We start from the raw sequence: 134,624 nt of genomic DNA, 5'->3' as shown, positions 1-134,624 counted from the left end.
CTCATGGGTGACGGCGAGTTCGACCCAGACTCCATGGATGAGGGCAAAGAAGACGAAGCACTCATTAGCGATGGTGAGGTCGTCCCTGACTCCATGGACGAGGGCAATGAAGATGAAGCTCTCATCGACGAGGTTGTTCCAGACTCGGACGAAGACGAGGAAGAAGAGTACGCTGGTGCAAATGTCAGCAAGGATGTGGCAGTTGAAGGTGAACAAGACGCACAGGACAAACAGGTGAACTCTATCGACGCGGAATTCGCAGAGATTAGAGAAGCTTTCTTGAAGATTTTGGTCCGTTCTCATTTCAAGATTAAGAAGAAATGAATGTCGATTTTCATGTATGGGACACCTACACTTCCAGTATTCATTCGTGTTTGCCTTCTTCTTCTATTCACTGTACGTCTTATATGCTTATAGTACTTGTTCGTGTTCCTCCAACTAGTTTGCGTTTTTTTTTTATCAAACTTGCTTGCATGGAAGTAGCTTGCTCTTTGCATTGCTGAATCAGTTATCATAAAAATTGACCTTAGATTACATATCTTAGTTTGCTTACAGAGCATGATGGAACGACAAGGACTCAACAAAAACAAAAGCAAATAGAATGATACACAATCAACTAATAGTTCAAGTACTCCATAGCTTCTTGCACAATATGAGAATCACATTTCAGGCTAACTGGAAGTTCCCCAATCCTCTCTAACCTTTGCTTGCTCACATGAGGAATCTTGTAGTTCTGGCCGCCTTTCACTCGCATAATCTCTCTCATGCAACCCTGTTGAGTGAGAAACACATGGTTGGATCTATCTATATCAAACTCATTATAAGCTTTCACAACCGTGTCGACAAGTTCTTCCACTGTCTTCGGTGCTTCCTTGTGCTGCAGTGACTGAATTGAGGCAAAAAAAAAACCAAGGTCTACTACGTTTAGATCAGGGGAGTTTGGGGGGTGGCACACCAGGCGAATGTTGAATCCATCTTGTGTAGCTACTCGACAAAACTCTTCATCATTGGGATCAATGTGAGTTCTTGTGTTATCCTGTTGAATAAATATTGGGAGTCCTGCATCCTCACTTGGCCATTTTTGTTTGATGGCATGCACAACATTTTCGACAAGGAAAGACATGATAGTCTGCTTGTTTACTGATGTCATTGGCTTGGTGAGCATGGTACCTGCAGCTCTATTTACACTACTCTGTTAGGCTGGCTCCATATATATGAAGAGGAATATACCAATTTTTCCAGAAAAAATCTGCCTACCTTCATCGTCATACCTTGGTCGAGCTTGGGCTCCAAGGAGCATCACCTTGTCAATGAAGTTCTTATTTCTCGTTGTCTCAGCGGTTTATCTTCACCTCACGCCAAGTAATAGTTCTGATTTTTTTCTTGTCATATAGAACCACTTCTTGTCTATATAAACAATGTTGTACATCCCTTGGAATATAGGATCATAAGGTATGATGTCATTGTCGAGCATTGAGATGCAATAATGCAGATGAACATTCTTGTTCTCTTCTGTCAATGGGAATTTTATAGCATTTGTGTGCCGTACTAATTTCCCTTTCTTAACACGATTACGCAATGTGCTCCGTGTGGCATTCAAAGCACAAGCTAAATAATGGATAGTTATGCGATCGCGCAGAGGTATAGCAGTGATGTCTTCAAGGTCAATCTTCTTAGTTGTTCAAAACCTGTGTAATCCTCCTTTTGGTTCTTTTGGGCTCTAAGGCATAACCGTGCCTGTTGTTGCTTTTTGTACAAACCTTTTATACTTAATTCAACGATACGCAGCTCTCCTGCGTATTCCAGAAAAAAAACTCGTTTACGGCCAGCCTTTCCTGCCCTGTGACTACAAACAACATGAACTCCACCCCCACGCTTCCCTTTTGTCCAAATACGCTGAACAACCCTCAACGAAACTCCCATATCTTGAGCTACAGATTTCATCACTCCATGTTTCATTACACCAGGAGAAGTTCTCTTCAAAAGCATGGAGTAGATGGCTCTACGTGAATCACCACTTAAATAGTTCCTTGTTCTTTGTACAACTGGCAATCCTGTACCACCATTTTCACCATCTCCACCTTCATCTACTCAAATCATAGGAAAAATGTTTCAATTTGATGCTATGAATGTTGCAAACATCACATAGGACTAGTAGCTTACCTGAGTGTTCATCAAGGCCTTTAGTTTCATCAAGCTCATCGAAAATGAGTTCATCTTCAGCTATGGGCTCAATTAGGTCTGGAACATCTGTAAAGGATACGGTAGAAAAAGGATAGAGACATAGAGTTGTTATGGAACACAACAAAAGAATACGAAAAATGTGCTAGCTAAGCAGCTGTACCACTAACCATGGTATGGTTCATTCAAGTCAGGTAGTGGAGTCTCCATTGCTTTGGACCATTCTAATGCAACAGAGTTTATGATGATGCACTAGTACCACTAACCTCCAATATTTATACTCATGCATATTAAACATGCATGCATGTGAGCATGCGCGGGTGGCAGCAATATAATGCTAGGAAAGAGTATTAACTAGGGGCAAATGTGTCAAATTATATGGCTCTTTGGTTTAGGTGCTGGAGAGAAACACGCCTTATACTTTTGGATGAAGGGAGTATATACTAAGATCAAATTTTCATACATACGGTGATATCATAAATGAAATCATTATAATGTCATTTCATAACGATAAGGTGCAATACAAAAGGATTCCATCAATCCACAGACGTTGTCTGGAGGAGCACCAGACTAGAAATCGTCTCCGGGTAGAAGTCTTCCTCCTCTTAGAACTCAGCTCATCCGGGAGGTCCTCAAAGTCTTCTCACTCTGAGTAGTAACAAGTGGTTGGGAGAAAACAAGCGTGGGTACATAGAATACTCCGTAATCGTGAGAAGGTATGACATGAGGGCTTAAGTTAAGAAATACTTAACTCAGGTTTACTACTTCTATGTCATCCTATCCTATTACTAAAAAAGACTTAGCAGTTCTATTTACAATGGATGACACCACGACTTTATAAGATACAGCTCATCGGATTCCATCCGACTACCAAACTCACCAGATATTTCATATCCAGCTACCAACTCATGGGTTACCACCACCCGACTACCTAAACCAACCATCCAAGATCCCCCTCTAATCATGAAGAAGTCCAAGCCTGCTCTTGACCGTGAGCATGGCTAATATATCAGTTTTACACTCTGCAGAAGTTGCACACTTTACTCACAAGTTGTGATTCTCATGTTGCTTCACACTTTCGAGGTGTAAAGTCGGGATCTCACTACAAGGTATTTACAAAGCGTCTCCAAATCTGTGTATATCCACTAAGGTTTTACCACTAACAGAGATTTCATTCACTGCAGAGGCCTCCTCTTGTGCCACTCAACAGCCAACTGATGCGTATAGAATAAGGAGAATATCTAATTATTTGGCTAGGTTGTACCCATATAAGCCTCACGATAGCGCTGTTATGCCGGGTTACATGTCCATGAACCGATCCTTATGATCTAAATCAGGTACTCGCACATCACCCAATGCGCACACAACAACCATACCAATCAAACCAAACTGCCTAGATCCCGAGGATCCATATTGCTACAAAAGATTACCTAAACCAGTTCATGTTGTATATATCATGTAACAGATTAACATTTAAACCACCCGACTCGACAGCATGACTAAGTATTTCTACCCTTGACACCCAAACTACAACACATGCATTAAGGATAATCATGGAAGAATCTAGTAAACCTAGTAATGAGATTCATATTGACAAGCATGCAACTAAAAGTAAAAGACACAATTTCCTATAAAAGGATTAATGTGATCAAGAATATTTGCCTTCAACAGCGGGTTGCTTAAACTATTTAAAAATCTGGTCCTTAAGGTTCACGAACTGCTCGTCTCCTATTGCATTCGCGAACACTGGAAACAAGCAAGTACAAACATCTAAAAACAATATACCAAACAGTAGCAAAACACTATAGAAATCCTACTAATGGAAAGTACTCGTTACTATGATTGCGTGAGCGCAAGAATTGCCTAAAACAGAGGTCGTATGAAAAAGTTATAAAGGTTTGAAGTTACAGGTTCTTTCTGTAAAAAGAACAAGGGCTTTTTTTTGTAAAAACTAAAAGGTCCAGGGACTTATTTGTAAAAGTTTAGGGTCCTATATGTAAATCTGTAAAACTTTAGGGGGCTAAATGTAAAATAACTGTACTACTAGGGTTCTTTTTGTGAAAATAGAAAATCCTAGGGGTTAAATTGTAATGAGAGCTAATTTCAGAGAATAAATGATTTGCTTTTGTACTGAAAATCCTAATTAATGGCGTCACCATGATGTCATCATGCTGACTTGGCTACACGGGCTAACGTGACCGTGCCACGTGGGACAAAGGTGCACGCGTGGCATACACATGTGGCAGTGTCGATCAGGATACATCTATTTAAATATACACCACCAATCTCAAATCTGACGGTCACGATCTAACCAGACGAAGGGGTATGTGGCTTCGAAGCTCGGCCACTCATCTATGATCGAACAACTGAGGGCGATTGGGGAGGGTTTTGCTGCCGGCAGTGACAGGAAAACAGCAGTGCCATCGCGGGCATGGCTGGAGCATCACCGACGACACACAATCTAGCGCTACGGGCTACCAAATGTGACGAGAACGGTGCAATCGAAAGAGATGACAGCGGAGATTCTCACTGAGGGCTTCACAATGGCTGGAGATGGCTCGACGGTGGTCGATGATAGAGAAAAGCGACGGCGGAGGTCGGAGCTCGACGGGAACTTAGCTACGACGATGGTAAGAGGAATCTGAGGGCAGGGAGGCTTACTAGGGGTCCTGCAGCACTGGAGAGCTAGTCGGTGGGCCTCGGGGCGCAACGGAGAAGTCCGACGACGGCGAGATGATGATAATGCTTACCAGAGCTCGGCAGGAGACGGCTTGCGGTGGTGGAACAACGTTGAGGAGCGACGGAGAAGGCTTCCCGTGCTCATGCGATGCTGGTGGCATCCTCAAACACGATGGGGAGGGCTCGCGCGTGGTGTACAGCGTGCAGCGGTGCTCTGCGTGTTAGCAATGGCACTCGATGCGTTTAGGCGATGGGGTGAGGGAGAATGAGAGGGCGGTGGGGTGCTGCGGAGGCCATTTTATAGCGCAGAGAGGGAGCGGGGCCCATTACGGAGTCGTGAGGCGCGGATACGGAATGTGGGAGCGGTTTCAGCCGACGGTTGCGAGAGCGAGCGTGGACGCGAGCGCGGAGAGGTTAGGGAAGGGGCCTAACAGGTGGGCTCGACGCGTTAGAGAGAGAGAGAGAGAGAGAGAGAGAGAGAGAGAGAGAGAGAGAGAGAGAGAGAGAGAGAGAGAGAGAGAGAGGAGCGGGCTGACTGGGCTGTGTGGGGAGCTGGGTCAGGCCAACTAGAAAATGAGCGTCACACCACAGCCGCACCACACATTCTGGTGCTGCCTTGTCGTGTCTCACCGAGCCACCGAGTCCTACCCTAAGAGCAAAACCGAGTACAAAACTGAGCCTGCATGGCCATGAGAGCATGACCTATGTGCCTCGTGTGGCATGGTGGGCGCACCGACGATGGCTTAGTCACATAGGGCAAGGAAGCGTAGGGCGCCATTACTCGGCACCGAGCGTGCGAGCGCAATCCAGCGTGCCGCCTGACCACCCACCACCGTGATCTCCATCCCCGCGGCCCACCGGACTAGTCTGGCCTTGTAGCACCGGCACAGAGGAGTTGGCACTAGGCTCTGTTTGTTTGTTGTTTCTATTTCTGATTTCTCTGGTGTTAGAGGCATAAATAAATGGAGTTTCTAAAAAGTGGTTTTTAGGGTTTCTGGGAAAAATTAATTAGAAGCTGAGAAGTTAGTTGGTAGTAGCTTTTATTAAAAATTGTGTGTTTAGAAGTTAAAAATTTATTATAAAAACTAACAGCTAAAATCCAAATCTAGCTTTTCAAAAAAATCAGAAACAAAAATAGTAAACAAACAGGCCGGAAGAGATAGAACACTGTCCTGCAAGTTTTTTTAATCAAGAACAAGTGAATAAAAGCTGGTTCTACAAGTTGTCAAAGCACATTACAAGGTAATCTACACGTACTTCTCCACAACAACACTCCTTTATTTACTACAGTCTATCGCTAAATTCAGCTACCGGCTGTGCTAACCGCGAGCCGAACACGGATTCATGATCGAGAGCGGTTATTTTGACCTGGGAGTGCAGGGGTAGAACACAGGGTAGTAGGTGTTCAGCTCAAGCTGGTCCAGAATTTGCTGGAGAAGCGACAGGTAGGAAGAGTGCCCGACGACGCGCTCAGTAACGTCAACCTGTAAGTTCAACAGTACAGCCAAGTAAAGAGCTACCTAGAGAAACGAGCTTACTGATCATTTTTTTTCTTATTTTTTAAATGTCAAGTGCACTTACGTTTTCAATTCCAGGGACATGAACGGCCTGGATACCGGCCAAACCTTGTGTCAGCAGGCTGCATCAGAGTAGAGCATTTTGTCAGTCATACTCATAGTAGGCAGAAACTGCCTCATCTTTCGACTGTTAGTTGGAGCTCTGAAAGACTACAAGTATGAATGAGGTTTACCTCGCGCGAAAAGTTACACCGAGAATCCAGTCGTTTGTGGAGTAAACGTTCACAAATCTTCCAGCAACCATCTGCGATGAGGCAAAGCCATGCAAACAACTGAGATGGTCATCTGGAGCAATGTAACATTGGTAGAAATGATGGTTTCTTCAGGGATTAAGCATGCATCACTGTCTTGTTTGAAGCACAAGTGTGCAGATTTTACACAAGAGGTGTTCAAAGAAAGGAGTTCCTTGCGACTGGTTTAGAAAAGAAGCTCAGATTCATCATACCTTCCTGGCAGGCTCCCACAGCTCACCTTTAACTGAAACTGGCGCGCCTATGAGCACAGCTCTCTCAACGATCCCCTCTGTTCATTACAAACATGTCAGCAAAATAAGGTGCAAAATTCCTTTATGAAGATGCTTTACAGTTACCATTATTTCCTGATTGCGCTAACTCCTGCAAGCACTTGAACACGACACGAGCTCCTAGCGAAAATCCGACCAGAGTGACAGGCCTAAGAAGAGATCATGTTAGTCCTGTGGAGAAAGAAAGTGTACTGAATAAAGTATCTTGTAGGTGTAAGCAGAAGTACCTGCTTCCTTGCAATCCCTTGAGCAAAACATCTGCAAGCATTTTCCCTGCTTTATCTGACCTGGAAGCATCGATTTATCAAGTTGAAGCATCTGGTGGATCTATCAAGTAAACTGAACTGCTATTCTTTTTGAGGTTAAGAAAGAAACAGTGACAGCATAGTGCATACTCCATACAATACAGTAGAATTCTTAAGTTTGATAATATTCAGTTTTCTACAACGAACGGTCTGCATGGAATATAGAAGTGGAAAAACACCAAAACACAAAACAGTTATCAGGAAATGTAAGTTAATGAGAGTTCACCTGTCAATAGCAACGGACCATTTACTGTCAATGAAGTCTGCAGCAGTTACCAAGGTAGCAGGCCATGCAAATGCTGAAATAATGCCACTTAACACAGTCTGCATTGCACCTTCCCTCATCAACTCCATTGCAAATCCTGCAGCAATAAACAGATGGTTTTAATTTAATAGGAGAATGCAGTGCAGATTATGTGCAAGCGTGGAAATTACTTGATGCTAGCCAATCCTGTATTGCCGTGCTAACGGCAATTATATGCTTAGACTCCCACTGCAGAATGTACCTGCCAATTATCAGTGAGAATTACAGTATGCTCTAGATATGAAAAGCAAGCAAAAGAATTATGCAATGCAGTTATTTGACACATAGTAACCTTCAGAGACACACCTCTATTCATTTTTTTTTACAGCCGGATCTCTTTTCCGAGGTCTACATTGGAGGTCTTAAATGGGGGTGCACACTCGGGGTTGAACCCCAGACCGGCAAGGTCGCGCCCGGTGAACCGTTCGCTCGCATGCAACTCACCTCTATTCATGTTACTGAACTTCTTTAAAATGTGCCAAACTTTTGGTATTTATGTAGTCAAAATGCATTATGTTTACTTGAGATTTTTTTTTTATTTGAGGTAATACGAAAGTATAGAAAGGTCCAATATGGACATACACATATCTAAAACTAACAAAAGACAGTAATGTTTGCAGGCGTTATACAGTATTTTTTTTTCTCTTAATAAGTTGGTCGCCTTGCAGTAGGACCCCTACAGGAGTTCCAAAAAAAAAAAAAAATTCAACATCCAATTGTTAAAGAAGCAGGTACCTCTCTAGGTTAGTTTTCCATCCTTCCCATGGCTTCGAATAATCTTCCTCCGTAAAAGCAAATCCAGAAATAAAGATGCCAACTGCTAGGCGCTGAAAGAAACAAAACATTCATGAAGACCCAACTAATATCTGTTCAGTAAACTCCACTCATATGTCTGTCCTAAAAGAAAAGAGAGAATATCTCGCCATATGCCCTCTGAACCGTTCGAGCATAACATAAATCGTCGCAAAATAGAAGAACAAAAACTCACACCCTGGTTATGGTTGTCGCCAATGGTCTTGAACTCGAATTCTTTCACATTTCCAATTCTTGTGGCCATTTTGGCCCCTGTCAACCCAGCTCCAGCAGCTGATTTCGAATTCAGATAACGATTAGTTACTACTCCGGATAAAAAAAAAGACCTTCTGAATTTTATGCCAGGTTACATGCATGAATCAATACTGTGTTTCTTGTTTCCTTATTTACAATCTTCAATTGGATAGCCGGTTCACTAATACTTCACCTTTCACAGATGACAGATAGCAGGCATCTAAATTCTAAACTGGGTTCAAGAACTGAGAAACAATAGCTTGAAATGACGAAGGCATCACAAAATGGTACTACTCAGAGAATATTTAGGCTCACCTCCAAACGATGCCGCAACGGCTACAGAGCCAGCGGTGTGTCCAGCAGCAGTAGCTATAGCAGCAAAGCCACTTGCTCCTATAATAGGGACAAGAGTGTGCAATGTTGGAGCTAGAGCAGTAATTCCTGCAGCAATTGCTGGGGCTGCTAAACCTGTCGGGTTAGCAGGAAAAAAAAATCAGCTAACTTGAGCACAGAGTGTACAGATTTCATCAAGATCTGACATTTCAGATGGTTCCTAGGACCTAATCATGTGAATTCATACCCCCAGATATAGCCATCAACGTTCCTCCGGTCAGCGCGGCGGCACCGATGATCCCGCCACGCTTCCAGTTATGCCATCTGCTGCTCGGGGACAAATTTTCACGTGACTGTTCTTCCTCCTTCGCTGCAGCCATAGCAGAGCAAGCAACCATTATCTCGACAGCTTCCTACACAATGCCAATATGTTCTATGTCACAAAACCGTACTGATCAATAATTCTCGATTGAATGGAAAATTGTTATCATGTGGCAATGGAGGATGCATGGTGCCATGGACAGACCATCTTGATCCACTTGACGTCGAGCCACGTCGCGAGCAGCCGGAGCGCGACGCGGTGGCGGGCGTCGTAGCCCTTCCTGATGCGGGGAGACCCCATGCCCTCCTCGGCCATGTTCACGTCCGCGACGCACGCCGAGAGGAGCATGTACAGCACCGCCATCTTCCGGTAGTCCTTGGCGCGCGACGCTGACCCGGGGTCGTCGGAGCTGCCGCTCTCTGGTTTGAGGTCCTCTGACGATCCGAAGACGTCGTTCTCCAGGCCCATCGCCATCGCGTCCACGGCCTTGGCGAGCGCGAGCTCCTGGTCGGATCTCTCGGACCGGGCCTTCTCGTCATCGTCTTCGTCGTCCTCGAAGACTTTCCGAAGAAACTGCATGCGCGGCGAGAAGACGCGTGCATCATGATGATTTCCCACCGAAGCAAGGTGAATTCAAGAGGAAATGTCTGGCGTTGATGCGTACGGCGCCAATGTGGTGCTTGGGATCGGAGGACGCGGCCGTCTTCTCCACCCCCGCCCACGCCTTGGGGTCGATCTCGAGGAACCTAAGGAACGTGCACCGCGTCACGGATCAATGAGACGGATCATGCATGCATTGGGGAACGGAGAGGTGATCGGTCACCTGAGGACGGGGCGGAGGAGGCCGCGGGAGTCGTGGGTCCAGAGGTCGCGGGCGTCGGGTTCGGCGGCGGAGGCGGGGTCCGGGTGAGGCTCGTCGTCGAGACCGTGGGAGCCGAGGAGGACGGACTGATGGATCTGCGCCTGGCGGAGCGCGAGCGCCAGGAGCGCCCCCGCCGCGTACCGCTGCGTCTGGCTCAGCGCCGACGCGGCCATCGCCACTGCCTGGGGAGCCCGATCGATCGCCTGTGCGTGCGCGGTGGGAGGACAGCCGCGGCCCGCGCGCGCACGCTTAGTACTGGTGGTCACTGGCCGCTCGCTCCGGCTTCGGCAGGAGACGGGGGCTCGCTCGATCACTGGAGTGGAAGCGTCGAGCCTGGCGCGGCGGCTGGCTGGTCTGTTCGGTTGGCGCGGGAGCCGCGGTTCCGTGCGGATCGAGCAGTGCCGTGCCCGTGCACCGCGAGGTGACACCGGTGTCCTCTCTTGGGCGCGGCCGGCGGGTTGCGCCTCGGGCCGGAGGCCCAAAAAGGCGAGAGTTTTGCAGGCGCCGGTGGGCACACGGGCGGAAGAATTTGCGGGCGATCGACGGCCCAGCGCAGCGGCATCTCCTGGGCTGAGTTCAAGACTACCATGGGAGATTCGGCGAATTATTTTTATTTATAAATTTTTATTTTTCAATATTTGTAAAAATATATTGTTATTTTAAAATATTAAATATTTAGGCTACCGCCGCTCATTGGAAAAACAACAATGAAGTGTTGCCAATGTAACGAACGACACCTTATGGAGCCCACACCTCTATGGGTCAGAAATTAAATACTCTGACCAAAGTAACCTCTACATCAACTAGCCGCATAACCAAGCAACCACACTTTGTTGTCACCCGTTAAAAAGACAACAACTTTGCTATGCTCCCTAAATATTGAAACATAAAAATATATAAATAAAAAAATCGAGATTCGGCCTTTCACGCTCCATGTTCATTCAGCCCAACTCTTCAGGTCCCGACCCAACATGCCGCTATCTTGTTTGCAATTTTGTTACCAATTTGTGTTTTTCTATTGATTGCAATTTTGTTACTATCGTACTGTATTTTTTTAGTATTATCTAGTTTAGATCATACGTGTTACACGCACTCTTACTAATAGTTCTTGACGTTTTTTTAACCATATCCAGCCCTGGAAGTTTTAAACGGGATCACTGTCTCACCAACCAAGAGCACGCTGGGCCGGAAAACAACCACATCTTCGCTGCCCTCTCCTCTCCTCTCCACACCGGTCCGGCCAAAACCAAAGTCCCAATCAACAGTCAGTCAACACGCATCTGCTGGACTTCGGCATGCCGCGATGCTTGGGATGGAAAGGATTGTTTTGGAAACAGAAGCGTTGAACCTTGTAGTACGTGGCCATTCAAGAGGAGGTAGCGAATTCGAATTGGGAGCTCTATCTAAGGAGATTAGAGGCATCATGCAAGCGCTCTCACTGTTTGCCATGTCTCGATCTGCCCACGGGCTTGTTATTGAATGAGAATAAACTTGAGTGGAGAACCTTTATTGATGAGGATCAAATCATATATGTATATAATAAAGTACATCAGAGTTGTTGAAGATATCTATCGGTAGTTAATACATACAATGACCAGATGATGTTGTAGAAGCTCTATTAAATGATAGCCAATATTGATTAAGCGATGAGATCGAAGTGGTTGACTGGAACTAAATGAGCGTTCTGTGACGTAGGAATAGGACTTCCTATCAGTAATGAAAGTAGCGAACTCGTTGTGGTGACATGATCTGCCTTTCTGGCAGGAGTAGAACAAAGCGTTCTGAGTTTTTTTTTTTTAAAAAACGTACCCATCTGCTGGCAGCTACAGGAGATGACTGCAAACGTTGGAACTAGCCTGAAGCCTAGCTCCTGATTCCTGAAAGGGGAGAGAAGACGTACGGCGGCGGCACTTGGCACCTGGCACTGCATTTCGAGTTTCGACGCACCATCATGCCCTGTCCCGTAGCTCAGTGTAGCAGTGTGGCACGCCGGCATGACGCGGTCGACGCATGGCGGCCGGCGGCGCTTCAGGCTTTCGTGCATGGCGGCTACGTGCCGGCCCCAACCGTTTGAGGACGTCACCTGCACTGCACCGCGTGCGTCCATTGGTACGTACCTACGCATGCATGCGTCTTATCTTCTCTGTCCCGGTAATAATCACCCCGTGATCCGTAAGAGCTCGTAGCAAATTAAAGCTGAGTTTAGATAAGCTGCATGCTACCAGCAAATTGACAGTACTATATTGCAGAATTCTCATATGTCCTATCATGTTGCGTGAGGAGTTTGGCGACCTCGTCTCGGGAAATACAACTTCGGAAAATGCAATTTTTGTATGGACTTGCGCATGTATATTCCTTCTCCTATGCTCAGCAATTTATTAATTCTCTCAACTATTTATAATTTTTATCTATCTCTCTATCATAAAATTTAATGTAAATAAATGATCTTAATAAGTGCACGTACGCATGCGAAAATTTCGCTTGATATTTCAAAGCTAGAGGGAAATGCAGCTACCAACAATGGACATATGACGTCCAATGAGCTGCACCTTTCACTGTCGCACATGAACGGAGATCAGGCTGCGGAACGAGGACGTCCTAAAATATGTAGGAATAAGATTGATGATTAGAGAGATGAATAGACATTTTAATAAATTTTTTTAAATAGATGATCTTTTACTATTTGGATCACTCAATGTACTCAAAATACAATCGAAAACAAAAACAAAGAGAAATTTTAACAAGAGAAAATCGAGATAACACGACTCCACAGATGATATATGAACCATAAATTCTATTTAAGATCAATCCTGAAATATCACAGCTTATAAAAAAAAAGATGAACACCGAGCAATGAAATCTCCAAGTTGATTGTCTAGAGGCAAAAGAATTCAAGATCCCCACCATACAAGCATGTGGATGTGAATTTTATGCCTCTAGCAACAAGAAGAATGACATCACAATGTGCTGAAATTCAACCCAAAAACTAAAATAAAAATAAAAATCGGAAACCGAAAAACTTGCAAACTTGCAAGGGAACCAATAGAGAGAAACTAGAAGAGGAGAATTCAAGCATATGCAAAAATATAAACTTCATTACACAGATAGATCAACCATATTTTAGGCGGATTACAAAGATTTATCTCTCAAAACTCTCACATATTACATAGGCTAAGCAATCATCCTTCTCTACGCTATAACTCTAGCTCTAAGCTCTCAAATGAGTGGTATAAAGAAACTTAAGTGGCTGGTTCAAACTCTCTCATAGCTACCTCTCTATTCATAAGCTTAGGAAACTTGATCCCTAAGTTTCCTAGTTTTTCCCAAAATACTCATCTTTTATAGTATACCATCAAGGGTATTTTGGTCTATTTTCTTTTTTATTCATCGGACGGCCGTAGCGCATTCACAACTTAGCTTCGTCTCGACGCAAGCTTTGCGATGGTGCCACATACTCATCTAGTCCTCCTACGATTTTAAGGCAAAATCACGAAACTGCCTGCACGCTTTTCAAAGCGTGACTCACCGTATTGCTTACACCTTAAGCAAGCGCTTCGATGTTGACACGTGTACTCGGTCGTATGATCTTGACCGCCGCAAGTCTGTTAAATTAGAAATTTTGAATTTGAATATTGGTTCAACTAGTAATTTGGCTAAAAGTTGTAAAATGCATAGAAAATAGAATATTGCTCCAAAAATAGCGAAACCAATTTTTTTGGGTTTGTATGAGCGTAATTTACATGTTAAAAATACTAGGAGCTATGAAATATGTATTGCAATTTCATTGGTTTATAAAATAGGGTTAAGCTTTATTAATCTATAATTAATTATTGATAACCCCAAAATTGGTGAGGTCAATTTTGTTAATCTCATTATCTTATGCCCTATTCATTAAAAATACTCACACTCATGTTAAACATAGTTAACTTCCTAATTTGATTTGAGTTTGGTTTAAGCTTAATTAAATCCATAAACTATTAAATGTTTAACAATAAAATTAAATTAAGGAAATCCTTAAAGTTGTAAACGCATAATATGAAGCATTGCATCTCCACTGTTGTCATACACTATGGATCATCCATTATTGCATGTCATTCATACTCATCATTGCATCCGTTCTGCAGTAGTGAACAAAGATCCGAAGCGTGGCGCGAGCGCGATCGGGGACAACACCAACCTTCCGTATTTCTGTGAGTTTTGTGCGGGAAGTATCGGGCAAACCCCGGAGCAGTAAGGTAAGCATCTAATCATACTGCACTATTTGTTTAAATTAAATGGAGTCTAAATTGATAAATTATGCTTTATGTATGTTTGCATGTGTTGAGTCCAGTGTTGGGCTGATATGGGTAGAACCTATGTTGATGCATTGTCCCTACCTTGACTTATTGATGAATCCTTATCCTTGTAGCCTTGACGATATAGTTGGTGTCTAGCTTCAAGGATTATTCGAAATGCTTAGCAATGCTTAGGTCCTCGATAGAAGTCGAGCGACGCTGCCATTGTTCGCGAGCTTAGGGCTTAATCACTGTTCACAAATACAAAAATGATGTTGAAATGGATGGTTGAGATGTGAGATTGAGGCGAGATATGGGCAGTGTTAGGGGTATCTTTTGCCCAGGAGGAGTCCTTTGAATAGTTCGGGAGAGGAGCCCGGATGCTATAGACCGTTTGCATCGTTTAAGACCGTTCGTCGGTGCAGTTGGCTCTAGCACTTTCCGTACTCATCATATGTTGATCTAATGCTAAGAAAAGCCGATTATCATATACCATGCCGGTACTTGTCTTGCGGCTCTACGATGCATAAGACAGAGAAAAGGAGAATCAAGGTGTCGGGGAGCCGGAGCATGGTCGGGACTTGCTCGTGGCAACCCCGGTGCCATAGGGGCATTGGAAGTGGTTTTTTTAGGTATGAGAAAGGTTGGCATGAGTACCCTCTTGTGTGTATTTTTACGAGTAGCACAAGCCAAATAGTCCTCGAGTCGTGTGGGTAAAGTTGTACCCCCTGCAGGGTGTAAAAATATTTTGAAATATCGCGCTCTCGGTCATGAGCATGCTTCTATTTATTTGCATCGGTCGTAGAGTTTATGAATATGGGATAAGGTTATGGTATGATGGAAATGGTCAGTGGTTTTGTTGATGAGATACTATGGTTCCTATACATGTATGCTCAAGTTGTGGTTTACATGATACACTAGTATGTCAGTTAAGTATAGATGCTCACACGTAGTTGTTCAGGTTGCTTACCGCATATGTTTTACTTAATCATGTGGTATTACTCTTGCTAATAGCTCAATACATGATCCTTGGAGTCAGGCTATTTATATGTGCCATATACGGATTAAGTCTTGCGAGTATCTTCATACTCATGCCGCTCTTTCAGGTTCTGCTAGTGAGGGTAAGGTGGTGTTTGGCTACTTCATGCCCACCGATACAGGTGGTGGGCAAGAGTAGTGCATCCTACTCTTGTAAGGTGTAGCTTTTGGGGTGGAGTCTAAGGGCATATGGCTCCACTCTCTTTTTATTGTTGTTAAGGTTTTAATCTTCCGCTACGTAGTTTCTCTTTGTGTAAACTGTTACAAATGGTTGCATGCTTAAGAACTTGCATTATAACTTTAGTTACTCGCTCTTTCTTAAGCTATGTTGTGATGTATATGTTAGGAAGGCATGTGTTCCGATCTTAGGCACAAAACACGTGCCGGGACTACCGGAATGGTATTCTGGTTAATCACTGAGGTCGTGATTGTGAATAATGATCCTCCTAACGATTAATTAGAATATTGTTTAGACGGTTCATCACACATAGGTTTCATTTTTGATCAATACATATGTCTTAACACTCGAAAGATCACAACTTGCAAAGAAATAAGAAAAGATGAATACTGAGCAACAATACTCTCAACGTTGATTGTCTAGAGACAAGCGAATTCAAGATCCCATCACATAAGCTTGTGTATGTGAATTTTATGTCTCTGGCAACAAGAAGAATGACCTCACAAGGTTCTAAAATTTTAGCCAAAAACCAAAACGAAAATCAAAACTGTAAACCAAAAAACTTGCAAACTTGCAAGGGAACCAATAGAGGGAAACTATAATGAGGGGAATTCAAGCATATACAAAAGCATAAACTTCATTACTCAAAGATGTCCGCTCTATTTTAGACGGATTACAAAGATTTATCTCTCAAAAGTCTCACATATTACATAGGCTAAGCACTTATCCTTCTCTACTCTAAAACCCTAGCTCTAAGCTCTCAAATAGATGAAATAAAGGAGCTTAAGTGGCTGGTTCAAACTCTCTCGTAGCCCCACTCCTCCATTTATAGGTCTAGAAAATTTAATTCCTAAGTTTACTAGCTTTTTTTTCTCAAAATATCCATCTCTTTGAGTACACTTCTACCTAACATCGAGGATATTTTGGTCTATTTTCTTCTTTATTAATCAGACGGCCACGACGCCTTCACAACTTAGCTTCGCCTCGATGCAAGCTTTGCGATGGTGCCACGTACTGCTCTAGTCCTCCCACTGGTTTGAGGCCAAACCGCGAAATCGTCTGCACACTTCTTAAAGCATGACTCGCCGCCTTGCTTAAGCAAGCGCTTCGATGTGAACGTATGTACTCCTTCATACGATCCTGGCCGCGGGCAAATCTCTCCCGCTCCCGATCTCTCGGACCACCTTGTCACTTGCACCAACTCTCCCTTCGCTTAACTTTATCAAAACCCCGTCTCCATCTGATTTACATGCTCTGCTTGACCTCCACGTGTTCAGCTAAAATTACTCTTGACTCCGCCCAGTCTCCTTGATCGTCTGGCACCAAATACTCTGTTTGACCTGATAATCCCGTCGTCGACCATCAAGTTGCATCCATCACTTGTATACCATAAGACAAGCAAACACATATCTCCAACTCCAATTCCAGTTAATCCATAATCAATATATTCAAATAAAATTCTAAATCAATTTAAATCACATCAACACTCATGTAAAACCAAAAATCATAGAATCAAATAAATATTAATATCAATCACTCATCACAAATAAAATAAAATATATTTTAACTTAGTTTGTCAAAATCTATTAGACCAGGACCTCTCGAGAAGAAAGAAGGCCGAGAAGGTCCTAGGGATCGGCCGTCCATGGATGAGTCCATCATCTTTTTCTCCTCGCCTTTCCAACTTTTCCTGCAGCTTGTGGAGCCGAGCCGAGCCTGTCGTTGGCCAAAAAGATCGGCGAGAATGAAGGCCGCATCGGACGACGACGCATGCGCAAGACACTCTGATATCTGAATATTTCCAGGTGGAAGTGGTTGGCTCCTAGTGTCTGATCCTGATTCCTGCCCTACTACTGGAACATGAAGAAAAAGGCAAGTGTTGCATCACCTCTTAAGTCACGATCGGCTTAATAAAAAACCTGTTAAATCATGGTTGGTGGTCAGCACCATCAAATCTGTTCCTGTCAGATTTCCGGATGAACAGTGGAGCACCGGTAATGTGTGCACACGCGTGGCGCCAATGGTTGTTTTGGTCAGATTTTCGGAAGAACGGTAGCTCAGCTCGTCGGCAAGCTAGCCAGCCACTGGTTCCAAGTCCAATGCGCATGACGTCGCGCGTGCGGCAGCCACACGTATGGGTCAGGCACTGCACACGACGACGGCGATCGCTTGGGGCCCGGGGGTGGCCAGCCGATGAGCTCCAACCAAACGCCGTCACGTCGCGGCCGGGGACCAAACCAACCATATCCGTCATATCAGATGAATGTTTACCGGCCTTCCTGCGCCTCCCAGATTTCTTGGCCTTTACTTTTACTCAACCAATTTTCCTGTGCAGCTCCAACGAACAGCATGTATAACGTCTCTGTCCACTCCATCGAGTATTCCGACACATCTCGGTTATGAGTGGCTAACTGATGAGTTCCACAGCAACCAACATTTTCCTTTCCTCTGACAAAATATTCATCATGTTGCTACATTATATATCACTGATCTGTACCTCTGATGTACAGTACACCGATAGCAGTTTCTTTAGTTTTATCTCCCATAACGTAGCAAGACTATATTTATAAAACATATGGTCATGATTATAATACATATGCTATATAAATATTATGTGTCTAGGCTCAGTTCTAGTTACTGTTGTGTCACTCGCAATTACAATTAAAAAATAGTAGAGTTATAATTCACGAGACAGAAAGTTACAACAAGATATAAATAAAAAAATTGAGTTGCAATTGTGTTATAGATGAACACCAGCAGTTTCATTAATTTTATCTCCCATAACGTAGCAAGACTATATTTATAAAACATATGGTCCTAATTATAATACACAAGCTATATATATATATATTATGTGTCTAGGCTCAGTTCTAGTTACTGTTGTATCACCCTCAATTACAATTAAAAAATAGTAGAGTTACAGTTTGCATGACAGAAAGTTACAACAAGACGTAAATAAAAAAATTGAGTTGCAACTGTGTTATAGATGAATCGTAACTCCTAACGAATTTCTTATTTAATGATGTACAATCTAAGAAACATGATTGTAATCGTAGTACAATCTAAAATGTAACTCTAATCCTTATATATATATTAACTATAACTGATTGTAACTCGTTAGCTTCTCGTGTTGCAATTATATACTTCTAGACGCGTAGTTGTAACTGGTCTACCTAGCGAATTGTAACTGATAATTTTTTAAGTTGTTACTGGGGGTATGCGTAGTGGTAAACTATAATGCACCTAGACGCAGAATAGACTCGCCGTATATGTGTTTATATCAAAAACGGCTATCAGTAGTAACTTAATTCATATGCAATTACGACCTACAAAACAATTACACTGAGATTTCCCTTCTAACTATATGCTTCTTGCCTGCTCATACATACAAATTTGCCCCCAAAATCGTCAATAATACCTAACCCTAACAAATCAAAATGCATCTACCACTAGTCATCAATTTTGCGAAATAGTCATCAAAAACCGTATAAAAATCTATCATTAATCGAGCACAAAAGCATAGAATATCGACGCTAAACAGCCTCACCCCAAAAAAACCTAGGTACCGAATCAAAATCACAACAAATGAAAGAATGGGGGTTACAGGTGCCTTCACCGATTGATGAGGTCAACAAGAAGCACGTGTGCGCGGTGACAACGGTGGCACCGGGGGTAGAGAAGACGGCGTCGCCCCTCGCGCTAACTCCCGCCATGAAACCCATGAACCCGTGCGAATCCCCACCGCCGAATCTAGGTGCACAAGCACTAAATCCGATGGGAGACGGAGAGGGCAACAAGGAGGCAGTAGAGCGATGAGTTAGGCAGCGGTTTGCAACAACGACGAGCGGAAAAAGCAGTACAACAATTCTGAGGGGCGATGGAGTCGGCACATCGCAAAAATGGATGAGTGAATCGGGGGCAGTTACGGAGATGAAAAGAGGGCGTGGTTACGGACCATCTAGCGAGATATTGGCGCGCTATGAAAAAAACTAGCTTGCTGGTTTGGCTAGGCATAACATGAACTAGAGTTATGCACATAATATATATATACACACATCGAATCTATTATGCGCATAGGAGTATTGTAGTTTACTGTTGTGCCACCCTCTAAATACAACTCAAAAAGACTAGTTACAACTGCATGTCGAGAAGTATATAATTACAACATAAGAAGTTAACGCGTTACGCTTTAGATTGTACTATGATTACAATTATGTTCCTTAGATTGTACATCACTAGCCAAAAAATTCGTTAGGAGTGACATTCATTCATAACGAATTTGTAACTCAATTTTTTTTATTTACTTCTGATTATAACTGCCTATCTTGCGGATAGTAACTATGTTGATTTTTAATTGTAACTGAGGTGACGCAATATATATATATATATATATATATATATTGGCGGTGTTGGAGTTGGGGAGATCTAGTACTTGAAATTGGGATGGATATGCCGCGATTTTGTCAAGCATTGAGAGCGATGCGCAATTTAGGAGCACAATCTATTTCTCTGCTCTTGGATGTTGATGATTGATTCTGATGGAATGATCACCTCCTATACCGTGATCGTGATCGTGATCGTTGAATTTTACACCAAACGGGACAAAACGTTCTTATCGTTAGTTCTACCACTCAATTTGAATGACTTTAATCCCCTCAGAACCATTTTATGGGAATCTTTGAGCGGTATGCATGAGCATCGCCTTTCGTCAGGATTGGATTACCACTATGATCTCTAGCTTATCCCATATATCGATTATGCTGAAAACTTTCAGCATTCTATTTATTTGCACCATTGTATGCTAAATAGGAGCAATCAAGAGTTATGTTGATCAAAAGTTATATATAGTAGCAAGCACTAGCTAAGCTATTTATAGCAAAATAATAACCACTAGCTAAATGATTGAACAAAAAAGTATGAAAGCTCTTTTGGTCGTTTGAGTCTTCTACATCGCTTAAGAAGATCGAGTTATGCGTTGATGTGCCACCAACGTTCTATACATGTCTTCCTTAATCAAGACTAGATCAATGATTTTGTTGCCGTTAATTTGCAAACAACTTATCAAATAAGGAAATTAAGACTGTCAGGATTATATCCATTCCCTAAACAAATCCTGTTATTTCACTCCAAAACGCGCATTTTAGCTACTCTGGTCACAATCTCAACCAAACCCTAGAGTGAATGAGTGACATATATAAGGGCATCTGACCAAGCAGAAACAAAACTTGAGAAGAAATAAACAGTAGTTGGCCTCCTATGGATGATGAAAAATCAATTTGAAGAGCTAAGCTTCTTGAAATATTGAACAGTATAGAAAGAGTTAAACTAGTGAAATTTTAGATGAAAATGTGCTGAAGTCTTCGGCCTTTCATTTACCCATATAGAGCCACTACTGGAATGGAGAATGGACTGGACTGAAGGACCCACGATACAAAGAGCTGATCTATCTCTGCAGGGGCCATATCTGAATTTCGTCCATTCTTACTTTAGAATTATTGTCGTGTCTGTTAACGGGCCATTTCTTTCGAATCTCTAACAAGGAAAAGGTTTGTTGCACCAGAAAAGTTGAAGCAGACAATAATGGCATAGCTGTTCATTGTGTTTGTATGTTGTGTTCGGTGGTCAAATTCGTGTGCTTCTACATTCAGTGATGCACGGTTAGAGCGGTTGGTAGTACAAGACCCTATTTCATAAACTAGTGCAACTGCTAAGGATCAGAACTATAAAATAAAATTTAGGTGCGTGTACCATGCTATAAATTTTATAAAATTTAGGTGCGTGTACCATACTATAATATTTTATTGTTAGTAGTACTATGTAATCTCTAACTTTTTTAAAGAAATAAATAGATATGTTACATGCTCACATCACTACACCTGTATACTCACACAACGTATATTGAAGCATGCAGATATAGAAATTGAATATTGATGAAGTCACTATAGACGTTTCGTTGTCGATGGACATATCGCTGAATGACCTCACTAGATTGTCTGGTGATGTTAAATATATGCATTGGAGTATTTAACAGAAGGAACGTTTTCTGAGAAAAATTGAAGTTAAGTACATCGGATTGTCCGATGTTCAGAGAAGATGAATACCGGAGAATTTAACAAAAAGTTGAAATTTTCAGAGGAATTAGAATTTATGGCACCGGATGGTCCGATGTTGAGATGTGTAACGCACTGGAGCATTTTCAGAGCATCTACTTTAATGCAAGTTTTAATTCCACAATTTACTCTTAAGTTATATGCTTATATGTTTATTCTCCATGTTCTAGCTTGCTTGCTCGAGTAGTTGCATTTACTTCTTGTAGGCTAAGGTTGTTCCTTATTCTAAAAATCGACAATTATTTTAAGGTTTGATTAGAGCCATATTCACCCCCTCAAGGCTATTAGATCCTTTCAATTCGTATCAGAGTATCGTACTCTTGATAGACTTAAAATCCTAGAGCAATGGCTCCGAAAAATGGCGGTAGCATGCTAAAATTCGAGAGAAAGAACTTTGCTTATTGGAAAGTTCACATGGCGAACTATCTTGAGGTGATTTCCTCCAAAGTTTGGCTTACCACCTCTATTGGGTTTGATCAATCATTTTTCAAGCAACAAGTGAGGTGGAGTGCTAAAGCTAAAAATGTCATATTTGAGAGAATTAGTGAAGAAATATTTTTTAGAGTGAGGAGTAAGGAATTAGCTCATGATATTTGGAAATTCATGAAGGATCTAAGAAAATCTGAGAGGAGAGATATCATGTGCTTATGAATACTCTCAATCAATTTAAGATATTTCCTAATGAGCTATGCAACGGCATGTACTCTCGCATGAATATGCTTATGGAAGAAATCAATTCTCTTAAGCTAACTCAATTGTCTCAGCGAGACATTATTCGTAGGATATTGATAGTACTTCCCAAGATATAATACAATACTGTCATATCTCTCCTTCATAAATGGAATATCAATGGCATGACTGTCACCGATGTTGTTGAAAAGATAAGAGCTCATGAGATGTTCTTATTTGGTGATTAAGAAGAATTCTCAACCAAGAAGAACATTTCTCTCAAGGCAAAAAGTGACAAGAAGAAGAAGATCAAGTTTCCATCATCAAGTGAAAGTGATGAAGATGATAATATTATAACTCCGACTCTGACACCAAGCTTGCTCTTCTTATGAGAAGAACTACAAAGATGATCTCCAAGTTCAACAAGAAGAGATACAACTATGATCCAATAAAGAACAAATTCTTCCAAAGAAATTTGACAAGTTCGGTAGTGGAGAGAAGAAGATGTGCTACAATTGTAGTGAACTTAGCCACATGTCATATGATTGCTCTCATCCCAACAAGAAGAGCAATAACAAGAGCAAGAAGATTAAAACAAGTGAGGATGAGGACAAACACAAGAAGAGCCAAGACAAGAACTCAAAGAAGAAGCTCTTCAACAAGAAGGGTGTGGCCGCAAGTCATATATTGTTGGTGAATAGGCCTTCGGTGAAAGCTCAAGCAATGATTCGAGTGATGATGAAGATAATTATTTCGTAGGTCTCGCCATCACCAATGAAGAATCACCGCTTTCACCACCACCTATGTGCCTTATGGCAAAAGGTAACAAGGTAAACTATAAAGCCGGGGGCACGCAAATTTCGCAGGTCTCGCCATCACCAATGAAGAACCACCGCTTCCACCACCACCTATATGCCTTATGGTAAAAGGTAATAAGGTGAACTACAAAGCCGGTGGTAAGCATTGAGTGTTTGATAGTGGATGTACACAATATGATCGATATGTAAATATGTTCACCTCACTAGAAGATGAAGTGGACGGATATGATAAAGTCACTTTTAGTGATAATTCTAAGATAAATATGGTAGGTTTGGGTCTCTTAGTTTTAATTTACTTTCCGTAGCTCAACTATGTGATTTAGGCTTCACATGTCTTTTTAATGATGTTGGTGTTGTCATTACTAGCAATAAGCATAATGATATAATCTTTAAAGGCTTTATATATATATATATATATATATATATATATATATATATATATATATATATATATCTTGTGAATTTTTTGTCTAATGGAGCTAGCTTGACAACGTGACTTTTCACCAAGGTATTTTTGGGTTGGCTCTGGTATCATCGACTTGCACATATTAGAATGAGCCAACTCAAGAAAGCATTCAAGAACGGATTAGTGGTTGGTTTGAAGGACATGATCTTCGAGAAGGACAAGTTATATAGCGCATTCCAAGCAAAAAAAAGCAAGTTGCAAGCTCACATCCTTACAAGGCGATTATGTATACATTGAGCCCCTTGGAGCTACTACACATAGACCTCTTCGGACTAACTAATTACAAAAGTCTTAGTGGTAATCTTTATTGCTTTGTCATTATTAATGATTATATAAAATACACTTGAACTTTCTTTCTAGATGACAAGAGCAAGACCGTTAGGATCTTCAAAAAATTCGCAAAGAGAGCTTAAAATGAGTTTGAAGCCACATTAGTGAAGATTCGAAGCGACAACAGAACATATTTGAAAAATACTCAAGATGAAGAGTATTGTGAAGAAAGAGGCATCAAGCATGAGTTTCTATCAACCTACACTCCTCAATAAAATAGCATAGTAGAGAGGAAGAATAAGATATTAATTACACTTACAAGAGCTATGTTGGATGAGTATGGTACGCCGGAGAAATTTTGAACGGAAGTAATCAACACGGCGTAGAGTGTACCTTGACCGACTATTGAAGAAGACGTCATACGAGCTTCTCATTGGGAGGAAACTCAATATCTCATACTTTTGAGTGTTTGGTTTTTAGTGCTTTATCTTAAAAAAGAGAGAACGCCTAGGGAAGTTTGAGCGTCGTTGTGATATTGGATTTCTTGTTAGTTATGCATCTAACTCTAAAGCATATAGAGTATTCAACAATGCCACTAGTTTTATTGAAGAAACATGTGATGTGAAGTTTGATGAATCTAATAGCTCCCAAGAAGAAGGTATTGCTTGTGACGTAGGTGATGAACTCTTGAGAGATGTGATGGAGAAAATGGCCATTGGATATATCAAGCATAAGGAGGATGACAACGATATACCTTCTACTTTCACTCCACACACCTCATTGGTGCCCTAAGTGGATCAAGATGAAGAAAAAGATGAACAACCTCTTACATCACATGATGTACACATCTCTCAAGAAGAAGCTCAAGCACAAGATCAAGATGTTAAACCACCGCAAAACACACCACAAGAATCGCAAGTGAAGCAAACACATATATCAAAGTATTACCCAATTGATTTGATCATTGAGAGTCCGTCGAGGGGAGCAATAACTCGTTCTCATCAATATATTTCATTTGTGAACATTACTCAGTTGTTTCTTATGTAGAAACTACTTATGTAGATGAAGCCCTAAAAAATCCGGATTGGGTGATGGCAATACAAGAAGAACTCAATAAATTCACCTGCAATGAAGTTTGGATTCTTGAAGAGAGGCCTCAAGATAAGAATGTCATTAGAACCAAGTGGGTCTTCCACAACAAACAAGATGAAATGGTGTGGCGGTTCGCAACAAGGAAAGATTAATCGCTCAAGGTTTTGCACAAGTGGAAGTCTTAGATTTCGGAGAAACGTTCGCTCTCGTGGCAAGGCTTGAAGCCATACTCATCCTTCTTACATTCGCTTTGCATCATGATATAAAGTTTTATCAAATGGATGTGAATAGTGCTTTTTAAATGGTTTTATAAATAAAGTTATATATGTTGAACAACCACCCGATTTTGAAGACCATAGATATCCTAATACACAAGGTACTCTACAGACTCAAGCAAGTCCCAAGAGCTTGGTATGAGCGCCTACGTGACTTTCTCGTCAATCAAGGATTCAAGATCAGGAGGGTGGATACCACATTATTACAAAGATCATCAACAATGAGTTTTTTGTTTGTCAAATTTATATTGATGATATAATCTTTGGTTCAACTAACAAGGAATTTTGCAAGTAATTCGGGGACTTGATGTCAAGAGAGTTTGAGATGTCGATGATTGGTGAGCTTAACTGCTTTATTGGATTTTAAATCAAGCAACTGAAGGAATGGACTTTTATCCACCAAAAGAAGTACATGAAGAATATTCTTAAGAAATTCAATATGGATGATTGCAAGCCAATCAAGACTCCAATGCCTACCGATGAACATCTCGACTTGGCTGAATCGGCTAAATCGATTGAGCAAAAGCTTTACCGTTCTATTATTGGGTCTCTCCTTTACCTTACCGCATCTAGGCCCGATATAATATTTAGTGTATGCATGTGCGCTCGCTTTCAAGCTAATCCTAAAAAATCTCATCTTAGCATCGTAACAAGAATCTTAAGATATCTTAAGCATACACCTAGCATAGGCTTGTGGTATCCCAAATGTGCTAGTTTCCTACTCTTGGGTTACACAGTTTCAGACTTTGCCAGATGTCATGTGGATCGTAAGAGTACTTTGGGTGGGTGCCACTTGCTAGGACGGTCCCTTGTTTCTTGGTCTTCTAAGAAGCAAAATTTCGTAGCTTTGTCAACCGCAGAAGCCGAATATATAGCTGTCGGAGCATGTTGTGCTCAAATCCTTTATATGAAACAAACATTGTTAAACTTTAGTGTAAATCTAGATAAGGTTCCACTCTTTTATGACAACGAGAGTACCATAAAATATGGTAATAATTCAGTTCAATACTCTCGCACAAAGCATATAGATATCTGTCATCACTTCCTTAGCAACCACGTGGCTAAAAATGATATCTCTCTTAGCGGTGTAAGGTCGAAAGATCAATTGGTGAATATCTTCACTAAACCTCTAGATGAAGTCACATTTAGTAGGTTGAGAAGTGAGCTAAACGTAATAGATGCTTCTAACATCATGTGATGCCCTTGTCATATAGATGCACATCATGATATGCGCTTGTCTAACCTTCTCAAGATAGTGGTGAACGTGGGTTTTGCTTGAGTTGGTGGCCTCTTTGTTTTGCTCAAGGTATGTAGTTGGGTTCACCGTGAAGAATCTCGAGAAGGGAAGTAATATGATAAGATGTTTATTTTATTGCTATGCATCCACATGCCATATAATTTGTACTCATGTTTAAATTCATGTACTTGTTATGCATTTCATGTACATTGACAGTAGAGATCACAAAGGAGAATATTACTCTTTGAGATTGTTGTTCGCTTTCCATGTGAACATACACCTCTATAAATGTGATTAGAAAAATATAAGTGCTTAATGCCTATTGAGTCATGTCCTAGCGAATTTAAAGCCTTAATCTTTGAAGTCATAATCAATATGGCTCAAACATTTCTTTAGCGTTTTCTTCCTCCTTTCTTTGGTTTTTATTACCTATTTTAAAATTATTATAAGATAGCCATTTGGCAAATATTTGCAAATGAGTATTTGAGAGGGTGAGACTTCACTCAAACTAGTCCAAACATGTGTTTTTGTTGTGTGATAATTCGAAGTTCGGACTCAGCGTGAAATCTTAGTTCAACAAAATCATTTCTTATCATCATATGGTCCAGTGCTCTCTTCTTTCTTCCCAACATACCATCCGACGCCTAGTTTGTCGGTGTTACTAAGGTTTATGGAAAAAGGTCTGGCGTTACCTCGGATTGCCTCACCAGACCTTTCGGTGCTTGTATCAGCGACAGCAAATTCAAAAGGAAAAGAAATAGTACAGTGCATGCAAAACTTTCCTCACCGGACCATCCGATGTTTATATTGGATATTTGAGGCAGAAATGGTCCGGTGCTCAGAGTGGTTACTCACCGAACTATCCAGTGTTCAGCAAATCTGCAGAGGTTCTGTTAAATTCTTTGGTGCTCACAACTGTTATCGTCGGATTATCTGTGTTCGCTTTTTTGGCTAGACCCACATGTCATATATTTCCTCTCGGCCGAATCTCTCTATTTCAATTTTGATCCACTCATCATGCCGCCCGAGATCTCCCGCTTGTCGTAGCCCACCACTGGCCAGCGCCTCCACCACAGCTCTCTCACACTTGCTGAGCACACTGCCACCGCACCTCATCGTAGCAGCTCCACCGTAGTAGCTCCCTGTGCCCGCGCTAGAGCAGCCACTGTCACCGCAGCAAAGCCATGCCACCACGAGTTCACCATTGCCGGCCTCTAGGAGCTCACCACCCATCTCCAAATCATCATCTTCTTTGTGGTGAGCTTCCTCTCTGGCAATTCCTCAAATTCGGCCAGCCTTAGCTCAAATTCGATTCAATTTTGCTCAAAATTCACTCAAATTCGTTCAAATATTACGCAAATTTCAGTCAAATTGCAGCAATAAAATTTAAATCTCATGAAATTGTTCCCTAATTAGAGTCGTAAACATGAATTCCTAGCATGCTCATCTAAATTCTTCACAAAATCATGTTTAAGATTCAAATTTGGGCACATTTCATTCAAATTTCAAAATCCCAAATCTCTCGCTCATCCATATTTTCTTCTTTGATCTCTTAGATGGATCGTGAGCGCTGTGACAAGGGAAAGGCTGTCGAGCAGCCCAAGAAGAAGAAAACTAAGGAACAGAAGGAGTGGGATCAAACGATTGCAGTCGCTGATGCCCCTATCTCTCAGCGAGGACTGCGGATTAGATGAGGAGAGGTGTCTCTGTCGTGTCGATCCACCCGCACCCATCAGGCAGCTGGGTTGGGTTCGACTCTATCCGGCCAGAAGAGCTGGAAGAGGGCTCGACAGGAGCCTCAGCTAGAGGAGGAGCAGACAGAGCAGTCACAGCCTCAGGGAGAGATCCGTTTATTGGACTTGACCATTTACAAGTCCCCAAGGATCAAGAAGGTCCATTTTGTGCCTATTGGAGAGTGGTTCACCCTGCAGAGGGATGAAGGGGTCAGCCCTAGGTTCTAGACGATCCTCCAGGGGAGCTTTCACGCTTCTTATATCAGGAGGAGAGTCAGCTTGAGCATTCATAAGAAGCTCAACTGGCATTACTTGGAGCTAGCGGCTGATGGAGTTGATACGAGAGCTCACTTTGAGGCCATTCTAGGACTTGCAGAACTATTATCAAGAGTGAGAAGATTCATGGAGGATTGAGTGAGAGTCTTGTATGCCATGGTTTGGATAGCACACGAGAAGAACTTCATACAGTTCATGTTCTAGGGAGAGAGTTGGAGACTCTACAGGAACAACATTCTTGAGGTGTCGTGTCTTCAGGCGAGCTCTCGGTCTTTGCACGAGATTGTTCACCCTCACGCTCAGTCACCCCACCGTCCTCTCGTTGGTGGAGTGTTCCCGACAGACGATGAGATCCAACCGATCTTTAGGCAGCCTTTCATTCCAGGATCACCCCATGAGCCAGACATGCTGATTCTTGAGGCGAAGGTGTTACACATGGCTTTTTTGATGCAGGCTAATCCTAATGATTGGATATGGATAGGCGATCACCAGCTTGCAGCAGTGGCTGATTCTATCTATACTCACTCACCGACGTTTTGACGTAGTTGACTTGATCCTGTATGAGATTTAGGATGTGATTGCAGAGGGGATGATCATGGCCAGACAACAACCAAACGCTCATTTCATATCTCGTTTGCTTGCACATTCGACCAGGTTCCCAGAGTTTGTTCAGACCTATGAGCAGTCTTTCACGTACTTCAATGTATATGCTCCCACAACACCTTCAGATAGACGCCAAGGTCAGTGTGCGATGTTCCACGCTCAGGAGCAACTACCAGCTGCTAGTAGAGAGAGAAAGTAGTAGCGGAGGACCAGACCCTTACAGAGGTTGAGGTAGAGCTCCCGCATGCTTTTCACCTGAGTGACAGCAACTCGGATTCATCGGATCTCAAGTATTTCCCACTGGTTGCTAGGTCACACAACGCTGAGGTTGGAGGATCCTCTCAGGTTGTTCCTACAACTACAATTACTACAACACCTGAGGCAGCGCCCTTTGTGCCCCCTGCCGCACCTCTGTCAGAGTTTGCTCTCATCCTTCAGCAGATGTAGCAGCAGCAATTAGCTCATGCAAAGCAGTAGGCCAAGTTACAGGAAAACATGCTATGCCAACAGGAGCAGCAGCTTGTGTTAATGCAATTGCTTAATCAGCAGCAGGCCACTTTAACAGCACTTCAGGCTGACAGAGAGAACAACGATCGCATGTTCACATTCATATTCGGATGTCTTGGTTCTCCCTTTCAGGCATCAGACCTTTAGCTACTAGTAGCTCCTCAGGCACCAGCCCCAGCACCTAGTCCTCTCCTAAGCAGTATCAGTGGTTTTTTGGGTATACCAGTGTCAACTTTTCACCTGTCACTATTGTTCAGCATTGGTATCGTTTCTCAGCCTGTCGGGACGACACAGAGGTTAGTCTTGCCTTCTCTTTATACACTGTTGACTTCTAGCGCTCTTCGTTTTGAGGACTCACCACAGCCCACCGTACCGTCGCGGCAGCCGTCCGTTTAGTCTCCACCTGTCATTCAGTCTGCTTTCGAGGAACTTGATGCAGCATGACAGAATATGACTACTCAGGATACCAACACTACCAGCTCCACCCTAGCTCCAGCTTCAGAGGCCCCTACAGAGACAGTACAACCTCCTCAGCCCATTGTTGACCTTGCTACCATTGAGATATCAGATTTAGATATAGATTTAGGCTCACAGTTCGAGGTGTGATCGTTAGCAGCAGCGTCGGCTTCCTCCTCTCCTCCGACTTTAGGTGTCTAGGAGTGTACTATTTTTTGTGCTTAGATGCCAAAGGGGAAGAGAGTCTAAGTGATAGGGTGAGTCTTTTATGTTGGAGAGAGATTGTAGAGTGGCTAGTGAGCTTTCTAGTTCTTAGTCTTAGGGGGAGCTTGGGTAGTCTAGGGTTGGAATGCTGGTTCTTCATGGCTTTTGATGTAATGACAAGTTATTTGGCTCTTAATTGATGTGTTTCGCTTGTCATCGCATTGTGTTTTCTTTTATGCTCAGTTTTAGTTCTTATTCTACTAGCATGATAGTTTGTTCTAGTGCTAGGCTCTCTCTTGCTTAATTATTATATGTCGTTAATTGCCTAGTATGATAGGGTGTTTTTCAATTCATATCTTTATATTCTTATTTGTGTTGTCATCAATCACCAAAAGGGGGAGATTGTAGCATCTAAACCCCTATGTAAGTAGTAAGTGTTTCAGTGATTAATAACAATCGTATCATTGTGACTAACGCATATGTTTTGAAGGAAATCAAAAACTTAGTTCACAATAATTGTATGAGTTTTCTTGGTCCCTCATGAGATTCCATTGGACGATCAAAAGATATTTGCGTCAAAATTAAGGATCTTCTAGTTCTCAGTGTCACAAGGTTATGAATGACACTTAGAGTAGATATAGATTCCTTTCTAGTATTTTGACCGTACTATAAAGGAGGGCTAAGTGTTTATAGCTTTACCTAGTTGAGTCTAGACTTAGTTGGATGCACACTTGTAAAAATCTAGTACTAGGTATCTCAAAGAAGCCTATGGGTGAGAAGTGAAGAAGTTAGCGCTCAAAGTCAATTGAATTGGATGAGACTCAGAGTTTATATTCTCACCGAATTGTCCAGCGTTGAAGGACTTATACTCACCGAACCTTATTCCTGTTCTGAGCAGAAGCTGAATGGCCTCACTAGATTGTCTGGTAATGGTAAATATGTTCACCAGAGTATTTAACAGAAGGGACATTTTCTGAGAAAAATTGAAGTTAAGTACACCAGATTATCCAGTGTTCAGAGAAGATGAACACCAGAGCATTTAATAGAAAGTTAGAATTTTTTGAGGAATTGGAATTCAAGGCATCAGATGGTTCGGTGTTGAGATGTGTAACACATCAGAGCATTTTTAGACTTGGTGTCTCGGTGCATGGGAAATGAACTCACTGGATTGTCTGATGATGTGGTATGAAGAACACCAGAGCTTTTTAGGCAATGGCTACTGACAGCTGGCAGGCTAGCTTTTGGAATAGGTTACTCACCGGATTATCCGATGTGTACAATAGTGTGTGCACCATATCATCTGGTATTCGCAGAAAGTGTGGGTGGTTGGGCAATTACTAGACTTAGACCTCTAGCCTATATATACGCCCCTCACTCAGTTTCATTCGTTTCTCTTGCAACCCAGAGGGTTCATACACTATGTGTGTCATTTAAAAACAAGGGAGATCACTTGAGTTGATTTTCAAGTCACTAATTGAAGGCTAAGGACTTCATTAGTACTTCAAGAGTAGCGAGTGTACATCTAGCTATTGTTTAGGCTTGATAGAGATCAAGTGAATCAGTTAGCTTGTTGCTCTTGGTGGTTGGCAACACCTAGCTGGTCATGATAATTGGAGGTGTTCTTGGTGAGCTCTTGGAATTCTTGTAGGAGCTCCAGGAAGAGTTTGTACTTAGTTTAATGTTCGCCAATTCGGAGATGGAGAAGTGGCGATCACTAATAAGTACTTTAGTCCTAGTGACTCAAGGGGGAGCGATATTCTTGTGTGGATACTCCAACGAGGATTAAGTAAGAGTGTCAACTCTTTGATACCTTAGGAAAAAATCGGTATTCTCTTTCGCTATTCTCTTTCTATTCCACAATTTACTTCTAGCATCTTTTTAATGCAAGTTTCAATTCCGTAATATCCTCTTAAGTTATACGTTTGCATGTTTATTCTTCATGTTCTAGCTTGCTTGCTCGAGTAGTTACATTTCTTTCTTCTAGCTTAAGTTTGATTCTTGTTTTAGAAATCAATAGCTATTTTAAGATCTGATTAGAGTACTATTCACCTCCTATAAAACCATTAAATATTGTCACATGGATTTGTCAACACTTGTGAACACTCAGTAGTCACATGTAGTTCAAGAAAACTCAACCACACTTCAGTGATTGAACATGGGTCGTTCAAGTAGGCATCTCGGGACCAAAAATATGAGAATACCTAAGAGAAGTAGATATCTTTGCATTAAAAAGAGAAAATACATTTGAGTCGCAGATGACTCAAAATCGGGTGGTCACTCAGTCAGACTTCCCGCGCACTGAGCCAGGCTTAGTTTCATATCATGTGTGCAATTACTATGTTTTGTGTTAGAAGAAAAAAAAAAGAACCCGTGGAAGTAATTCAACCCACACATATATAATATATATAATTAACACGAGAAAAATTGGAACACAGGATACAAGGGCCCATAGAAAAAATGTATTTATTTTTACATGAAAGTTCACAGAATCTGTTCTTATGTCACAGCTCAATCCTTACCCTAAGCATGCATGCAGCTAGCCATGGGAGTCCCTTTGTTGCCCTATAGTATCAGACATGATTTTAAAGAAAAAGAAAAAACACAAAAAGCCAGATAAAGCCACCAAAACTCCTCCAATGGTGCAACCCCGGAATCAACACCACCATACGCATGCGTAGTAACAGCTGCCGCGCACGTCATGTCGTCGTCGTCAGTACAACGGGCAGTTGAGGCGGGGCGTGGGCACGGCGTACAGACGCGTGGCGCGCGGCGCGGTGAGCCCGAAGATGTCGCCCATGTCGAGCTCGGACGGCTTCATGCCGTCAGGCAGGGCCCAGTTGAACCCGTGCACGAGCTGCGCGACGGCGAGCTCCAGCGCGTACAGGCCCAGCGCGGTCCCGGGGCACGACCGGCGGCCGGACCCGAAGGGCAGGAACTCGAAGCAGCCGCCCTTGAAGTCGAGCCCGGCGGCCTCCCCCTCCGGCGTGAACCGCGACGGCCGGAACACGTCGGCGTCCTTCCACGAGCCGCGGTCGCGCCCGATGGCCCAGACGTTGATCATGACGCGGGAGCCCTTGGGCACAGAGTAGCCGCCGACGACGCAGTCCTCGGCCGTCTCGTGGAGGAGCAGCGGGATCGGCGGGTGCAGGCGGAGCGTCTCCTTGATGACGCACTTGAGGAACGGGAGCTTGTCGAGGTCCGACTCGTTCACGTTCCGGTCGTACCCCACCACGTCCGCGAGCTCCTGCTGCAGCCGCCGGAGGTCGTCGGGGCTGTGCATCATCTCCGCCATCGCCCACTCGATCGCTGACGCCACCGTCTCCGTCCCGCCAAACATCACGTCCTGCATCCATCATCCAAGCATGTAAATAAACTCCCACGTTGCACCATTAGTTTAGCATACGCAAGCAAGTGGGGGAAAAACATTCGTATGACACGGTAGGTCATGCTTGTACATAATCCAGACGACGGTGAAGTATCTTTAATTTATTGTGACGGATATATTCGTGTAATCAATTTTTATGTGACAGAAACTCGACTAAATGCATTCTAATACGATATATATTTTAAAATAAAAATAACATTACGTAAGTGCTTATAGTTCAAAAGTCACAATGTCGTGATACACGGTTTTTATTTTCATAGATGGAACGTAACAAACTTGAAATCTAATATTTTAACTTGGGATTTAAGAAAACAAAATGGTTGGTGCAAGATAGGGGAGCAGTTGTAGTCAGAAAATGATGCTTTTACTTTGGAAGGTGACATGCACCAACGTGGCCAGAGCTTATCAGCTATGACATAAGGTAAAGAGAGAAAAATATGCATTGAAAAGTGGCATGCATAGCCTCGAATGGTTGGCTCAATCTTGGAAGCTTTCATGTTCAATTTTCATCACATGAAAATACATCATAGTAAAGGATGAAACAGATGCGGTAGTAGGTGAAAAAGTTGCACGGTCCAAACTTGTGCTTGCGGAAAGTATCGTCATTTTTTGTATTAAAAAGGTACTAATAATACATGGGAAAGTATGACTAGATTAAACTGTACCCTACTTTTGTAGTAGTAAACAAAGACAGATTTAGAAGGTAATGCTTCCTCAGAAAAATATTTTGGCTTCCTAAAAATATTAGTAAATAATTAAAATTAACTTTATAATTTCGTCAGCTTAAAGAAGTAATCTACAGAAATAACCCATCAAACGTATAATTACAAAGACTTGAACCATGGGACCCCTCAGTATAATGGTTCGTGTATATATTCAGCAGAAACCTGAAATCAAAGTTAGGGATAAAGTAGCCGGAAAAGGCCATGAACCAAAAAAAAGAAGATAAAATCAAAGCATCATATTCACACCTACCGCTCTGACTTGTGGCTACGTTTAGCTTGTCACGATTCTCTAGACAGCGAGGAGGAGAAGTGTAAAACAAGTAGAAAAAAGGATGCATGCGACAATATACATACACCTGGGCGGCAGATAGCCAGCCGGCTGTCAGTGCTCAAGATTTAGATGTTGAATGCTAGCCAGTATGAGAAAATTGACTATTGAGCAATGCATGCGGGCCAGTCAAAAATGTCAAACCGTATGTACTATCTTCGTTCTGAAATAAATATCGTTTTAAAATACGTGTAATTAATTTTTTAAAACTTTGACCATTAATATACATAAAATTATTAGAATTTGATACATAAAATGATAGTAATAAATTTATTATGAAAAATACTTAACATCATCTAATTTTTATTAACTTTTAATAAAAAATAGTTGTCAAAAGTAATAATCAAACTTGTTTGTTGGAAACCGCGTCGATATCCTAAACGACAAATAAAAGAGAACGGATGTAATATACATCGATCGTCATAGTCTCAAGCTACTAGTGCCTGACGTACGCACGTAGAGGAAGGCAGAGCGTCTAGGAAGATGCTGAAAAAGACAGTGTGGAACAGTATTTGGTAGCATGTACGGAGAAGGGAAATGCATAGTGGCGAATTATAATGCAAGCGTTAAGACAGAAGAGCTTTTTTACTGTCATTGGAAATATACAACCTCTTGTTATCAAAGAGTTCTACTTAATCGGAAGTGCCAAATGATGGCACCGGTACCTCCTGTCTCACCACGAGTAAAAAAACGTACTCTCTTCGTTCAAAAATATAAAGCGTATTTTATTGTGACACATTTTTCAAATTAGACTTTGATCGTTGTTTTGTCACAATATAAATAGATGTAGGTAGTTACAAGCGGCAAAAATTTGACCAATTTTATTTTGAGAAATCGCTCAAATGATGTATAGACACACACTACTCATAACACGTGAAATACTCTAAAAGTGCACGTGAGTTGGTTTGTCTATGGTTGGTGTACATTAGCTAGATCTTGGTGTAAAGTGGAGTATGAAAAATGCAAACGAGTTGACAGTTGAGTGCATATGTTGTCTTTCCTAGTTTCTTTGGCGAGGATAAGAAACGCTTCTCTCAATTAGTTATAGCTTTCCTATGCATGGTAGGTACGGTAGATCTTTCCTGTCACTCCCTCCAGGCAAATAAACTTGGCTGATTTCCTGTCTGAAACATCAACTCTACTTGCGTGGAGGTAGTAATATTTTGGATGGGTGGCAGACCTCTAAATTTAAGAATTATGGAGCTGATATTTCTAGCTTCAAATATTAGTAGAGTTAGAGTTGTAGGTATATTAAGTGTATTTGAGTGACCTCTAAAGACTTAAACTATTTTATTTTAACCTATGAATTCAAGATTTAACGTGGATCTAGAAGTTGGAGGACTGCCGAACATGACCATAACATTGAATCCTGCACTTCTATATGCTAGTAATACACTGCCAAAATATAGCCTTGAATCCAGCACTTCTATATGCTATTAATAATGAATCCAGCACAGACTCTATGAGTTGCAGCAGCAGCTATGTAGCTATGTATTTACTCGACCGAATCACACATACTAGGTACGTCCGACACATACCATTTATAGAATCTCACGATCAAATCTATTGTTCAAGATAGCTTGTTTTGTATACTCCCTCCGTCCCACTTTGTTCGGCGCCAATTGATTTCCAATTAATCCCGTTTTGTTAGGACTAGCGCAGGTGTACCATGCATGTGTACACAGGTGTTACGCGTCCCACTTTACTAGCTAGCACTAGCACAGTGTACCATGCATGCATGTCGCTGTTCATCGATCATATATCCTGCTCAGCTTCCAGTATTCAGGTTCAGGATCTTATCGCACGTTAAAAATTGATGATTCGAAGACGGTAAAGCTGCGGTGATTAGCGTGACAGCAGGTTAGAGGAGACGTGAACGTACCATGATGATGGCTTTGATGTTATCGCGAGTGAGGCAGAGGGTGTTCTGCAGATCCTCCCCGGCGTCGCAGGCGGCGGCCTTGCCGGTCAGCTTGGCCTCGGTGAGGAAGGCGAGCATGTCATCGACCATGTCGGCGTCGGCGTCGTCGGGGCTCTTGCCCCGCTTCATGTGCTCGTCGATGATCTTGTCGATGAACCTGTCGAGCGCGGCGCGGGCGGCGCGGAGGCGGCTGTTGATGCCCTGCGGGTCCATCCAGCTGAGCCAGGGGATGAAGTCGCCGATGTTGAACGCGCCGAAGAGCTTGGAGAACTCCTGGAGGATGGCGATGAACTCGTCCTGGCCCTCAGCGTCGCGGGTGCCGAAGGCGGCGCGGAAGATGACGTTCTTGGTCAGGTTGAAGATTAGCTCGCCCAGGTTCACGGCCTCGCCGCCGGACTTCGCCACGGCGCGGACCAGCGCCGTTGACTCGTCGCGCACCGCGAGCCACGTCTCGGCGCGGCGCCGGCTGAAGAGCTTCATCACGCAGAGCTTGCGCATCTGGCGCCAGAAGGGCCCGTAGTGCGCGAACGCCATGTCGGCGCGGTCGTAGGTGAGGTACGCAATGGCGATGGTGGCCGGCCGGTTCGAGAAGGCGCCGTCCTGCGCCTGCAGCACCTCGCGCGCGTACTCGGGCGTGGACACCGCGAACGCGTGCAGCCGGCCGAGGCGGAGGTGCAACAGCCCGCCGTACTGCTCGGCCAGCGCCGCTAGGCCGCGGTGGGTCAGCTGGTCCATCATCATCATGTTGCCGATGATCGGCAGCGGCTTCGGGCCCGGCGGCAGAGGTGCCTTGCCCCGCCGCCGCAGCTGCAGGAGCACGAAGGTCAGCGTCGCCAGGAACACCCAGCTCAGAGGTTCTTGGAGCCACTCCATGGCGATCTTGTTTGGGGTTTTTGGTTGATGTGTGGTACAACGCTCTTGGAGTAGAGCTGAGGAGAAATTGGGGAGGGTGCAGGGTTTATATATAGTCGGAGGAGTAGGTAAGCAGGAAAACTTCAGATTAGGTTGAGATATTTGGGACTATATGGTGAGAGGATTTCATTTTCTACACTTTCCCTTTTATTTTCCTTGTGAAAAAGGGCTTATGATCTGGCATTCCTGATCATGAGAAAGAGATGGATTAGGAAGACATCACTGATCATGAGAGCAGGAGGTTTAATAGCATGAAGTTTTGGTGGACTTTTCCTCTAGCTTGACTTTTTGTTTGGAAATAATTTATTTGAAACAATGTTAATATGCAACAAAGGAATGGTGAATTCCTAGTTTTCCTATGAAATTGTTATAGAACAATTGATCGATTGGAGTTTTGGAGGAAATCTAGGGTCCGGTCTAGCCTAATTATTATTTTTATTTGAAGTATATCACTCTCTAGAACCTTTAACTTTTTTTAGGGTCATATTTTACTTTTTTCTTATGAATCATCCAAACGACTCGATTGAATAATAGTTCATATGTTTTATGATTATGAAGGAATTAGATATATAGATGACCTCTCAATCTTGTGTTCATAATTCATCCTCAAAATATAAACTTATATACTCCTATAAAAGAAATGAGTTGTGACAGATTCAAACTATCTTCATTATATATCTTATAGGATCAAACCGTCCATAATCAAAGTTAGTCCTCCACCTCCTCCCCTCTCAATTGTTTGGAAACCAATAATTAATAGTCACTATTAGCATTAAAAAGTACTAATACACTATTATTTCTTTCTATCTATATTCAATATATATCTTCTATAATAATTAGATAAAGAATACAAGAATTATGCAAGAGCTTTTGATATCTATCGTCCGTGAGTCTTAATCACACCGCTCAAATTTGTACTTGGACCACACTAATTATAGAACGTAATCAAATTACTAGAGTCCCTCCCCCCGGCAACAATCAATCACCTCCCGTGGCTCGCATGATCGCATCTAACTCTGAGCCCATTTTGTCATGTTGCGCATCGCAGGTTAGCTCATCCTCGTGCCATTTTCTTTCCATGACATTTTCTTTCTCTGTGTAAAGATGTAATGTTCTCGCTATCTTAAGTTAAGAAGCTTTAAAGATGCATTCTCAATTTTTTGTTTTTCAATTATTTTTTCCCATAATTTTTTTTGGCACCCACATAATATTATTGATTTTATATGTGTGTAACACGCGCGTAGTTCCTAATTAGACTTAAAACACGTAGCTTGATGGAATTCACTAGGTATATATAGAAAGGCCCTGCTTTAGAAATTTGATTCAAATCCTACTATAGGCAAATATGTGATTCAGTCAAGATATTTCCTTATTGTTTATGCCCCACAAGGTTCATATAACATTAGAGGCTAGGAAAATAATCATATGAGAACTGGTCTCACATATTTGCAATTTAGGCTCAATTCATAACGCGACACATGACAAAAATTACCATAAAACTTATGGTGAAACCAAAGCAAATCATGTGTGTGGAAACAATAAAGGAAATAAATTGTCATGTGTCACACTATGAATTAGATCCATCCGCAAATACATGAGACCATGTTTGATACAATTATTTTCTTTAGAGGAAAGTCTTATCCATCAGTGTAGCTAGTTGCTATCTATTATTTCCCTATGTCATCTATAGATGGTGCAAAAACTTGCCTCTCCAATGGTTGGTCCATCCACTCTTGTTCTCTCTCCCAACCAATTACCATGTCGTACCTTTTATCTTGTATTTAATATCTCATGTGTTATAGTTTATCTACAGATTAAGAGCTAGCTTTTCTCTCTTCTTCATCTCTCCTCACAAAAATCAGATGTGGACAACCTTGTAGCTAGTTGGCATGTATTGTTGGAGACTCTTATGTATCTTCATATATCTTATATAATGTAGCATGCTCTAGTTGAACCTATACAAGTAAACTAAAGATTCAGTTGGTAGGTGTGACATCATGTTACAAAGCTTATGAAATAAACACTGGCTCTGAATACAGAAATACTAGATCCACAAATTGGTTGGACCCTTCAATTTTATTCCTTTCTAGTTCTTATAGGCAGACTTTGTTTACATATCAGCAATTTGTACACAAGTGTTAGTGTTAGTTTCACGCTTTGTTAGCAATCACATTGAAATTACGGTAACGTCTAAATCAAACAGTTAAGAAGAGATGAAACCGAGTAAGCGCATGGCATTGGCCGGCAATATGACAATGTGGAATTGTTCAAAGATCATCAGCACAAGGTCTCGAATTATTCAAAAGAATACGCTGCAGTTGGACTAAACACTCATTCATGTATACTTTAGTTCATCTAATCCAAGATAGTGAAAAGCTACCTGTTGAAGTGGACCTAGCTAGTACACCAACACATCGTTGTATATGCACAATTGGCAACATCATGCTTGCAGAATGAATCATCAGAAGCATTCAGCATGCAAGGTCACTTGGTCCATGGAAAATTTTAATCTCCCGAGCATTATTGCAACAAATTTGTTGGGTGCGTTAACATTATCCATGTAGCAGGTGCACTACTGTCCAGTGGTTGGAAAAGCTGCATTGTATATATATATACTTGAAGCTAGAGCACATATACCCCTGTAATACTTGAAATGGTGCAGTTGAGCTCCTCTGAATCCTTGTGCTCTCTTCATGGTACTATGTCACTGATGGGTGGGGCCAATGTTCACAAACAAACAGGGGCCTCGTGTTGGGGAAAAGATAGAGAGAAGGTAGCTAGTTTTTTTCGAAACAAACCCGCAGGAGAGCAGCTTGTTATATTAATAAAGAGTAGCGAAATTTTTCAAAACGAAAGAAGAAGGTACGCTAGTATGTGAAAAAAACAAATGAGACCACGGAGAGGAAGACGTCCCGGTTCATTAAGCTGGGTGGAACCTTGTATCCCATCCCGGGAGAGTCCTTAGGTACACTAGTACGTTAACAAATTAGCATAACAAATATAGGTATTGGATGAAGGGCCATGTCCCTTTAACAAATAGCAGTAGAGTTGTCCATGTGCTTGGATGGTCATCAGCTGCGATGTGCCAATGTGCCATGCATGCATGTGCACTAGAACTTTCCTCAAACTAACTCGAGATGCATGAGTACTTTCTACTCTCCCACAAAAGATGAATCTTTGATACAGCCATCATGGTGGTTTGGTCGACCAAACATGCATGCCATCGCCAAAGCAACTACCGGAGACATGTAAAGTAGTCTGCAGCTTCAAGTATATCCAAGACTGTAAACCACCAACCCTGAAGTTCACTAATCACTGCCTACCTCGGGCCATGCTTGTGACCAAAGCACCAAACACTTGACACGTGCCCCGGCTTGTTACGAGATGCTGACGTCGCTACTTACTGGGGAGAAGAGATCTCATTCAGTTACCAGAAACTGACACGATGCTTGGCATCTCATTCAGTACTGCGAAAATTCCTTGCTTCGATTCAGATTTTGTCCTGGATTCTGATTTCTAGATGCTAGGCACAGCTGTCGGCTTGTCGGAATAATCGATGATCGATTGAGAAGAGTAACAGAAATGTCACAAGAAGACAGTCTTAGTAACCATTTTCTTTTGCTCTTCCTGTATTTAATTTCCATGTTGTTTCTAAGTTGTTGTTTTATTTCCTCATGATGCCAAAGATTGACTTCAATCTTTCTAGAAAATAATAGCTTTCATAGGAGTCCCTAGAATTGCAAAGCATGCTGCTTAATTTAACTGCTGCAAAATGAAAGGAAGAGTACAGTTGGATAATACTTTTATCCATACTGCTAGTATACTACAATAAACTCATTAACACCAACCACTTCTTCAGTAACCTTTCTAGTCAAAGCACGCACTTTCAGAAAGAGAAAAATACGAGCAGTTCTATCTACACTGGCAGTTCCTTATACTGCTAGTATATATCGCAACTACGCTAGCAAGTTGACAGGTTGCACCAGAACAAGGACTACAAAGTCATGGAGAGAGTCTGAATACCTCGTGGTCGTAGCACGCAGCCTGCGGTCCAGCCCAGCGGTTCACTGCAAGTCTGAATGCGCGAAGCGCAGGGCACGCCGAGTCATCGAGAGTTCGCTGTCGCAGCTTGGTCAAGAGCTGATCAAAACTCACGGCGCCGGCGCCCAAGGTGTCAACAGTGGAATAGGACTAGTGGCATTATCTCTGAAGGATTTTAATTTTTATCTTGGTTTGGTGGAGCTGCTGCAGTTAAGCTAAGCTACTATAAGTATTAGTACAGTTATTTTGGGCCCACCTTTAGGCATGTACTCCATTAGCACCTTTATGATCATCTCTATTTGGAAAGACTAAGATCATTATTTGTCAGAGCTTCAGCTCCAAAATCCATATATGATTGGAGTTTGTAAGATAAAATAAAATAATTTAAATATCTGTTTTCAGTTCAAATAAAAACAAGATGTTTCCATCAAAGACCTTTAGTGTGTTCATAGCTCCATTTTCAAAAAAAAAAAAAATAGAGCTAGAGATGACCAACTCAAAAAATTTGTGAAATTGGAGTTTGCCAAACAGACAGACAACTTATTATCGCAAAACATAAGAAAAGGAATAAAGATTTCTGGAGAAAATGATAGAAGACAAGTACAGCACCAAGCATCGTCATTGCCACGTAATTGTGGCATCAATTTTCAGAGAAATAAAGACTTAAGTTTTCCGTGTGAAAACAGTCAGACACAAAGTCACAGGCAACACATAGACCGAGCATTAGCTCGGGTGGTAAGTGGTAAGGTGTGCGAAGATTCCATCCGTGTTTGAGTGCTGTTCGACGCTTGCTCACTGGGGTCTCTCTCATGCCTGTGCCGTAAGTGGTGGTGCAAGGTAATCGTAGCTAGTTTGTGCGTGCCTATAGTTATTAGGTCTAGCATGGGTAGTAATGTAAGTGGACTGGTATGAGTTTACGTGTGTGTTTAGATACTACAGTTATACTAAGTAGAAGAGGATAAAAAAAAGTCACAGGCAACACTTGCTTCTTTGCCCCTTAACTATAAAATAGTGTCTGAATTGAACTTGTTTCTTAGATGCTACAAATACTCGTGACATGGAAATAGAAATCTACAGGCACACCAATGTATTAAACTATACACTACCATCTAGTTCTCACCATTTGTCACTCTGTCAACCCATCCAAAAAGAAACACGCTATATTTATACAGATAGGTTTAGCAAACATCTATAAATTCAGCATAGAGAAAGAAAATGCATGGGTCCCTGAAATGCATTGCCAAAAAGCTGCCCCTGTCCTTTTGCCGACTAATTTTTCTGGCCGTGCAGGACCAATAATTAAGCATCAAGTGTTAATCATCATATGCGCATCACTATCACAGCTGAAGTCTAGTGGATTAACGTCTTGCCAGTAATTTATCTGACGATACTGTGCCATTGCGTCGCTCTGCATTCAGCATGACGCATGACTCGCAAGATTCATCGAAGTTATAGACCACTCTACAATCATCCTAAATTAGTCATTAGCAGTGCAGAAGAAAGAGGAAGTTACTAGCTAATGCCCCCGTCTTTCGTACGATTTATCTCTCGCAATCAAGTCCTCCCACTCGCCTATATTTCACATTTTAATTTTCATAAACTATGTGCTTTCTTGCTCCAAGGTGCATGCATAGCAAGAAAGCATATCTGGTGAATATCTAGATGTGACGCCGATGCATATCTCGTTCTACTGCACCTAACCTCATGAGTCATGATAATACAATCCCGTAAGAACAACAGCTCAATCAGCTTTTCCAACATACCGTGCTCGTTCGATCCACATTACTGAAAGCTAGGAATACTGAACGAATGGCGATTATTTTCACGTAGATCGAACGGCTCAAATCAAGAGCTCACATACTCCCTTCTAGCTCTTTTTTATTTCTTAGTTTTCACCTGATCAACCCCTAAGGGGCACATGTATAGGATTAAGCAGCAATACAATTATAGATCAGCTAACCCCTTTTGCCCTGTTTTATCATGGTGACACTGGAGCTAAACTGGAGACAGCCCAACTTTCTGATAGCTGCTCTTGACTGGAGTCTGGGAGCAGCTGGATGGAGTTAAGTGCTTGTTTAGCAGACCTTTTAGATCAACTCCTAAATTAAAATCAGTGGAAGCTCTGTTGTTTGATAGTTTACAGTTTTCACCTCACAGAGTGATTTCATAAAAGTAATTCTTTGAAATAAGCTAAATGACAAGAATTGAAAAAAACCAACTTTCATAGTAGAATCATTTTTTTCGTATAGTTTATGTTAGAGAATCACTTTTTCAAAAAAAATCATTTCCGTTAAAAATTTAGATCAGAGAGAATACTACCAAACACGCCTTACATATGAGATTGCAGCACGGTAACCGGAGAGGGAAAGAGTCCTTCCCACGGTAGCAAAATGGAAGGCCGAACCAGACATCATCCTCAGTCCTCACCCGTCAGTCCATCGTCATCATCAGTTTGCATCTTTGCTCCCGTAAACACCCCTGCTTTATGCCTGATAGGTAGAAATCATCGAAGACGTGTCATGGCTGGAGCATGTCTGGTCCGGAGTTCTTTCCGATGAAAAGATGGCATTGTTCTTCAAGGGAACGAAATGTGCTGCCAAGTAGGTCAAGGGTCAGTTGGCTTTTGAGCGCGAGATGGCCGGGTTTCTCCTGTGAGTTTCCACGTAGTTCGGAATCGATACACGTAAATGGGAACTCCAGAACTGTTTGTTGTTCGTAGAGTTTGTCCGGTACACAGGAATTACGTAGGAATCCTCAGAGGATTATACTTTCCAAATGGGCTTTTACGAAACCTGACACTATTATCTCCGAAGCGGAGGGAGGAAAGAGAGGGCAGGGACAGGAGTAGGTGAGTTTGGAGAAAAGCTGAACGTGACATATCGCACCTTTAGACTATCTTTAACTATATTTCTTTCATTCCCTTACACCATCGCTAACTACCTTCCCAATTCAGCTTCTCATTTTCATTCCTTTTATTTTTCTCTTATCTCCAACAGTTTCCTTTCGAATAGATTCATTAAGAGAAAGGAGATAATACAATCTTGAAGAGAATGAATTTAGGAATCCCTTTATGACAGAAATCGTAAAGGGAAACCGTTACCAGTCATGTTGGTCCATCATCAGAGTAGAGGTGTTGGCGGCAATGTCTAAACTGCACAGTGGGAACTCTCAGAATTTGGAATATTTGAACACGGCTGCAATCACCCTCTTGCCAAAGAAGGAAGCTCCAACCTTGCTCAAGGATTACCGCCCGATAAGCCTCATTCATAGCTTCGCTAAACTGGCAACCAAAGTCATGGCCCTGAGGCTGGCGCCAAGAATGGGGGACCTAGTGTCTCACACACAGTCAGCTTTCATAAGAGGGCGATCCATACATGAGAATTTTATCTTTGTGAAGGGACTCGCACAACAGTTCCACCGCAGCAGGAGGTCTATGATTCTCTTCAAGATTGACATTACCAAAGCTTTTGACACGGTCTCGTGGGGGTTCTTGATGGAGATGCTAATTTACAGAGGTTTTGGGCCCAGATGGCAAAGCTGGGTGGCAGCAATACTACAAACGGCGGAGACAAGTGTGGTACTGAACGGGGCTGATTGCGCCCCCTTCAAACCTGCTAGGGGATTGCGACAAGGAGACCCGCTATCGCCGTTGCTGTTTGTTCTTGTCATGGATGTGCTACATGCCCTATTTGCAAAGGCGGAGAGGGAGGGCATCATTGCCAAGATGATGTCCAGGAGGAGGTTGCCCAATATATCCTTGTACGCCGACGACGCAGTCATTTTCTTCCAACCAAACCAGCAGGAAGCAACAGCAGTTAAAAGCATCCTCGATATGTTTGGTGCAGCGACAGGTTTGAAGACAAACCTCACCAAGAGCGCGATCTCCCCAATCAGATGTGGCGATGATCAGATTCAGGAGGTGTACGAGGTCCTGGGGTGCAAGGTTGACTTCTTCCCAATTACATACCTGGGACTCCTGCTGTCCATGCGTAAGCCCACCAAAGCAGAAATCCAACCAATTTTGGATCGTCTCTCCAAGAAAGTGGCGGGATGGAAACCAAAGTTGCTGACTCCTGACGGCCGTCTACGCCTCATCAAATCTATACTCATGGCTCTTCCTGTGCATTTCCTTTCGGTCATGGAACTACCCAAGTGGGCGCTGAAAGAGATAAACCGAAAATGCCGAGGGTTCCTTTGGAAGGGGCAGGAAGAGGTGAATGGAGGACACTGTTTGGTTGCCTGGAAAGGGGTTTGTGCGCCTCTGGAATGTGGGGGGTTGGGCATCAAGGACTTGGAACTCTTTGGCCAGGCCTTGCGCTTGAAATGGTTGATGAAAAAGGTGGAGCAGAAAGGAAGACCATGGACTCTAATCAATTTGCAGATTCCACAGAACTTACAGGCTATGATGAGCAGTTCGACCTCCTTCCAAGTAGGCGACAGCAATGACATCAATTTCTGGCAAGCGAGCTGGCTGCCGGGAGGAAGTATCGAAACACAGTGGCCAGTGTTGGCATCCTTTGCTGCTCGCAAAACCACAACTGTGGCTAGGGGGCTGGTGGCGAATAAATGGGTGAGGGACTTGCAGGGCAGCCTTTCCCTTCAGGCCCTGGGTGAGTACTTCCAAGTTTGGGATGAGGTGCAACAGATCAACCTCCAACCAGGGTCACCCGATGAGGTTCTTTGGAAACTCGAGTCCAACGCTCTTTTTTCGGTGGCGTCGGCTTACAATCAGTTTTTCATGGCAAGAACTAGGTCCAGATCAGCGGACCTGGTGTGGCTGACAAGGGCGTCGTCGAGAGTTAAATTCTTCATGTGGCTGGCCACCAAGGGGAGATGCTTAACTGCAGAAAATCTACAAAAGAGAGGATGGCCGCATGAATCACGATGCTCTTTGTGCCAAGCGGATGAGGAGGACTGCACACATCTCTTTGTCCAATGCTTCTACACGAATCAGGTCTGGGCAAGGATCAAGTCTTGGATCAATGAGGGCTTTCCAATACCGGCAGAGCTACGTCTTGACTTGGTGGACTGGTGGTCGGCAGCCAGACTCTGTTTTCGGGCAAGCTACAGGAAGGCGTTCGACACTCTCTGCATGATGCTGTGTTGGCTGACTTGGAAAGAGCGCAACACCCGAATTTTCAATCAGCAACAAAAAAACAGCAGATCAGCTCTTTGACGACATTCGCGATGAAATCGCGATCTGGAGAGAGGCCGGAGTCTTCAAAATCTGTACAGAGTAGTCCTTTAGCTTCTTCTTGCTGTACAGAGTAGTCCTGGGGGTTCGCCCTCCTGGGGCTTTCGACTTTTTCATGTCGTTGATTTGTAACCTGTAACTCCCTCCAATCTTAATGAAATTTGGTCGGCCAATCTTTCGGCCGACCCGGCAAAAAAAGAATAGAATGAAAATCCCTTCGTGAAAGGATTTTGGTCCTTGACAGAAATCCCTTCGTGACAGAAACGGTGAAGAGAAACCGTTAGGACGCTAAAGAGAACGAAAATCCCTTCATAAAAAGATTTAATCCCTGACGAGAATCTCTTAGAGATGGACTAAGATATAAGACTTCATTGTTAATATTTACGTCCAAACACCAGTCACACATTTACACAAAAGTTTCAACGACCAATAGGAACTAATATCGGAGGAAATGTTGAAACTTTGAGCCATCAATTGACCTTGCAGCTCCAATAATTCAAGTACAGCCAAAGAGAAGTCAAAGAAAGCAAAACTCAGCAATAACGACCACGGATTGGAGCAACGGTACGTGTATATCAAGAAGAGGGGAAACCGGAAATGCAGAAGAATCAGAAAGGGAGCAAACTGATGATGCAACTAAATATCTGGAATTTTGTAAGATAACTCTTCATGACAACACTTTGTTGCTTCACCAGACCACTAAGGCTCCAAAGTCCTTCTGAGGTAGGTCCGGTAAATTAGAAACAGAAATGGGCAAACCTGCAGCACATCGGGATAAACTACTGCAGAGTTAACTAACATAAATTAGCTCAAGAAATTGGGAGCTTAACTTTTTAGCTCAAAAGATCCATATATTCTATGTAGCGTATTGCGTTCTCAGCTGCAAATGATATACACCCAGCTGGTTTGTCAAAAAAGATTATACACCCTGGTGAAGTGTCCATGTTGCTAATATGGTTATTGCACCGCTCAACTTAGGACAAGGGCGATATGGATGTTAAGCACTGAAACTCTGCATCACTCAGGCCCAGAAGAACATCAAACAAAGTAACAAACACGACTGCAAACAAAGTCGCAAAAGCCAGGCCTATGCACTTACAGCACAGTGCTAAGTTGCTAACAGAAAAATAGAGGGTGATAAGGAAAAAGAGGGAAATGGATATTTCTCTGCTGTGATTTGGAGGACCTCATGCAAGAGGAATACAGACAAAAAGGAAGAAGAATGCATGATCCTCTGCTAAGATTTCAAGGATCAGATGCAGGAGATGAAAGGGAGAGAGATCAATATTATGATCCACCAATTTTGTTGGAGTAGGTCAGACATATGTCGACTAGTTTATCTCAGGTTTCAGTCCGGTCCACCAGATTGCATTAAGATATTTATATCTTCTTAACAGCATTAACAATTTCAATTTGCATGAGAGGAAATCATCACAATAAATTATCATGTGCCTATTTTATTGCGTAGTTGACGAGAACTGGAACCATAGCTTGCAAGCAAAAAGAAAAGTCTAACATCCATTATCCAATTAGTTTGTCAAAAATTTACATGATTTATCCACACAACAAGAAAAACATGTGTATTATGAATTTATGTTGCTGCTATCCTCGGCTGTATGACGATCCCTTGGATGTCATTGGTCTTCTCTTCTGTTGAGCCCTAAATGTTGATCCAGGTTTAATAAATCTTTTGCTTGAGCTGTATCTAGGATGTTCTTCCAATGCCTCTTCAGATTTCACAAATCTTCTGGTATTTTTAGCAATTTCTTGCTCCTTTTTCATCTTGCTGGTGCTAGGCCTATATAGAATAACTGAGCGGCCGATTTGATCAACAGCGATGGATCCTGTTGACTCCTCAAGTTGGAGTATCACGTCAGGTAGCTCCGCGGGGCAGTTCCCATGAATCTTTAGCTGTTATAACATGGGAATGTTGGTGAGGAAACCTAATAGTCGTGAGAAGTGCTGAAGAAAAGTAACACTAAAGCAAGAAAGGGCCAAGGATACACTAAATCTTGCAGTCTTACCAGTCTTCTATAGCTTGAATTTAAAGAATGAAATTTTATGTGCAATCTATCAGAAGTATCAGACACCAACAAGAACAGAGCTACCTAATTCCAATACAGGCATGCCTTCCCAACTTGGGCAGGTTAGAATACAGAATTCTAGAGTTTATGCTAAGCTATCATTTTCAAGAAAAACTTGAAAATTTTAATTTATCGATTATGTTTAACAATAGTGGTCAGATTGCTGCACAAGTATGGTTCTTTTTTCTTTTGAGAAATATTTTTCTTCAAGTATGCTGCTTTTTTAAAGAGAGTTTTGGAATAAAATACTTGCTTTTTTCAATCTTGCAATCAAATTCTTCAGTCAGTTGGAAGTTTCAAAAGAGCAAGAAGTTTTGGTGTCTACGAGTTTAAGTACAATTAATAACAGGTTGAAATCTCCAAATGCCAACTGACACCAGCCCAACGGAGATCTCTGTTTCTTATTCAAAATTCCACCCGATGGAGGTTACCGAAACAATAAGGCATAGTCCACCACATCATTTCAACCTGCAACCCATTTTACCCACTCAAGACCAGAAGAAGCGCATAATTTTACCCACAGAAGTTCCACACTTGGACTGGCCTACCTAATAATAACTCACATTAGCAAAACCAAATCCCAAGTCTACTCTTGATGAGTAATAATCAGTGGAACACATAATTATTGGAAGAGAGAATCTTCTAGTATCACATGCATGCGTGATCATAAGGCATCTAAGTGTGCTCCTTGAGGGTCATCTCCTATGATAAGGTCTAAGTGCACCTAATGCAGTTGGTTTATTTCCACCTCGTCCAAACTAAACCGTGAACTTAATCGAGTTGTAGTGTTGATAACACTCTATAGTAAAAAATAAAAGGGAAGGATCAAGGATATATCTAAGACAACCCTATGGATAGACAGGATAGTGGACTAAGATAGGAACTGACAGAGGCATAAGGGTTAATGCTTGAATCAACCGTCAGTCTCACGGGTCTGTGTACAAAATGGTCTTCTAGCATGTGTCTTGCTTAAGAGGATTGTTAAGAAGGAAAAAAGCTGGGTCCATGAGACAAAGGTGGTGATAAAATGGATTGTAATAGGTGGGGTCTCCTGAAAACTAAAGTACTGGAGTTGACACTTGTTGCAGCTCATCTGGACGAAATTTTACCATTTCTATTTGCCGATTTAGCTTCTAACATGTCTACCATCTGCATTGCCTAATGCCGAACATGAGGACATTGCATCGAGAGAAGAGGCAATAAAACCACCAACAAAAAGGAGAAAACTCAACCACTCACGACTGGATTTTATACGTCTACTTCAGCAAATTCCCAGTTGAAATTCAACTTGTCATCTTTAATTGGAATTGGCAGTGGCGCCAGCATGCTATCCATCAGAAAACCACTTTCCGAACTGGACTAAGAACCGTTGTTGTGATGCAACTAATAACTAATGAAAAAAGTCAAAAACTGCAATGCCCTAATCCTAGCTTTTTCCAATAGATATATTAGAGCATCTCCAAGAGCATCCTAATCTCACTCCCTATAGTCAAATTTAGATAATTTCATTCCAAAACTCAGTTCCAACAGCTTCCCAATTCCACTTCCAATATTTACCAACACCCAAAATCACACCTCTCGCTAGCTACTTGTGGGGAGCACCCCTCGCTCCTAAAAAACGCTCGACTGCCCCTGGGCCTGCCCCCTCCAAAGCACCTTGTCGTCCTCCTCCCGGCTGCGGTTGCGATTCATAGATCCGCGACGGCGGCCACCACGCGGCTCAGGTAGAGCAACCGAGGCGCCGCCCCGATTGGGAGATCCGCAAAGGTGACCAGCGCACGCGGCGGCGGCGGTGGCGGCCGTGGTCATCCTTTCTCGGTCGAACTAGGGTGCCGTCGGAAAGAGACAGCCATGCCGCCCGAGCCCGACCGCTTCCCCTCCGACCTCCCCGACAAGCTCAACCTGCCTCCGCCTGCCGCGAGCTCAGCCCTAGACGCCTCCGTCCACGAGCTTGGCCTAGCTGCGAGCTCGGCCTCCTCCTCTGCAGCCTTGAGCTCGAGCTTCGTCCGCCTCGTTTTCCCCAGTGAGCTCGCCAAGCAAGCCGCAACCCGGATCCCCCTCTTGCTAGCTACTTGTGAGGGGTGCCGCCGCCAGAGGAGCTCGAGGAGGTAAGGTCGGCGGAGTGGTGGTTGTGGTCGCACGCGGGGCTCTGGGTCACGACGGTGGCAGCGGAAGAGGTTTGAGGGGCGAGCGGCTACGGAGCGTGAGCGTGCGGCTTGGGCTCGAGCGAGGCAGAAGCAAGGTACGCCGCGAGGCGAGAGATGTCAGTGTTGCTCTGTTTTCTCATGAAGAGGAAAGGGGGAGAGAGAAAGAAGAAAGGTAGAGATGACAGATAGGATCCACCTGTCAGTGATGCATAGGAAGAAATATAGATAATATTGAGAATAGGGTATTGAAAGTCTGTTGAAGAGGAAAGAGATTTAGGCTATGTTTGTTCCTGCTTCTGGTTCTGTTTCTGCTGCTATCAGAAGTTAAAAGCCAGAAGGCAGAATAAATGGGGTTTTAAAAAAATGATTTCTGAAGAAGACATAAGCTTGTTTCTAAAGAAAATGAAATAAAGCTGAGAAACTCGTTGAAAGACGTTTTTCTAAGAAGTTATATACTAAGAAGCTAAAAATTTGTTGTAAAAGCTAACATGCTATTTCCAAAAGCAGATTTTAGATAAGATAAAAACACAGTTTTTCAGAAAAGTCTAAAAGCAAAAGCCCAAACAAAAAAGAAATATTATTAGAAAGACTACTATATGGGGATTTAGGGAGTGAGTTTTTAGGTATTTGTTAGAGATGCTCTTAGAACGTAATTTTAAAAACTACACGCAATTTCCTTGAGGGCAAGGCTAACTGTAGCATGGATTAGACAATAAGAGAGGGGAGCAAATGGGGGCATACCTTAAGGAGCTCGTTGGACTCGAGGTTGTCGGTGAAGGCGGAAACAAGGGAGGGCGTGACGCCGGCCTTGCCGACCTGCTGCGACTTGAGCTTTTTGCCGAGGCCGTGCGCGTACGAGGCCAGCTCCTTCCGTTCCTTCACGCTCAGCTTCGGCCGCGGCAGCCGCGGGAGAACGAACGACCGGGGCGCCTCCGCCGCCGCATCAGCCGTAGTCTCCTCGTGACTCTCTTCCATTGCATCGACAAACTCCTCTGCGTCCAGCGCGGCTACCGCCTCGACCACGGCCTCCGCGGCGGCGGGGCCGTGGACCAGGGAGGAGAGGAGGCGGTGGGAGGTGGAGATGCGGAGGCGCGGGAGCGGGAGACGAGGGGAAGGGACGGAACGGAGGTGGGAGGAAAGACAGGCGAGAGGAAGTCGGAGGAGGGTCACCGCCGCCGCCGCCGCCATAGTGTTCGACCGATGCCGAGGAGACGAGTTTGGGAGGGGATAAGCAGGGGGTAGCCGATAGCAAGCCTTGCCCGCAGCCGCAGAGGCAGAGAGGGGATAAGAAATTAGTAAGTCTGGCCCCACCTGCAAGTGACTAATAGAATCTATATTTCTTCACGCTTCCTAGAGTTCGTCTAAAATTCCTGATAGACGAGAGATTTCAGACATTGGGTGTAAACGTGTGAACCTGTGATGGCCGTCGTGGTTACGGTTTAGAAGTTTAGGGATCATGGTTTTATAGGAATGTCTCTACTATCGAGTTTAGAGGAAGAGAGACTAGACCGGTGATGGTGACAGGTATGAGGTGAGGCAACAAGACTATGAGAACACTGGATGGGCGAGCGCTGGGGTGAGGAAGCTCGAATTGAGTGGTTACCATGATGGAGACGCCGCTAGAGATGCAGGAGGCAGGCGGTAGCTACGCCCAGTGGAGAAGATGAACAAGAGAAGGTGGATGAGAGGCACAAGAGAAGAGGAGTTTGTTGCATTTAGATCAAATGACTAAGACTCTGTTTATTTTTATTTTGATTATTAATTCTAACTCTAAAAGTAAAAACAAAAATAAACAGTCATATTATAAAAGTTGATTCTCACGATCCACAAGCTAAATTGTACTATAAAATCTCATAATTTATAATACGGTAAGAATAAACTTTCCTACAGAATCGAGATTATGACAATCTAAGACAAAAACAAATATAACATAAGCTTCATCGCCTGAAAAAAAGGGCATTTTCATACACTGAAAATTAGCAACTCCCATATTTTTTACCAGTTCAATCGAGAGCTGCCGGAAAACACTAAAACTTGGAGGGAGCTTGAATTTTATTTTTCTGCCAAGATTTAGTAAAAAAAATATTTTCACTCGCTTCCAGGTGCATTGTCATGACAAATTTTGGTCATTCGAGGGCAACCAAATACACGGCTATAGTTTTTGCACAAAATGAAACTTTATCAATCGTACAAGAGGCAAAGAAGCCAGCAACCAGTCAACCACTGACATAACAAGGATGAGATAAACACAGATTCTTTAATGTTGATGTAAACTTTGGAGCTTCAAACATTGCTTGATTCTTCGATTTTGTATCCTTGAAGAAAAAAAACGAAGATATGGGTATAAATTGAAGAGAGAATTGAAGATAAACATTAGTGTGCAATTCCTGCTCTGTAAATCTGAACAATGCAGATGGGCATGCAAGAACAAACCATCCAACGGGCAGGTTTCAGCAAAAATACAGATCTTGTCTGATAACTGTCTTTGAAGTTAAAGAACATGACAAAATGTACAACGCCGGTCATATGTATGGCTAGAAGACTTGGGCAACTTTACTTGCAAGCACACGTTCCCGTTTTTCGATGTAGTCGTAAGGAAACCAGCCAGCTTTTCCCCTGCATTCACCTTCCGCCCATCCACTGTTAGACACCTGATCAAGTAAATTATCGACAGAAGTTCAGTCATCAAATTAAACGATGTTGAAATTGTGAATGATGTTGTCGAGACAGTGATGAAATTGTGAACGATGTTGCGTCTGGACTCAAGCTAAGAAGCATTCAGCAAGCAATCATTTTTAAGCTGTCGGTACCGGGTCTAGAAACGATTTTTTTGGTTGACCTGGGCTAAGCTAAGGAGAATGTACTATTACTGGATGAGAAGACACTACCTTTCGGACCACTATGTAGTCACCAGCTGAAAGGTTGAGCTCGGTTTCACTCTCAGCCCGATATGACTGGATGGCCTGCAGAAGAAAAATAACAATACATAGCTAGATTATTGAGGGTAAAATAAACAAGTAACAAGGTACAAACTTGTGCATTGTGATGAAGCAAGTTACCTCAGCCAAGAAGTACTCCACAGTCTCGACCAATTCTGCAACTGTTGGATTCCTCATGAATATACCGTTGACTTCTTCATACGCAGGCGGCGGTGGCATGGAACTCTCAACCACCGGAGGAGGTGCTCCTTCAATTCTTTGGCGCTCAGATACCATCTAGAAAATAAGAATGCTCAATCAGGATACCAGAACCAACAAGATTTTTGTCAAAGATCTAGAAGATACAAGTTTGGTAAGGATGCGATGCGAAACCGTCAGTACCTCTCTTTCAAGTTGATCAAGAATCTGTAGGACCCTTTGGTGGTAATTTCTCTCAGATTCAACCTTTAATTGAAGTCATCAAGTACTATGAGACACAATAGTAAAGTTCAAGACAAAGAAGAAAATAATTTAGTCACCCAACTAAACAAAGAATGTACCAATGCAATAAGACGTTGCAATGTCAGCCTTTGCTGTTGGGCTTCAACAGCAGTCATTGCTGCAACAGCTTCTTTGCCCAAAACCCCCATATTTGATTTCAACTCTTGCAGCTTTGACTCAGCTGCCTCTAGCCTTGAAATCATATCACCATTCCCAGATGTCTCTCTCAATTTCATTTGGCGCTTTGAAACTTCAATAGCCTGCTGAAATCAAGGATACCTTGCTAAGTTTCTTACAAGAACAACAAAAGGAAAAGTATAGCGTACCTAAGCGTTTTTTAGTTATAAAGCAACAATCAAATAGTGTTAAGAAAAAAATGGGAAATGCAAATAGCTGAGCAACAATTGAAAAGGTAGAATAAGGGAGGAATAAAGAACTCTGAACAATGCAATTCATAGGGGTTTGTCTTGTTCGCATATCACTGCATATGGCAATCAAATCTTAAAAATTACCTTGGAAGTTTTCAATATTCCTGTTTGTTACATGATTGCTAAATTTAGTCATGCACCTAAAGTTCTCAATTATTTCCTCTGGCCTCAATGCAACATACCCTCACAACTCAACTGAAAAGGGAACTGCTCAACTTTGAACTTATCAGGTTACTGAAAAGGGAACTGCTCAACTTTGAACTTATCAGGTTCTATCACAACATATAGAAAGTGAGATAATGCTGTGCCTAGCTGGCTATAAATAACTTCTACTGATGGGTGGCAAGATTTGGACAGAGCTTGAATTGCATAGTGTGGTGCCCAAAGTATGTTCCTCATAAAACAATTATCCACGTGCATTAAGGAACTTCACAGTTGACATGTGTTGGCACAGTTTTTGGCACAAGCACCAACACACAAACTAGAATAAAATAGATGTGTCCTTGCACTGAATCTTGGCGACCAAGTTGTGGTGATGTGCTTTGGTTTGATCTCCTTGTTCAATGCCTTGTGTTGATCTTCACATGGCACAATGCAGCAGTGGAAAATTCCCCTTGTGCAGGAGAATACAGCTCCCTCAGCGCGAGCCACCAGCACGAGATTGCCCTCGTGTGGCAGTAGGAGCACCAGCGCGCGCCCTTCCTTTGAGAACACGCGATCTGATCTTCACATATTAGCGCGTCGAGCTACTGCACAGCGCCAGGATTGAACCCAACTGATGTACAGCAGCGAAGAGTACACCAGCATGTAACACCAGGGAGGGACCCCGTCGTGGTGCTGCAACTGGTGGTTGTTCTTGATCTTCTGACGATCAAGAATGAAGAAGAAACGGGATCGGAGAAGAAGGGGACTACAGGATAAAAAGCTATGAAAAGGAAAGGATAAACAATACGTAGATAAATTGTCGAATTGGCTGGGGCAAAAACCTATTCGGCCATAACCCTGAATATATATAGGGCTCCTGGACTTTGGCTTCATCTGTTCAGGATTCTATTTTTCTTCCAAAAACCGAGTAAATCTCCTATTGTCGTGGTAAGCCTCCAAATATTCCAAACCGAACAGAACTTTCCCTATTCGGTCTCACAGAAAATCCTGCCGAAAACAGCCATGCACTGGCAACTTATCATTAGGCTCAATGATTACTAATCACCACGCCATTATTTCCTCTGGACACCAGCCGATCCCCATGCAGATTTCCTCGGCTATTCTTTTCTCCCTTGCTTTGCTTAATCAATTGATTAACAGATGCACTGATCTCTTGACCAATTAACTTGATACTCCAATTAATCAATCACTAATCACACAGAAAACCAAACCAACAAAATCTGAGGTTTCTCATTCGGCTAACTACTATTTGTGTCAAATTTCACTGTCAACACACCTGCATGCATGTCAGCACAGCGCATCCCCAGGCCAATGATCGATAATCATTGAGCCATAATTAACATTAGGATCTGCCGCCTAATTCTTTTCACTTCTTTTGCCTCACTAATCATATGATTAACCAGCTACATTAACACCTTGATCAAGCACTACCTTAACCATATTGCACTAATCAATTCACTTAGCAAGCCGATTATTCATGGGATCAACTAATCAACCAAGTTAACAATACACCAACAAATTTCAATTCAGCTAACTTTTAAATTAAAAACCGAATCACACCTAACAATAGCAACTCGGCTACTCAATTATTCTAATGGCAAAATCACACTCAAATTGCTAGTGCCAAACTTTGCTATCAACAACATGCCTTGGTTCCTAAAGTAATATCACCTTATTATGAGGCATCTTATGAGTACAAAATAGTTTTACTATGGCATTGTACCATGTACTTTCAATTAGTAAGAACTCATGTAGAGATTACTTTGCTTGATACTAGAAGCTAAAGTGACAATTACCTGTGCTTCAGCTTCTTGGCGCATTCTGTCATATCTTTGGGCAAGGTGGCGAGCATCCTCCAAAGGAGCTCCCATCACCATAGCCCTCAGCGGTTCTGCCACCTGATAATAGTAGGCATTACTTACACAAACCTCTGTGCAGGTTGAATTAAAATACATGGACAATATGCAACGATCAAGGATGTTAATGCACTCATGGTGAAATAAGAAAATTAATAGCTTGGGACAGGGATTTAATAACTTAGACAGATAACAAATGTGAAGTTCAAATAAAAAGAAGACCATCAATAGAAAACACAGGTAAAAAGTGCAACGCCACATGACAATATGCAACTATTCTCATAGATCATCTCACTCCGGCTCATGTGCAGTGGGTTCCACCTTTTTACTATCTTCTACTTTTGTGTTTTTATTTTAAATGGAAGAATACAAAATTAGGAAAAGGTTCTGAAAGTGGCAATTTCACTCCAAGTATTCAACTGCTCATTTGCAACTTCTAGCTACATATATGACGGCAAATAAGCAAGCTATTCAATTAGCACAAATTTCCCTACATATATTGCTATCCTGTCAGTACATCATGAAGACACACACAAAAAAAAAGAAAAAAAGAAACACCAGTGTTTTGTTTTATGCTAAGAGGCATATGAGTCCAGGAAATGATGACATGCATCAAATCATCATGCCATTTCCCAGCTCTACTTGAATTAATGCAGAACTATTCCAAGCATAACGGACAACACTTCGATAACTCATGTGACGTTATTCCATGCATATATATGTTACGAGGATGAAAAACACCAACTATCAACACCTGGGTGCCCAGGGCTTTCAGCAGATTCCCCCGCTCCTTCTCCATCATGGATCGTGCCTTGGCGAAACATAATGCCGCCTTCGACAACGTGCTCCCACTGGTACAAGTGTTCTCAGTGCCATACTTCTTGCCGTCCTCACATAACTTGTTCCCTATACACACCCAGCACATTACATCCCTCATTCCAAAATTCAAATTTCGGTGTGCACTTATGCACGCATATACCGTTGAGAAATAGGAATGCTGATGTTTACCGATTTCAACTTGCTTCGACCCAGTGACAATGTAGCCTTCCACGCCGCGAACTATATCCCTTTGGAAATGCTGGAAGGAAACGAAAAGGCAACACATTTTGTAAGCAGAACCTAGACGGAGCTAAGAACCAAGCGAGGATCGTGACGGGATCATCGCATCACCTTGGCGGCGCGCGTGGAGATGTAGAGCTTCTCGAGCTTAGAGTGCTGCTGCGCCTCGGCCTCGTCCGCGAACGTGCCGTCCGCGCCGTACCCTCCCCCGAACTGCTTCATGACGGCCTGAGGAAACAGCACGGGGGCGTCAGCCGTCGAACAATCTAGCGACGGTCACGGGGACTCGGGGGGGCCACGGCCGCGGGAACCGCATCGAGCGAGGACGGATGATGCGACCCCGTGGGTGGGGCACCGAGGAATGGATCGGGGAAACCCTGAGGGGGGAGGTGTGCTCACCTGCTGCTGCCGGGCGACCTGCTCCCGGAGCTTGGAGGCCTGCTTCCGGATGGCCTCCATTGGCCGCGGCCGCCCTCTCCAACACCGCCGCCGATGGAGAGGGAGAGGTCAGGGAGACGGAGGCGGGGAGGGGGGAGCGAAGTGAGATCTGAATCGGGGAACAGAGGAGGAAGAAGGGATGGCGTCAGGCTCCCGCTCCGGCCTGCTTCTCTCCCCCTTTCACTTTCTTCTTTGTTGGTTTCGGGGGGTGGTAACGTTCGGATGGACGGTCGAGATGAATTTTTAAATAATATTATTTTATTAAAAATTATAAAAATATAATTTAAAATTACAAAATTGCAGATATAGGTATGAGTCGTCACTTAAAATATCGACTAGCCATCTATTAGAGTCCGTCGGCACACCAAGAATTGGTTGACCTGCCAAACCTCTATGTGCAGATTTTGTTATTCCATAAAGTAAATTTGCAAGTACTTGCCTCGAGCACGAATATAAGTTGTTTTTAGTTTGCATATAGAAGTTAAAGGAATATACAAGATGATCATGTTACCTAGTTTTTTTTCCGATGCATGGATTTCATTAGCAGAGAGTTTTACACAACCTCATACGACTTAACAGTTAGGTCACTCTCAATGCAGGATATATATTGATAATGTTTTAAAAGACAAAGAATACAATAAATACATAATATAAGAAACAATCTTCTAATGCATAATGTCTATAGTTTTATCTAAAGAGATTTTTATGACCAATAAATAAATACGAGGATATATACCGAGTACACTATATATCCCACAATGCACATCTGCTTGTATATTGTCATTTGGATTCCGAGCTAGCTTGTTTCTTTCATAAGGCATTAGAACATTCTCTTTCCACATTTAGAGTGTTTGGTTGGAAGATATATTTAATATGAGATAGTCAACCAATTTTTTGAGGTGTTTGGTTGAAAGACAAGTTAGATGGGATAGCTGTCACATCATGTGTTTCATGTGACAAACTGTCTAAGTAGTATGTTGGAGCCTTATATGGTTTCGGACCGCCTTGAAATTAATTTTCACAAGCGATTTCTTATAACCGTCTATGATCCTCTTGCACCAGTCCCTTTTGTTGAAGGAAAGAGCCCAAAGATCCTAACTTAGTCACCAAGCACGCGCATGCATCATTACATCATACTTCATGCTTATTGTTTTCTGTTAATAACTTAAAAAAAAATTTGAAATGTTACGTCGATAAACGACTCGTATTTTCACCATATATGTGAATGGGAATGGTTTGAAGGTGGTTTAGATAGCCTAAAACTATTTAGGAAGGAAACAAAAAGATTTGGTAGAGAAAGCAAAAGGGAGGTAGAACTTCAGCATGTGGGTCCAACCTATGGTTGATCGCTAGGGCTTAGAGTGGCAACTTAAGATCAATCGACTATGTATCACTCCCTCACTCATTCACTTATTTCCCACTCAAGAGAGAGCAAGAAGGGCTTCCTCACTGTTGCTCCACCTCAAGCTCAACGGAAGTCGAAGCTTGAAGGAGAAGGTTTTCCACGTCGTCCCCAAGCTCATCCCCAAGCATTCCCCTCGCGCAGAGCAAGCCCATGCCTTCTTCCACTCAAAACCGGAAGAGAGAGAGAAGAGCTCCACCTCAACCACCACAACGGCCAAAGATCAACGGAGATGGCTTCCCCGATGTGAGGAACCATCCAGACTGTATTCTAATTAATCGGTAGGGCGATCATTTACATAATCGTGACCACAATGATTAACTAGACTTCAATCCCGATAGTCACGACAAGTATTTTATACCCAAGATCGAAACACAAGACTTTACAATATGATTCATTAAATCAAGGTATAATAAAGAGCAACTAATGAAATTATATTATAAGTCTTTAAATTATTACAGATTTTCATCCATTTATAAAAACATACGTTAGGAGGACAAAAACACCACTTCACCTCTAGCCGCTTAGAGAAACTATGCAACGGAAAATAAAGACTATTACAACAAAAGATAGGTGGAGCCTTTTTCCTAGAGGTACCACCCTAAAATGACATCACCCGAGTAGATGGCACTACTCTCTCTCGTCGCAACAATGGTGGGCGTGAAGTAACAGAAAACTAGCTCTTCCTCACCTGCAAAACTCATCAAAGCAACGTGAGTACGAAAATACTCCCAAGATTTAATCTATAATAGGTACATATAATAACCCGACTCTAAGGATAATGCATCTAGATGAGTTAGCAAGGAATCGGCCATAAGGTTAAGTGAATTTGTATACAAAAGCAAAATTTGACTCAATTGTGTGAGCAGCTACATCTAACCACTTATACCCTTATAATCTGTGATCAACAATATAAACATATATGTAGCTAAAACATATCAACTCATCATCAACCATCACAACTACTTCCCAACATACCATAACATCATTCCACATCGGACTCTACGATTGATGCAAATGGACAGACACATGCTCATGATCGAGAGCATGCCAATTCAAATTATTCTTATACCCTGTAGGGGTACATATTTACCCACACAACACGAGATCACCCTCCATACAACATGTTGGTTGCAAGCGATGATTCACGTGACAACCTTTCCCAAAGAAGCTCTAACCGTTTGAACAAGCGCATATAGGTGCGGAGATCATCTAGAACTACTCCTCGAGCAAACTATATACTTCTACAAGCCTGCAACCCACAACACCATAGACTCGCATGTCAAAAGGCTACAACAACATAAAGTACTCGGCTCACCCGTCCTATATACGGATATATGGAAAATACAGAAATTTGCTAAAGCCAACTACAATAATGGTCGATGCTTAAACGATGCAAGAGGACTATGGGATTTGGGTTCCTCTCCCAACCTATCCTAGAACCGCCCACATCTCGTCTTATTCTCACATCTCATACATCTCATCATCAACATTATCCTTATGATCAATAATTAAGCCTATAGATCACGAACAATGGTAGAACCACCGCTCAACTTCTACTGAGGACCTATATATTTCTAAACATCTCGAATAACTTTTAAGTTAGATAACGACATGTTATACCCGGGTTACAAGGATAGGGATCATTAGTAAAATAAGGTAGAAGTAATGTATCAACATAGATTCTACCCATGAAACCTGACACAGACTCACTAAATATGCACAACATACATAGAACAATAACTTATCAATTTAGACTCCATATGATCTAAATTATAAGGTAAAATATGTGTAGATGCTTGCATTTGTACTTAGCTTCACAATCAACATAACAAACTTTGGACCGCCCTCGATCACGCCCGTGTCACACCCCAATCCTTCGTTCTCTAAAGAAGAGCGCATACAATGTAATGAGCATGAATGAGGTGCAATGAGGTATGCTTCAAGAATCATCTGAATTGAAACGCGAAAGCTCATGTTATAAATGATGTACTTAAGGTCTATTCAAAATGGACCTTAATTAAGCTAACTATCAAGATTAAATGAACTTCAACAATTTAAACAATACTTTCATACCAAAATTTATTTTTACTAGATAGCACTAATCATAACATGAATTTTCCAAGTGATTTTATAATTTTAGGACATTGAATTAATTAACTGCAAATTAATTAAGATGAAACACATTTAATTAATTAATTAATTATCAGAAACTATTTCTTGAGTTTCAACATTTTTAACATGTAGTTTGTACTGATACAAAGCTAACGTAATCGGTCTCATGATTTTTTAGAGTTTGTATGCATTAACTACTAAATATACAAGCTATCAAAAACGTAAATCCGGAAGTTCCTGGATTTGACCAGAAGTTCCGGATAACCCTTCTCTGTTTAGGACATCGTGACAACCCGGAAGTTCCGAATTAACTTTCAAATGACCCTTCTCTGTCTTAATCATCGTGACAACCCGGAAGTTCCTGATGAACTCTTAGATGACCCTCCTCTGTCTTGATCATCATGACAACCCGAGAGTTTCAGATTAAGCCGAAAGTTCTGGATTAAACTGGCAAGTGTTAGTTCATAACAATTTTCTTGCTGATTCAACTTGCATGTTAAAACACATCCTACATGAGCTTGTGTTGGCACTAAAGCATGGATTCTAGACTTAAATTACCTACTCCACTAGTACGATTCATTAGCTCTTGCTCATCCAAACATTCCCCTACGAGCTCCAAAGCAACAAGAACAAAGTGGTGCTTCACAACTACTCGATCATCGCCCAAGAACTCGAACTTAATCAAACCAATTCATGCATTCTCACAAGAAGATCCTAGGAGACTTACCCAAGGTCCTTGTTGAGGCCTGTGACCATCGGTTGAGGAAGAAAAACAGAGGAAAAAGCTTGGGAAAGAGAGGCCAAGATGCTGCTACACAAGCTTCAACCAAAAGAATTTGGGGAGATGAAGAACAACTCGAATCCTTCATGTATGCACAAAAAGATTGGATGGATCGGAAGCTTAGAAGCTCGGAAACCCAGTGGTACCACATGTATACTTTGATTTTTGCTTCTTGAGGAAGGATTTGGGAAAGAAATTGATAGAGTTGGGAGGGAGAGCTGCTACAGCTCTTAGCTGATTCGGTTGGGAGTGAGAGAGCGTGAGAGTGAGGGGGTGAGTGAGGAGCTACTGCTGCAGCTGAAAGAAGAAAGAGGAGGCATGGGCTGGCCAGTGGGCCCCACTTGCTAGTATCTCATGTCAATTTAACCTGCAAAATCATTTCTTTCTCTCCTCATTTTCCTTCTCTCCTTAATTCCATAAAAGGTATTCCATTGTTTCGAAAATTCTAAAAATTTCAGCATGACAACTATAAAACAAGACAAACCCACTTAATTTGAATTCACTCACAAGGCCTATTTGGAAATATAAACAAGGTTTCTCATAATAGGGTCACTCACATAACTCCTAGCAAATTTTAAGCCACCATTGGAAAAAAACAAGCACTCAACAAAGCTCAATAATTAAATATAATGCTTATGATACATAATTATGCGTAATGACATGTCTACAAGATTTGGTATGTGGCACTCGATCTTCCCGAATACTTTCTCGAGCTCCTCCCCTCCATCTTCCTCCCAGAGAAGTTAACCCACGTCTTCTTCCACCTCAAGGACAACCACCACCTTGGAGCCCGATCTTCAAATTAAAGCCTCTCCAGAGTTGGCTAACCCCCTAAAAAGATTCCCCACACCAAGGTGAAATTCCTCAATCCATTTCCCTTCTTTTCTCCCGAGTTCATGCATTCCCTATTAGTGTAGACCCGAGCTCCACCCTTAGCCATGGACATCATCCATAGGGTCTCCGAGTTTAGCCTCGTGCATGTCGCCCAAACCACCCAAAATTCACTCCACTAAACTTGTAGAGTGTTTTGGTATCACTCTTTGTCGAAGGCATCACCGAAGCCTTTGCCAGCAACCTCGTTGAGGTGCCGCCAGCCAAGCCCTATGGTCTGATCGCCAACCTGGGTTGATCTGACCACCGTGACATGAATTGGCCAGTTAGACTCAACTTAGAATCCACAATCAGGAGTCAGACCGCCATAGTGGTCGATCTAACCAACATATTTACTCAGTACTATTTTGTTATCTATTCGACCCTCACGGTCTGACCGCCACCCTACACTCAGTACCCACTGAGCTTAGGTTGTCTCATGCAATGTTCAAACCTTGTCTAGCACAATCGATTAGAGTTTTTTTTTTTTTGCAAATGTTTTCATGATATGTTACATTGCACCTTGTTTGCGATCAAACATCATAAAACATATCTCTTCGTTCGTTCTTTTATTTATTCGATGTATTATTCCATTGATTATAGAGTGACATGTCAATGATTCAAGAAGTCAAGATCGACATCGAACCAGAGTTGCGTGTGAACGAAGCACCAAAAGACCAAGGCAAATATCTATCATATTGCACCCTTACTTTGCAATGGTCATGTGAATTAACTTGCTACTGTTGTATGGGTTAGTCGCATTAAGTAAGTTTGGGTTATACAAGTCAAGTTGGTAGATCTTATATTATTGCATTATCTTTCTGATTGATGTTATTGTATCTTTGTAACCATGGGTAACGAATATAATCAAATCTATTCTTTGATAAATGCTTAGCTATGTTTAGTGTATTGTTAGAAGTCGAGCGGTGAATGTCGCCAGCTTTCGTAAGTTATATGACATGTATTACAAACTCTATGATGATGGTTAAGTCAATGTGGTAAGTATGTTGGTTACGAGAATTGAGCTGGTGATAGGGTCAGATGAGAAAGGAGTCTTGGATGTCATAGCACTGCTTGAGTTGATTAAGGATTATACTGATGTTTGCCTATGCCCAACACTTACCATACTTAGGGCATGTTTGTTTTTTTTCGCCCCTATGAAGCCAAGCTAAAATTTGGTCATGCCAAAATTAAGGTCATGCTAAAATTTGGTCATACTAAGTATTATTTTGTTTGAGGCCAAGCAAAAAAATTGACCCGTCAAAAAATCGAGGCAATCATTTTGGACGTCAAAATCTTGTCTAGCTTCACTATAGAAAAAAATTGGCCAGCCAAATTTTTCAGGGTTCGGCCAAATTTTATCCTTGATCCAAACAAAAGCCAAATTTCCAGGATATGGCCAAATTTTGGCTTGGCTTCTTGGCGGTAAGAACCAAACAACCTCTTACTACATATCCGTACATAGGACAGATGAGCAGAATATCGTTTGTTGTGTGCATTGACTAACTGTGGATTTGTGGTGTGTTGAGAAAAATAATGAGATGGAGAAGTTTATACTTGGGCGAAGAGGACCCTAGGGGTGTCCAATGGGGTAGAGCCCTGACGGAAACTAGGTATCCTCAGCAGCGTAGGCATGGGCTGATCTGATGCAGCATATATGAGAAAGGTTGTCACGAGGGTCGAGAGGATGTACTCGTGTCGTGTGAGTAAAGATGTATCCCTTGTAGGGTGTAAGAACAATTCAAATTACCGCACTCTAGTCATGAGTATGCTAGGTGTCCTAACAGTTCATCTTAGTCTCTTAGAGTCACGTGATGTTCTTGATATGATGGTTATGTACATCGTGGATAAATATGACAAGGAAAGGTTGATGTGATATTTCGGTGATCATTTGGTTAAGGTTACTCGTTAAGCTATGGATAGATTTTGGGGGAAAAGGATCATGTCAGTCAAGTTATCTAAGTCTTTGTACTTCGGTGTCAGTGAAGAAATTTTTTTATTAGAATATGTTCATATTTAATATATGAATGTATTTGTGTTGTAAGATGTATAATTAAGGCACAGGGTTATTTCGGTGCCCTGGACTTGCCAGTGCCATGATCCGTTCGACCTATGACGCGTCGTCGCTGGTACATTCTCGAGCCGTATCATGCCCACAAAAGAGGGTCGTGTCAGTCAAGTTATCTAAGTCTTCATACTTCGGTACGTTGTCTTAATACTTAGCCGTGTTATGCATAGCACGCTAGACACAATAGTTACGCCCACGGTTCAAAAATGCGACGGTAATTGACGAAAAATCACGGTTACCGACTTTCTCGGTCTGGTTCGGTTTCAGAAACCGAACGGTAACCGAATTTGAATTCAAATTTTTTTAAAAAATTAAAAAAAATCTTTAAGAAACTAGACACAATTTTAAGACCTTCTGTGAAAAAAAAATTCAAAAATAATATCTTTTGCATCATATTCTATAGGGGGAAGTTTGAAAATAAAAATTAAAGCGTGCGACTGAGTTATTAACTCATGTTAAGAAAAAGTTTAACATGTAAACTTATTTTTTAAAAATGTATCTTAAGAGGATCTTTAAAATTGATTTCACTTTATTTAGAGTTTTATTAATTTCTCTATGATTTTTACAAAGTTCACAAGCATAAAGTGAATATGTTAAGAAACAACACTGTAACTAAATTTTCACGTCTACTATTATTTTTCCTACGTAAATCATAGTATAAATAAACTAATAAATGTGGTTTCACTAATTTTTTAGATGTGATGAGTCAGTTATGAATTAATCTAGTTGCAACATATTTACACAATCATGCATGTTATAATAACTAATTCATGAGTTCATTTATTTTTAAAAGACATAGGATCATGTAAGAAGACTAACAAAATTAGTTTCATGATTTTTGGATTAGCAAAGAGTAAACTATGCATTTAACTTGGTTTAACAAATATAATTTCTCACAGAAAATTTTGAACTTTTTTATGAGTATAAATACTTTTATTATGTAAATCATGTTACAAGTAAACCAACAAAATTTGTTTCACTTGATTTGAAGCTCAAATGAATTAGTTATTGATTTTACAAGATTAAGATAATTTTTGGGGTTTTTTTTTTGAACTTCACTGAAAATCGAGAAAACCGCTCGATAAATCGCAAAATGAATTTTGTCCTAAAATCGTGATTTTTTTTCAAATTTTAAATTTTACTAAATGAATTTTGTCCAATTTTTTTAAAATTTTCGACTGGTTAACACAGTAATCACGAAGAGCAGAGCTCGATAACCGAGCTCCGATCGGTAAGATGAACCTCGGTCGTTTAAATGGGCCAGGATTCCAGCTCATTCACATGGAAATATTCTATGTAAAATAGGCCATGATCCTATGCCATCTTCGCCGATCCAGACAAGGTGCCGCGTCCCCAAAAAAACAAAAGAAAAAGGGCAAGGAGCTGCTGATCCGATACCGTCAATTTTCGTACTAGAGGCAGGACTATGCGGACGGATCAAAATGAAGACAAGGAGCACTGGTGCACAATCAGTTTCTGACCAGGATATCAGATTGTACACTGCTTTACTTCTGAAAACGAAATCAAAATGTATTACAATGTTGAGTCGCACATCTATACATATTTGCAGTGCGAGAAATCATCACTTCTAACTTCTCGATACAACAAAAAAAAAACAGGGGTGAAGCTATAGGAAATCAAAAGAATGGCAGTACAACACAGAAGGAACAAAAAAAAGGCACCTTCTTTGCTACAAAGGGAAAAAGAAACATATACCGCTGACGATTTTACAAGAGAATCCACCTGGCAGATACACAGCATGTCGTTAGGAACCTTCCAGAGGTTAGCATAAACGTCAATACGTCATCACGCAAATAATGAAGTGTTTCGCACCTTCAGCTAGCATGTAATTCATGTGAAGGTGATAATCCTGTCTGAAATTCTTGTGCGGCACAGAGGGCACTCTGAACAGGCAAGCGAGCAAGGCTTGCACACTGAAAAGGATAATCGCGCGGTTAGTGAAAATGAAATATCAGCAAACTCAGCACATGAAAGCAATTCGCCGTAGGAGGCAGTTGCTTACAGCAAAAGTGCCGGCAAGGAAGCAATACTGCCGCAGTTGCAGATTCGAAACATACTTTGCAGACATGTGAATTCCCATCTTTATCACCCAAGGAATCAGTATCCTTTTCCTTCATCTCTTGAATTTTAGCCTGCGTGCAGAATAATTTATTAGATTCACAAGCGGCACGTATCAGCAATCCAGCAGCAACTATCACTTGATTTCACCAGTTGAATAGTTGAGCCAATTAATCTGTTTGCTTTCACCGATGGAGAAAATCCAAATAGTGGTTCAGACAGATCCACTAGTCCAGCCAACATGAGCTATGTTGCCACCCCTTAGCCTATTTGTGAAGATGTATCTACCAATTAAAAGCTGTTTACCTAGCTAAACTAAGATTCCATGCAGGCTACACAATTTACATAGTTAAACTAAGCTTTTTAGTCCCTTCTGTACATCAAGTTTTGCGAATATTTATTAACTACATAGGCACCACTACTGCTCCCACAGTCTACTTCCAGATTTTCAAACTTCCAAAGCCAGCTGTGCATGATGGTTGATGTACTAAGTTTACAGGAAGTTAAGAGCATACACGATATAACCATTTCAAAAGACTACTGTAATAAGAATAAACAAAAAATGTATATACCTTCAGACGAACAAGAAGTGGTTCAAACTCTGGACTTTTATGTTCTTCTGCAGTCAATGACTTCACAGTATCATCACAAACTTGTTTCTCAACTAAAGCAAAATTCTTGTCATCTTTGTTTTCCTTTGTGCCATTAGTTATATCAGCTAGGTTGACTGTTCGCTCATCAACATTCAAATCAGATATGCCTAAAGCTCCTCTCTTCAACTTAGCAACAAAAACCCACATGCCTGCTAAATCGTTTTCTAAAGATAGCTCCTTTTTCTTTGCCTCATCGAACTTTTTCTTGTACTCCTCTTCTAGAAGCTCCTTCTCTGCCAAAGCAGCTTCCAGAGCAGCCTCCCTCTGTCTTCTGGCCTGTAGCTCCATCTTCATATCCTCTAAATCGAGACTCCAAGTCCCAACCTCGTCCCTGCCCCTGCTGGTTGTGCGGCTCTTTCTACCATGAACCCTTGGATGTGCCATCTCCTGAGCAATTAATAACTCCTTTGCCTGCTTTGCATTTAGTACTGATAGCTTTGTAACTTCTTCAGCCAAATTCTTAAGTTCAACAGCAGCAGAAGATGCCAATTCTTTTGCATATGCTGCTTCCTCACTTAGTTTGTGGTTCTGATTGACCAAGTCACGATGTTCCTCAACAATTTTCAGATGCTCATGTTTCAGCTTTTCACTTTCAGCTTCCTGTCAAAGTACATCAGCAAAGTTGGTTAGCTTGAATGACGATAAGACAAGCATAAAACAGTATGCAGTTGCATGCGGTCATCTAATGAACATGCATACTGTTTCTATCAACCACACTTACAGGAAGAATGCATGAAATTTGGCAAAAGAAAGACAAGCAATGGTCCGCAAACCAATAATTTCGTAAATAATGTATTCTATATTGAACAGTATGCTGTAAATTGTACAGCCAGATATACTGCAAAAGGGAGTGAAATATACAAAATGAAAGAAACTACAAAAAAGGATCACTGAAATGCTTGGAAGAAATTCAGTTGAAAAGAACACAGACAGCGCAAGGATCAGTAAAAGAACCTTGGACTGAAGTTTAGATTTCAAATCAATAATCTCCTGATGTGTGCATTGCTCAGGGGATATGTCAACTTTTACTGAGAGTTGTTGCTCTAGGCGAAGAACTTTTTCTTGTAAATTGTTGATTTCCGCAGTCTGCAATTAACAAAACTTATAATTTAAACTTTTGCCAACTTACAGATTTTAAAATGAAAACAAAAAATGAAGAGAGAGAAAGAGAGAGAGAACCTTCTGTTGTAGCTGCTCCTGAAGGACACGATTATCGGCTGATTTTAACTGTCCCATGAAAAATCACAAACTGTTAGACTTATTAAAAAACATTTTTGGGGTAATTTAGTTTGATGAAAATCGCAGTGGGAGTTCAAGAAGTTCACCTCTAACTCAAAAGCCTTCTCACTGCATTGAGCTGTCAGTTTTGTAATAGTCTGTTTTCACAAAACCAAACATGTTACTATTGAAGGGAGAAAAATTGCAGAAACTGTTAAGACACACATCCATATAATGGACAGATCACCTGCTGCAAATCCACCATGGAAGCATTAGTAACTGATGCCTCACCACTTTCCATGATTTGTTGTTCCAGGGCTCGCATATGCCTTCTCTTTTGCTGGATTTCTTTCTCTAAATTCTCTATCTGTTATGTAGATATATATGGATATTAATGACAAATGATACTTTGAGTATTAAAATAGAGTGCAGAACCCAGCTACGTGGAATATTATTTTGCATGCCATGCAATTGAACAGAAAAGACTAATTATCATGCTTTTTGTCAGCTTGCTGCTTCCAAGTTTCGCAGCCTTTGCTATTTGTTCAGCTATTAATTTCTTTCCAGAAGTAACTCATATTGTACCATTAGTCACTACTGCTTCTTTAAATGGAACAAGATTGGATATTGAGCAAATGGTAAAGCTAAAAAGTGCTAAAGAGTAAGGGGAATACTTGGTCCTTTGTCCCTTCAGGGTCATCTATAGACTGTTCGATTAGTCTTTTCAGCGAACTGGTACCAAATGCAACCTCCCCTGCAAGCATCTTAATTTGCTCAATTAGTAGATCCATTTGATCTGATGCCGTGAACCCCACCTGACATGTCAAGCACAGTAAATTATAGCCAATAATAATTTATAAATTTATCATGCTCATTGTAATCCAAATATCCAATTAAATAAAGATTGTTCTGTTTATTGAATGTCTCTCATGAAAGCATATTCAGTAGGAAGCCATGGCCAGATTTTTAAACAAAGACCACTGTATGGTCCACCACCCAGTACAGAATAAATTTGTAGACAAAAGAGGATGCACATGAACAGGTATTATGTTAGGGTAAACATCCACAGGGAGGATAGCCGGGCAGCGTTGGCTGCTAGAGGAGGGATTAAATCATAGATTGGGGAGACAGAATATTGGGGGAGACTATGAAGAAGAGGACTAAGAACTAGATTGATTTCTCTTACTTGATTACAATAGATGTTATGTCCTCCTTTATATAGGAGCCGGCCCTAACAATCTAAACTAACCAATCTTATCTCTAACTAATCTAATCTGATCCCTAACAACTAACCTTATCTCTAACCTTATTTTCAGCGCATAACATATTCATTTTGTATTTTTAAAATAGTAGTCATGGAGTATATATCACAAATTTAGTAAGAGTTAAAAAAAAATTAGTTGAGTCACGTACACTTAGAAATTGTCTATAAGGAGTTGAGTCAAGTTGGCCCATAAGAGGGATACCATTGTATCTAATATCAATTGATTACTAAGCAAGAATGAATTGATGTCTCTCCCAAAAGTTCTCTTCATCTCAATCTAGAGCCTATCTCCCCCCCCCCCCCCTTCAAGCCATGGCATTTAGCGCCCTACTGCACTGGTTATCCTGTCTGGTTGTGAACTACTAACGTCCACAATAACAACAGAAAACACCTTATGAATAAGAAAAAAAAACATTGCAAATTAGTACAATGGGCAGGTGACGAACCTGCATTGAATCTGGTGCTGAACCAGTAACTAAAGAATGCTCCCCATTGGCAGATCTTAATTGATTGATCTCATCCAATGGGTCTGACAAAGCAGATGACTGAGAGTCATTCGCGGTGCCTTCGTTTTGGACAAATGTAGAACTATCTTGCGAAGTGCTTAACTTCTGAAATATACAGAACTAATTAGTGTTCCAATTAAAAAGCATGACTAATAACAGAAACATTAATGTAAAATATATACAAATGCACAGTAGTTCAGTAATGAACTAATGACCACTTACATCTTCCTCACTGACTGAATTCTGTCGTTGATGACTATCTGTCAAGGCAGGAATATTGTTCTTTGTGGAAACAAGTATTAACTTGGTCAAGCGTTGTATCCTGCTCATTAGAGCAGCTTTTGCTTCCTCTTCCTCCTCCAGACGAGACTGCATCTTTACCTGGCCCTCCTCCAACTAAAATTAAAAGAAAGAAAAGTACGCTTCAAGCATTTATCAACTTACAAACGCAAAAAAATATTCTATATGTACCCTTAAAGAGCTGAGTCAAATTTCAAGGAGCAGAGAACAACATAACTACAGCTTATTCCACCGTTCTATCCACAGTAACCAAATGGAACAGACCTGCTGACGTAAAATTGTAATTTCATCCTGACTAGCACCACCAATCATTCCCCTCCTTAGCTGGTCAAGTTCTTGCTTTAGAGAGGATATTTCTCTCTGATACTTCTTGATCAAAGACTTCTCATCAATTATCTGGACAGTAAAAATCAGTACGTCTGTTAGTTCATTCTCTAGAACAGTGGCATCAGAAATCAGTTTTGCATGCCTAAAATATTTACCCTGTTACGAGAGGCGTAAATTTCAACACGTTTTGCTCTGCTGGCAAATTTCAGTGTATTATGTGTTTCTTCCATGTTACTTGATGCCGGTGTAATTGTGCAAATTAGCTGCATTTGAAAAAGTTAGCATATCAGCTGACTAGATAAGAAATAGGTTTTGGTGGTTTACTTCGATGCCTCCACAATGGAGTGAGTTTCAAAAGGACTCCCAGATAGAAAGAAAAGGTTAATACTTACTGAGACATGGCCATGGCCACTCAATGATGACTGCAGCAGACGAGTCAACTTAGAATCACGATAGGGTATATGTGTTGCTCTCCCTTCACTGAGCTTGCCGATAACCTTTGAATTGAAAAATGTTCGAGTCAATAGAACTAGTAATGATGTTCAGAAATGGCTTCTTTTTTTTGCATAGAATCAAGCCAAGTATATCGCAATATTATAAGCTGTGAAAACAAATTTCTAGCAACACAACAAGCATCTACCAAGTGATTTCCATCACAATGACAAGTTTAATCTTGGTACAAGTTAAAGTTGTAAGACAGGGTCAACTTCTCAAGAAGCTGAGCTTAAGTTAAATCTATTGATGATACACCGGCAATCCTGAGTTGTCACAGGCAACTGGCAATGAGAACTTACTGTTCCAAGAGTTAAAAGACTCTTGTTGATATATGACCCTTCTCTTCTTCTTAACCCTGTAGTCTCTGTCTTAGAGCTCTCAGAGCCAGCTAGATCAATCAAATTCTAGAAAAAGAGAAAAGCATAAAAAGTGAGATTTGAAAGCTGGAGCAAGTGGAAAGTGAATACAATGTTGCTTATAACCAAAACATCGTACAAGCTGCGAGTACATGGCCCCATCATACTCATCACCGTGGGCACTGCTTTCGATCATCTGAATAAGAACACGGAAATACTACGCGTCAAATAAAGGAATACATCATATCACACATGTCGTTAAGAAATATGATACAGGTGAATCCAAGAACCCAGAAGCTTCTATGATATAAACAAGAACAAAAGGGAAACATTTGCAGAACAGCAATAGTCATTAAATGATGAAAGAATTTATGAACTCACCAAAGTGAAAATAGTATGACTTCGGCTGCTAAATAAGTTGAAGTTGTTAGAACCAACATGCCGATGTTCTGTCATGTTAAGTAGCGTTAGTTTCGATATCACAAAATAACTAAAGTCATGCCGGTTTTTTGTAAGTCATAAGTTTCAGACAAATGAAAAACAACTTTCATGTAGTTAAAATCATTGAGGTCTTGATTTATCAAAAAGATTTAGGTAACAAAATAAATAATAAGAAGTATGAAAAAGCGTGATTTATGATTGGTCACTTTCATACAGTGGTACTTGAGAATCTAAGAAAGCAGGAGAATAAGTAGGCTATGTTTTAGCCTATACTTCTGTGATAAAATCGATGACATTTTGGGTTTCAATGTAAAATAATTGTGTTTTTCCAAGCATGCCCAGTATTAACCATACATTGTGGTTGGGAATAGAGTATAGGCGGATTAGTCATGGTTGAAAATAGATTAACACAGAGGATATATGGGCGTGTTAATAAAGAATACTGTGTAATCCTAAATAATTTCTTAATGTGTGTGAATGGCTAGAATTTTGATTTTAACACGGCATTTAAACAAAAACTGTCATAGAAAGAAAATCATAAGCTTCACAACCAGACTAGAGAAAACATAAGCTGGATGATTAATAGCACGTGTCTCATCAAAACAAAACATTTCTGGTGCCCATCCAAGCCAATAAGTGGACAGGTAGAAACGTTGGAAGAAACCGTAAAAAGGATGAAACAGGAAGTATCAGACTATCTAATGAGATAATGCCAAAGACTTATTGTCACCTCTGACGGCCAAAACAAGAAGAATTATATTCAGTAAACACAACATGGTGTAAAACATGCCCTCAGAAATCATGGTGCTAGTAACATACTAATAATGGAGAAAGCAATTAATGTAATCACCTTCGCCTGCTGCAATAAAAGAAAGAACATGTCCTGGAGACAAAACAACTTCTTCTTTTATTCCTTCTACATATGTTCCCTATAGAGAGAAAGAAAAGGGAAGCCATTAGCTAAGCTCATAAACAAAATAGTCACTGCAACACATAAAGCTATATTCACTGTAAATAGGTAGTGCTGTAAATGAATAGGAAACAACATAGGAAGGTTAGATCATATCATGTTAATCACTCTCAAAACCAAATGGCATTCAACAATAACAGTGTGCATGATGGCTTAAGAATTTAATTACAAGTGCAAAGCAACAAACTGCATCAATACATCAATTCTGGGGTAAACAATTAGATATATTGTAGGCGAGTCATAACACAAATCAGACCATTCATTTTCATAACTTGCAACTAAAACAGTGTGTTAGAAGTATTAGTCAATTCACTACATCATGAGAATACATCAAAGTTCCAGGGAAGATAATTGATAAGAACAACATCAGTAGAAGAAAGCACCGAAGATGACTAAAAAATCAGGAAGAGATGTGAAACAGACAGATAGGAATTTAACAGCATAGATTCAAGAGCATGTCAATAAGATAGTCCAAAAGTTGTAGAGACTTAAACCTGTGCATCCTCCCTCACACGCAGATTTTGGCCAGTAGGATCAAGTAGATCATTTATCACCTGAAATGAGATATACAGATTGAATCTATCCATATAGTACAAGCTGAATGTGTACAAGAACACATGTAACCTTGCAATAGAATACTATTGAGCTACATGCACCAATAGTTCACCCAAAAGCCTAAGCTAATGGGGAAAGGTGGGCAATTCACATATACTTCAACACTCCCACTCCCCCTCACATAGAGGCTTCCTCAGGCCTTATACGTGGGAATAGGAGTCGGCTGCAATTTTTTGTTTAATTGCGCACGTTAGGACTCAAACTCGAGACCTCTGGCCATGATATCAGATTGAGATGCATGCACTAACCAGTTCACCCAAAAGCCTAAGCTAATGGGGAAATGTAGACAATTCACTTATACTTCAACAAATACAACAACCAAAAAAATTCTTAGTACTCGAAGAAAGTAAAAGGAGACTCAATATTTCTCCTATTTGCTAATATGCCCACAAATTATAGTACCACTTGGCCAGTATTTGTACAGCATGTGACCTACTATTGTAGAACACGTATAAATTATGCATAACTAAAAATATTTGTAACCAGCAAAACAAAAAAGGATATATGACTACACAAAGTGGGTGAGCGTTTTAGGTAGGGTTGTCAAACAAGAACCCTTTTGGTGGAGGGCCAATCAAGACAAAAATATAGGATGAATTAAGGAAAGCTTTTGTCAACTAATCGGATAAAGTAAGACTAAATGCATGCCTTGCAAGAAATTTATGAAAACGAAACATTCTCAAACTGGCTCAGGTAGTATACCTCGTTATAGATTTCGAGATACGACACACGGAGCAAAAATTCCCTTCCAGGAGTCTGTTGATAAAGATAGGAAAAGCAAGGGTTGAAGTTATGTGATAGCCAGAGTAGATGATGAAATACAGGATAGAATTGAGCATATTAGATCACATGGTACAGCTGAAACAGTACGATTAAAAGAAAATGGGATCTGTAAATATTCTGGTTCTGGGAGATGTCAACCTTCCCACTCAGGCTCTCACAACCCTTAACCAAATGAATTATAAGTTGTTCCCTCCTCTTGTTGGATAAGATCTAACCAGGGTATGAATAAAACCAACTAGTAAACTCTACAAAATGAAGAATGTTTCCAGGCAGCTAATTTCAAGAAAGGGACACCTTACAATTAAACAGATGAAGACTTGAAGCTCTAGCCATGGATATTCTTTGGCTACAAGAAAACACATGCCTAAGAGTTGTAAACATGACTTGCTTTGGTAATAAACACTTACACAGTGTTCTAGACAATGTCATTCATTATTATCAATACACACAGAAGATTGCTACGAGTGACTAAGAGGACATCGGTGCAGATTTAAGATTATTCTTTATTAAGTAAAGTGTTCCTCCATTTTAACATTTAAGGAATCGTAGAAGTATGATTGCTTAATATTGTGTCTTTGAAGTATTTACTGTCATACATCTTGGATCATGCTGAAGACATCCTTGATGGCTAGTGGAATTATTCCAGGACAATTTTGGTCACCCTGCAAAAGATCAGGAAAACAAAAGGATCAGTATAAACATCAATCCTTCCTTCATAAATCATGCAGGAACATATATTTAACAAAAAAAAAATCATGAAAGTGAACATTTCAAAGTCGCACTCATAAGTCATGGTTGCTATAATTAGCAGTAGCAGTTGTAGAAAATATCTTACAAGTAGAACTGCATTGGAAGAAATGTGCTAGAGGCTGATTCAGGACCTTAACAGGGAACCTGGATAAACTAAGCACAGGCACATGTAGCCTATAGGTACAGCTTTCCTAGGAAAATATCTTGTCAATTATTCCAACAGATTTTGGATGTAAGAACTTACATGCATTGTGTGGGTCTTCCCACTACTTGTGACACCATACGCGAAAACTGTACCTGCAAGTTAGTACAAAGTTGTGTCAGAAATGCAATTACTTTGATAAGTAAACATTTCATTATAAAAGGTAAAACATAAATTCTATAAGAAATCAATGTCAGTGCTACAATCAAGGGTAGAAAATGAGTGTAGTTAGGAACAAATTGTGCACCATGAGTTCATCGTGATGAGAGTAATATTACTTATGCACATAGTTCTAAAATTCATCATTAAAAAATGTGTTCAGATTATCTTATCTTAAGCCGAAATAGCATACTATCATAAAAACAATGTGTAAGATGATCTAGATAAGCCAAAAGTGACATACCATTTATTCCCTCCATAGCACCTTTCACTACAGGACGGGCTGCAACATCATAGACAGCCTCGGTTGCGGTCGAAGGCCCAAAAACTCTATCTACAAAAAATGAACAAAGGGAGAAATGGCCATTAATTATCAAATAGATGCCAAGTTGATATAAGGATGAATACACCATAAACAGTGTTATATGTCTTAATCTGCACATCAAATTGCGTCCTGGATTTGGTCAAATTGATTGACTGTGATCAGGAACATATACAGGAATTAGCAATTGAACTTATCCAAAAATACTGTAATCAATTTCACTATGACAGTCTTTTTTCCTCCTCCTTTCAGCTCATGCGTCAACTTTCCATTTTTGAAGACTGCACCTCAAGGCCTCAGGCCCATCCATCTCCCGCAGTTCATGTTAGTGCAGAATAACAGATCCATAGAAGACCACATAAACCCTGATGGATTCTACACAAATTGCAATGCATCTTGCTGGCGAACAACATTTTTTTTTTTTTGCAAAAAAGATGCTAGCACTTCCTGACTCAATTTTGCAAGTTTCTACAGCCCAGCAGGTGATCGGACCTAAAGACTGTTTCAGAGCGCAAAGCTTTCTGTATACTTATTCCTCAAAAGAAATTATGATTGCACGATGCACCAATTTCCATACTAGCACATCAACTGTAACTTGGAAGTCTGAACAGCAATCATATATGTCCACATGATGCCGCAAATCAGTGTATAAGACTACAACTTCGGGGATCTGCAGTACCCACTTTGGCACATCCACATCTCAGGGGAAAATGTCTTGCCTGTGAATAATATTCGTTATAGGTTCATACCCACACACTACAGTGAGAAAAAGAAGGATCTGACCAATCCCATATGAGCCCTATGCTTCTTCAAAACCAACAGTCATTACTAATTAATGTCCGGTTGTAGCATGGACTCATTTCATGTTGACACCGATCAGGAAGCCTTGTTCTTAAGGCGGTAAGGCCAGGCACGGCGACTCACCCCCTTCCAATCGCCTAAGCGCTCAAGGAGAGGCGATAAGGCGACGCCATACACAGAGCCATACATGCAGCAAAGTGTATTTTCTAGAGGAAAAATATAAATGAAAAGGGGAAAAGAAGATAGATGAGCCAGCTTAAGGCACAGCCCACTCAACCAAGTTAGCCCAATTTGTCCCCAACCCACACCAGAAGGCAACTAAACCTACTTGCACCCCTTCTCTCTGTCTTCCTCACCCTTCTCCTCTCCAGCCACCGCCATCTCTCTTCCTCTTCTCCCTCTCGTCCTGCCCCTCCCACTTCCTCAGCCTCCAAGGTCCAAGCTTCTCGTCGCTACCCCATCCATCTCTATCTCCCAGGCATCCACCCCACGAACTGGACGACGATATGGCGGTTGGAGAGGGACAAATGGCGCGGGAATCAGGACGGAGAGGGGCAGGTGAGGCCAAAATCAAGCCGGAGAGGTGTGGGTGACAGTGGAATCGACTGGAGAAGGATGGGCGACGGCGAGCATTAGTGAAATCAAGGCATGCACATAAGGCAGAGGTGACGCCACTGCACCTCGCCTGGACGCCTAGGCGATGCCTTAAAAAGCATGTTAGGAAGTATACTCCAGACTACTCATTGTACTCAACATCAGTTGAATTAAGTGCACAGCCAACAAAGACAAGGTCAAACGTCAATATACATTTGAGGTTCCTTTGCAAGCAACCAAATAGGACAGCATCCTAGTAGACCATGATAACAATGTACTATATGCACCTCATCTGTGAATGACACGGATGAGTTTTTTCTTAGGGATAGCATGCATGCATGCTGTACCGACAACAATTTTGCAAGCACCACAAACTGCAATCTACGATGTTAATGAGCCCATCTATTTAACATGTGACATTTCTTGAATTGCTCTTCAAGAAATCAAGACCAATTTTACCCCTTTCGGGCTAGTTCTGTGATTATTTCTTTGACCAAGCTTTCAAACAGTCTATTGATCCAGGAACAAGCTGGGTGGTAGCAGCTGAACTAATGCTGCAAACATAAAGTTTGATTCATCATCCAAAGCAGTCTGAATAACAGAAAGTCGTAGGATACCTTAAAATTACCAATCGAGAATCAGCAGCAAGCAGTCCTCTAAAATCAGCTTGAAAAGGCAATGAAACAATGTGACCCTCATAAATAATAACTATATATCATCTCCACACTTCCACAGTAACAGATGCCTTTCAGAATCTTCCAAAAATGCAGACCAGGACCTACATTGTAGTTTCACCATCAAGCCCCATCTAACCTCCAATGCATTTGCGTATGTCTACAATTGTAACAAACTAAGCACTAATTTCAGCAGCGCGTCGCATATCCTCTGAAATCCATAGTCATGAGCCATATCAATAAGCATGCCATAAAAATTGCATCCAGCAGACGAACTAGTACATTAAATTGTCGAAATCCATAATTATTTTTTGGAAGCCCCAAAATCACAGAAAGTTCAAAAGTACTATTCCAATTCAAATTTACCCAAATCGCCCATCCCACAACCTGCATTGCCCGATTGACCGAAGAAGAAACTGAAGCCTACTCACCATAAGCATAGGCCGTCGCCGGGTTGTACTCGCACCTCACAAGCCGATCCCCATCCGGATACCACGAGATCTCGTCGCCGCGCTGGAACTCCCGCTCACTGCAACCGCACCAAATTCAGCTCAAAACCAGGTCACGCACCCCCCAAATTTATCCACAACCCGTCGCAAACAGATCCGCGCAACCCCCTCCGAGATCCCCACCTGAGCGGCCGGAAACGGATGGTGACGGAGATGCTGTCGCCGGATCGGGAGGTGTCCTCGATGACGAGCTCGTCAGCGCTGGGGAACGGCACTGGCGCGGGCACCGGAGCCGGAGCAGGCGCTACGGATGAGCCGCGGCGGCCGGGGGTGGTGGACCTCGAGCTCCCCCCGCCCCCGCCGCCGTAGAATTGGGAGCTAACGGAGGACGGGGACGAGCGCGGGATGAGGCGGCCACCGGAGAAGTACGAGCTGGAGGACGACGACGACGCGGTGGGCGGGCGCCGGAGCCCCGCGGAGAACGGCGAGCTGCTCCGCCTTGACGACGACGACGACGGCCGTGACGACATAGCGGGTGGATCTCGCACCCCCCCCCCCCCGGGTGAGGCGACGACGCGGCGGTGAGCTGGGGCCCTGGCGCCCTGCTCTGCAGCACGGGAGGAGGCGGCGAGCGGAAGGGAAGGTATCGGGAGGTCACAGGTTTCACATGGCCTGCTCCAAAAGAGGCGAGCGGCCACGGCGTCGCGAGTTTAAAAGCGACCGCAGCGCAGCGCAGCGCACAGGAGGTGGGAGGCGACACTGCAGTACTACTCCTCCCCTACTGCCGTAGGCGGCAGGGCGTCGCGAGGGGATGGGGACCGCCCGCAGCCACGTGGCAACGCCACGAAACTGCCATGCGGGGCCCGGGCATTGTGGGGCCCACGCGCCAGGCACGGCCGGTGGGACCTGGTCATTTGAAATGGAGGGACATGGGAGGGGAATGCGCGTGGTGGGCGGGAATTACTGCGGCGTGTCTAGTTTCTTGCGGAAAATTTTAAATTTTCACAGGGAAAGGTGAGCGTGGGGCCCAGAAGTCAGTGAAGCGGGAGGCGGCAGTGAAAAAAAGGGGAAAGCGGAGGGGTAAACCACGAGCGTGCACCGTGCCGTGCGGCCTTTCCGGGGAAGCAAGCCATCTGCTGCTGCGGTGTGGCACTACTAGTCGCTGCCGCTTCTGTACCGAGGAGGAGGTTGGTGCGGCTGGTGGCATGGGTGGCGCACCAGCTTTTGTTTGGTTTATTGATGAATTTGTTTTATTTGATTGATGCGTTGTTGTTTTCGATGTAGTTTCAAATGTGAATTTGAATTCGCGATAACGACAGGGGGCGTGCTTATTGGCTAACAATAGATTATTTAAAATACTGATGAAAACTTAAGGTTTTCATAGCACACTTTACGTTAAGTCGTCATGTTGTTAATTTGTATTTAGATGTATTTAGAAGGAAAATGTTTTTTGCCTGCTAGCTTACTCTAGCTAGCTCAACCACTTCTAAACTTCTTTGGAAAGGTATTTATTGGGATGTAGTGGTCGAAGTTAATGCTACTAAACCACCCGCTTGAGTCTATTTCCTAGATGAGAAATTAATTTCATTAATTTGAACCTAAATAGTCGGATAAGTTTGCAATGGCGGTACACGATAGAAATTGCTTAATTGAAAAGGAAACCCACGAGTTAAGAAAAATGGAATTGCAGCTGACAATAATTTAACAACCATAGACAAGAATAGACATTGACTTTGAAAAGCAAGGATTTTACTACTTAGTGATGTACCTTCGGTTTTCTTTTTATTTCAATACCCTCTTTAAGAGTTTGACCATCTGCTGAGCTATACTGCCACACACGAAAAGCTCGGTAACAGCATATGCAAACTGACGGAGCAGGAATTATTTCCAAAATGATTCGCCGATTTTATAATTAAAACATACTCCATCCTTTTCCAAAGATGATTCGTTATGTGCGTTGGAGATTTAAGTCACAGTGTTACTCTCAAACATCCCATCAAAACAACTGTAAAATCTCGAGCAGATTTCGGTGCAAGCGTATATGTGGAAGGCGAAGAAAACCAGCATTAGGACAAGAACACAGAGCAGATCATGGTTGTTGGCATGTCATACTGATGCCGGGACCCAAGCTCGGTCTCTAGCCATAATGCTCGGAATTCAACATCTCCACATGCCTGATATGTGGGCAACACGCAGTGATGCCATTCAGAACAAAAACTATCATGTCGCATTCTCACCGAACAAAAACTGTGTGGGTCATGTTCATGTGTGCCCACTGAATTCACTATTGAGTTGTTGCTGTCCAGTAGATCATTTGAACAGGACAATGTACAAACACAAGGCTGAATTATGATATATCATACTTTTGCCTTGCTCCTATAATTTCCACACTTGCGATGAAAAGTAGTATGTCTTGCTCCTATAATTTTCCACACTTGTGATGAAAAATAGGGCGCAAAATAATGGATCTTGGACACATGGTGCCAACCACTGGTTGGTCAAACTCTGCAATCCTCTCCTACAAAAACTGCTGCTGCAGCAGCATCTAACTGAGAGATTCTTCGATATCAGCCACCTGTATCGCTGCCGATTTAAGTAACCTCAAGTAGAGACATGGTTTAACCTGTTAGGTAATCACTCGAGCAATATTATATCGAGAGGTAGATCAAGACAACTGCACAGGGCCAATCATATGAGGCGTCTAAGCTCACTGCCAACTAGGCCACACTAGCATCCAATTTCCAAACTGACACTGGAACAAACGAGTAGAGTATTGACAGAATGTGCAAATATTTTAACCATGGGAGGAGAGGAGGCATCCATGCCATGCGGAGTTTGTCTCTGCACCCACTGGAAATTCCCTTCCACAGATAGAGGCATGTCTGCCGAGTAGAGGGCATATTTGGTTGGTAGTCACATATTGTCACAATTAAGGTTAAGCACATTTCGAAATGGTGATGTGCTTAACTTTGTGGCCAAGTAGAGTTGTTTGGTTGGTTGCCAAATCTTAGTTAAGTTGTGGCAAATTGAGTAAGGCTACCATTTGGATTTCCACCACAAGACCTGCCCACAAGATCTGCCAAAAGACTGGCAAAAATATATGGCAACCATTTGATTTCTAGCCAAAATTGGATGCGGTAACCCCAAAGCTCATATATCTTTTTGTTGCTACATGTTTAATAAGCTTAATTGGTACCATCATGATGCAAATTCAAAACAATTTTTTTAGGAAAATCCAAAGCAATTAGCTATTGCAAAACCTAATAAAATGGGCTAAAACTACCTATACTCACAGTCCGCGCAAGCATCGGCCCAAGAGGAAGCATATCCGTCTCATTCCTTTTTATTTTCCCAGATCAAACATAATTTTTCAATCAAACAATCCATCTCATCCTTATCTCTTAGTTCTCTCTCATACTTTCCACCGAATAGGAACGCTTCTTGTTCTCTCGTTCCCCCTTGCTGCCTGACTCCTCCACCGCTTAGATCTATATGGTGGTAAATGTATAGCATATATTGAGTTATCTGATATTTGTATCCGTCAAAACACAAATATATATATATATATATCTGTATTCGTATTTATTTCTGAAATATATACTAAAATAAATGTATCCTTATTCGTTTCCGAGATTCGGATTCAAACGTGGATATCCGAATTTGAGGGTGGAAATAGATATATCTGTGTCCGCTAACTAGGGAACCAAATTTTGCTAAAGTTTTAGAAATTTAATAGGTGAACGAAATTGATATATTCCGGCACAATCAAATTGAAACAAATTTTAGTTAAATTTTATAAGATTTCAGTCAAATTTTATCAAATTTAAGTCAAAATTGACCAAAAATTTAAATTTCTGACATGAATTTCAAATGAAATTTCTAAAATTTCGGTAATTCCAGTAAATTCGAAACGTGAACGATTTTTTTGCGCTCAAAATAAAAATTCTTGCCGTTAAAGGTGTAGGATATTCGCATATAATCCGATCAAAGTAGATATCAGAATGTGGATTCGTATTCATATTTAAGGATATTCGGATCCAAATTCATATTCAAATTAAAATATAAATAACAATATAAAAAATGTACTATCCGATCCGTTTTCACTTATGGATTTGCTGGCTCCATCGACCAATAGCCACCGCTAATCAAATAAGGTGCCCTCTAATCATGTGTGTGATCCGCTTTGCACTATCTCCACCTGTTCATCTCCTTCTTCAACCAGTGCTAGCCTCCGCCATCTGGGCGAATCTTTGTTACGGTGATACACACGGCAGACGCCTAACTTTCGATGACTCGCCAAATTGCGAAAGAGAAACAAATGGTGGTCTAACCGGTTGTGACACGCCTAATTCTCGCTGTGGGAAGTTACTGGCTCCAACCAAACATGCCCTTGCAAGCCGCATGTGCCCATCACGCCATAAATATAATGCTGAAGATTAGAGAACCGTCCAATGAGTCACCTCCTGCCAATCTTCAAATTTAAACAAAGCCACAGACAGGGTCAATGACTTCAGTAAGAAAACATTATCTAAAAACACACTGCTCCACGTAGAATAGGATTCTCCTTTTCGTTTTTGTTCTGCACCGGTGTGCAGGATAGTACATCACCCTCACAGGCTAGGAGCAGAACAGAGAGAACTGTCGTGTGCTTCGCAAGAGACGTGGTGGGGCCCTGAGACCTTTGGCGTGGACCGTGGAGCCAGGCAACGTGGGGTTGCGTCCCGTGCATGGGCCGGGGGCCCAGTAGGACCACGGGGACTGGAGGACGACGGAACAGAGGCCGAGCACGGATGAAACATGCACACATCAGTACACGACGTTTACTGCTTGCAAGCAGTACAACGTTATTGCTGCATGAATTCGGTTTACTTTTTACCGCTGGCGCAACGCGTGGATACATGATTGCGTAATTTATCATCAGTTGTGCCCTCTTCATCTTAAAATAGACGATATTTAAAGATAAATATAAGTGTTAAAATAAAATAAAATGAGCATCTTTAATATCATTCATTGTATGAGAAATAAAACTTGCTTTAAAAAGAAAGTTAATTAATAGAGAAATAAGATTAAAAAACTTGATCTAAGGTTACCTAAAAATTGTAAAATATCATATATTTTGAATATTGTAAAAGAAATTAAAATATTATGTATTTTGAGATGAAAGGAGCATTGCTTTTCCTCCATTGCTGCAGTAGAATTATTGGTACCATACGAGTACCTGGCTACCAGTCACATGCCAACGGTCGTAGCAGCTGGGGAATCCTGAAGCTAGACTAATGCCAAAGCAGTCTATTGACAGACGGCGACGACGAAACGGTGAGGCACAGCCAATCCACTTCCGTTTCGGGAACTTTTTTTTATTTTTTTATCTGTTAAAACAAAAATTGTAAATATATGTGGCCGTATAAAAATTTGCAAATTTAGATTTCTTTTGCAGTTGGATTTCTGAAATTTGTCTTGTCTATTTCTCATTATACAAGTAATTATTCGAGTTGAAATTTTTTGAAGTGCTAGATGATAGCATTCTATAAACACATAATTTTTTTTCATAATTTTTCATGACTATTTCGATAATATTTTGAATTTTGAAAATATTATAATACAATATTTTTAAATTTTTAAACTTGCCAACCATCGGAAGGATGACATGTTTTTGACAGATAGAAAGTAAAATTTCACCGAAATTTCAAAAAAAATGGAGGGAGAATGAAATATCTAATTTTGGATTTCTCTTTGACTGACATACAGGACCCACATAGCAGAGGGTTAAAAATAACCGAAATTTGAGTGAATTTTCATGAATTTTGATCTTCTCACCGGTGAACGAAAAATGTGAAACAAAATTGAAATCTAGATTTGTAATTTTCAAAACACGCATATATTTATAAATTTTTATAAGAATAAAAATTATCCTTTTGCGACTAGAGTCATGAAAGCCAAGAGGAGCATCACGTGGTCGCGGACTGTTCGGTGACGCTACTGTCTTCGCTCTTACTACCTGCAATACCCCGTCACTTTCTCGGGTCCTGACAGAGAAAGAAAAGGCTGGAGCCTGGACGTCGGCTACAACACCCATCGTTCTCGAGTAGGAGTACTATCAACTATCAAGCCAAGAACCCATTAGATAGTCTTTTTGTAAAGTTTCTTTGCATTGGCTCGTCATATACTCTGATGTTCTAAAGTGTCAGCCATGGCCCTCCATATGTTCGAGTGTTCCTGGCCTTACAAGTTACTCTAAACAAAAAGAAAGGAAAAAAAAAATGGAGAGCTGGCAGTCTGGTGCAGTCCAGGCACCTGCACCAGCTGACCTGCATGATTCTACGTCGGTGAGTACGGGAGTGGCGCTGGGGACGGATTCCTGCTGTCTGCACGCGCAAGGTTCCACAGGAAGACAGGCTGACAGGCATGCAGTACGTACGTACGTGCCCGGCGAGTTGGGACGAAATTCTCTGGCCGGACTCGGGTACAGGGACACACCCGTTGGAACCCGGAAGGCAATACGTGCATGCTACCGCGCGCACGGTACGAGAGGACCTGGCAACGCTCACGTAGTCACGTCGGACGCGAGCGCGATGACCGGAAGGGAGATCGGCCGGCGGCATGCATGCCCGTGATCGATCCGGGCACGCCGCTAGCGCGCCATCGATGCCTGCCTGGCATCCGCGTCCTCCGTTTCATCGTATTGGTTTAGGTTCTGTGGTACAACTTTTGTTTACGAATTCTGTAGAATTTTATAGAAGCTGTGTTAAATGGTAGAATTTTATAACAGATTATTAACAAGTAGATTTTAAAAATAAACTGTATAGTTTGAAAAAACAGAATCTGTTTTCCATATGATTCTTAAAAAGCAAATTATACAGAAGTACTAACGATGCCAAATAATACCTTATTTCAGTCGGGACACAGATGGACTCACACGGATTTTACCAAACACAGCCCACAAAGATGTAATTTCTCTGAAAACAAGGCCCGATCCAACAGGCAGTTGCAAATTCAGGCCTGCTGAAAGCGTGGAGACCTGGAATGCTACGCGTGCGTCGCCGGGGTTTCGACCACCATGTTCCGCTTCTTTTACGAACCAGATCACCGCGAACAATTCTGGAAAAAAAATATATCAGGGAGGTGGGAGATTGAGTGGTGAGGCACCATACGGAGTTTCAAAGCCAGAAACGATCGATAGTGTGAGAAAAATCAAGAGTAGAAATTGCCGGTGGATGGCAGGACTCAGGAGCAGCTTGTGTCGTAGTCCTCGTTCCTCTTGTCAAAAACCTGCTGTTCAAGGGTCCTCTGCGAACAAGTGCGATCGTGCTTGGGAAAGCCTCGTCGGCATTTCATCATTTCCCCCCGAACGGAACCAGCATTTCATCTTGGTTTGGTGAAATATAAGAATCCGAACTGAGACCGGAATAACCTGGTACCCGTACAACAAGATTTGGAACAAAATCATTCCTAAAAGTTAGAGAATCTTACCATGGCTTGCCCTCAAAGACCGGTTAAACACCAACGAGAGAAGAACGACCAAAGGTTGGATAAATGACTGCTTCTGCTTACACTGCCCGGTGGTCGAGTCCATATTTCACATCGCGCTTAGATGCAAAACAGCAAGTCTCATTTGGTCTACGCTGAACTTAGAAACTATTGCAAACAAGACGTCCAGCGTGCTAGAGTTCATCGAACTGGCACCTCAGGCGATACCAATGGACCTAAGGGACACATGGATGGTTTGCTTTGCTGCCTGCCTCTGTGAGCTTTGGACAGTTAGGAATAACTTCATTTTCGAGGGAAAGAACCATCAGTGCAAGCCATTAAAATGCAGATCAAGCAATTACTACGCCAATAGGTCATCCGGGCAAAAGAGGAACACGCTCTTCGCTTGCAACAGTGGGTAGACCTTTTAATCAATCACGGAGATTGAACCTACTGCTCTGTTTTTATGTTTATTCTCTTTTATTTTATTCCTTGTTTTTGGTTATCGATTTTGTTACCCTTCTTATTTTGTTTTGCTTCCCTGCTCTTGTTCTCGGTTCTCGTTCAGCTCTCAGCAAAAAGCGAACTGAATTTTGCCCTTCTGGGCTTTTTAATATATAAGGTAGAGACTCCTCTACTTTCGAATTAAAAAAAGAGAGAGATAAGAATCGAGTTGAAATAGTGCTGTATGCTAATCATGTGCTGCCACTTCATTTACCTGCATATGTGTTCCAGAACTGGCGTGTGTATGTGTTATTGATCCATCTATTTTTCACAAACGCACACGCAGAATGGTGTGAAGCAAAGGCAGCGTCAAGAACACGCCCATTAGCCGGCCAATACCGCAAGCAGGAGAACGGCCAGCGACAAGCTTCGCGGCTTCGCCGCCGTCCCCGGTGACCCACGAGGCCATGACTCCACGAGATCCGGTGAAGACTGGCATCGTTGTCTCGGCCACCACTGACGCCGACCAATCTCTCGTACGTGCTATCGAAGGAAGCAAGCGTGGGCGCCGGAGGCAGTGAGACGAGGAGAAAGGGCTGCGCGTTGGCCGCTCGAGGAAGATGCGTTGATTGATGGAGTTCGTGGTCGCCCTCTGACCTTTTATTCCATTTTGTTCGCACCCTAAATCGCGACGAAAAAATCTGAAAAATTTCACAGAGATGGGTGATGAAATGCAGGAACAACACGTAAAATTTTAGGCTCAACAGTGACCTGCGCAGAGGGGACTGAAAAAGATAAATAAAGTTTCAGGGTGGTCGGTATTTCAGATAAAGTTTCAGCGCAGACTGGGAGTTGCTCTTCTCCAATCCTTCTCGTTCCTTCCTCCTATAGAGAATTCACCATATTTTTGGGTTTCTCCGGTCGATGGATGGCGATTTTTTTAAGGAAAACACTGCAAGCATACCATGAAAAATCAGAATCAATTAGAACAAGTTCTGCTTCGCCGTGGGACGATCAAGTTGCTTTGGCAGGTGGCGCAGGAGGCGTTTTGATGCTGGAGATCGAGTTGGGTTCAGCATGCAGGGCCTGCGATCGATGTACTAGCTAGAAGGCTTGGTTTGGGTTGTTTTGACATTTTGTTTCTGTGTCCGAGGAGGTGCAGCTCAGTTCGGGCCCTGCCGACTGCCGAGGCCTGCCGGGGCGCTTGCTGCTGCTCCAGCACCGCGCCGGCCACGGCTGAACCATGAGCGCACCATTGAACACGCATCAGCTCGATTATACTTTACCTGGTTCAGCTTTCATGAGCAACACCACGATTACCATCAACGTTTGATGCAAAAAAAAAAAACAAGGGCCAAATTTTAAGCAGTTTGACACTAGTATGCTAATCTGTAGCCTTCGTCCAGCCGTATGAGTTCCAGAGCGCATCACGTTTGCGATCTGAATGCACGTATCGTTGATCCACCAACACTTGAACGCAAGAAAAACTAGTTGTGAAACGAAAACAGCATCAACAGAGTGCCCAGCCATCAGCCGCCCAGGCCAGCGGACGATGGTGCTAAGCAGGAGAACGGGCGACAGGCTTGCCCACCGCCCTCCATGAGCACCCATGACTTCATGAGATCCGGCGGTGACCTGTCTGGGGCTCTGCGCAAGCAAGCACACGATCATCTCCTTTTTCACCTTGTTCAACGATCAAATCGCGACGAAAAATCCTGAACAAAAATCAAAAGGATGCGGAGTGAAGTGTACATCACACAAACTTTCAGACGCCAGCTCTGTGGACGGAGAACTAAGAAAGAGATATATATTTTTTTGGAGAAGGAGCTTTATAGAGATATATAGAGTCGGGTTGGTCGGTATTTCAAATAAAGAACCACCCCTGACCTCTTATTTCAATTTCTTCCCGATCAATCTCGTACCATTTTCACACCTAAGAAACAGCACCTGAAATTTTAGGTGCAACCTTATTTCAATTTGTTCCTGATCAATTTCGTACCGTTTTCACACCTAAGAAACAACACCCGAAATTTTAGGTGCAACCAAAATCTGTGGAGGGAGAACTGAAAATGAGAAGTTGAGACTCTGGGTGGTCGGTATTTCAAATAACGACCATTCACATTCAAATCGTAACGAGAAAATTCATGCTGACGGAGGATGCAGTGGAGAAGAACCATACGGGGTTTCAGATCCGAATACAATCCGTGGAGGGAAAGCAAAAAGAGAGAGAGAGAGAGAGAGAGAGAAATTCTTGATGAATGGTGTAGTTTGATTACGCAGCAAGTCTTTGCAATCCTCACAGCCAGATGCCCGTCAGCCGGCGCACTGGTGTGGCTTTTATTCTGACACGATCATCGATCAGACCCCACGAATTAAAAGTTTTGACACACGACGACTCCGACGACTGAGAGAATCCATGACACGACCACACAATGGATTCGACCCCGTTTTGGACGAAGCAAGACGAGGCTTATTGTTACATTCCAACCTGACACGACGCTGCACGGCACGAATACACGGACGCGACGTGGCCGTGGAGGACACCCTGACACGGACGGACGATGTCCGCGTGCGTGCGTGCGTGCATCTATCAGCGGCGGAAGCTGCGCTGCGTGCGCGGGGTCTCGCCATTCTCGTCCCGGAGCTTGACCGCCGTGTACACGCCGGCGCCGGCCACCGCGCCGAGCGTCGGCGCCAGCAGGTAGATCCACAGCTGCCGGTAGTTCCCCGCCGCCACCGCTGGACCCAGTGTCCTCACCGGGTTCATCGACCCGCCCGTCGTCGGCCTGCGTCAATCAGCCAGATAACACACACGCCGCTCAGTTCACGCAACCATGCGTGTCACGTTAATCACGCGCTTCGTAAGGACGCTCGCGCGCGCTTAGAGACTTACCCGGCGATGAGGATGTTCAGCGTCACGGCCGCTCCCACCGCGATCCCGGCGAGCTCACCCAACTGCAGGAACGGACAGAAGTCAGAACAGGATCGATCGTTGCTGTGCAGCTGAGCAGGCACGCGGGGAGCAGCGACGATAGAAGGGGCGGTATCGTTACGTACGGCGCGGGTGTCGGTGGCGACGGCCGTGACGACGAAGAGGAGGTTGAAGGAGATGATGAACTCGGTGAAGAACGCCTGGGCGGTGGAGATGGTCACGTCGGGGACGGTGACGCCGCCGGAGAGGAACGGGTGGAAGACGCCCTTGAGCGCGAAGCTGGCGCAGATGGAGGCCAGCACCTGGACGAACACGTACGCGGGCACCTGGAGCCAGGGGAAGTGGCGCAGCGCCGCGAACGCGATGGTCAGAGACGGGTTCAGGTGCGCGCCGGAGATGTGGCCCGTCGACAGGATGATGATCATCACGGCGAGCCCCGCGCACGCCGCGTTCCCGAAGGGCGTGATCGCGCCGCCGTACTTCTGGTTCACGATCGGCGCCGCCGTCGCGAAGAAAATGAGGATGAACGTGCCCACGAACTCCGCGCCAAGCTACACGCACGCGCGCACTGTTCAGCTTAACGAGCACTATGCCTCGGACTTGGAGTTCAGAGTGTACCAGTCATCACTGATCACTGTGCAGGTGTAGGTTTACAAACCTGTATGCTAAAATGATCCTGAAATATACTGGTAGTTTAAAAAACCTCTTGAACTATAATTCATGAAACTTCGGTAGTGCATTGCTAAAATATTTTAGCATTATGAATTTACGACCATCATTTCGATTGTGCGTGATTGGAACGAACTATTCCGATGTACGGAAATAGTAAAACAGAGCAAAGAGAACAAGTACGTGAACACTGTTCTGCATTTGATCGCAAGCAAGAAAAAGAAGCAAAAAAGCATGCTCGGTCATCCGGCACTCAAAAGCTGAAATGGCACATCGTCGTTTTTCAATTCGTCAATAATGTCATGCAAATATCCATTTGGACACTAGTATCATATTATGCAGCCGCACTTTTCAGAAGCTGCATCACCGTGGCCAATAATTCAGCGATCGTGTCAACTCATCGACAGATTGGATGGACGTGGCCGGCGAGACAGCTAGAACGACGCATGCAACCACACTCGTCACGGACGCCTGAAGCCATCGTAGGGTCATCTTGAGGTTTGGACACTTCTTATCAAAAAACAAAAACTTGAGGTTTGGACATAGTCGCTTCCTGTCACATCGAAGAACCTTATCACAAAATAATTGTACTTGGCTGTGCTCGTCTTTATTAGGAAAAAACTTTAGCTTCGTGTGAACAGTAATTTAAGACTGTTTTCAAACTAAAGATGCAGGACACGATGGGCTACGATCTAGTACAATTCTTGATCATATGCAACTTTAGAAGTACAGTAACTAGAGGTCACTTGTCAGCGCTCAAGACACGTCACTTATAAACTGCGAAAAAAATTACTGAGCTTGGTCGAGGCAACCCCTTAGAAAAAAAAAAAAAAAAAGAGATCAGGGCCAGATCTCATAGGTCTATCTTCTTCGGTAGATGTCGTCCTTAATCAAGCCAACCACATGAAGAAAAGTATAGTTGTTGTTCCAGAAATATTCTTTTATTATGTTCTTTCTAGATAGATATTTCATCAAAAATAAATCACCGCTCTATCAAAATCTTTTCTCTATCTTCTGTTGATTTTGATCCGGCACTTCCTCCACCTGCCCTTAATCGTGGAGCATTCATTCAGAGTAGATAGATTTGCGGTGCCATACCAGTGAGCAAGTTAGCTCCAAACTAGTTTTGTAAAAGTGCATTCCTTGCAAAGGTGACTCAGCGTTTCATCATATGTTGCACAAAGTTTGTAGGTTTGATCATTTGGTCACCTTCTTCTTGCCATATTGTCAGCCATTAGGATCTTGTTTTGGACGAGAAGTCAGGTGAAGAATTTGCACTTTGATTTAGTTTTTGCCACCCATATTGGCTTCATATTGATATATTTACTGTTGACAACAAAATGGACCAAGTAAGCACTTTTAGTGGTATACTCCTCCTCATTTGTATATCTCCATCTAATTTTATCAGTCTGATCTTCAATGAGTATGAATTGGTTGATATACTCCCATAAAGTAACCAGCTACTCTAGCTATTTTTGCGTGGTGAGTTGACCTAAGCACCTGATCCAATTGAGGTCTGAGAGTCCCTTACTTACCGTCATGTTTTTTCTCTTTCGTTTCATATAAAGATCTGGTGCAATATTTCTCGGTGCCTGTCTTGTACCTAGCTAGAAAGCCAAAAGGAGGTCCTCGCACCATCCCCTACTATTAGCACCGTGCTAGCATGAAAGAGATCTTTATCCCCTTATCACAAGGGAGTTGCATGTCTTTCCATGGCTGATCATCCTCTCTACATTGGTACCACATCCACCTTAAGTGTTAAAGCTCTTGTGAACTTCGCTAAGTCCAAGATCCCTAGACCCCCTAACTCTCTTAGTCTGCATACCGTGCTCCTTGCGTTTTCAGGTTCATCACCCTTCCATAGAAAACTTCGTCGTATTTTGTTAATCTTCTTAGCGAGCCATTTTTGAAGTGGAAACACAATTAGGTAGTAGGTCGGGTGTAAGGATAGGACCGTTTGTACTAGAGTTCCTCCTCCAGCAGGGTTTAACATCTTCCCTTTCCATCCAGGTAATCTAGCCCCTATTTTATCCAGCAGTGGTTGGACATCACTCCGCCTTAGTTTCCTGGTATGCAGTGGAAGACCCAAATCCTTAGCTGGGAATTGTCCTGCCTGAAAAGTCTCGAATAATTTGCTGCATGTGTAGGTCATGGTAGTGGATGGGGTAGATTTCCGATTTGTTGAGATTTGTGATCAAAGGATTAAATTTAATCCTTCCGTGCAATTCAAAATATTCAGTTCAATGAAAACTTTAAACAAGTAATCATTTCCCAGGAGTGGTTAACTGGGAAAAAAATACATGAAACAAGCTGGATGGTGGTTAGTTAGGGGACATGATGGTGCGGATTCGCACATATCTCCCCGATTACGCGCGATGATCAGGGTGGGCGACGCCGAGCTGAGCCAAGCCAAAATTTTCAGCAACTTGGTGTACTTCAAAGTTCAGAAGTTCATAACAGCGAGATGCAACCATGCAGGCTGCAGGCGGCGTGGAGACCAGGCCATCACCCATGAGCCAAACCAGCTACACATATCACTTCTCATTTCTCATTTGTCAGTGGCATCTTTTCAATTTTTCTGACGAAGCTATCAGTGGTTTTATTGTCACAAGCATGCTAGTTAAGCAGGTTAATATTGGTAATTATCTTTCTTGAAGATTCCTAGATGCTTGAACGGTGCGTCCTGAAAGCCTGCATAAGACTGCAGGGGAGTAGAAGTTCGTTTCTAGCTGGTACTATCCCAAAGCAAATACTACCTGGTTTGCAAAGTTTTGGTACAATTTAGCATCGCCTTCCCTACTGAAACAGCTGAAACCACGCACGTTACTGTGGTAGTGCTCTTTTGGTCTCATAGTGATTACCTTAGTCACTTGTTAGTTCACTCGTACTCCTTAGTTCAGAAGCAGCGCCAAATAAAGAACTAGTGCCCAAAAAGAATCTGGATTTGCGTCATCGATCCGACTTATGGAGTACTAGTGGTTTAAAAGGTTTGCTTGCATGCTCCATCTCGAATCTGAATTTCGAACAAATTGAGAGCTCATAAGCATCGTACGTACGAGATCACATAAATCGTCAAGGATTAAAAACAGGCGCCCAAACCGTGGAATTGTGGCTGAACTTCTCTTAAACTTGTTAGTCTTGCTTGATCTCCTACTAATGGCTAGAGTTTGGCACTGTCGTAATGCGTCGATTCAACAGTCAACAGCTTATGACATTGATCGCCTACTTTTTTTTTTGAAGCAGTACTGTCAGGGCTGTGTGGGTACAGGCTTGCAGAAATATGACTTTCCTAGTGTTGTTTGGACCTACACACTAATATATGAAACTAGAATATCTGCATGTTTGTACCTGCACATATATTAAACGAGCATTGAGGGAAGCACGTCCCTGTGATTTCATTAAGATGATACCACATCTTAAATCCGGGTTAGCTTAGTGAGATGTACTCGACTAACTGTTAGCATCGTAAGAGACTTGGCTATCTGCACATACATTAATCTAGCAGTATATTTTCGTTCGATACGCATTGTGTGCCTAGCCTGAAAAGCATCTCACCAAGAACTCATGAAAGCCGAAAGAAAAACGAGTTTTGCCTAATAATGTCATTTCTTCCCATTGTCAGTCAATTTTAGTTTTTGTTGGGTTGTAAGGAGCATAAACAAGGAAACATCGGGTGACGCAAAATTTGAATGATAATGCACATAGACAGAGGAAGCGATGCACACACAAAGAAATGAAAAAAAATGCAGAGAAGAGAGCTTATGCAGTTAAAAGATAAATCTCGTGGAGAGAAATGCAAAAATGCAAGAATGGGCACGTGCGCATGTGCGTGGTGGCGTACCTTGCGGGTGAGCGAAACGTCCGGCGCGGGGATCTCGACGACGCAGGTGTGCGTCGCCACCCCCCACCCCTCCACCGCCGGCAGGCACTTGCACGTCGGCATCGAGTTGCGCTCGTACGACAGCGAGTCCACCCGCGGCCCCGCGAACAGCGGCGCCGGCGTCCCCGGGGTCGCCGGCACCGACCCGTTCGGCGGCGTCAACCCCGGCTCCATCACTCTCTTGCTGCTAGTTGCTTCCTCTCTCTCACTCACACTCTTTTTTTTTAGTTTTTTTTTTTTTGGGATGAATGGCAGTGCACCAGAAATAGGGGTTGGGGTGCTAATTACATGATTTGATGGTTTTTGCAGAGGTAATACTACGATACTGGCCGGATTAGCTCCAGGATCGTTAGACCACGACTGATGGCTACTGCTAAAGATACATGCTGGATTTCTATCCTACTTTTTTTTGTTCTTTTTTCAGCTTGGTGGCAACCAAAGCAAAGATTGTGGCGAAACTTACATGATCTGGAGTTTTTTGTTGATTTTCTGCTAAGGAATCAGTGGGGGTGTATCCAGCCTACCAACTTACACCTCGCTTGGCAACGCCGATGCTTACGGAGAGCTTGGAAGTGGCTTTTTTTTTTGTGTGTTTTTTCCTGGGATTTGGAGTTTGGACAGGGACTGGAGCTACATGCTTTACAGGTTTTTCTCGAGGTTCGGCTAAGGCGTAATGGGTGCGGAGGTGGTGTCCAGCTCTCTCACAAGAACAGTCTCTCTCTCTCTCTCTACGCCTTTCTCTCTTGCTAGGATTAGGGGAACGGAGAAAGACGCATGCGACGAACGACAAGACCAGTGTACTGAACTAGATGGAATGCAATGGCGATGCAAGAAAGTGCAGTGGAGGCGATCGGGAGGAGGGAGAAGATGGGTGATGGGTTTGGAGGGGGAGACGGTGTGGGTGTGTGGGGCTGTGTATATAGGCTGGGCTGCAGCTGAAGGTGCACATGAGGGGGATGGATCGAGGTCAATGGCCTCCGCCTCCACTTGAGAGGCATCTCCCAACTGCCCTCGAATAATGCAAACTAGAAGATAGGGGTCGGATGGAATCATCTTAATTAAAGGGTGTTTTTTTTTTCTGAAAGTCATACGGGAGGATTATATTAGAAAAAAAGCAATACACTAAAAGTGACGAACAATACAAGTCTAAGTAATAAAAGAAAATTAATAACTACAACGCTACTGACAAGCATAGGCTCGCCGAGACAACAAAGCTAAAAACAGAAAAAAAAGAAGAAGAAGAGTGTTTCGATTAGTAGTTTGTTTAAGCCAAGGCTACTAAAGGAATCGTGGAGTACAGCTACTGTAGCATGCTACTACTCTATCGAGGATATTCCTAGGAATTATGGAGGGATTTAAGAACTGTACAGAGTACCACAAAATCCTAGTGAAAATCCTTCAAAATTCTGAAACGTTATCTTCGGTGTTTAAAATTTTGTTATACCAGTTTTAGATTAGTCATTAATAAATACAAGTCTTATAATAGATGAAGTCATAGTCATACAACAATAAGAGTGATAAAATAAATCCATTATTCTAACAATACATAAAAAATTCCTACGATTAATTGAATCCATGTCATCAAAGAGCACAATAGAAATAGCATGGTGACACATCACTCCACAAGTAACTCATGTGCGGACACGACTAAGCCTACTCGTCAGCCTCATTGTCGGTTTTGATGAAGTTTGTACCGTCCTCTAAAAGCACAAACAAAGATGAGTACAACGTACTCAGCAAGTTCCAACCCTTACTCTACAACAAGGGGTATAAAATACATGCAAATGATATTGACAAGGGTAAATGTAAGGTTAACTTTTATAGAAATGCCACGTTTACACATGCTATGATTTATTTCCATAAAGCAGGTTTTGTGAAAATTCCATATCATTAATGTTGAATAAAGAGGGTTTCGACCGAGGTGGAAAGTCACCAAACCCAAGTTTTAATATTGCTGGACATCCCATTCACAGCAACCCACAACATAGTACCGGTCCTATTTCCAAAAAAAGAGGCACACCTTGCCTACTCACACTTTAACGAAACACACACAATCTATGCTAGTTGTTGTGATTGAACGATAGTTCATCCGTGACAGTGAACATGACTATTCGAATAGTTTTAATTACGCATAATGAAACACTTTAACCATAAGCTGAGTTTGGAAACAAACTCCCGTCATAGCAGTACGACTTAACAAAACCATTACCCATCACAACATCACTTCACTAACCACCTACGAAAGCTACTAGGAGTTCCTGATCTTTAACTAGGTCTCCAACTGGATTGACAAGCATGTACCTATTTGCACCTGCTCCATAGTCTCCCGTTGCACTCATGTCTCTGAACGACTAGCAGACTAGCTGGTGGGATTTAAACTAAGTCCTGTCACATATAGGGTCGAGTGGCTGTACGGTGAAGACTAGGTAGGTTATCACACTAACTCGGTCCTTAATCGAGATAAGGTAAACATCTTCTCAATAATCCTGTCACACAAACATCACTTAAATTCCCAAGATGTTCACGATGGGAACACTGATTTGTCTAAGCTCTAATGAGTTATCTGTTGTTATCAATATCCGATAAGCCTTCCCATCACAATAACTCACACAACACTAAGCACCGAGTTTCACACAGTTTACAAAACTAATTATGATTAAGCATAAAATATCAGTAAAGTATATAGTCCTAAGCATACTAGTAACAAGGTGATCGTCTTAACGTAATTAAAGTTGCCAAGACAAATATCCTAGGATTACCAATGTTATATTTAGAATGATAGTAATAGGACCTTATTCTACAATAGGGCATAACTAGATCAATAATTCAAACTATATCGATAAGTAATATTTCATGCAATTATTTGGTGGAAAACGACTGCTACGGGTTATGGTGATAAAACTATGTATAATATGATCAACAAGGAAAAATGGTTTGAGACTTCCCTCAACTGAAGTCCTTGAGGGGGTCTTGCTCGAAATCTTGCGTTCACGACTTCTCCTCCTCCTCATCGAACTCTCCAGGTTTTTAAAATGCAGCACACAAACAACACAAAAAAAATACAAAATAAATTCCAAAGATTATGAAACTAGTGGGAATGGATAGAATTTGAATTTAGATGAATATTAGTGAAAGAATCATAGACATCAGAGTTGAAATGAGAAGATATGGGCTTCGGAAGTTGGTCGGCAAAATAAATTTGTAAAAAGAAAAGGGGAGAATATTCGAATATTCTATGAAAAATGATTTTCGGAATAAAAGAAAAATATTACTACGCTATGGACTCGGTTTACGAATTTGGTGGATTGGAGGAACTTTAGCCTAGCGTCTATGGCAAACCGACGAGGCGTGTACCAAGTGATGTGGCGACTGACTAGATTAAGGGGTGGTACCGGTGCTGGTGTGACATTGACGTGGACTACACATGTCAGCACAAGAGCGACGGTCGCCAAGGCGACGATAGGACGGTGGCAGCAGGGCATCCATGGCGGGGACTCATTGGAGAGCTCACCGCTAGTGGTTCTTGGCCTTGGATTGGATAGAGAGTCGGTCCACGAGGATCAGCACAGCACAGCAAAGCCGGTGACAGGCACCTCGTCGATGGGTGGAGGTCGGAATAGTGCCATCGGCATGCCGGAGCTGGGGAAGGCGACGATTGGAAAGGGAAATATGCGGAGAGGCGGTTTGGGTCAGATTTTTGGGTAGCGGGAGCATGTATGGGGCGCGGGGAAGGTTTCTCTGTGCTTGGTTTGGCCGGTGAGGCATCACCAGTGACCGACGATAGAGGCAAGAACTGGTGGACATGGCGGCTCAAAGGAGAGGGAAAATGGTTTAGTAGAGAGGCAAGGGAAGTAGAGTGAGGTCGGCTGAAGCTCGTCATGAGGTCCAATTGGCCAATGGCGGCCCTGGGTGGTGGATCAATGGCGATGGTCACCGGAGGGGGAAAACACATTGAGAGAGACAAAGGGGAAGAGGGAGGGCGAAGCTTGCCTTGGTGAGCTCGGCGAGCGGTGGTGAGGTGTGGAGCCAGTGGCCAGCTTTTATAGATTGACAGAGGAGCGGCAGTGCTGGTGGTGGGGTTCGACGACGGTGCTCCACGCGCGTGCTTGTCAATGACGACACAGTGCCGACAGTGTAGCGGCTTGGACGCACGTGGCATTCGGTCGAAAGGTCAAGCTCGATAGTTGAGGTGGTGGTGCTCTTTTTCTTTGTGTGCGTGCTGGTGGCGACGGTGCTCTTCGCCGCGATCCTTGTGTGTGGTGTCAGTGGAAGAGGAGCGGCGAAATGGCGGTGTGAACGGCGACTCCGTTGGTGACACGAGTCGGCGATGGCAGAGTTAGGCGAGCGGCGGTGTCGCGGCTAGGCGTCGGGGGCCTAGCAACCGGCGGCTCGGGTGCGAGCACGTGTGCGAGAGGAAGATGAAGGCGACAGTGGGCTGGACTGGGCTGTCACATGGGAGAGAAGAAAGAGAGAAATGGAGGGATGAGTTGCAGGGTGAGCTGGGTTGCGGAGGAAAAGAAAAGGAAGAGAGAATGATCGGGCCGCAAGGGATTTTGGATTGGATTAAGCCAAAGGAGAGTTTGAAAATTATTTGGATATTTTTTCTGATTTTTATTTTGAATTTGCTGAAATTTGGGATGCTACAAATTCTTACGTTTTAAATATGATCTTGTAGTACTAGTACTACGAGAGGTTCATTCTTGACATGTTACAGCAGGGTTATCAGTTAAGTCATGTTTAGCGGAGCTTTAATTTTAATATCTATCTATGATTTAGAGTTCGTAGCATAAAATAATGTGGTTTAAATGTATATTTTTAGTTCAAAATAAAAATAAGATATCTCAACAACAACCCTTAATTTATCCATATCTCTAGCTTCAAACTTTTTTAAAACTAAAGATAACCAACTATAAAAAAAGAGTTGAAGCTCTATCAAATAAACTCTTATATTACTGGTAAAAAATGTTGTTATATAGTTGCTGTAACATCCTATGCCACCAGTGTTATGAGATGCGCCACCAGGTAAGCTTTCCTGATCTTGTTCATGGTGGGATGGTGTCCTCTTTTTGCACAGTGAAGTTGAGTGGATGCAGAGACGATCGTCTCGCCTTCACCGCACTTGCTGCTGGTGTGAATGAACAGAGGAACGAGGATGGCATGGCGGCACGTTGGGCTGATGCCTTGCCTCCCTTGAGCGGCCTGAACGCTACGGCTGCTCTGAGACGGTAGGCGGAATCGCCCAGGTTACAAGGGACCCTGACAGGCTCAGTGGTTACTGAAGAAGAAGGTGGATAGATTCTCAAACCTCATGCAAAGCTCTGACGATGTGCTCGCCGTGAATCTGAGCAAAGCTCAGCTACTACCCACGCATGAAGGTAACCTTACGTGCGATCGTCTAGCTAGTCGTAGATAGTTTTAGCTTTTTTGTCAGCTGCACGGTGTCGGTATGGATCGGTACAATAGGAAGGGTATGGATAAAAGAAGGAATTGTTACTTTTCCTATGCAGCAACAGCTCCGGCCTTTGGTTCTAGGCCATCAGTCCCATGCCCAAAAGGAGATCCTCGGAACTTTACTACTCCGCCCTTTGGTCATCATGCTATGCTTATAAGAAACCAAATTAAAATATACATTAATTTATATATGACAAATGATTAATAAAGTTATCAATTTAATTTGTCGAATTTTAGATTGCTTAAGCTTGTTTTGAGCATTTTGATTATGGATTAACCGGATTTAAAGTTAGAGAAATGTGTTTGTTTACCTTATGGTGTACAGTTAATGTATGCAACTTTACAGTCAATGATGGGTGATCAGGAGTAAGCATGTGCTTGGTGCTGAACGATCAAGGAGACCAAACGAAATCAATGGTGATCATAGCTGTACAAGTGGAGGTCAAGTAAAATATAAAACGGAGAATGAAGATAGAGTGTTGACAAAGTTAAGCGAAAGGGATGCCGGTGCAAGCTAAAAGGCGGCCCGAGAGATCGGGAGCTGGAGTGACTTACCGGCGATCAGGATCGCAAGACGGAGTATACATATCGACATCAGAGCGCTTGCTTAAGGTGTAAGCAAGTGACGAGTCACGCTTTGAGAAGCGTGCAGAGGGTTTTACGGTTGGACCTTAAAACTGTGAGAGGATTGAAGGAGTATGTGGCACCATCGCGAAGCTTGCGTCGAGACGAAGCTAAATCATGAAGACATCACGATTGTTCGATTGACGGAGCAAGAAATGAACCAAAATATCCTCGGTAATAAATATGAGTGTACCAAAATAGATGGATATTTTGGTAATATACTAGGAAACTTAGAGGTCAAATTTTGTAGGTCTATAAATAAAGAGGTAGGACTATGAGAGAGTTGAAAACAGCCACTTAAACCCTTTATACCACCCATTTAAGAGCTTAGTGCTAGTATTTTAAAAGAGAAGAAGATGAATACTTAAACTATATAATAAGTGAGAGTTTTTTTAAAAAAATTCTTATAATCTACATAAAATAGGACTGACATCTTTGAATAAGAAAGTTTTTACTTTTACATATGCTTGAATCCCCTTCTTTTAGTCTCTCTCTGTTAGTTTCCTTACAAGTTTACAAGTTTTTCTTTTTGGTTGTGATTTTTTTATTGATTTTTTTTTTTTGCCTTTGAGTGCAATTTTTCAATCTTATAAATTTGTTCTTCTTCTTAGAGATATAAACGTTCATATACTTATGTATTTGAGAGGGTTTTGAATCACATTATTTTTAGACCATCAACTTGAAGAGTTGATTTTTTTGCGACTGTCTTTTTTTTTTCTTCGTTCAAGTTTTAATTTTTTGTGCTAAAAACATATGAAATTGTTTTGAATAGAGTCTATGATTAATATTATATTTGTAGAGTCATGTTAACTTAAAATTTTCTTTCTCGTTTTGTCTTTTTAAAATTTATACGTTTTAAGAAACCTTATGTAAATAAGGAGAAAACTATCTATTTAAAAAAAATTATAAGCCGTTTATTCACCCATCTTTAATCACTATTCTTGGTACTACAGTTTGATGGACTGATCGTTGGCCTGTGGTACCGCGTCCTGCTTGATGAATGATTGATGTTTACTGAACTTCCAATGGCGGATCAAGCACACAGATAATCACCGTGTCAGTATTCAGTACTCAAAGTGCACGCTAGGTCCCCGAACCTGATCTCTCGGCCTGCGAGTGTAAACTGTAAACCCGATTCATCATGCGCTCTCCTACCTGGCCATTGAAGCCTGCCTCCCCCCCGGAGAATGATCCGTCAGCCATGAGTGGCATGCCAAAGCAGCACTGCGTACAGCGGGGAGGGACCCGTCCCTCTGAATGCTGAAGCGAAATGTGTGGCGAGGAAGCGGTTTTTTCAGGCCGCCCGCTCTGTTCTCTGCCCGCATGGACGCAGGAGAATGATGCACCATCAGTTCAGATGGCAAAGGAACAATCGAGCATGGAAACACTGGCCTCCCTTGCCCTGTCTTGAGCAGGGAAAAGGCGCAACTTTTCCTCAGAGACGCGAGCGGAGCAGGTGCGACGGCCATGGAAACGGACATGGTGACCTACACGTAGCCCTGTCCGTCGTCGTCTTTTTCTTGGCGATCCTAGACTCGAGGTCATAGATAATGGCGATGTGACGCCCTGACTGGGCACTGGCTTTCAAGGCGTGAAGCATGGCCTAATTGTTCAATCTGTCGCGCGATCCTGACAGCTTCGGCGGTTCAGGAGTACGCATCAAGACAAGAATCGAGCTTACCGCTTACACAGTGCATTCATTCTTTGTAGAGTGTAAAAGAAATAGGTGAGGAAAATTATGTACGTTAAAAGAATAGTATTTGGTTGGTTTATTTGTCTGGATAAGTTGAGATGTTTTTCTGTTTACTCGACTGAATCTGAGGTCGTATGAGCGGATGCAAAAATTAAGATTATAGTTGATTACTCATATGAAGATGATTTTGTGACACTAACAAATAGACCTGTCTGCATGAGTGAATGCAGAGTTTGTACCTGTCAGATCAGACTGCGTAGTAAAACTCGAATCCTAAGCTAAGATAAGATCATATATTTGTACCCATCGGGTAAGATTGAAATAGTAAATACGAGCAACAAAATATATTTTTATTTAAAATTAAACACATCCTGACCTGACAGATACAGATCGAATAAGATTCCAGTAACTAAACACATCCTTAGCTATTCGCTGTAACAGAAGCCTGGCATGGACGCATGCTCCAGTTAATCAAGAAAAGAATTGAGCTTGCTTTAGCACTTGCCAAATGTACGACGGCGACGGACCCTGCAACCCGATTAGCCAAAGCGCAAAAGGGAGCGGGCGATGCCAATTGCCAATCGCCATGCCAGCCACCGAAAAGTCGCGGATAAAGCGGAGAGGGTATTGTCAAGTCACCGGCAATCTTCAACCCTTCATCCATGCCACGATGCCCATGGGACAAACCGAGAAAAAGAGGAAAGAATTTGTGCTCATGGAGGCCCTGGAGGGGCCACGGATTTGGTAGCTGCGGTAGCAATCAGTCCATGCTCTGGCGCTAGGAGGCACATGGAACGGAACGCATCGCATTCCTCAGAAAACGTAACGCATCTCATTCCTCAATGATGCTGCACATGATTACTTGATCAGGACACCTCGTCTTGTGCTTAGGCGCCAGTTAATCAGGTGTGCAGTCGATGGGAACTGGAGAAGGGGTACGTGAGAGTAACAGTTCTGAATTCTGATCCACACGTGGGACGCCTTGTGATTTGCTGACGAGAAGATTCATCGGACAAGACAACACGACATACCTCACGACCTTTACTAGTCTTATAGAAAATCTCTCTTTTATATGTTATGTGTTTTTTTCTTAGTTGTATGTATTAATCGTTAAATTAGTAAATAACAGTATGTATCAGGATTTTGTAATAGACTTTCGGTGAAAAGTCTTGTAAAATTTATTTTCACTCAAGTGATGTGTGGTGTGGCTACTGTGCACGGAGACCTGGAGCGAGAGAAGCTAAGAACTTCAAATGCAGGAGCAGCAGCATTTTTGGGAGCTTGAAATATTGCGGCTCCAGCTGTGCAGCTAGCCCTGGGCCATGAACGGAAAGGGGTATGATAGTATGGATCATTTACCCGATCGACCAGAGCAGAGCATCTGTTCGATCATGGCAGCTCAGATCAGGCTCATGCGCATCATCTGCACTTACGAACTGAAGTAGCATGAGTACAAGACAACACAGAGCGAAATATTTGAGCCCAGGAAGGAGGCAGCATCGTTTGAGTACCAATAAAGTAAATTAGGTAAATTATGGCTACCATAAAAAGGTGATGAAAAAATAGCCGTTACACTTATGGTAAAATTTGATAGAAAATAAGACTATGGCATATAAAATAAAAGAATAAGAAAATTCGATAAATTATTATAGTGTGGCAAAGTTGTGACAAGCAACAATCACACTCTGAAACTAGGCCCGGCCTTGGAGCGACGCTGGCCTCTAGATTTCACTTTTGCTCCCCATTGGTCGCCGTTGCCCTGCAGGCCCTTTCCTCTCTCTGGCACGCGGCAGAATTTGCCGTTACCGCTTTTCTCACGCAACACTGTGCCGTCTGATATCGAAACCGTTGGAGAGCGGTACCGATTGCTTGGATCGGTAAAAATTAAAAAACGCGTCAGCACAGTATTACAGAATGGAAAAGCCTATTCTGTTGGAGATGCCTTACTCCACCAAACAAAAACGTGCCCTTGAGCTGTCTGTCAGACTGTCACTCGTAAATCATGATTCCACGACACAAAATCGGTCGGTTGCCGGCATCTTGATTCCGGGTAAGATCACGTCGTGAGTGCTAGGTCAGGTAGTAATCGAAGCCGTCTATAGCCTTAGTGGTCTCAGTGTGATCGAATAGAACATACGGAGCCGAGCTACAAGAGCAAGACGGCACAAGAGCTTGAAACGGAGGTTCAGATTTTCTGCATCTATCACGGCTGCTTCGTGGTTTTGCTGTATGATTGGCATGCGTTGCTTCGGTTGTACTCGATTAGCCTGGCGATGTGACGGCGGGTCAAGTCTAGGTTGCCCGTGCCGGACGGCGAGCTAGCTAGCGCGTAGCAGGCCGATCGAGGCCGGCCGCCGGAAGCCTCCGCTGCCGCTGCTTTAACGTAACCACCTACGTGAAGCTTCTCTCGATCGGATTGCCAAACGATTACGATCGGTGGATGGGGCCAACGGAATCATGCGGGTTTGAAAGGCGGCGAGTGCACAGCTCTCCAGTGCCGGCGAGGCGATCAATTCAAACGAGCTACCCTCTACAAATCCTCACCAATGGTGGACAGACCGGGCGGCCAGCAGAAAAGGTCCCTAAGAAAGGTTTGAAATCCCTCATCTTATTCCGCGGGGAAATTTTGAAGGAGGGTAATGTAAGGATTTTTCAAAAAGAGGAACGTCTCGCTTCAAATTGCACACCGTTTTAAAGAAGAGGCTGGCACCTAGTACTCAGCAGAAAAGTTGCGTCTAAGACCATCACCAAACATATTCCTTTCATTTCGTTCCCTTTTCGATTACTCTTCCTATTTATATTATCTTTATTTTCTCTCATCTACAATAGCTTACTTTTGAAGGGATTCGTGAAGTGAAAGAAGAGAAAATCTCGTCTCGAAGGAAATGACTTTAGGAATCCCTTCATGACAAGAATCGTGAAATAAAACCGTTAGAGCTCTGAAGGAAAAAAAATCCTTTCGTAAATGTATTCTGAGCTCTAACAAAAATCAGTTGGGGATGGTCAGGAGGATAGGTTTTTGTTTTGCCGGGTCTTTTCCTTATTTACCTTCCCTTCTGTACATAAACTTTTCTTTTTAATATAATAGGCAATCCTTGCTGGCTCATTTCGAAAAACAAACAAACAAACGAGCTACTCCTATCTTCGCATTGTCTGCGACTGATGGTGGTGGTAGTGGGCGAGTCGACTGAACTCTGAAGCCAACAACCACAAGGAGAGTATAGTGAACGAATAAATAGTCACATGCGTGGGATCTTGAATTTCTTCACTGTGCACAACTGGGAACCAACAGATGATATCAGATTTTGAAACTACAACTCTGAGCTGAAACCACACTGTTTAGGCAAGACAACTATCGCCATGGCGCCATGCGCATCCAAATTTGATTTTAGCGGTGCCGGTGGGCCTGTTGGACCAGCTCGCTACATTTTCATGGGCTAGGCTATTGTGCGTCAAAACCATCACAAGTATTTCTACCGACAAAGTGTTTCGCAAGGCCCAGTTAGTGAACGTTAAATTTCAGTCAGATACGCTCCGAAACAATGGTTCTTCTCTCGGATTTTGCCTCGCTGACAACGCATGGGGAGAAATGGTACTATGAAATCATTGAAAGAGCGTCGCTGTTGCCTTGGAAATTACTCGGCGATCTCGACATTGAAACCTCCCAACGCCAGTAACAACTGCCACCGAGTATGCAGGAGAAACACGATCGAACGAATCCAAGCCGGACGGACTGAGCCTGACAATTAGTTAAGGGTGTAGATGTACATCTAGATTATTTGAATTTAAATTTTTTAGTTGTAAATTTAACTATTTATTTTTTAAATAGTATGTACAGATATAAAAAATTGTACTTCTATTATTAAAAAAAACATTCTCGTGGGCGCAAGCCCCGATCGGAGAACTTCACGATCGAGCAACCCACAGCGGCCTCTCCTTTAAACCAGGCATTTCCTCTTGGGCGATCAAATCCAACCCAGCCTTTGATCAGAGACACTTCACCAAATCCCGGAAAGAAAACGACACGACGCGACGCGAGACATAAACAATGTGCCCTAATCACGCTGACAGACGGTAATCAGAGAACATTTTTTATTTTTATGTTTTTACGTAAAAAATTATAAATATATACTTTCATTTCGAAAAATTACAGATCTCAGCTCTATTGGATGACAGGTTTAAAAATAAAAAAAATAGGTTTCAATACTTGCAAAAATAACAAAGAGAAAACCTTGCTCTTAAAATTCAAAACACTATTAAAATAATTATAAAAAATCTGAAAAAATTGATGATACTAAGTCTGGGTCCGGTCCGATGATTGGTTGGTTTTGAGGGGAACATTGGATTTTGCCCAACTAGTAAGTTGGTTCATACTAATAGTATGACTAGGCTCGCTGTAATATTTTATCACGATAATATTTGATTAATTATATTTTGTATGAACTCTTTATTTATATATTTGATTTTTATAATAATTTGATATTTTCTAACACTATATTTGATATGGATCTTCTTTCCCAATTCTAACCCATTTTCAATTATTATTTATTTTATTTTATTTTATTTAGACTCTTTCTTTAGATATTTTGCTTTCCAAACTGTATGAAAATCGAACTGCTAATTTTTCTTTATGAATTCCAAATTTAACTATTTATTAATCGTATTTGATATGGACATAATTGTTAATCTAGACAGTTAGATATTCATAATAATATTAGAAATTCGTAATAATGAGTGGTTTAGATTTTTTTCAATTAACGTGGTAATTTTGTGATATTAAAAGTGAATGCGGTGACTACTTTTCCTCTCAAATATTAAGATATAGTAATGATAGATAGATTTGGGGGCAAAGTTTAGGGGAATCTTTATTCTGTGGGCGATGGGTCAGCGCTAGATTCTGCTTTTCATGTGTATTGCTTCTAAGTTCTATCCATAGCGTTTGTGTTGTGACTTGTGAGTCGTTTGTTGCTTTGCTTGTGTTGTCAATTGCTATCTGGGATCTCTGCTTCAATTGCACCGGAGATGAATCGCACGCACGGCGGCCAGAGGCCGTTCTTCCCTGTGGGGAATGAAAGAATAGGTTGAAGCGTTGCAATTCCAGTAGGAATGTGCTATTTCACAGGCACACTCTGGTAGAGTAACTTGTAATTTTTTTTTTGATTTTTTCCCTCCACAACTTTATTTTTGTGAAAAAATCATTAAGACACGTTTTCGGAATAAATTTTTCGAAATCATTTTTGAAAAAGTTAAAAAAAGTTTTGAGAAAAAATTGCTAACAAAGTTATTGAGAAAAAAATTTCCAAAAATAAAAAGTGAGCCTGTCAAAGGGCGGCGGCGTGAGCGAAGCAACGCCGGCACGCGTGAAAAAGAATTTCTGACTCCCGTAGGAGCCGCAGGTTACTTGTTAATATATGGCCGGCAAACCGCGGCAGAGATACAATCGTATCCAGTACGGTTATGAGTTCAAATCTGAATACAACTGATGCCTTCTATATCGATAGCCTAGACTGATTTGATTCTATCTATACTCATGTACCGAACAGGATTCAACAGATATACAAGGAAGTCTATCTCTAATAGGGAACCCCTTCCGGGTGATCCTCCCGAGAGGAGCCCATCTGTCGCCGAAGCTCACCGAGCTGCTCGCTTCGTACGAGGATGGCCTGTCCCTGAGCTTGAGGAAGCTCAACCCGGAGGCTGCTTCGGAGGCAGGGTTCAAACCGAAAAACCGCGGTAACCGCGATTACCGGTTAAAAATTTAAAAAAATTCGGAAAAAATTCATTCGGCAAATTTTGAATTTTTGCGAAAAAATCGTGTTTTTACCATCTCGGTAACCGAGCGGTTTGGATCGGTTACCGAGCGATTTTCTCGCATTTTTGATTTGGTCGGTTACCGAGCGGTTTGGATCGGTAACCGCTCGGTTTTCTCGATTTATCGAGCGGTTTTATCGAATTTCAGCGCAGTTCAACAAAAAACCTAAAAAATGGTTCAATCTTGTAAAATCAATAACTAATTCATCTGAGCTTCAAATCAAGTGAAACAAATTTTGTTGGCTTCCTTGTAACATGATCTACATGATAAAAGTATTTATACTCATATAAAAAGTTCAAAATTTTCTGTGAGAAATTTTATTTGTTAAACCAAGGTAAATGCATAGTTTACTCTTTGCTAATCCAAAAATCATGAAACTAATTTTGTTAGTCTTCTTACATGATCCTATATCTTTTAAAAATATATGAACTCATGAATTAGTTATTGTAACATGCATGATTGTGTAAATGTGTTGCGACTAGATTAATTCATAACTGACCCATCACACCTCAAAAATTAGTGAAACCACTTTCATTAGCTTATTTATATTATGATTTACGTAGAAAAAATAATAGTAGACATGAAAAAGTTAATTACAGTGATATTTCTTAACATATTCACTTTATGCTTGTGAACTTTGTAAAAATCATAGAGAATTTAATAAAACTCTAAATAAAGTGAAATCAATTTTAAAGATTCTCTTAAAATACGTTTTATACAAGAAAAATATGTGTTTGCATGTTACACTTTTCCTTAACGTGAGTTAATAATTGAGCCGCACGCTTCAATTTTTTTTTCATTTTTTTCAAACTTTATCCCTATAGAATATGATGCAAACGACATTATTTTTGAAATTTTTTTTCACAGAAGGTCTTAGAATTGTGTCTAGTTTTTTAAAAGATTTGTTTCGAATTTTTTTTTTCGAATTTTTTGAATTCAAATTTTGGTTACTCGGTTTTTGAAACCGGACCGGATCGAGAAAGTCGGTAACCGCGATTTTTGGGCGGTTACCGACGGTTTTTTGAACCCTGTTCGGAGGTGCTCACCTTGTCACGGATGACCGAATCAAATTAATTTCCAAAAAGCAAGTGATTGAACTAATTTTCCTACCAATCTGAAGGTATTGGTTCTAATCCATGCCTAGTGCCTACCAAATAAGCCCAGGGAAATTGAGGCATTGACAGGTGGTAAGGTGCTAACCGAATCAAGGTAAGGAAATTCTCACGCACGATTGACCGATTGCAGGAACCCGTTGTCCTATTCTTGATTGATGCAAGTAATTAACAAGATCGTCTCATTCCTTTGATCATTTCAGACTCAGTATTTGACGCGGAGACCGGAGGCGTCAAGCGATATGGTCCGCGTGCCGCGTGGTGACTCGGCGACTCGGCCTCTGTTAGCGAGACGACGACTTGGCCAGTTGGCCTAGTCAGTGATGTTTCAATATTTCAACCGTTAATGTGGTCCCTTTTTTAGTTTCGCCTAAGGTCATCAAAATCTCAGGACCGACCCTATCTCCGAGGCTTAGAACTGCTCGGCAGCGTTACAGGAGCTTTCTGGGAACCTTTGAGAGCTTTGTATGGTACTGAGGCTGTTACGGTCTTCATCTGCAGCGTGCTTGTAGCGGTGCTGTCGGGTAGCTCCAAGCCACTGGTGGAGTTTGATGTCTCTGAGAAATTTGGTTGGTCCAATGATCTTCACACTGCCATAAGTGAGGAACTCAGAGGGCAATTATCCAGAGGTAGTGTTGCAGCCGTCAAGGAGCTGGAAGAAGTCGAAGCATGTGCTAGAAAGATGCATGTATTGACCAGCACTGCTCAGCTTGAAGAGGAGAATGCCAATCTGGTTGTGATGTTAGCCATTCAAACGAAGTGGTCATGTTAGATACTGCAGCCCAGGAAGGAGTCCATGAGGATCATCTTAGCTGGCGGATGACGCTAGTCGTGAGTGTGAAGTGATCATGCTACGGAGTATTACAGAAGAAGGAATTGATATATCTGGCATTAAGGAGGAGGCCAAGCCTATCGGCCATACAAAACAAGTGATGATGCTTGAGAGAACCAGCGACGGAGGACACCAAGATGCTAACATAATGCCGGCCACTGGCTTGGAAACGAGAGGAGTTGCTGAACTGCATCTCCAGCACGTCGATAAGCGCCGAGGTGCTCCGGCTCGGGTTGGACTCGCTGTCGAAGCGAGTTGGGGACTTTTTCCAGATTGTGCTTACAGGACGTGATGCATTACTCTGCAATCTCCGGATTTCAGATGGGAGCAAGGTTGCAACCGAGATCAGGTCTTAGATACGCTATGCAAATCTGTGTATGTACAGGTTCGGCAGCACATCCTTACACACGGTTCTTCTGACTTCTGCCCCTGCTCAGCCCTACCAAAACTAAGCTCGGGCCACATCTCAGCAGCACTGCGCATAATTGTGTGCTGCTCGTTGTGCTGTGCAAATCTTGTGTGGTGCATAGCCTGAGGTCCTGTGTTGTGCAAATCTTGTTTGGTGCATAGCCTGAGGTCCTGTGCTGTCAAATCTTGTGTGGTGAGTAGCCTGAGGTCCTGTGTTGTGTCGTAGGATCTTTACAGTTGTTCTCCTATTTTTGGTGAGTAGTAACTAGAGTGTTGTCGAGTAAATAGAGTGTTGTTGAGTTCATGTTGGTGAAATGTACAACGGCGAGAGTTGCACAAACTGTACGTATGTATGTTCATGTGTGCTGGTATTTGATTTTATAGCTACTTCTTTTCTTTAACTAAGGATAAAAGTTCTTGTGTGTGTCACTACTTTAATAGATTAAATTAAAATACTAACTAAACAGACACGCACCACTATTAACTAAAAAAATTCAATTTGATAATTTTTTGGTGCATTGTGATTTTAATTAAATTTATGTCCAACCCAAGTTATTTAATCTTTTTAAATTTTATTTTTTATCTTTTATCTTTTACCTATTCTTTTTTTCTTTTTTTTTCTCTCTTTCTTCTCGTTGCACTAAACACCCTACTTACACCTATAAAGAGCATGCATACACTAGACCACCACCATACACCATCACTAACGCAAAGTGTCATCACTAGATCATCATATTATTAAACTAATTAAATAATCTAATTATACTGACTAATCGAATTTACATTAATTACTATTATACAATCTACTTACTTTGATTAAGCAAATAATTACTATTATTCAAATTCAAGTTTATTACTACTATACAAATTCACACAAATTATTATTACACTGACTAAGCAAATAATCAAATTCATATAATCAAACTAAAAAATAATTAAAAAATGTAATTGAAAAGATTAAATAATCTACTTACTCTAATTACTATTATTGCTATAAGTATTAATTAAATATATAATTTAAGTACTTACTGTAACTCACGCTACTGCTCCTCCTCATGTTTAACTAATTCTCTTCTCCTTGCACTGCTGCTACTCCTCACCTCACGCTGCTTCTCCTCTCCACACATTCCCCTATTTTTCTCCTCTCCTCTCCTCCCTTGCTCGCGCTGCTCGTCTAATCTTTGCTCGTGTTGCGGCTTCTTGCCAGCCCGCTCTCATCTTATAGCGAAACACGGGAGCACGGGAGCTAACTAATTAACGCGGGGACAACAGCGTGTGGGTTAAAAAATCGATAAAAACGAAATGACGCGACCAAGCGCACCGAAAACAGCGACACGACGTGACATGAGCAAAATTGGTCTGTATTCGGTACCTAAGATAACGAATATTACATTGTTCACCGTATTCGGTACCTCAAGTGCCGAATACAGAGAGTTTTCGACACCTGAAGCGTCGAATACGATGAACAGTGTCGTATTAGGCACCTCAGGTGTCGAATATAGTAGTTTTCAGTGCCTCAGATACTGGAATTAATTTTTTGGTGTTTGAGATGTCGAATACATGTGCTAAATTTGTAAATACGCTAATATATTATTTATTTTGATAAATACGATAGCAGTTGTTGTTTATTTTGAATTTTTGCATGTGAGTCTAGGTTTTGTTTTTCATTTCTCTCTCCAGAGGCCACGGTTGAGCTTGAAATTTTTTGTGCTGCTGCTCCACTTCGTTCCCCATCTCTGTAATTTATTTTAGATGTTTTGGTCGTTATTTGATCGGGAATCAAAGCAAAATGGTAGGTCAGGGGTGGTCGGTACTTAAACACCGACCACCCTGACTCCACAATTTGAAGCACGAAAGAGCCAAATTCATAGAGGCATGTTCGATGTGATCTCTGAATGTATCTGTAGCCAATGTTCTGCTTCTGTCCTTCTCAGGATGCAAGGCACAAGCTTTGCAGGCAATCAGGCATGCGATCTTCCATCAGCTGAATTTCAGTGTTCAGGCTTCAGACATACAAGCCTCGGATGGATAGCACATCAGCTGAATTTGCAAGCACCACAGTTGCATCAGAAGCAGCTGCCGCCGAAATTTGCAGAGGGGGAACCGGGAGAGGGAGAAATGCTCCTGTGATGTTACCAAGCAGACGGAGCACTCCCGGAGTCCGCCGCCCCTTGCGGCGGCGGCGTATCTCCGTTGCCGCCAGCCGGCGTCCAGTTTTTCCTCGTGCTGTCGCCGGGTGGAGGCCGATGGAGTTCGTGCCAGAGCGATTCTTGGCAGGCAGCGACGGCAAGGGGTGGACGTAAGGCCTTCTCCAACTGAATCGGTTTTCTTCCTGTAAATCATTGTAGCACACTTTTTTTACTTTTTACCGATCGCGAGCGGCAGCAAATGGCTCAATAGCTCCCGTATCCACCTCTATAGGGATACAGGAAGCAAATAAAAGCCGGCAAATTTGACGAGAAAAATCGGCTCTCTATCACTGTAGCCAGCGTATGCGTGTGGGCCTGAAGGGAGAATGAGAGTAATAGAAGGTAGTAAATAGAGTAGCTGTTAGAGATGAAAAAAATAGAGAATACTGTAATAGTGTTAGAAGATACTGTAATAGTATTATAGAGGATGAATTTTCAGAATATCTGTTGGAGATGTGCTAAGGAGATCAAGATGATGCCCTTCCGTGTCTGATCTGCGCTGCCATCAACATCGCCATGGTGCACCTGTAGTATTTCGTGGCCAACATGGTGAGGGAGTTCCAGTGGAAGGAGGTGCCTGGCGACGAGGTGGGCTTAAGCGAGATGCGCGAGTTCATCCCCGTCATGAGGAAGCCCTACGCGCGCGCATCGTGCCCAGGAGGATCTACGGTATCATATAATAAAATTCCACTAGATCATACAGATACATAGTTTATCAGGAACGTTTATTTATATTGAGATTTATGCTGAAGAGATAAGTGAAAAAACATACGATATATGAGATAATTAATGAATGGATAAAAGTATCATATGAGATGAGATAATCAATGAATGGATAAGAGTATCATACGAGAGGAATGAACAACTGAGATAAATCGTGTGTACGCAATAGCATACGGAGTTGTATTTTCCAGGTTACCATTTCCTTTGTTCTTTTTTATTTGATGCATATTAGACTATGTGGAGTGAAACTTCATCAAATAAGTCACTCTATATAATTAAAACTACCTAAATTGATTATATAAATTTATAAAGTTAATGCTAATGTGACACCTTGAAGATCATGAAAAATAAAAACGCATCAAATAAAAACAACGGAAGGGGCGCTTACATTCAGGGTGATTCTAACGTATCTTGCTTAGCACATGCCTCTTTCATTTCCAGCGCGCTTTAGGCTTCGTTTGGAACTTTGGATGGGCCTAATTCCGGCACAATCCTTGTGATGGGCAGGAATTTAGTTTAAATTCGTAGCCCACCCGTTTCAATTGGGTCGGAAGTAAGCACATCCCAACATGGCCTTGGGGAGTTGCCGAACATGGATATACTGCCTTCTTTTTTTAGATTAAGGATTTTCTTTATTTCGGTCTCTGCATAAATAATGCATCTAACCATCTATTATTACAAGTCTCAGCCATGGGTTGTGAGATAATTGCCAACACGGAGCAAAAGTTTGCCAAATGAAGAAACAAGTAAAAATATTCAGACACAAAATCGATTAATAAACGTCCATCTATATTGGACATGACTGTCGTCTCTAATGTCCGACATGCTCACTTCATCGGTGCTCTTGCAATCATCTTCTGCAAGAGGGACTAATAGCGGATCTAGTGTGTTCCTTAAAGATCACCTGCATATAAGATTGTGATTATATTTTATTAAAGATAATGTTATTTCTATTTAACCATATAGCCCAACATAATACACTAGCTCTAATCAAAATTTGAGACCGCCATGTTGAGTCAACATTTAGTAGCCAACTTCGAAATAAGTGTGCTACTCTTGTTAGTGGTTGTAAACCAAAGACAACAAGAACCGATCTCCATACAAACTTGGCATAATGGCAATCAAACCAGAGATGTTGTAGTTGTATAGTTTCTCTATTACTACAAAAGCAGCATGACTCACTATATCATACCCTTCTGACCAAGCATTTGTAGGTTTCGCACATCCATCTCAAACAACTCGTTCACTAAATCAGGCAAGCAACAGGGCAGTCTGCTTTGTTCACTGCAATTTTTGAAATACTATCCAATTTATAACACACAGCCTTTCATAGTTTCACCACAAATTAGTCAACACGACGATGATACGTCGAGATTTACTGAAGGTACATCCCAAAACAATGAAGCTACACAGTAGCTATTTCTAGACGAAATTGCAACGCGGGTGATTTCAAATTGTGATTTCAAAAAAGGAAAGTTCTCGCATTATCTGCGAGTGCAGACCGCATATTTCGTGTTGGTCCGGCATAACTTTCAGATATTGTGTTATCGTTGGGATTCAAGATTATGTAAACGATTTATTTGTTGTTAAACATATATAATTGAGAGTGCATTATATTTTTATTTGTAATGATATAAAGGTTTGATCTATTATATTATTATTTGAGAGAAAAAAGAGCAACCACGTTCACTCTTAAGGTCACAAAATTCTCACCTTAATCAGAAAAAAAGGATCTAGATCACTCAATATTATGAACATCTAATGGTCTAGATTAAACCAAAAGCTCATATCAAATACAATTAATAAATACATAAATTCAGAAACCAAAGAGTTCATATCAAATACGATTAATAAATACATAAATTCAATATTAAAAATTATAGAAAATTAGCACTTTGATTTCCATACGATTTGGGAAACAAAATATGTAAATAAAGAGTTCAAATAAAAAAATAATTAAAATTGTGATTAGAATAAAAAATAAGAATCCATATCAAATTAGTCTTATAAAAATCAAATTATTAGAAAAATCAAATACCTAAGTAAATAGTTCATGCAAAATACAATTAATCAATAACTAAAATTTATAATAAAAAATTAAATTTTTTACTAAGACAATAGATTAAGAAGCACCTTGTACCTCAAGTTTGTCATATCAAACAAGCAGCAGACAATGCATATTATAAAGGAAAGACAAACATATTCTGATTTGGTTGGCCTGCATGGACCTAATACATGATTTTGATAGTTGATCAAAATATATACGAATTGAACTAGTACGTGTATATGATTCAGATACAAGTTTTGAGCATAAATAATTTTCTTTTTCACTAATATTTTTTTTATTTTAATTTTATGTATTTTGTAACTAAATGACACTAACAAAAAATAAAGAGACTAATTTTAATGAAATATTATCGTGATAAATATTACACGCTAGCCACACTATTAGCTAGGCTACTTGCTAGTTATATAAAACCATATTATTTTAAAATAAAAGAATATATATAGTATTATCTTGGCCTCTGAATTAAGAAACATATTTAGACCTTTTTACTTGCGAATTCCAAGTTCGCTACCATCCACACGCCTTTGGGATTTGATCGTGTCATTTACCTCAACAATGCTAATATTCTAAGTATTTATGTAGCGGAGAATAGTACATATTACACCATGTTTGTTTTATCATATATATGCAATTTTCATGTTGTCGAAGATTTGTATGCAATTATCTATTGTTAGAATATAAAAAATAGGGATATCTACGTAGTCGTCGAAGAGTATCTTAAATAGAGACATAGATTTATACAAATTCAGATTTCTCAGTTGGATAATAGACTTGCACCTTATCTTATCTTGAATATTCTTAGGATCACAAAGTACAAAGGTGTGTGTGGATCAAATCTAAGAACTAGGTGGATCTATGTGTTTCTACTTCTGAAGATCTAGTTGGATAGGTGATTGCTTCTGCCAATGATCTTCAAATGGTATTGGTCTTCTATCCAGCTACACTGGAGGGTTCGTGACTTTGGAAGCTTGAAGACTCAAATTGCTTGTTGTAAAGCTTCTATTCGATCTGAGGTTGGATTCCATCTTAATTTTTTTTTACGTGCCCATCTTCCAACTTTATATAGTTGGGGAAATTCGAACATAACGAATTTAGACTCCTTTAGATCTAATCTATCTAGATCGGCAGACTTTAAATATTTAAAAATCCTTCCTGAATTAGAAGATGACTTCAATATTCGGTATGATCAGCCGTACATTTTATCTCTATATTCTACTTCAACACGATTAATCTTGGATCGAGTAAGATATATGTCATCATCATATAACTTTTATAGATATATAATATTTATAAAATATATAATATTAGCTATATATTCTCACCACATGTCAATGATATATGGTCTGGACCCACCTTATAAGTACACAATGAGGGATTCCTAAAATTCTCTTTGGCACGCAAGGATTTATCCAAAAAGTTCATGAACATTACCCGAAGAGAGTTGTACCGTTCTAATTTTAAAAATCTACTTTTACTCGTCCAAATGCACGCTTCCATCCATTCATCTTCCCATCGTTCCCATTGGAACCTTCTACGATTGCATGGCACCCGTTCATCATTCCTGACGTCAGCAAGACGGTTCCAAACGGTTATGTGCTTGCTGATGAAGAAACAGATACTCCCTTTCCCTTCCCTTTCTCCCCAAGCACAGCCAAATCGCGCAAAGGATTCACCCATACATTTACGACGATGTGAACACCGTTAAAGAGTGGGAAAAAAAATCTATGCAACAGTGTTGCAGACAACTCCTCCAGCAGCATCGTTTGGATAGCAGCCACCTGTCCGTGGATCTCATCTAAATAAAAAATATTCTTTATACTTATTACTTGACAAATATAATTAGTGTTTAGTGGATTTCGTCCCCTGCTTTATGACTGCCAGAGATGCTGACTCCGGAGGCGAGGGCAGTTCACTTTGCACTCAGACGCAGCCTGTTGCCTAGGATCGGGAACGTAGAGGCTATCACCAGTATCCAGCAGTGGTTGCTCTTATCTATCCTCACTCATCAGCAGTTCGACATTTTAGATCTCATCTTGTGTGAGATTGAGGATAACATAGCAGAGGGTCTGGGCAGACAGCAGCCATTCGCGCATTTCATCTCATATTTGTTGGCTCGCTCGATTCATTATCCAGAGCATCTTGGCGTCTACCAGCGATCCCCGAAGCGATTTCCGGACTATATTCCTAGCGCTCCGACGGACAGACGTCGCGGACAGCGTGCTATGGCGCAGGCTCAGCGGCAAATCCCAGCAGAGGAGCGAGACAGAGTTGCCGCTGAGGACCAGGCCCTTGCAGAGGCCGAGGCAGAGCTACCTCATGCCTTCATAGACTTGGAAGACGACGATAGTGACTCGGAGGATATCGAGTTCATTCCACCACTCCCGAGACGTCATGATGCTGAGGCTGGTGGTTCTACTCAGGGTGCGCCTCAGACTTCAGTTCCTTCCTCAGATACTGAGACAGCTACCACCGAGCCCTCTGCTGCAGTGCCTTCGGAGATCACTCTTATCCTTCGGCAGATGCAGCAGCAGCAGGCAGCTCAGGCGGAGGATGCTCGCCGCCGAGAGGAGCAGCAGTTTGCACTGATGCAGTCACTACAGCAGCAGCAGCAGGCCATGTTTGCAGCACTTCAGGCAGACCGTGAGAACAACGCCAGATTGTTCTCCGTTCTTTTCCAGGCACAGGGCCTTCAGTTGCCAGCTCCAGCACCTGCTTCGGCTCCTGCCCCGAGTCATCTCCCAGGCAGTGTCAGTGCACTCTTGCGTACTCCAGGGTCCGATTTCCCTCTGTCAGCTCTCTTGGCCTCCGGAGTGTACTCTCTGCCTGCTGGGATGTCTCAGAGGCCAGTGTTACCATCGTTGACTTCTCCTATACCCACTGGCCCTCTGAGCTTCGAGGACACTCCACAGCCGACAGTCCCCGAGCAGCAGCAGCCAGTCATCTCTCCTCATGTCCCTCAGTTGTGCCTTCTTCAGTCGCTGAGCCAGCACTTGACGCTCCAGATGCTACTCTTCAGTCAGTGCAGGATCAGATCGTTGAGGCGACAGCAGCTGCGGGTCACAGTTCGTCCAGCTCCGACTCCGAGGCCGACGGTTCTCAGTTCGTCGTGGCACCTTCTTCGACAGCATCGGGTCCTCCATCTTCTCCAGCTCCGGCTGCTTAGTCATGTCCTAGTTTTCTCTTTTTGGTGCTTAGATGCCAAAGGGGGAGAGTCTAGTAATAGGGGGAGTTGGTAGAGAAAGTAGCTGGTGGGCCTAGTGAGATTTTGATTCAGGGGGAGGTTAGATTTTTGGGTAGCTAGTTTTGAAATGTTGGATCTTATGGATTGATTTTGATGTTATGACAGGCTATTTTGATGTTATGACAGGCTATCTGGCTCTGTATATGGATGTGTTTCGCCTGTCATCACATTGTGTTTATTTTCATGCTCGCATAATTCCTACCTATTCTAGCATGATAGTTTTGTAGCGCTAGACTTTATCTCGCTTTTATTGCTTTATACATTCTTTTGCCTAGTATGATAGGTTGCTCTTCAAATTCATATCTCTATTGTTATTTGTGTTGTCATCAATCACCAAAAAGGGGGAGATTGTAGCATCTAGGCCCCTAGGTAAGTGGTAAGTGTTTCGGTGATTAATGACAACCATATTACTGTGACTAACAATTTGTTTTGAAGGGAATCAAAAATTCAGTATACAATGACATTTGGTTAATCTTGGTCCCTAAAGTGCTTATATGGACAATCAAAGGACATATGCTTTAAGACTAAGGATCTTCTAGTTCTAAGTGTCACAAAGGAGATGGAGGATACTTAGAGTAGTATAGGTCTCCTTTTCTTTTTGTCTTTTGACCGTACTATAAAGGGAGGCTAAAAGTAGTAGCTTGACTTAGTGAGTCTAGACGTAGATGATGCACACTTGTTAAATTCTAGCACTAGGTAGAGCATACAAGTCCATGGTGAAGCTGTCAAGGAATTAGAGCTCAAAGAGAGTTGAATTGGACAAGCTCACAAAACATTTATTCACCGGATTATCCTCTGATGGATGTCTAATACTCACCGGATAAACACTAATTGAGGTATCCGAATTATATGAAAAATTTCAGAAGTGTTACACCGGAATATCCGGTGACCACCGGAGCTTTTCCAGCAGAGAAAATTTTCGGAGAAAAACAAACGTTGCCGTGCAACGGCTAGTGACAGCTGGCTCTGGGTTTGAACCCACCGGACTATCCGGTGATCTTAAGGATATAGCCAGCGGATTATCCGGTGATTGCAGTAAAATGAGAGTGGTTAGCCAACGGCTAATTTTTGATCTCTAGGCTATAAATACCCACTCAGTTGGTTTCAACAGTTGCTCTTGCGACCCTGTAGCAGCTCATACACTTGGTGTGTCATTTAGAGGCAAGAGAGGGAGCACTTGTGTCCATTTTAAGTTCTTAGTTGAGGATTAAGGACTTCTTTGAGTGCTTGGAGAGTAACAAGTGTGCATCTAGCTGTTGTCTAGGCTTGGTCTTTGTCAAGTGAAGCTTGAGGCTTGTTACTCTTGGTGGTTGGCAACACCTAGACGGTCTTGGTGATCGGAGGATTTCTCGGTGAGCTCTTGGAGCAATTGTGGGAGCCCCGGAAAAAGAGGATGTACTTGGTTTGATTCCCGCCAATCCGGAGATGGAGAAGGGGTAATCAAGAGGGAGCACTTGAGCCTTGGTGACTCAAGGGGGAGCGACATCCTTGGTGGATGCTCCAACGAGGACTAGGGGGAAGTGCCAACTTCTCGAAACCTCGGAAAAAAAATCGGTGTTGTCTTCTCCAACTCTTTACTTTCTTGCATCTTATTTTGAGCTTTGTTATTATTGCAAGTTCTTCTTAGGAATTGTCTTTCTTAGTTAATTCTTGCGTGGTAGCTATCTTGTGCTAGTTAAAATTCCTTACTTGCGTTTCTTATAAGTTTTATTTGGTCAAGCAGTAGTTAATTAAAAAAATAATAATATCCCAATTCACCCCCCCCCCCTCTTGGGCTATTGGATCCTTTCACCGAGTTCACCATATGAACCTTCGTTGGTGTTCACTGTCAGCATCTCATCGTCCCCAGTCGTTCGTTGTTGAATTCTGATCACCACATGAAGCTCCAGAAGCTGCTGAAGCCTGCCGTTGAAGTCCCTCCATCGCCGAGCTTCTCCGGTATGCCATGCCGCCGTTTGAGCCGTCAAACGGATTCGCCACAATCACCTGGTCGTGCTTCGCCGCTTGCCATCGTCTCCTGAGCATCATAGCGTTGTCGTCATCGTCCTCTGACCGTGCGCCGTCGTGGCCGAGCTCGTTGCCGCAGCTCTGAATCGCCGGAGCCTAGGTAGACCTCCTCTCCTCCACCCGATTTTCAACCGACAGTCCAGATCAGATCTAGTTGTACCCCTTCACAAGCAAATAGGAAATCGACACGTGTGCACATAATCCCAGTGAGATTATGTAGTCCACGTCAGTGCCACACAAGCCATCACGTCATCATTTTGTCCAACATGGCAGTGCAGTTAGCAGATTAGAGCCGAGTCAGCAGCCCAGTCAGCTAGATGACATCAGTGTTGCGAAGTAATTCGATTTTCCTTTAGAAAAATAAATCACAAAAATAGAATAATTATGAAATAGATTTTTTAATAGAAAAATTCTAGAAATTAGTTTATGATTTAAATAAATGTGTTTTAATAGGTTTTTAATTCTGAAAATAGTTTTAATGTTAAGAATAAACGTTTTTAATTAGAAAATAGTTTTAGGAAATCTAGATTAATTCTAATAATGTTTTAAATGTGTTTTATTTAGTTAAATAAATGCTTTAATATGTTTTGTTGCATATAAAAATTGCAAATAAATTCTATAAAATAGTTTTAATCATTTTTATGCTATAAAATAATTCTAAAAAATAAATAAATGTTTTAGGCCTTTGAAAAATTAATTTTAATTCCAAAAAAAATTAGTTTTCATGTTTTTTATTCGTTTGAAATTTTGTTTAGCTGTAACTTCCGCATCATAGCTCTGATTTGGATAATTCTTGTGTCCAAATCTTTCTAAATGCGTAACCTAGCTAGCCTTAGGGTTTGTTTATTGTGTTAGCATCATTTTGCACTTGTTCTTAGTGTTTGTTCTCTTCGTGTGTAGAATATCTTGTCCTGGAGCCGTTCGAGGATATTCAAGATCAAGACTTCAGTGACCTTTGAGTAGCACTTTGAGGAAGGCAAGTGTCCTTGATCACATTGATCTCATTGTAGGAAAGTGTGTCTTCTACTTCTAATTGTAAGCTTGTCAATATAAAACTCATGTTTAGGGTTTACTAGATTCTTCCACGATTTTTCTTATCATTGTTGTATGAGTCCTGGGAATAATGGGTAGATACACTAGTCGCTGTCATGGTTGGGTTATAATTAAACATGACTAATGTCTATGCAACATGAACCAAAAAATGGTAATTTTTGTAGTAACATGGAATTAGGAATCCTAACAGGATGGTTGACTTCATGATGGTGCGGGAATGCACATTTGGGTTGTGGTTTGTACCTATGTAGGATCCTAATGACCGATTCATGGACATATAACTCGGCACAACAACACAACCACGAGGTTTATATGGGTACGGTCTGACCAATTAATTAGATACCCCTCCAGTTATGTTGGCACTAGTGGATGGTTGAGTAGCACAAGAGGGGTATCTGCAGTGATAGAATCACTGTTAGCTGTGGAACCTTAGTGGGTGCTTACGGGTCGGTGGGAGCTTTGTAATGGTCTTTTAGTGATCTACTGGTGGTACATTATAGGAAGTGTAAAAGTGCTTTGCCGGCACAGCAACATGGAGACAGTCACCTAGTAATACGGGTGATGAAATCAGGACTCATGGGTAAAGTGTGCAATCTCTGCATAGTGTAAAACTGGTATATCAGCCGTGCTCACGGTCAAGAACGGGTTTGGACTTCTTCATGATTAGTGGGGGATCTGGGATGGTTGGTTCTAGTAGTTAGGTGGTGGTAACCCGATGAGTTGGTAGGCAGGATATGGGATACCTGGTGAGTTTGGTAGTCAGATGAAATCTGATGAGTTGTTTTCTTGAATGTTGGTGTCATCACATATAGTAAATAGGACTGTTGTGTCTTTTTGAGTTCTAAGATAGGATGACATAGATGTAGTAAATCTGGGTCAAGTCTTTCTTGTCTTAAGCCCTTATGTCATACTTTCTCACACTTGCGGAGTATGATATGTATTCACACTTACTATTTCCAATAATAAATACTACTCAGTTGAAGAAAACTACGTGAAGATCAAGGAAGCTGAAGACTACAATGAAGACGAAGTATCCTAGGTTGCATTGCCCCCAGTCAATTGCCTATGGTGTCATGAAGCTTTCGTAGGAGTTTCCTCTTATTCTTCTGCTGCTGTTTAAAACTCTAGTATTTATTTCAATAAAGTTATTTTTGTTCGATATAGAATTGTATATCACTGATAATGTCACCACATATATGATGAAACAAATTCTGATATATATGTGAAATACATCTGGTTTATTCTTTTGAGACTGGGTGTGAAGATCTCCACTCCAATTTCTTTTGAGGAGGTTATTCTTAGTTAACAAAGCATCATGTTCCATAAGTCATAAAAATAGCTTAATTTTCAAAGGGATCTTTGCTTTCAAGATGTGTTTAAAAGGTTGATGAGGGGCATCCTTGATTAACCAATCATAGGTGGATTTGACACTAAAAGTACATTTCTTGTCCTAGGACCAAGAAACAATATTAACAGAGTATCCAAGATTGACACTTACTAACCAAATAAGGATCAAATCCCAATGAAATTGAAGATCCAAAGTTAACCATCTTCTAAACTCAAGGCACAACTGTATATTATAGCATTTGTATATAGCAATATTCTTTCATTACAGATAGAGTAAACAACAGGAAACATTTTAGCAAGGGAATTAGTGTACATCTAAACATCTTCGTAAAATCTTGTATTTTTACCATTACCCACCAAGATCTTCCTCTCTTAGAGATAAACATGCTTAATTTTAATCAAGTCTGCCTAACAGGGAGTCACTGACCTTGTGTTTAATCTAAGCAACTGAAGAGTTTTGTTGATACTTTTTTAAGATACTTTTGTAACATGGGGTGTCCATTTAGACGGTGACTAGTGGAATACCTGTGCGTTGCAATGGAAACAAAAACTGCACAAGATGACATCAAGCATTTGTATAGATATTGCTTACATTAATAGATCTAAGGAGCTATTAACATTTTGGTATTGAGGCATTCATATTGGTATCTAATTTTGAATCATAGCATTCACATTTTGTTGACTCATTCTATGAAGCACAACATATTTTTGAGACAAACAAACCACAATCGTGAGTTTAACATCCTTGTGGCCCTACCGTTTAGCGTACATTTGACTACATGACATCATATTTTGAGCATTTGAAACTGCATCATTTACTCTGCAAACATGAGACAAGAATCATTCAAAGATCTCTTTATCGCAAACAATCCTACAAACTGCCAAGTTAGAAAAGTAATTGCCATAAACCTTTTGATTGGAAGTTGTTGCTTGAAATAAAAATATTATCCAAGACGGAGCACCCATAAATTTAGATAATATCCACAATGCTGACTAAAACTGCTAGAAATAAAGTATTTAGCACTCTACATTACTTATTATTGACTAAGATCATAAACTGATATAACTGCTAGAAATAATAAAGTGTGTAGCACTCTCCAGAACTTGTTATTGACAAAACACAAGTTGATTGCTCCACTGTGATTGCTTTCTAAACTGGCTGAAGAGGGCATAGACCTTATCTCCTAAAATTTGGCCGAAGCAGGATATTCGGCATACTATCAAAGAGAAATAGTACCTTGGACCTCTTGTTCCCCTGTATGCATTTCTATTTAGTTCTTCCTCTTGTAAACTTGTATAGTTATATTACTGGACCTTTTCAACCTATCAATTGCAGCTCTTCCCTTAAGAAACATCCAATAAGTTACTACTCTAATACTAAGACGTGTTCGGAGTATCCACCAACTCAAGTACATAAAGCATTGAAGACTTAAAAGATCCTCCATCACTAACTGCTATCAATCATTGCGCATGTAGTGAGCGATGTTGCCATGCTATCACAACACTAATTGGTCTACTATATATCTATCTAATCAGCACCATAAGCCCACGTAGATTATTCATTCATTTTAATTCTAAAGGTCATTTGCTCTCACCTCATCCAAGCCAAACAATCATGTATAGACAGAGGTGAATAGTATGGGAGCAATCGATATACCTTCAAATAATAGGCTTTGCCTTCAATAATTAACAGTAGAAAAAGCTACAAATAAAGTCAACGGTTTCAAGAGAAATAAAGAACCAAGTAGAAATTTAGTCATCTTTACCTGAAGAAATCTAGTCATCTTTACCTGAAATTTGTTTTAGTTTCTAGATTCATTGGCCAGATGAACTGCATTCATAATAATGCATCACAGATTCAATTGAAAAGTCTCTCAAATCTGAAAGGTCACCATACAATGTTAAAAACCTGGCAGTCACTGCTGAAGCAGAAGATAAACAAAATAGTATTAGATTCAACGAAATAGAAACAAAAGGTTCTCTTTTAGCTATGATTGCACCTATTTTATGTATTATTGCTCAAGACTATCATTGGAGTCCTCGTAAAGTTGTTATGCATCAGTAAGTTCTTAGATTCTGATAACACTTTTATTGTAAAAAGAACCCTGTTTAGGAAGTACCATGCACCTAGTTTTAAAATAGAACATATCAATGACTAAGGTCACGTGTTAGGGGACAGATCAGTAGCAGCAGTGCTCAACAGACACAATAGGTAATGTGCATGAAGAGCCAAGGAGATAAGGTTGTACTTCATTAAAAGGAACATAATTGTAGTAGATTAAAGCATAACATCGTTCACTGCTCAACTATGTCTCACAAACTCAAGCAAACCAAATTGTTTCAGTGCTCAGCTTAACTCGCATCAGTCAGTAACCAAAACTCTAGTGGGAGGCTAATGAATCACTATATAGTGCAAATGTATAAGTTCTAAAATTTGCTAGTAGGAACACATCAAGTGCACAACAGTTACGGAAAGTAGAGAGCTCTTATATGAAATCCTATGCCTGGTGCAGAACTGATACATATTTTCGCTCTAGTCTCTTTATGCAACTCTCTCATCAATTAAATTTATGAAATTGTGAACATGATATGAAGAACACATACCCTCATAGAACCTCCTTGAAATATTTGACAACCTTCCATCACCACTTTCAGCCATGAAACATTACCTGGAACAAGAATTGTTAGCATTTTCAGATCTCCACAAATTAGTACAAGAAAGTACGGTACAAATGACTAATAGATAGAGTAGCAAAACAAGGAGGCAATATTACTAAGAAAAGCTCCGTAGAGAAGATCCTTAGGATTGTTCATGATAGGACCCAACAGCATCAATATCTCCATGAATTTCTTAAAGAAAATATGTTTCACATGAACTGAATTCACTCCAGAGGTGCACTCTTCATACATCAAAGCCCTCATCGCTCGACTCAGGCCCTCACACCGTCGGCGAGCATGGACAAACAACCATGGGTCGTTGCCAACACGAGAGCGATTAAGGTCGGCTGCAACTGCAGGACGACAGCTAGGAGTATGGGCACGAATCAATCTACCTCGCTGAATTGACGCCCTCCTTATCCAATCGATCAGCTGGCAGCACAAACCGAACTCCTCGTGAAAATCGATCCCCCACGCCCGAATTGACGCAATCCCCTCCCAGATCGAGCGCGTCGCAGCGCGAATCGAACTCCATGTCGTCAAAATCGAGGCCTCTTAATCGAATCAAAGCCCTCCTCTTCCAAATCATGAGCGGATCGGGAGCGGGATCAAGTGTGCTGTGGATGGGTCGTATGACGGCGCTCGGTGTACGTTGGCGGATGAGGAAGCGCAGAGGACGCGGACGGCAGTGGCGGCGGTTTGCGGAGGAGGGAAGGGGCGGCGGAGGAAGAGGGCGGCTGGTGCTAGGGCCAACTCTTGGAACAGTCACGGACAGGGAGTAGGTTCCTGTAGCCGGTGGAGATGTCGCCCCTGGTGAACACGGCAGGGGCGGGTACAGGGTCCGAGATGGTTCTTGGTGCGGTTTTGATGGGTGGAACGCACGTGGGGGCGGAAGAAAAATTTTGACGCGAGGCCATATGTCGGCGTCGAGTTTTGTGAGAGGGGGGCAGACTACAGAACGATGCAGACCATAAAGAGTGCGTGAAGACTTCACAAAATACTATGCATTTTTTAAATAGTAGAGATAAAGAAGTAGGTATGCAAACATCTCTCCTACTTAAAAAACACGCAAGGCGTGATCCGTCCGCCCAGGAATATTCCTTCGCTCCGTTCTTCTCCGCAGCACCCGCGCCGGTCTCCTCTGTAGCGCAATCCCACCGCCTTCTCCGCTCCTCCCGCCCTCTGCGACCCCCCGGGAAAACCCCGCCTTGCTGTGTCCGCCGTACCCCGCTCCATCTCGTGGCTCCTCATCTACCGCACCGCCACCTACAACTCGCTCCACGCCTCCATCGAGCGCCACTCATGCAAGTTCGACGCCATGAAGTCCAGCTCCAACCCCTCCGCCTCCTCCGGCGCCACCTCCTCCTCCTCCTCCTCCTCCTCCGTGCAGCCTGCCTTGTTGCGGGCCAAGAAGATGGACCGTGTCGAGACCAGCCTCAAGGACGCCACGTGGGAGCTCTCGCTCTCCAAGCTCAAGTTAGGCGTTGTCGTTGCCGTCGTGCTCTTCATTTTCTTCGGCCTGCTCAACTCGCTTTTCGAGGGACGCGCCATCGCCAAGCTGCCCTTCGCGCCCTCCCGCTCGTTCAGTGGATGAGCCACCGTGGCCTGCTCAGGAACGACCCCACCGACTGCTCCATGGCCTTCCTCTACTTCCCCTGCTCCATGAGCATCCGCACCAACCTCCAGAAGCTGCTCGGTTTCACGCCACCACGCACAGCGGCCGCGACATGCAGGGGGCTCTTTCCCATGCCCGATCCGAAAGTAAATTGAGGTACCAGATCGATCTCTTTGCTTGATTTTTTGTTGCTTCAGGTTTTTTATTACTCTCATGTCTTATATAGATGAGCAGATCAGGATGCTAGATTCTGTCAATTGTTAAATTTTGCATCCTATATCTACTAAGGTATTTTGCATCCTAGATCTACTAATACAATGATGGTTTCTTTCAATCCGGTTGCCTTTTAGTATCCTATTGGAATTTTGGGTGAGTCACACATTTTTTTGGGTCAAAAGTAATGTTAATAAAGGTTAGTTATGTTAGGAGAAACAATAGAAGAAAAAAAATTCATCATTGACCTTGTTAGAATGAACTATATGAATATTTGTGTGGTTATAAGGCATCAAAGTTCATTGAGGATAAGACGACAAATACTTTAGCATTAGCTTTGACTCTGATCTACTTTGGAGTTCAGAGGTGTGCTTCGATGCAATCAAATGCGCACATATATCTTGATATATCTAGATTTGGGCTCAAGATTTCACTAATTTTAGCGACTTCTCCGTTCTATCTGTGTAGAAGAGGAATAATGCTTGCATACTTGCAAAATTTTCACCCAAGATCTGGAGCTATAATCTAGCTTTTTCTCGAGCAGAATATGGCCTTCTTGCAGGCAATTTGGGTTCCAAATTCCAATGGCTCAATTCATAATTCAAATCTAGAACTAGAAATTCCAGTTGGCCTCCACTGGAATTCCAGTAATAAAAGAATGGTTGTGAACACTCGTTGGCACACACATCAATGCCATTATTGCATGGGTTTACATTAAATTTTGAGCTGTTTGTAACTTTGTATATGTAATACATTTAGCTAGGAACAGTAGAGCTAAGTTTCTTTAGGACTGAGGATATATGCCTACATGTTGCATAGCAATATGGAATAACCAAACAAGAGCTACATGTGTGTCATACTATCATGTGTCAGATATTGAGCATATATCAGATGTGTTTAAGTTAAATTCCACTCATATACTACATAAAGTTAATTTATCCAATCACTTACATCACTCAAATTTTAATCCCAAATTGGTTGGAATTCTGAATCTTATCCTACTCTGTCACAACTGTGAACCTGACGGTTCCCATCAGAATTGTGAACACTGACCTGTTTAGAACAACTCTGACTCTTTGGGAATTAAAATGTGTGGAAGCAAATTCCATTAGATTTTTACTGTGTTTCTAGGTTCACGAGAGACCAGATTGATGACATTTCAGCAGGATGCTATTCTTGATGGTTTTGTGTATCAGTACTTAGGTTGATGTTCTTGGATCGTGGGAAAGGGAGTAAGGACACTTTGGAAGGTTTTGGAATGCTATGCGGTTGGCCTTGGCAACTTAGAATGTTATCAGTTTTGTGAATTGTTCAAAACTTTGCGCAAGGCCATGCGTAGGATTAGCTCGTGTCAGTCTGTTTCTGTGGAGATTGGTTTATTAGTTCTAACACTTAAGACGTGGGTGGTTAAAATTTAAATCATTCTGGAGTCTAGAGTTTGGATATAGATTATCAGGACATGTGAGCTTTGGGCCAATATACTTAGGATAAAAGACTATGTCAATTGGCCTGACATAAGGAGAATTATTAAGCTGAACCTGACATGTGAGTATCAAAATTGATGTGTCTTTCAATATTTCTAGGAATGGGAGACCTCAAAGCCTCAAAGCATGGGAGGAGGCCTGATATCTTTTGGAAGCTCATCCTTGTCCATCCTTCCGTCCATTACCATATGTGGTGACCTTTGGGTGATGATGAGGGAGAGCAAGCATCTTATCCTTTTGTTGAACCTCAAGAATACCGAGGAATGATGGTTCAGACAAGCCAACAAAGCCAACTTCAGTAGTTTTGGATGACATGTGATTTGCTAGATAGATGTTGGGCCAAATGTTCTACACCTTTGGATGACATGGAATTTTGGGTGTAGTTTTCCAGTTTACATGGGCTCTAAGATGAATAAGGCTGTTCTGTCATCTTTGAGCTTTTCTAAAGCTATGTTTGGATGACTACATAAATCACGAAGTGTGTGGATACGTGTTTTTTGTTGGATACCGTTAGGAATAAAAGAGTATTCAATCCCTCTGCACCATCAATTTTTCCCCACCATTTGTATACTGGGATCTACATGGATGACATATCCTTTTCTCAGGTTTTAGAAATCTTGGTAAGCTGTAGGCGGCAGCAATGGTATTTTGGCATGCACAACATGAAGCATATAAGCACTATGATCCTTTACGATTCATTGTCAGATCTGCTTGTTTAAAAATGGCATCAAGAGTACCGCCGGAGGGGTCTTGTTTCCTTTTTTTATGTAGTGATTGATACAGTGATTCAAGCTTCTTCTTTTGATTTTTCAACCTCTCAATTTGATTCTTAATGCTCACGATGCAGAAACATCATAAGTGAGTCGAAACTAGCATAAACAGCTTACATATTATGCAAGATTAACTGAAATAATAATACTTGTATGACTGTACATGTGTTACATCGCTTTTGTCTAATAATTTTTTTGGCACCTGTTGCAAAGCACGAGCAGATAACTAGTTTCCCTAAAAAGAGCCTAATCACACCGGGCATCTCGCTAATCGCCCCACGTGGAACCCGACCCCGTATAAATCGACACCCGAAGAAGGCCGCTGCTTCCCGCCCACATCCGCGCCACGCGGTACGATCACCAGCGTCCGGGTACTCTGATCCGACCAGGCGAAGAGCACCGCGCGCGAGGATCCGCAATTCCACGCGCGCCATGGACACGCCGCAGCTTCTCCTCGGCGCGCTCCTCGTCCTCCTCCCCGCCGCCCTGCTGCTCCTCCGCGCTAGGGGCAGACGCCCACGCCTCCCGCCGGGCCCGCCGTCAATGCCACTCCTCGGCAGCGTGGTGTGGCTGACCAATTCGCCCGCGGAGGTGGAGCCCCTGCTGCGGCGCCTCTTCGAGCGGCACGGCCCCGTCGTGTCCCTGCGCATCGGGGCGCGGCTATCCGTCTTCGTCGCGGACCGACGCCTCGCGCACGCAGCGCTCGTGGAGCGCGGCGCGGCGCTGGCCGACCGCCCGTCGCTCGCGTCAGTCAGGCTCCTCGGCGAGAACGACAACACCATCACGCGCGCCAGCTACGGGCCTGTGTGGCGCCTCCTGCGCCGCAACCTCGTCGCCGAGACGCTGCACCCGTCGCGGATGAGGCTGTTAGCGCCCGCGCGGGCCTGGGTGCGCCGCGTGCTCGTCGAGAAGCTGGGGGAGTCCGGGCCCGACGCGCCGACCCGCGTCGTGGAGACGTTCCACTACGCCATGTTCTGCCTACTCGTGCTCATGTGCTTCGGCGAGCGCCTCGACGATCCCGGGGTGCGCGCGATAGCCGCCGCGCAGCGCGAGTCGCTCATCTACCTCTCCAAGAACATGCCCGTCTTCGCCTTCTTCCCGTCCGTCACCAAGCACCTTTTCCGCTCGCGATTGGACAAGGCGCTGGCGCTGCGGCGGCGCCTCAAGGAGCTCTTCCTGCCGCTCATCAACGCGCGCCGGGAGTACAAGAAGCGGGGCGGCGAGCCGAGGAAAGAGACGACGTTCGAGCACTCGTACGTGGACACCCTGCTCGACATCAAGCTTCCCGAGGACGGCGACCGCCCGCTCACCGACGACGAGATGAGCATCCTCTGCTCTGAGTTCCTCAACGCCGGGACAGACACCACGTCTACCGGTCTGCAGTGGATCATGGCTGAGCTGGTCAAGAACCCGACCATCCAGGACAAGCTCTACAGCGAGATCAAAGCCACCACCGGAGACGACAAGGAGGAGGTATCGGAGGAGGACGTCCACAAGATGCCGTACCTCAAGGCGGTGATCCTCGAAGGCCTGCGCAAGCACCCGCCGGGCCACTTCGTGCTGCCACACAAGGCGGCGGAGGACATGGAGCTCGGCGGGTACCTGATCCCCAAGGGCGCGACAGTGAACTTCATGGTGGCTGAGATGGGCAGGGACGAGAGGGAGTGGAAGAACCCGATGGAGTTCTCGCCGGAACGGTTCTTGCCCGGCGGCGACGGCGATGGCGTGGACGTGACGGGCACCAAGGGGATCAAGATGATGCCGTTCGGCGTCGGACGCAGGATCTGCGCGGGGCTCGGCATCGCCATGCTGCACCTTGAGTACTTTGTGGCCAACATGGTGCGGGAGTTCGAGTGGCAGGAGGTTCCCGGCGACGAGGTGGACTTCGCCGAGAAGAGCGAGTTCACCATCGTCATGAAGAAGCCGCTTCGCCCGCGCCTGGTGCCCAGGAGAATTCAGAGTACTGCTTCTACTTACTAGTTGTCCAGAATTACAATTCATTAATAAAGCGATTCTAATATTTCTTGCCTTGGGATGTAAATGAAGATTCAGAGTTCTTCGCTAGTTGTCTAGAAATGCAATTCATCAATCGTCAGCAGATAGATTGTAATTGTTTCCAGCTTGGTTTCATCTTCATGTGGGTTGTGGATGACTTGTGAATGGCTGGAAATTACTAGCGAAACTAATTAGAATAACAGAGCTGTTCCTGGATAACTGAATTGTTCATGCCTTGTGTCTTCAGTTAATCTTGATTTACTATTTCCGTGTTGAGCAATGAGAAGTTTGTAGCAGCTCTGAAAGGTCGTGTATGTGGATTAAATTTCCAGTTAGCAAGCAGATTCCTTGGTTTCACTAGCGGAGTAATTCTATATTCTGATGTTTCTTGCTTGGTGTAGACTGTGGATGATTTGTGAATGATAGAAATTACTAAGTGCTAGAGTATGCGGAAGCATCACCAAGATCACAAAGCCGAACACAATATCAAGAAACAAGACACTATATTTTTTTTAATAAGGTTTAGTCATCTGCCTATATCCTTAAGGCATAATTACGGGTGGTCTCTCCATATTCATCTATCGGTCATGCTTGCGATTATACGGTGGTGCTCAATATTTATAGGCCTAAAAATTTAAGTCTGATTACAACTCTATCTCTATCCACCCAATTTAAATTCAAGTCTATCTGTAACCGAATTTATACACATATTTGACACATATCTTAACACTAAGAGTATTGCAATTCAGTGAGTCCAACAGAAGTACTCCTAGAATCCTGGATAGCTGAACTGTTCAGGGATATCTTGATTTCATCTTGATCTGTCTGTCTCGTCGACAAGTTTGCAGTGAAATGGCGTTTTGTGCTGTGTTGATACAAATTGGCATTGAGCAAGCAGAGTGCTTGCCCTGTGTGATTCTAAAGTTCCTCGCATGGTTCATCTTTATCTTGGATCATGATAGTTTGTAGACGATTGGAATTACTGGCATAACTATGCTAGTTGGAACAGTAGAGATACTGTATAGCAAGTTGGCAGTGAATATGTGATTCAGGGTTTTGTCGTCAGTTAATCTCGACTTGTTATTGTCGTGCTGGCAAGTTGGCAGTGAATATGTGAAAGGGCGCGTGTTGTGTACTTGAGATATGCTGGAATTCCCAGAGAGCAAGCAGATTGCTTCCTCTGTTGCTTCTGCTAGATATTTAGACTCTGTGTCTGCTCGACACGGATGTGCGAGAGCTACAAAAGCATGGGTGGCTGGAAGCTACTGGACGGCGATGTGGCCTGTGGTACAACTCCTAATACGTGAGGCTGATAGTGTGCGACGCAGGAGACTGGGAGAGGTCTCTGTTCACACCCTCTGCGGGCTGCAGGTGTTGGTGTTCATGTCGAACAGGTTACGCGTCCGTTGCACCGGCGTTCCAGTGAGTGGAGGAAAGGGAGAGGAACGTGTGCGCGTCGGCACCGCAGAACGTCGTTGCTCGTCACGGAGCAGCCGCTGAGAACGAGGGGTGAGCTGCGGCACTGGGGGTGCGAGTTTACACGGCACCGTGCTGGAGCCGGCGAGGGGAGGAGACGGCTCGCCGGAGATCACGGCTCGTTCGGCGCAAACGACGCTCGGCCACACGGTTTTCCCGTGCTGGGCTCGGCCTGCGTTGCAAAAGCTTAACCGGTGTTGGGTAAAGAGCTCCCGAGCTGGGCTCATCCAGCCACGTAAAATCTAGTGCTCGCAACGTTCCTTGCCTGGTATTGTTGGGTCGGTCACAAAATCCCCCAACCAAGGAAAAGGTTTGGGCAGATCGAGCAAGAGCAAGACAGGCAGCCGGCTAGCCGAATGGCCGAAACAAACGGCGGGCCAGGCAGCACATTGGCCCAAATCGAACGGGCTCACGCTGCTGCTAGCCTCAGCCCATAGAAACCACTCATCTACCGACCAATGCTACAACCTTGCCCATTGCAGCCCACTTCGGGCTGAGGAGTGGTTTCCTGGGAGACCTGGGAACCGGGCGGCGGAGCTATCCCCAACAGTTCCAGAAAGCGATCGAGGCGGTGGTTTCCTGTCCTCCGGCATCGATTCCTCCGGCGGCCTCTCGGGGCTCCGAAGTGGGAGGGGTTCTGAGGGATCGACGTCTGGAGATGGTAGTTTAGCAGTAGGATCTGTAGATTTGTTAGGGTAGGTAGGAGGATAGGTTTCCTCCGTGGAGTCTATGGTTTGGGCTCCATGTGGGCGTTTGTTCCTTCAGATGATCTCGGGTCGTGTCTTCCTCGATGCGAGCTCCGGCGATGAGGCGAGTTCCGGCGATT

General features: G+C 42.4%; 7 protein-coding genes and 2 pseudogenes across 8 annotated transcripts; 3 read left to right on the top strand and 6 right to left on the bottom strand.

Moving 5' to 3' along the window:
- Positions 1–6,018: 6,018 nt before the first annotated feature.
- Positions 6,019–10,498, bottom strand: LOC133907608 (uncharacterized). The gene is made up of 15 exons (XM_062349681.1): positions 10,095–10,498; positions 9,936–10,017; positions 9,476–9,844; positions 9,197–9,362; positions 8,932–9,084; positions 8,558–8,655; positions 8,305–8,396; positions 7,701–7,771; positions 7,492–7,627; positions 7,188–7,247; positions 7,027–7,109; positions 6,883–6,959; positions 6,611–6,681; positions 6,442–6,499; positions 6,019–6,344 (listed from the first exon to the last, which is right to left on the bottom strand). The coding sequence occupies exons 1-15, from the start codon at positions 10,304–10,306 to the stop codon at positions 6,219–6,221; spliced, it is 1,854 nt and encodes a 617-aa protein (XP_062205665.1). The 5' UTR covers positions 10,307–10,498; the 3' UTR covers positions 6,019–6,218.
- A 22,324-nt stretch (positions 10,499–32,822) lies between these two features.
- LOC133907020 (cytochrome P450 84A1-like) lies at positions 32,823–37,650 on the bottom strand. Its single transcript, XM_062348993.1, has 2 exons — positions 36,660–37,650; positions 32,823–33,682 (listed from the first exon to the last, which is right to left on the bottom strand). The coding sequence occupies exons 1-2, from the start codon at positions 37,569–37,571 to the stop codon at positions 33,050–33,052; spliced, it is 1,545 nt and encodes a 514-aa protein (XP_062204977.1). The 5' UTR covers positions 37,572–37,650; the 3' UTR covers positions 32,823–33,049.
- Positions 37,651–48,336: 10,686 nt separating this feature from the next.
- On the bottom strand, positions 48,337–52,510 carry LOC133907085 (uncharacterized). The gene is made up of 2 exons (XM_062349095.1): positions 51,818–52,510; positions 48,337–48,756 (listed from the first exon to the last, which is right to left on the bottom strand). Exons 1-2 carry the CDS (start codon positions 52,262–52,264, stop codon positions 48,448–48,450), a joined length of 756 nt encoding a protein of 251 aa, XP_062205079.1. The 5' UTR covers positions 52,265–52,510; the 3' UTR covers positions 48,337–48,447.
- An 882-nt stretch (positions 52,511–53,392) lies between these two features.
- LOC133907083 (SH3 domain-containing protein 2-like) lies at positions 53,393–58,615 on the bottom strand. 2 transcript variants are annotated; one of them, XM_062349094.1, is made up of 10 exons: positions 58,403–58,612; positions 58,115–58,231; positions 57,953–58,022; positions 57,699–57,850; positions 56,885–56,986; positions 54,555–54,755; positions 54,397–54,459; positions 54,136–54,291; positions 53,965–54,039; positions 53,393–53,727 (listed from the first exon to the last, which is right to left on the bottom strand). In XM_062349094.1, exons 1-10 carry the CDS (start codon positions 58,460–58,462, stop codon positions 53,611–53,613), a joined length of 1,113 nt encoding a protein of 370 aa, XP_062205078.1. In that variant the 5' UTR covers positions 58,463–58,612; the 3' UTR covers positions 53,393–53,610. The 2 variants fall into 2 exon arrangements, with proteins under 2 accessions (XP_062205078.1, XP_062205077.1); XM_062349093.1 differs by having other exon boundaries at positions 57,699–58,022; positions 58,403–58,615.
- An 8,550-nt stretch (positions 58,616–67,165) lies between these two features.
- LOC133907288 (kinesin-like protein KIN-7K, chloroplastic) lies at positions 67,166–80,380 on the bottom strand. Its single transcript, XM_062349284.1, has 25 exons — positions 79,819–80,380; positions 79,618–79,715; positions 77,040–77,129; positions 76,679–76,731; positions 76,281–76,346; positions 75,604–75,657; positions 74,781–74,840; positions 74,167–74,245; positions 73,257–73,324; positions 73,015–73,071; positions 72,819–72,923; positions 72,417–72,521; positions 72,180–72,287; positions 71,962–72,093; positions 71,620–71,793; positions 71,338–71,502; positions 70,302–70,442; positions 69,875–69,994; positions 69,735–69,785; positions 69,589–69,636; positions 69,364–69,495; positions 68,329–69,009; positions 67,701–67,830; positions 67,511–67,611; positions 67,166–67,420 (listed from the first exon to the last, which is right to left on the bottom strand). The coding sequence occupies exons 1-24, from the start codon at positions 80,163–80,165 to the stop codon at positions 67,529–67,531; spliced, it is 3,147 nt and encodes a 1,048-aa protein (XP_062205268.1). The 5' UTR covers positions 80,166–80,380; the 3' UTR covers positions 67,166–67,420; positions 67,511–67,528.
- Positions 80,381–89,796: 9,416 nt separating this feature from the next.
- LOC133907954 (aquaporin NIP3-1) lies at positions 89,797–95,982 on the bottom strand. Its single transcript, XM_062350088.1, has 4 exons — positions 94,989–95,982; positions 90,604–91,029; positions 90,440–90,501; positions 89,797–90,332 (listed from the first exon to the last, which is right to left on the bottom strand). The coding sequence occupies exons 1-4, from the start codon at positions 95,199–95,201 to the stop codon at positions 90,137–90,139; spliced, it is 897 nt and encodes a 298-aa protein (XP_062206072.1). The 5' UTR covers positions 95,202–95,982; the 3' UTR covers positions 89,797–90,136.
- Positions 95,983–98,357: 2,375 nt separating this feature from the next.
- On the top strand, positions 98,358–110,907 carry LOC133908010 (UPF0496 protein 4-like; annotated as a pseudogene).
- A 2,787-nt stretch (positions 110,908–113,694) lies between these two features.
- Positions 113,695–128,015, top strand: LOC133908008 (uncharacterized; annotated as a pseudogene).
- Positions 128,016–130,651: 2,636 nt separating this feature from the next.
- Positions 130,652–132,683, top strand: LOC133908091 (cytochrome P450 89A2-like). The gene has a single exon (XM_062350218.1). It carries the CDS (start codon positions 130,760–130,762, stop codon positions 132,305–132,307), a length of 1,548 nt encoding a protein of 515 aa, XP_062206202.1. The 5' UTR covers positions 130,652–130,759; the 3' UTR covers positions 132,308–132,683.
- Positions 132,684–134,624: the final 1,941 nt, after the last annotated feature.

This window comes from Phragmites australis, chromosome 24, assembly GCF_958298935.1.
Source record: "Phragmites australis chromosome 24, lpPhrAust1.1, whole genome shotgun sequence".
NCBI lineage: Eukaryota > Viridiplantae > Streptophyta > Magnoliopsida > Poales > Poaceae > Phragmites > Phragmites australis.
The sequence above is the reverse complement of the archived record's forward strand: the minus strand, read 5'-3'. Positions and strand labels throughout refer to the sequence as shown.

Excerpts from the sequence above, each read along its gene's own strand:
- LOC133907608 (XM_062349681.1), bottom strand. The coding sequence starts at position 10,306 with ATGGCCGCGTCGGCGCTGAGCCAGACGCAGCGGTACGCGGCGGGGGCG. Across the intron at positions 9,845-9,935 it reads CCAAGCACCACATTGGCGCC|TTTCTTCGGAAAGTCTTCGA; the intron begins GTACGCATCAAC and ends CCGCGCATGCAG. Across the intron at positions 6,682-6,882 it reads TGTGGGAGCCTGCCAGGAAG|ATGGTTGCTGGAAGATTTGT; the intron begins GTATGATGAATC and ends GCCTCATCGCAG.
- LOC133907020 (XM_062348993.1), bottom strand. The coding sequence starts at position 37,571 with ATGGAGTGGCTCCAAGAACCTCTGAGCTGGGTGTTCCTGGCGACGCTG. Across the intron at positions 33,683-36,659 it reads ACATCAAAGCCATCATCATG|GACGTGATGTTTGGCGGGAC; the intron begins GTACGTTCACGT and ends TGATGGATGCAG.
- LOC133907085 (XM_062349095.1), bottom strand. The coding sequence starts at position 52,264 with ATGGCGGCGGCGGCGGCGGTGACCCTCCTCCGACTTCCTCTCGCCTGT. Across the intron at positions 48,757-51,817 it reads AGTCCAACGAGCTCCTTAAG|CTAAAGATTCATGGGAACTG; the intron begins GTATGCCCCCAT and ends ATGTTATAACAG.
- LOC133907083 (XM_062349093.1), bottom strand. The coding sequence starts at position 58,462 with ATGGAGGCCATCCGGAAGCAGGCCTCCAAGCTCCGGGAGCAGGTCGCC. Across the intron at positions 56,987-57,698 it reads TGAAAGCCCTGGGCACCCAG|GTGGCAGAACCGCTGAGGGC; the intron begins GTGTTGATAGTT and ends TACTATTATCAG. Across the intron at positions 53,728-53,964 it reads ACTACATAGTGGTCCGAAAG|GTGTCTAACAGTGGATGGGC; the intron begins GTAGTGTCTTCT and ends TTACTTGATCAG.
- LOC133907288 (XM_062349284.1), bottom strand. The coding sequence starts at position 80,165 with ATGTCGTCACGGCCGTCGTCGTCGTCGTCAAGGCGGAGCAGCTCGCCG. Across the intron at positions 69,010-69,363 it reads AATCTAAACTTCAGTCCAAG|GAAGCTGAAAGTGAAAAGCT; the intron begins GTTCTTTTACTG and ends GTACTTTGACAG. Across the intron at positions 67,831-68,328 it reads CACTTCTTGTTCGTCTGAAG|GCTAAAATTCAAGAGATGAA; the intron begins GTATATACATTT and ends TTCTGCACGCAG.
- LOC133907954 (XM_062350088.1), bottom strand. The coding sequence starts at position 95,201 with ATGGAGCCGGGGTTGACGCCGCCGAACGGGTCGGTGCCGGCGACCCCG. Across the intron at positions 91,030-94,988 it reads ACGTTTCGCTCACCCGCAAG|CTTGGCGCGGAGTTCGTGGG; the intron begins GTACGCCACCAC and ends GCGTGCGTGTAG. Across the intron at positions 90,502-90,603 it reads TCGCCACCGACACCCGCGCC|TTGGGTGAGCTCGCCGGGAT; the intron begins GTACGTAACGAT and ends CCGTTCCTGCAG.
- LOC133908091 (XM_062350218.1), top strand. The coding sequence starts at position 130,760 with ATGGACACGCCGCAGCTTCTCCTCGGCGCGCTCCTCGTCCTCCTCCCC.